This window comes from Syngnathus typhle, linkage group LG1, assembly GCF_033458585.1.
Source record: "Syngnathus typhle isolate RoL2023-S1 ecotype Sweden linkage group LG1, RoL_Styp_1.0, whole genome shotgun sequence".
Classification (NCBI taxonomy): Eukaryota; Metazoa; Chordata; class Actinopteri; order Syngnathiformes; family Syngnathidae; genus Syngnathus; species Syngnathus typhle.
The window spans coordinates 5,536,867-5,646,515 of record NC_083738.1 but is presented as its reverse complement, the minus strand read 5'-3'; the positions used below and the strand labels follow the sequence as shown (position 1 = coordinate 5,646,515).

Here is a 109,649-nt window from a genome sequence, read left to right as displayed (position 1 = left end):
ATGCGGTGCACATTAGTGTGTAATAGACTGATTCTATTACACAAATCATGCTTATTCAATAAAACTATGAACATTAACCCAGACCTTGGTCCATTTAAACATTCTGGGGTGTTATGCACCCCCACCACCAAACACAGTGGTTGACAATCGCATCCTGGATTAGATCATAATCCACAATTTTACAAACTATGCAGGATGGATTTAGGAGACTGCATAAATGCAAAATACAGAAATTGCAATTGGGGTTACGGCTGCTATATAGAAAGATGGTGTGACCACCATTACCTCAACCCGTTTGAGTACCTCAAGTGTAAAGGAAGCTTTTAGTGTACAGTAATATGTCGCTACATCGCGGTTAATTTATTTCCAAATTAAAAACCAATCAAAAATTCAAAATAAAACTTCTAAATTGACGAATTATGGCACGAAAGTTGCCCACATGCTAGGAGAAGGCAGGAGTGCCTACACAATTGCAGTACGTACACTTGTACCTTTTTATAAAAAAGATGTTATACCGTAATGCCCCGAATATAAGACAATGTTTTTTGCATTGAAATAAAACTTAAAAAGTAGGGGTCGTCTTACATTCGCGGTCTAGACATTATACCCATTCACTTGTGCGCAGTGGTAAATTAAAGGTTGCTGGCATCGACTGAGTATGTTGCTGTGATCATGTGCGTCTTTGGCACAAAGTGAGTATAAACATTTCATTGTTACTACTGTCCACTGTGGTGCCGTTTGTCTGATCGCGGTTTGCTTCGTGTGCACGCCGTTTGATTGACAGCTCCGGCGCGCTCCCTCAAGTTTGCCTCGCATCGTACGATTGATTGATTGATTGATTGAATATTTATTGATCCCCAGGGGTGGGGAAATTCAGGCCCCAGCAGTATTCATACCACAGAGTGGGTATACAAAAGACGCACAAATGGCATGAGCGCAACTCAACAGGCTCTCATAAGGCTGCCACACAACGGCGCCACAAAGAAAGCCAGAAAGTGCTCAAGATAAAAGCCATCAAAGCAAAACAAAGATAAAAGACAAAGGAAAAAAAGTAACTGTGGCCAACCAGCACCCCTCAATAATAACCCCAAAACACACTAAATAGCCTCCACAGGGTCCATAGACAGGTGTAGGGGCAGTCCAGTTCAACGGCGCCCAATGGACCATGGTCGTGAATCGGTGAAAAACATCACAAAGCAGGCAAACGTGTGAGCAGCGTCCTGGGCACCCAGTCGGGTGCACGTGCAGATGGTCACCACGGGGCTAGCATGGCGAAAGTCGTTGGTTCCGACGAGCACGAGGGAGCGGACTCCCCACATGGGTCGCGGCTGCAAGGCCAAGGCGAGGGACCCGGTCATCACTGCCCGGATAAGCAGGAAGCCGCCGTAGAGTTACGCCGGTCTCGACCGATGATCCCGGTCCCAGGAAGAAAAAAAAATAATACAAAATATCCGATCCGAAGAGATACCGAGGTGCGGTAGAAGGCACCAGCATCGCCGAATGGACAAAAAGACAGAAAGAAAAAGGAGAAAAGAAAGAAATAAAGAGGAAAAGAGAGAACACTGCTGGGAGGCAGCCACTTACGGCGCCATACCGAAAGAAAAAAAAAAAAAGAAAAAAGTAGCCATTACGCAGCGGCACGGCGACTAACGGTCGCCACCAAATGTATTTTGTTGTCTTGATGACTTATGTCGCACCTTCAATGATCGGCCCATTTTAAAACTTTGTCCATATATAAGGCGCACCGGCCTATAAGGCGCATAAAATAGAAGCTTTACTGCAACAAACTGAGGTTGACTAGGGTTGCGGTATGCACCCACTAGCCAATAACCAACGAGCCCTCTGTAAACAATCGCGTTTCTCAAACGATCTCCTATAAAATGATTGGAACTGACTAAAGTTCAATCTAACGCATTGGTACTACTTACCTACTATGTTTCCCTTCCATATCGATCCGTAGATTTACTCGAAACATGAACAGAGCAGCCTATTTTGACATGAAATAGCCTCGCGCGTATAGCAGCTATCGTTATAGCATTAGCCATCCGCAAAAACCCATGACCCTCAGCTCGCAATCTCCCATGAGCCTCAGCAAAGTGTAAACAATCGCGTCTCTCAAACGAGCTCCTATAAAATGATCAGAACTGACTAAAGTTCGATCTAACGCATTGGTACTACTTACCTATGTTTCCCTTCCATATCGATCCGTAGATTTACTCGAAACATGAAGACAGCAGCCTCTTTTGACATGAAATAGCCTCGCGGGTACAACAGCTATTCGGTGACGCCCCCTGACTACAGTTACCGTAATGCTGGGAAGCGATGCGACCTTGTAATTTACTAGTCGTACTAAAACGTACTAAAACATTTTGGCAGAGCACTGTGTACAACCAGTATGGATCAACAAATTCATCACTTGATCCATATATAAGGCGCACCGGACTATAAAATTTAGGTTTTTAGGTGCGCCTTTCAGGGCGGAAAATACGGTAACTATATTGTAGCGTTAACAAAGTTCAAGGAAAGACGTGGGTTTGGTAAACGGCTCTTTATTTAACAAAACAAACTTACAGGCGTGTGGCGGCGTGGACTTCCAGCCACGGAAGTGGAAGAGAGCTCCATAGAATAGGACCGGGCGTGCGTAAAAGCCATGACCGAGCCCCATACACCGGCCTTGGACATAAACACAAACTAAGAGCTGAGAACGGCCCTGACGGAAAATTCAGAGTTATTCAATAAACTATTACATAAATAACACGTTAATAAAACCATCTGCGTCACTCCAATTCATTAAATCCATCAATCGTCCTTTGTCAACAATGCGTGCGCGCCGCTGACGGCTCTTGCACTTCAAAATATTCCACAGGCCCATATAACGATATATAAATTATATATCAAATAACTATTATATAAGCAATAATGTTATCAAACATCTGTGCACTCTAAATCTTTAAATTCATCGATCAAATTCCTCGTCCTTTGTCAACATCGCCGCGCGTGCGCCCTGACGTCAGCCTCGTCGTTATTCCACAGATCTACTATATAACTATATTGTAGCATAGGTGCGCCTTTCAGGGCGGAAAATACGGTAACTATATTGTAGCGTTAACAAAGTTCAAGGAAAGACGTGGGTTTGGTAAACGGCTCTTTATTTATCAAAACAAACTTACAGGCGTGTGGCGGCGTGGACTTCCAGCCACGGAAGTGGAAGAGAGCTCCATAGAATAGGACTGGGCGTGCGTAAAAGCCATGACCGAGCCCCATCCACCGTCCTCGGACAGCCACCCGGCTGAGCGCCGGCCCTCGACTTCCATCCAAGGAGGTGAAAGACAGCTCGGTAGAATAGGATCAGGCGTGCGTAAGAGCATTGTCCGAGCCCCATCCACCGTCCTCGGACAGCCACCCGGCCGAGCGCCGGCCCCCGACTTCAATCCACGGAAGTGAAGGAGAGCTCCGTCGAGTCGCCGGCAGCGCGACGTCGCAGTCGCGCGTCAGCAGCGCGAAGTCGCGTCAGCAGCGCGGCGGTTGTTTACATAAAGGACAAAGATCGACTCGTCCAGGGACGGTGGATGGGGCTAGTGTTGTGTGATGTCATAAGTTGAGCGTTGACTTACGTGCTATATTTCTCTGTTGTCTGTTGCAGAACCACACGCGCGCACACACACACACACACACACACCCCACAAACTTCATAAAATAATCACACAAGAATCACATTCACACACCCAAAGATTCATGTTAGGGATGTTATGCTGGGTTGTGTGACGTCATGACGCGGGGGACGCAAGTTGAATACAGAGCGAGACTGGAACAACAGCTGTCGTCTTGGGTCTCATTCATATCAGGACATATATTCCGCACAAAGTGCGTAGTGAAAGGAAGAGTACACAGGCTACGGTTCGAAATAGTGAGAAGTGGGCAGAGACCTCTGTTGTCAGGCGAAACGAGTGAGCGGCTAGGCTTGGTGCACTTCACCATCCCAAAAGAACTTCTTATGGTGAGACACAGCAGCTCAGGGCCATTAACCAGACAGCATCTTGTACAGACGTACGCAGATGTTTTCAACGATCCAGTTGAGTCACTCCCAGGGGATGTTCATTTTGAGCTACCGTTTTTTTCCGTGTATAGTGCAGGCTTCCCCACGCAACGTCCCGGTGGCCTTCAGGGAGGCAGTCAAGGCCCAGTTAGATAGGTCATCATCATCATCGGCAGTCACTCGGAACGAGTATGACGGTCTTCTTTTCAGGGTCGTCTACTTGTGGGTCCGCAGGTGGGCGTAGAGGCCGATCCGGGATCCACATATTTTTGTGCAGTGTGGGCAGGGGAAAGTGGCGGTGGGTTGTGGTCGTGCTGGAGCCAGTTTTTGTCTTTCCTTTCGGAGTTGTCGTTTGGTTTCTGCGACACGGCGGAGTTCCTTTTCGTGATGTGCTGCACCTTCTTGCACCGCTGCCCTCCAGCAGTTCCTGTTCAAGGCGATGCGCTCCCAGTCCCGAGATGTTATTTGGAATTTCTTGAGATTGGTCTTGAGGTTGTCCTTAAAACGTTTCTTTTGCCCGCCCGGGGCTCGCGGACCTCTCTCCAGCTGGGAGTATAACATCTGTTTGGGGAGGCGGGTGTCAGCCATGCGGATGAGATGTCCTGTCCATCGGAGTTGGTGCTGCATTATTAAGGTGGTGATGCTCGGTATCCTGGCTTCCTCCAGGACGCTGATGTTTGTGCGTCTGTCCTCCCATTTGATCCGGAGTATTTTCCTCAAGGTTCTCTGGTGGTGTTGTTCAAGAGCTCTTAGGTGCCTGCTGTAGGTTGTCCATGACTCTGCCCCGTAAAGTAAGGTGGGGAGAACCACAGCTTTGTAAACCAGGAGCTTGGTGTCAACCCGGAGGTCTCGGTCTTCGAAGACTCTTTTCCGGAGTCTGGCATACGCTCCACTGGCACAGCTCAGGCGATGGTTGACCTCGGAGTCAATGTCCGCTTTGGAGGAGAGAAAACAGCCGAGGTAGGGGAAATGGTGAACATAATCAAGTGCAGTGTTGTCCACATTTATGATGGGCGGAGTAGATGGCTGGTTGGGTGGGGGTTGATGTAGCACCTGGGTCTTCTTGATGTTCACGGTCAGACCCAGGGCTCTGTATGCCTTAGCAAAGGAGTTCAGGATGCCCTGGAGGTCTTCTGCAGAGTGTGCTGCTATGACATTATCGTCTGCATACTGGAGCTCCACGACCGTGGTGGTTCTGATCTTGGTTTTGGCTTTGAACCTGTTAAGGTTGAAGAGCCTGCCATCAGTCCTGTACCATATTGGGATTCCGTGTGGTAGTTCTTTGTTGATGAGGTGGAGTATGGCGGCAATGAAGACAGAGAACAGGGTGGGTGCAATAATGCATCCCTGTTTGACCCCTGTCTCTACAGTGAAAGGCTCAGTCAAAGAGCTGTTATTGAGCACTGTGGCTGTCATTCCGTCATGTAATAAACGCAGTATTCTGACGTATTTGTCCGGGCAACCATACCTCAGAAGGATGCTCCATAGGGCCTGGCGATCCACCGTGTCAAAGGCTTTTGTAAGGTCTATGAAAGCCATGAACAAAGGCTGTTTATGCTCACGGCATTTCTCCTGGAGTTGGCGTGCTGTAAAAATCATGTCTGCAGTGCCTCTAGATGGGCGAAAACCGCACTGCGATTCTGGGAGAATTTCCTCAGACAGTGGCAGTAGGCGATTGGCAAGAACACGAGCAAGTACTTTGCCAACTGTTGAAAGGAGCGAGATGCCCCTATAGTTTCCGCAATCCGCTTTGTCCCCTTTCTTGAAAATGGTCACTATCAGAGCATCCCTGTGCTCCGAGGGGAGTACTTCTTTTTCCCAGACCTTCAGAAAGAGGGAATGGAGGTGGCGCTGGAGCTCTAGTCCACCTTCCTTTAGGACCTCAGCTGGGATCCCATCTGGCCCAGAGGCCTTGTTGTTCTTCAGGCTCCTGATGGCATCTTGGACCTCTACTAAAGTGGGAGGTTCACCCATGTCTTCCCTGATGGGACTCTGAGGGATGTGACTGAGGAAATCTGACTGAGTTGTGCTGTCACGGTTGAGGAGTTCCTGAAAGTGCTCTCTCCACCGGTTGTTTATGGACTCATTGTCCTTCAACAGCTCCTGCCCGTCTTTAGAGCGTAGGGGGTTTTGGCCGCGATGGCTTGGGCCGTAGACAGCCTTAGTAGCGCTGAAAAAGCCTCTGGTGTCACCAGAGTCTGCCAAACTCTGGATTTCCAGTGCCCTTTCTGTCCACCAGGAGTTTTTAATCTGTCTCACCCGGCTCTGGACGTCAGCCTTGGCTTTGGAGTGGGCCTGTCTCTTTGCTGTGCAGGTGATGTCATTTTGCCAGACACGAAAGGTTTCCCTTTTCTTGGAGATGAGCTGTTCTATCTCTGTGTCGTTCTCATCAAACCAGTCCTGATGCTTTCTGGCCTTGTACCCGAGAGTGGCACGGCAGGTGTCGAGGATGGAAGACTTGAGCAGGCTCCAGTATTTTTCGATGTCCTCAGGGTATTCCTGAATGAGGCTTTCTCCAAGAGAGGCCTGAAACAGCTGCAGGGTGGCAGTGTTGTTCAGGGCCTCGAGGTTTAGTCTCTGCCGGCTCAGCTTCTTTTGGAGTCTCCTCTTCCTCTTGAGTCTGATGGACATCGTGGATCGTATCAGGCGGTGATCTGTCCAGCAGGCCTCTGAATCCATCATGGCTTTTGTGATGGTCACGTCGCGCTGATCCCTGGCTCTGACAATGACATAGTCAATAAGATGCCATTGTTTAGAGCGAGGGTGTCTCCATGAACCCTTGAGTTTGTTCTTCTGGCGAAAGATGGTATTTGTGATGGTAAGGTCATATTGAGCACATTTGCTAAGAAGCAAAACCCCGTTGGAGTTGATGTTTCCAATGCCTTCCTTTCCAATGGTGCCCTTCCAGAGGTGGTGGTCCCGGCCCACTCTGGCATTGAAATCTCCCAGTATAATAATCTTGTCCTCTTTGGGGATTTTTGACAATACATCATCCAGACAGGCATAGAAGGCCTCTTTTTTGTCCTCATCGGAAGCAAGGGTAGGTGCATAAGCACTAAGAACTGTTGCCGTCTGGTTGTTGACCAGCACCAGACGGAGGGTCATCAGGCGCTCACTGATTCCCACAGGGAGTTCAGAGAGCTGACTGATCAGTTGGTTCTTGATGGCAAAACCAACCCCATGGATCCTAGGCTCATCTGTGGCCTTTCCTTTCCAAAAGAAAGTGTATCCACCCTTTTCCTCCTTCAGATGACCTTCCTCTGCCCGCCGGGTTTCTGAAAGAGCAGCTATGTCAATCCGGCATCTTCTCAGTTCCCTGGCAATGATGGCGGTTCTCCTCTCCGGCCTATCACTGGTTACACTGTCCATTAGTGTGCGCACATTCCATGCTCCAAAATTCATGTTTTTGTGGTTTCGACCGCATATTGGTGATCCCTCTGAACGCGGTAATCCAGTCGGGAGGTTTGAGGCAGGCTATGTTTAGGGCACCTTTTCTAGCCCCTTCCCCATCAGGGGTGAGCAGAGTGGATCCTAAAAAGGGCTGCTCAGTCGTGGATGCAGCTACCGAAGAGCTCTATCTGCCTCGGTCCAGGAGCCCAACGATCATCTAACATCCACCGCCTGATGTGCCAGCTTGTGACTAGGGGCTTCCAGACTTCACAATCCTGCCCCCGTTGCCACTTACTGGTCGCCACAGGACTTTAATCCGGGATGTAAGGTGGATTCCCTGAAAAAGACGCCTGTGCGTGACTTTGTTTAAAGTGGGGAGACTGGTGCACAGACAGTCACCACACTGTCCTTGACAGATCGGGGTCAGAGTCCAGTGGCAAGGAGACCAAGACGACTGGTGACCCTTTTCTGCTGCAGCCTTCATCCGCCTTCCCAGCCGTTGTGACGCCACCCCTCAGGTCAGCCATCATCCTCCGCCTGGTCCACCGTTGAGGTCTTCACTATTTACCCATAGCTGGAGCTGTTTACCCACAGCCGGGACAGTGGTTGATGGGCAGTAGGGCGTGTCCACACACCGGTGGGCCTACATGCCACATCTCTGGGGCCCACTGCTGCTCCGAGATCCTGCACAACTTAGCCTGGGACCGCAAGGTGCCAGTTACCGTGTGTGGCCACGAGGAGGCGTGTGCAAGTCTTGGCAATGGAGAGGCTGTGTACCGGCTGAGGAGACTTACACACTCGGCTCCTCTTTTCACCCCCGGAAACAGAGGGCTAGCCGGTGGCGGTAGCTGAAAGCAGAAAAGTGGCAAGCAGAGGCAGCATGCAGCATGCACAAACTACAGGCACTACTACTCCAACACTACTGCACTGACGCATCACACGCCCTGTGCGCTGATGGAACACACACACAGTTAGATAGGTATGAGGCAGATGACCACCTAACGTCAGTGTCTGAGCCTACTGAGTGGATTAGCAACATGGTGATTGTCAGGCAGGCAGAAAAGTTGAGAATTTGCATAGATCCCAAGTCATTAAATCAGGCTCTAAAGAGGTCCCACTACATTATGCCAACACTTGAAGATGTGTTGCACAAGCTGCCCAGGGCCCGCATCTTTACATTAGTAGTGCAAGAGATTGGACAGTACAGCCAAGTGCGTAGCGATAGAGACTTTATTGCGGGTGGGGGGTAAGGTGGGAGTAGCTGGAGCTGGCGCTGGATCGGCGATCAGGCTGGGAAGAACGAGCTGTTCTGCGGTATCTTCGATTCTTCATGGACGCCAGTTTGTCGTGGACCGGAGAGTGAAGCAATATCACGCGACAGACGGACACTCGGGTCTGCGCTGGCGGCGTTGATATAGCGCTGTCCCTGAGCCTGTGGCAGGTGGCGGCGATTCCGCTGATAGGGGGGCGTGGTCCTGTCACAGGTGGCGCCGGTACGTGACAAGTAGATGCAAGAGATGCCTTTCTACAGTGCAGATTAGACGAAGAGAGCAGTTACACCACCACGTTCTGGACGCCGTGGGGCAGGAAGCGGTGGTTAAAGCTGCTGTTTGGAGTGTCTGTGGCCCCAGAGATTTACCAGCGAAAGCAGCATGAGCTACTGGCAGGGTTAAATGGGGTGGAACCTATAGCAGATGACATATTGATTGTGGGGTGTGGGGGGACAGATGAGATAGCCACACGGGACCATGATACAAAGCTGTTAGCGCTCATGCAAAGATGCAGGGAGGTAAAGCTAAGATTGAGTTTAAGGAAACTAGTGTTCAGGGTCAGAGAGCTCAACTTTCACGGACACATCCTATCAGCGGAGGGCCTTAAAGCAGACCCGGAGAAAATCAGAACGGTCCAGGACATGCCACACCCCGAGGACGCCAAGGCCGTGCAGCGATTCATTGGGTTTGTGACCTACCTCGCAAGGTTCATGCCACGCCTCTCTGAGGTCTGTGAGCCACTACGGAGATTGTTGGACAAAGATGTCCCATGGCATTGGCTGCCAAAACACGACGCAGCGGTCGAGGAGATTAAGCGACTCGTCACGTCGGCCCCGATCCTGCGATACTACGATGTGACCAAGCCAGTCACCATACAGAGTGACGCGAGTCAGAAGGGACTTGGCTGTTGCCTGCTGCAGGAGAATCAGCCGGTAAGCTTTGCTTCGCGGGCACTTACTCAGACGGAGCGGAACTATGCACAAATCGAGAAGGAATGTCTGAGCATAGTGTTCGCGTGTCAGCGATTTCATTACTATTTGTATGGGCGGGGGGAGATCACAGCGGAAACCGACCACAAGCCACTCATCTCCATTTTCACCAAGCCACTCCTCTCGGCGCCCAAATGACTCCAGAGCATGCTGCTCACACTAGTACAGGGATACAATCTAAAGGTGGTGTACAAGCCAGGGCCCGACATGCACCTCAGTGACACCTTGAGTAGGGCCACGGCTTCACCGCAGGGGCCTGGCACGAGATATTCGAAACAGACTTTTTGCTACATGCAGAGAGCACAAGTGGACGCTGAACAGATAAATCAGGCTGAGCATCTGAACGTCACCAGCCAACGGCTGAGGCAGATTAAATTGCACACAGTGGGTGATGGGAGTCTTCAGCTGTTGCAGGAGGTAGTGCTCCGTGGTTGGCCAGATTGCCGGGAGAACACTTCAATCAGAGAATACTGGTCCATCAGGGACGAGATCAGCGCACAGGATGGAGTGCTTTTCAAGAGTCAGCGAGTCATAGTGCCCAAATCATTGCGTGCTGAAATGTTGAAACGCATCCATGCCAGCCATGTAGGAGGAGATGCCTGAGACAGGCCAGGGACACGCTATACTGGCCCAACATGCACGGTGAGATCAAGGACTATGTGAGCCAGTGCTCAGCCTGCAACGAATATGCATACGGACAGCGACGGGAGACGATGATGTCCCATGCACTCCCTACACGACCATGGCAGATCCTTAGCATGGATCTGTTCACGCAGGCTGGCAGGGACTTTCTGATCATGGTTGATCATTATTCGGATTTCTGGGAAGTAGAGTTGCTCCCGGATCTTTCAACTGAGACCACGGTGCTGAGGTGCAAGGCCCAGTTTACACGGCACGGTCAGCCTGATCGGGTAATTACAGACTGTGGTGCCCAGTTCGACTGCGAAACGTTCAGGAGGTTTGTGAGAGACTAGGACTTTGACCATGTCAAATCCTCTCCCAGGTACCCAAAATCAAATGGGAAGGCTGAGTCAGCCGTGAAGATTGTCAAGAGCCTGTGCAAGAGGGCAGCAAGGGCGGGGACCGACCCTTGGCTGGCCATCTTGCAGTGGAGGAATACGCCTACGGAAGGCGGACGTCAAGCGCAGCGCATTCGCTTCTCTCCCGGGGAGGGGGGGGGGGGGTACTAGTGTGACGTCAAATCAAACGCTGCGCGTTCGCTTCTCTTCCCCGGGTGCTAATCGGACGTCAAGCGCTTTGTGTGGCGGGCTCCATCCAGTGTGGAAACTGAGAAGTGCTCAAGCTGTTGTGCGGGCCACATTCAATTATGTTTTCAGAATTTGCTGCGGGCCAATAAAAACTGGACCGCGGGCCGCAGTTGGCCCGCGGGCCGTAGTTTGGACACCACTACTTTAGCTACATCTACATATGTCACACACATACACACACGGACCCACGCACGCACGCACGCACGCACGCACACACGTTTTATATTTATATTAGTATTTTCTGTATGTCATTTATACTATGTATTAATATAGTATCTACATGTTCGGAACTATTATTTAATGTTGTAATGATAACATGCACTTATATATACATATATATATACACTTATATACACTTATTGATACACAAAAAAAATTATGTATGTTAAAAATGAGAGGGTGACACAACTTCGCAGACTTTCACATATCGCGGGTGGTTTTGGAACCAATTATCCGCGATAAACGAGGGATTACTGTATTGAGTCATTACTTCTGAATTTTGGATCTCAAAGCAGGCAAAATAAACTGGGCAAAACAATTCAAGGTTGTATGAGAACATCACATGACTTCCTTCTTGTTAACCTTGGGTTTATTAGTCACACCTATGAAAGCCTATGAAAAATAATGCATTCAGTTCAGAACAAAAAAGTAAAATGGAATCAAGAGTGTAGTGTTTTAGCCTCAAAGTACTTCACCCTAAGGATGACACAAAACTCCTGAACAGTGAAATCAGGAACTTATTTTGTGCATATTTCCCCTTAAAATCAACTTAGTATTGTTGTGAATTTTTATTCTGGTATCCACTTTTTCACCATTTTGTTTGGAAGACCAGCTGACCATCGAAGAGAATTCACCACAGTATAAAGTACAAAGTATAATATACGTTTGCCCTGCCTATCATTCCAAATTTGCCAAAAATAATATAGGTCCACTCATGTTAGGGTACTATCAAACAGTGGAAGCACAACTAAGTCATGTCTGCCATCTGACTTGTGGGTGGTGATATTACAACTTAAAACAGGGATTGTCAACCGATGGTCCGCTGCCCCTAGTGGTCCGTGGCGGCATTGCAGGGTTGCAAAATTGGAAATGGAAAATAATTGTAACATTTTTTAAAAACAAAATAGATGTATTATTTAGACTTTATTTACTTTCCAGCTAATGTTGTGAATATTTACCCATCCCAATTGTGTCAAATGTAGATAAGGTTCCCAAAATAGACACACAGACTCAACTAAATAACCTGTATAGGTGTATCCTCCTTCGGTGAAAAACAAAATAATATTCCGCCAAAGCAGTTGTCCCCGAGTTGCCTCTTAGTTGCAATGGTGGTCCTTCGGACAAAAACTGTTAAACCCCAGACTTAAAACATAAACATTCTCTTTAGGTGCATAATACAGTGGAACCCTGCTATTTGTGAGAGATAGAGTATCCCCTGGCTTGGAAAGAGCAAAAATCTCTATGATTGACGGCCCGTGTAAATGCATTGGGGAACATTTTGTTTTATTGTGAACATGACACGTGAGCTTCTTCTTGCCCATCCCTGATATTAGGCAAGACGTCATCAACAAATACCGTAATTTTCCATGTATAATACGCCCCCCATGCATAATACGCACCCTAGAAATGACATGTCGATGCTGGAAAAAAGCCTGTACCCATGTATAATACGCACCCAAATTTTGACTCCTACTTAAGTCCGTAAACGTAAAATTATTTCAGAAAAAAGATCATCTTTGGGAACAACCGGATGTTATTCTGCCGGTCAGTATCACTGCGCATGCGCTAGCAAACTTGATAGCAAAGAAATGTTTCGGATTTGTGTAGGGTACATTGTGACAGCAAACGAGCAGGTGATCGAGCAAGCGTCTGATACGAGAGCATTGTGTTCGTATGGAGCGTGTTTGAAGTGAACAGCAGAGAAGAAAGGAACAAGGCAAAGTGTTGTGAAATAAAATATTACCTGTAATACACATTTAGGTAGAAAACTGAACTCTCGCTCTTTATTTGGCTGACTTGTCTTGCGCATCCGTTCTGAGCATCTGTAATGGCAGCCTCCGTATGATATCCGGTTTGCGATGGAGATTAAAAAACAAACAATATTTGACAATAACACACCATCAAGGATTGCACCATCGCATCAAACGATGTCGTCAATTATGAATTTTACTGACTAAGTGTGTTGGGCAGGATGGTTGAATGCCAGCTCAGTGGCCCAGTGGTTTGAGTGCCCGCCCTGAGACTGGAAGGTTGTGGGTTCATACCCCGGCCGGGTCATACCAAAGACTGTAAACATGGGATCCATTGCCTCCCTGCTTGGCACTCAGCATTAAGGGTTGGAATTGGGGGTTAGAAGGAGTGGAGCTCTTTACAAGCCCTAGGCTTCGTCTCCCTCCTTGCACAGTTATTGATATAATAATATGTGCTAAACAATAAACTAAACTAAACTAATGCGATGCGCGATTGACAACAAACAAGAAGAGAGGTGATTTCAAGTTTTATTTCGAGGGAGATTTTCTTCAAAAATTGTTGTATCCATGCATAATGCGCACCCCAGATTTTAGGACGATAAATTAGTTAAATTTGGGCATTATGCATGGAAAATCACGGTATTTTGATTACTGGTGTGGAGAGGCAAAAAAAGCTTTTTTGGGTTGTTGGTGGTCAGAACGAAAACTATTTCACATACTGCACTTTACAGTGATTACTTTACAGTCTTAATTTGAAAATGTATCCGGGATAAAGTGCTATCTCTGGTCAACATCCTCTTGACGCAACCTCCGTACCTGGATGAGGCGGATCCGTACCTCGGCAGTGTCCTCGCCCACCCACGGCTCGTACCAGGCACGTTACGGAGCTCAGACCTTCACTCGGAGGTTTGCCACCCTCATCGTAAATTGTGACTAAAAAGCATGCAGCCGGCGTCCCACCGCACTTGATGCTGCCAGAACGAGAAAAGAGGGTCAGTCGCCGCATCTGTTGCCTGGGCGAATTTATTAAATGCTAGCATTCAGCTAGGTGCATTCAACGGTAACGACGTGGGTTTTATTTGAAAAATCAGTTAAATCACGAATGACATCTCGTGGTTCTGGTGGATTGCGCTCCACGTGACTATTTGGTAAATAATGGACCCACTAAATGGTGTGCGAAAACCTGTCTAAAGGCAAGGGCGGACCTGAATGAGTTGGAATGGATTTGGCGTGAAGCTGCAAGGAGGTAACGGCAGCTAGGCTGCTAGCTTGATGGCCATTGACTTGTGCGAAGGATATTATGCGGCTACTGTACAGCATCGCTGTTGCTAGCTAACATGGACTTGATGTTGCCCATCGAGCTCGATGCAGTTGGAGAAAGATAAATAACGATGATAACGCTGAAATCGGCAACCAGCTAGGCGAGCATGGAGTCCTTTCTGCAGATCGCTCCCCACTCTCTGGCCATCGTGCTGTCCAGGGTCGGTGCAGGGGAGGCGGTGGGGGCGGCCGGAGTGTCAGAGAGCGACGAGCTGCCGAGACACCACACCGGCTATGAGATATTTGCCGATTTCAAAGCGGAAAACACTCAGCATCACGTATGGAACCAACGGATTACCGAGGCTGTGTCCGAGACTTTCTTCCTGGGATGGATAGACGAGCATGTGCTGCTTATTCAGGGGAAGGAGGACCACCTGGAAGTACTGAGGGAGGGATGGATGCGGAGGTCCCTCAACCCGCCGAGGGGATTCACCATCAAATATCTGGGTAAGCCTTCCACGTTTTATCTGCCGTGGGAATGAAACAGCTCATCCTAAAAATTTATATAGTTTTACAGGACTGTGTCAATGGGCAACTGGCATTTCAGGTCACAAGTGGCATTTGAGCATCTCTGTATTTTGTCAGCCAAAATAATGGTGCCTTTAATATTTATTTGTGTGTTTTTTAGCAATCACTGAAATCAAATTTGGGGCAGCAAGGTAGAACCGTAGTTAGCACGTCCGCCTCACAGTGCAGAGGTCCTGGGTTCCGCCTCTGGCCTTCCTGTGTGGAGCTTGCATGTTGCTTGCGTGGGTTTCCTCTTGGTACTCCGGTTTCCTCCCACATTCCCAAAACATGCATGATAGGTCAATTGAGCACTCCAATTTGCCCGTAGGTGTGAGTGCGAATGGTTGTCTATGTGAGCCCTGCGATTGGCTGGCAATGGGTTCAGGGTGTCCCCCGCCTACTGCCCGATGACTGCTGGGATAGGCTCCAGCACGCCCGCGACCTCCGTGGGGACAAGTGGTACAGAAAATGAATGGGTGGATGAAATCGAATTTACCCCGAGTGAGAACTATCAAAAGCTGTTTTTGTCCACTCAAGAACCGTTACGGCTGTATGTAATGTGTCAGCTGCATAGTATTTCGGCTGCTTACACATATTCTGGTATCTTCAAACAAATTTGGATGAGGGCTCATCAACGGTCACTTTGGAATAGCTACTGTGGTCCAATGTTTAGTTTTGCGCTATTCTTGAGTGTTTTAGCCGCATCGTTGCTTAAAACTGTGTTGTGTGGAATTTACTAATACCAAGATAAATTGTTATAGTCTGTCATTTTTTTCACCCTTAGAAAACTTGTCTTCTCCCCTACCTTCCGAATAGAATTGGAAGGCTTGCTTGAACAAAACTGCACACTGCTATTTTCAGTGGAACTGGAATGTGAGACGCCAACAAGATCAGATTACAACGCTACACAGTTACCATACACCTCACTCATGACAATAAAGCTCCATGAACATGTATTTGAGCAGATGTCTGGTCATTTGGTACCAAGCTGCACAGAAAAAAACAAAACAAAACATTTTTATCAACGATTAATTCAGGACAAGACGCTCGTCCCAGTCACGTAACATGTTTCCCCAGTCGAGCCCGCAAAGCCACGGCGCAGATACTTAATAGTGAGTTTTATTGTTATGGGGGTTTTATTATAAATGTATTATACATTTATATAAAGGCCGGTCCGTGAATATATTGTCTGACATGTAACCGGTCCGTGGCGCATAAAAATTTGGGAGCAGCTTTATTAGAGATTTGCACCACCCTGTGGCAGAGTGCATAAATTAAATCTCTAAGTGCCATACACAGGTTTCACACCCATACAATTTATGTGGGTTACAGGTCCGGGCTTCAATATAGGCTTATGAAACCAAAAATCGTTTAATCAATTTATTTTTATCCCAGTCCTATTATCAACTGTTAAATGACAATGAAAGACAGGTCTCCAGCGGTGGAGAGACTGTGATCAAACACGTCGCCGCTTACCCATCCGCCTTGGATTTTTATTTTTTATTTTTAAGAGAGTAAAAAGGGGAGGGGAATCTAATCAGCCTGCGGTGCCTTCCACCTAATGGCCAAACCACCACTGGCTGAGGCTACCTAGCTGATCCTAGCAGTAGCATTATACTTGTCTCAAAGACTAAGTCTTATAAGGACACATGTCCGTAACCTCAATTTGTAACCTGACAACCCTTTGTATGATCGCAAGCACTCACCTGTGCTGTGAGATGTGTCGACATCCGGGTACTGCCAATCTGGCAGGGTTTTTTCCCCTATCTGCCGTAGTTGAAAAAAGTACTCCAGGCACTTGATCAATCAGTAATGTCTAATATCATTTTCAGTTTGTGTATGTACCGTATTGGCGCGAATATAAGACAACCCTGATATAAGACGACCCCCCTCTTTTTCAAGACTGAAGTTTGAAAAAAGACTTTTTGAACACCAAATTTAATTTTTTATACAGAAAAGAATTACAGTAAATCTGAAACAAATTATGATAATATATTTGTGAGAAAAAGCATGTTATTTTGCCTCATTCAAATCATGCAAAAACTGTATCACATCTTAATATCTGAACATTTAAATATGTAAACTAAAGTGCAATCACATTTGTAAATGAATGGCTTCTGGTTTTTGAAATGTAAATAAACCAATCTACTGTGATAAAACAACAAAACTGCAATAACTTCATTAATCATCAAAGTGAAGTCTAACTAACTGTAGTCTTGAAACAAATCTGAATAAGGAAAAACATTGCAATAAATTAATGCAAATTGCTCCCGCTATTGTTGGGGAGCCTGAGGACTGTATAGGGGGTTGGCTCGGATGGTTATGCTCTTTTCGCCCCCGGGTGTCGGTCAGAACACGAGGGAAGACGTGGTTCAGTTTTGATTGCTTTACTGAATCATTAGCAAAAAGTAACAGGCACTGTAGCTCATAGGGGCATACAGGCAAACTGGCAAAAGGGTATAGGCACAAGTTTGGTGGTAAGGATGTGAGAGCAGGTGTGTGTACAGTAATCGCTCGTTTATCGCGGATAATGGGTTCCGAAAACCACCCGCTTTAAGTGAAATCCGCAAAGTACAGTCACCCTCCCATCTGTAAATATATATTTTTTTATCTGTACATTTTTTGTGTCAATAAATGTATATGAAACCATTTAAGTGCATATTCTTTTATGAGAATATTAAATAATTGTTTCAAACATGTAAATAATACATTAATAGTATAAGTAACATACAAAAATTTTTGTATAAATATTGAAAATATAAATATTATGCGTGTGTGCGTGTAACACACGCAGAAATACTGGGCAGGCTAATGGGCTAGCGGAAAGATGCTAATTCGCGATCGTGCTAACACGCGAAAACTAATGAACATTTGACACCTGATCGTTCATTTCTCTTGTTAGGAGACCCACTTACATCGTCAATGACACCCGTACCACTGTAACCGACATATGTACACGAACGTAAAACAGAAGTGGTATCGCCTGAAAACGGCCTTCAAAACAAATCACCGTACCTCAAATTAAAGCAGGCTGAATAACATAAATAACATGGAGAATTCTTAACACATACTGTAAATATGTTTTTTGAACAACTTTCATTATTGTACATTTTTTATAACAAGGTACAAGTGTACATACTGTAAATATGTTTTAGAACTCTTTTATTATCATAACAATTTTTCTATTAGAAGGTACAACACTAAATATGTTTTTAGAACTCTTATTATTATAACATTTTTTTTAGAAAAAGGTACAAATGTACGCACTGCAATTGTGTGGGCACTCCTTGCCTTCCGCTGGCGTGTGGGCAAGGTTTGTGCCATAATTCCTCAATTTATACATTTTATTTTGACTTTTAATTTTTTTTTAATTTTGGAAAAAAATCTGCGATGTAATGAAACCGTGATAAACAAACCGCGATGTAGTGAGGGATTACTGTAGTGTACATGGGTGAGTCTTTGGGTGTGTGAATGTGATTCTTGTGTGTTATTGTGTGAAGGGTGTGTGTGTGCGTGTGCGTGTGCGCGTGTGTGGTGTGTGGTTCTGCAACAGACAGAAATACAGCACGTAAGTCAACGCTCAACTTCTGACGTCACTCAATACTAGTAGACGGCACACATTACATAACTAACTGCATGTAACGATTCCATTATACTAAATAACCATAAATGAAATACTCTCGCCAACACACCAAACATAAGTCATCGCGACAACAAAATACATTTGCTGGCGACCGTTAGTCGCTGTGCTGCTGCGTAACGGCTACTGGTACGATGCGAGGCAAATTTAAAGGAGCGCGCTAAAGCTATCAATCAAACGGCACACACATGAAACAAACTGCGATCAGTCAAACGGCACAACAGTAGACAGTAGTAACAATGAAATGTATATACTCACTTTGTGTCAAAGACGCACACGATCACAGCAGCATACTCAGTCGATGCCAGCAACTTTTAGCTTACCACTGCGCACAAGCTCCAAAAATAGCGATACGCTGAGGTAACTCACGCGCGACTTAAGGAACGGTGACGTAACTTTCCAACATTTTAACATCAACATAGGAACCTTTCTAACAGCTATTTTTATTACTCTTCTTTGTGACAGGGGTTCGCTTTGACCTGGGGAATTAAGTTCAGCATTTGCTTTAAAGATATCTGGCACGTTTAGCGTTGTGAATGGGTATAATGTCTAGTCCCCGAATGTAAGATAACCCCCACTTTCTCAGTCTTATTTCAATGCAAAAAACATCGTCTTATATTCGGGCCAATACGGTATCTCCATTACAGTATGTCCTTTGCATCAAAGTGAGATGTGAATTCATTTAGGATGTTGACGGATAAATGCTAGTTTTATCACTACGCTCTGTTGTTAGTGATTGGTATGCTGGTGCTACTTTCCTGCCAAGGTGGCTGTGTAAACAAATATCACATGATGTCCGAAGCTCTGTTGTATGTCCTAATATTTTGATGAGTGAGCTTTTTTCACAGTTTTACTGCCTTCTGCGGGTTGCAAACGCACTAACACAACTATGCTTAAACATGCAGTTCAGTAATTGTTCACACAGGGCCATGCAATACCTTAGCGTTTTAATCGGCAAACACTTGAAGTATACTACTCCATGATGTTGTTTTTCCCAAGAGAAAAAAATGTTTGCGGCTGCATTGTACGCTGTGATGGGCACTTTAAAAATGTTGCCATTCCGTCCTCCATCCTTCGTCCCTAACCTGAGCACCCTTTCATCATTATACATAATATAGTTGTCCCCGTCCTCATCTGCGCTGTCCTTGTAAAGGGCTTCCGGCCCGCATCCGTCCATCATCATTCCAAAAAAACCCAAATAAAACTTACGGGCATGGCCACAATTTACGAGTTATTTAAAAACGGGAAAAAAAAAACCTGAAAAAGATAGATCAAAAGATACCAACTACAGATTAATAAAATGTTCCAATTACCATATTTTCCGCACCATGAGACGCTTTGGGTTGAAAAGCACAGACTCAATTGCGGGGTCTATTTTGTATTTAATCCACACATAGTGGGCACCACATTATGACTTACGGTAAACAAAAGAAACGTCATGGGAGCAAGACCGTGAGTTCGTTTGTACTTTATTCTACTTTTTAACCATGTACTCTACTGTACTCACGTTATTGTTAATGGATATTCATACGCAAATCCGTCCAAGTCCTCATCTTCTGTATCCAAATTAAACAGTTGGGCAAGTTCGCCATTAAACATGCCAAGTTTCTTCTCGTCATTGTCTCGTCGTTGTCACGTTGCTCTTCTGCAATGATCCTGGCTTTCCAGAAAGCTCTAATTGTGCCTCGTAAGCATGTCTTTTTGTCTATGCCATTTAAGAGGGTCCTAATGCTGTTTTCTTGGCACAAACGATAGTATTTATTTATCAATGGCGGCGGAGGTACGTTCTCAACGTGTTTGATGCAGTCCTCTGATTGGTTTACAGCCCCGATCTACGTATAATGTAATGTCCTCTGATTGGTTCATCGGGTCTTCATATTATGCCTCTATAATACGGAAGCCACACAAAACAACTTTACAGATTTTGGAATTTGGTCCACACAAAAGGCGCACCTTATTAAAAGGCGCACGTTCGGTTTTTGAGAAAATGAAGTGTGCCTTTTGGTGCGGAAAATACGGTAATAAAAAATATATGCAGAAAATTACCCAACCAATACATTTCAACGGGCATCGATTATATGTGGATTTTTGCTATTCGCGGGTTGACCTAGTCCCTATTCACCGTGAATGTAGATCTGGGGTCAGTCGGGGTCAACTGTAAATAATATAAATGGTTAAAAACCTAACTTTTTGTCTTACCAGTAGTTTTGTGTCACATTTAAAGTCTACTTCCTGGGTAAAGGGAGCAACATTGTAACGTTTGATGAATATGTAATATGTTGGGAATGGATGTGACGTCCAAAACCGCTGTCGGTTGACCCCGATCAAAAGGTTGGGCACTCCTGGTGTAAAGTCTTACTGCTGACCTACTGAATACAGAAATAGTATGATGCTTTTATATACTGCTATAATGTGTCGTGTTCTCGAGATGATCAACATAGTACTAGAATGCCTGACTCTCCTTCCTCAAATCAGATATCTGGCATAGTCCAAAGATTGGCTTTACAGAAACAAGATGTTACAAGGCTCCAGAGCAGGGGTGGGCAGACTACGGCCCGCGGGCCACATCCGGCCCACGTGACCGTTTAATCCGGCCCGCCAACCCTGAATAAATTGTATTATTAAACTTTTTTTGGGGTCATTTTGCCTGCAATGACTGCGTTTCCCCAGTAGATAGGGAACCGCTCACCTGTGCATTTACTACCGGAAGCCGTGTCAGAAAGCTCAGTGCACACTCACAAGTGCGTGTACGTACTCAGTAGTACGGACATGGCGCACTCGCGCTCTATTTGTATCAGTCCCGAATTTAGAGCGTGGGCTGTGACAACAGCATTCTTGTAATTCACGCGCTGAGCTTTCAGATACGGTTTTACGCTAAAGCCACCTACAAACCTTCCCCTGGAATCCTTCTATTAAAATGAGTCGCCCAAGGAAAAGCAAGGTGAAGACAGTGCCGAGTGTTTAAAAAAGAGTGGCCAATTTGGCTCGACGTACGCGACGTGACGTTCAGCCACATGAACATCAACATAAACCCGTCACAGATCGAGGTAAACGGACCAACACCTCGGATCTCTCCTGAGAATTGCCACAACAAATTTTACTCCAGACTATGACGCACTAGCAAAAAAGGGAGACCAACAACACTGTTCCCAATGAAAATGAAGGGGAGGCTCTCAAGTTTGTTGTAAAAAATGCATTTTGAATATGATTTGTACACATAGCAGGGATTGAAACTAGCGACCATTCTCATTTTCAAACAATGCAGGATGCTCAAGGACATTGATGCACCACCTGTTTGCGACTAATCTTAACCTGTAAAGTTCTTAAGGCTTACTTTAAGGAAGTGTTTCCCATTTCCTCACCTCTGTTACCAGGTATTTGTGAGTTAAAACTCTGCTCTGATTTTCAGATACCCCTCACCGTGTTGCCGTTTTGATTACTTTATTTGGATGTATGCTTTCACCGATTCTCCAAGATGATATATTTGGTCAGAATGTTTGCCGTTTGATGTGATCTCATAAGAGAAACATCTTTCATTAATCTGACCTGCAGGCACTGAAGTGATGGAGACTGTTATTCATAATAACAGTGTCGTATTTAATGAGAATCACTGATAGCAGTTTTTTAGTGAATTATTTATTTATTTATTTATTTATTTTTAATGCTGTTAATAAATGCATTTGTTTTCAAAGAAATTGTTTGGAATATCCATGCTTTACTACCTACTAAAGGCCAAAATCTTTTATGCAATGACCTTTACAGGTCGCTTATATTACTTCACACAAACACTACGTCCATCTGCTCCTGGTTCGGCCCTCCGGTCCAAATTTAGAACCCAGTTCGGGCCGCGAGTCAAAAGGTTTGCCCACCCCTGCTCCAGAGCAGTGGTCTCCAATTTCTTTCTGCCGTGGACTGGTTCATACAAGTGGATGTTTTTACAGACTGCCAAGTTAGCTAAGCTAAGTTAAAAAAAAAAAAAGAAAAAAGTACCAAATGACCTGCGGGCTGCTACCGAGTCACAAAACTCCTTGGTACGTACGTTGGTTCTAAGTTCACAAAGTTCAAGCCCTAACATCACATAGAAAGGCTATTTTGGGTCTCATCAGTTCACAACATGTGGTTCTATTCTTCATCTTTCTAATGAGTGGTGTGTAGCCTCTGTACTTTTGTTCAGGAAGTCTTTTGGAAGCACTTGATTGTGATACGCTCATTCCAGACCTGCGCCCTCAGTTGTTGTTAAAGTAATCACTATAGTTCTTCTGTTACAGCTCTAACAATGTTTATCATCAATTGCTGCTGATTTCCTTAACATTCAACACAAGTGTTTTTTTTCCTCATCATGTCACCAAGCATAGCGAAATTTTCCAATTGTTTCGTTGTCATGCAGCCAGTTGAGTGATTGGCAGTACAATGTTGGTATTGATGCAAAGTTCATGCGCCAGTGTGTCAACAGACCAAAAAAAAATGCCTATTGCCCGTGTTGCTGTGTGGGTTGCAGCATTTGGTCAACATTCAGCCAGCTAAAAAGTCTCATTTTGATTGGCTGGTTCATGGAATTTTTGATTCTACACAATAAGGCTTTACAAAGATGAATTCAGCTTTCTCATGTGTATATTTTCTATGAATGGACGGCAGCCTCCAGTTTTTGTAACAGGAGTGAAATAAGTGGGTGGGTTTACAAGAATCCAGCCCCCCCTCCCCTCTCTTTGCCCACTTTCTGTCCCTCCTCTCCGCCCTCCTCTCCCACAACACCGAACACAGGCAGAGAGAACAGACGAGACGAGAGAGCTGGAGAGCAAAGTGACGTGACCAAGGAGAAGACAAAGAAAAGTGGAGGCAGTTTTTGCTCTATTCAGGACATAGCACATCTTGTTGATTTATTTTAATGTTTCTTCTGGGTTTTTTTTTTTATCTACAAGACCTCCAACATCCCTTGGTTAAGCTTTTGTTGGGTCTCAAATGACAACAGCTTCTACCCAAAAGCATTTGTCAACGGACTGCTAGAGCAATGTGAATGGGTAGTCATTGAAGAGAGGAGCATAGCTGTTTTTCCCATGGATGTTTTGTTGTCCGCTCTCCTCCCTCCATTTGCTTTCTTTTGTATCAGCGCGCCCTCCCTCTTTCCCTTTTTCCTTCGCTTGGCTGCACAGGCTTTTTTTTTGTGATACATCAGCTCCTTCCCAAAGACCTCTTTGACCTGTACCAACATTGTTGTCCCCTAGACTTGGTCCTGCTGCTTGAGAATTGGTCACCCAATTTCTCTGCACTGCTACGTTTAGTTTTATGCATTTGTGCCAGGTATACAGTATTTGCGGTCCAATGACTTGCTGTGCTGTAACACATTTTTTCGTGATTTTGTGATTATTTTTGGTCATGTCACCAGCGACATGGCCATGAATGTATTCCCCCCACACACACAAAATGGTGGTTGTTTGATTTTCAGTAATTGACTTGAAATATTGGTTCTGCAGAATGGAATTCACGTGATAAGTTGCAAGCAAGAACCCTCGAGTCTTTTACCTGCAGGCTCCAACATCCATCTTGCTTGTTTTCAACTCAGCCTTGTAGATAAAATTATCGCTTGTTTTTTTTGTCCGCCACCCAATGTGGTGAGGATGAAGAAGACACACAGCAGCGCTTTGAGGCGGGCATGGCCCAGCTCTGAACTGTCAGAGCGGCTACTGTCACCACCAGCCTGTGCAGAGCCTCACAGGAGCCGACGCTCTCACAGTGAAAAGGACTACAGAATCCACAAACACAGGAAGAAGAGCCACTATCCTCCACAGTATGTGTGTCAGAGTCCACCTGCTTACTTTCATCCAGGTACTGTGCACACTTCTCCGGAGAGATTGTTTCTGACTTGATAGAGCTTCTTAAGATTCTTGGACTGTCTTTACTTGGAATTAATTCTTAAATTTGCTTTTGCAAAATGAGTGCTGTTTTTGTCAATCAAGTTTAATCTCTAAAAAAAGGGAACTTCGGGACTACTGACTACTGCTGCATTGTTAGCTGATGATCGTTGTTGCCATGGATACAATCCAGCATTTTTGACATGCTATCATGAGTCTGATTGGTTCCATTTAGTGTAATGTAGTACAGTAATCCCTCGTTTATCGCGGATAATTGGTTCCAAGACCACCCGCAATATGTGAAAATCTGCGAAGTAGTGTCACCCTCTCATTTTTAACATGCATACATTTTTGGGGTATCAATAAGTGTATATTAAGCCATATAAGTGCATATGTTATCATTAGAACATTAAATAATAGTTTCAAACATGTAAATACTATATTAATATGTAGTATAATTGACATAGAGAAAGTAATGTATAAATAATATAAATATGATGTGTGTGTGTAGGTAGTGTGGCTATTGATGTGGGTTAGAGGTTGAAATAAATGTGTCCCAATTACGTATTTTCTCTAGAAAAATACATTGTGATCTATTTAGAGGTGCAATGATTTATCAACAAAAAATCTTTTAAGTAATTGATAATGATTTCTGATAATATATTATTTTGTTAGCTTTTTTAATTTAAAATTGTAAGCGCCTTTTGAATTTTGGCTTGTCAACAGCTAATATTGTCAAAGCTCTGTCATCTTCCGTGAAAGCAGACTGATTCTATTTGTGTTAAATTACAAAAAAAAGCATTTGCCTTAACTTTGAAAAACAATTATAAATACATTAGGAACCAAAATGGTAACCGAATACTAATTATTTCACAGTGTTTGTGCAGAAAACATGAATTAATGCCCTGTTTTTGAATAAATGGATCGGAATTACAACATGATTTTATCTGATTCATCAATAGATCGACAGATTTATTGATGATTCAAAATAATCATTAGTTGGAGCCCTAGATCTATTTCAAGATTAGGGTATTTTGTTGTTTATTTTTACAGCGCCATGAAGCAACAGTGCTTAGGCTTTTTACTACACGTTTAAATTTACTGTAAGAAATGCATTTGATAGAATTGTGTTCTTCATCAGTGACTCCATCACCAAACTTCAGGCATGCACCCATGGTACTCAAACATGTATCCTTTAACCCACGATGAAAAAAGGGACCTTTTTTTCCTTAGAGCAAGTCAAGTCAAACGTTTTCTCTACAATATGTACTATGTGCCACCAGTAGTTTAAACACGTCATTCTGACTGATATTGCGTTTGTGGAATATGAATTAGGCAGCAAAATCCACCTGTTTTTAATCTATCAAGGGTCAGCCATTTTGTCACTCTTACAATGCCCAAGGGCTCGTGTAGGCTTTGTCCGAATGTCACTCATTCACTATATAGTACCGCGCTGATGTGACACGTGAAAGTAGTTCTCTCATTCTTTTTGGCGATTCGGACATCCAGCTCACTACTTTTCTCCTTGTTTCATATCAGGTGACCACCGTAAATGTAATTAGAAAGCGTTGAATAAAGATCGCCGACTATTTATTAGAAATAAAGAAATATATATTTCAACTGTATTCATTTCCTTTGTTGTACATCTTTTCAATTAAATAAAATGAATCGATTATAAGCGGCACAGTGGGGCATTGGTTCACCTTACAGCTCAAAGGTGCAGGGTTCGAATCCGGCTCTGGGCTTCCCGTGTGAAGTTTGCATATTCTGTGATAATGTAATTTTGTGTCGACAGCAAGTGGCAAAATACCAACACCCTGAGGTGGCTAAGAACTGGTGTTGTTTGCTGCTTAATTCATATTGCAGAGACACATTAATCAAACGCGGTCATTCGACTCGTTGGGACAGGAACTGCAAAGAAAATTTTTAACTTCCCTTTAATTCATATTCAAATAAAACTTAGCAATTCCATCCAAAAACCTTCATCTTTTTTGCCTTCTTTGTTTTCTTCTTTCCGGCAGCTACGAGGACCATTTATCTAATTTTCAACACTAATGTGTGCAATAATAACCGACCCAGATTCTATCGTTGGCCAAAATGGAATGTGAGATTCTACCTAAAGCGACACAAAAGCGATGATGGTCCATTTTTCGTGAACTATCCCAGTTTGTCTTCTTTTTATTAGGAAAATGAAAAAAGTTATCATTTTCTATTTTATCCATCCATTCATTATGGAGAAATAATGAAACAACTAATGCCTTAAAAAATACCCACTTCTAACGAGGAATAGGGCCACTCAACCCCTTCTCTTCAAGTCTTGGTTGATGACATCACGGAAGGAAGCGATCACAATTTCCCCATTGGAAATCATTGTTCAGACATCGCTTCAAATGTAAAATCAATAGGGATCAACCAGCCATAAAATGCATGTGGACATCTCTACTCATTTCAACCTCTGAAAACCTCATAAAATGATTTGCCTTTCCATGGCTGATTTAAGAGCAAGAAATGAGCAGCCTCTCTGCAGCTCGTCTATTTCCTTTTACCAGTCGCCAACACACGCAAACACGACGTGTTCCGAAAGGCTTTATGTAAGCTGAGTTGTTCATAGGTTGTAATATATCGAATTGAAATCGGTAAGGGTTCATTTGACTTGCATTTACCCTGAAGTCCACGTATGGAGTATCACCTCCACCACCTCTCCAAAAAGGAGGTGCTTTAAACGGCCACACTCAGCTGAAGGATTGGCCTCCTGGCTGCCGGTGCTCCCAATCAGGAGGAGTCGGGACACGTGACAATTTTACGCGTTTGTTCTTTTATTTACTGTAAAAGTACAATACATGCACAGAACATTGTGGGAATGGTTATTAAGGGAATGGAAAAGGTTTATGTCACATAAAAATATTGGGGAGGGTTCACAAAGCCTTAATATTGTGTGTAGGACCACAATGCAACACGAGATTCATGCGCAACCATGACTCACTACGGTTTCGCTATGCATGATGTCCCCTGGGTTAGTGTAGTGTGTTAATCCTGAAGGTGCACACTTTGCAATGCTTCACAAGGTTAACTACACTTCTAGCTTCTAATACTTCTAACTACACTGACAGCCCTCTAGCAGCCAACAAGAAATAAAATATTTCAAGTTCCAATACAATAGTGTACATACATATACCGTTTCTATTTCGTGGATCTATCTTATTTGCGAGTGGTTCTGGGATGCGTCTCCCGCGATAAACGAGGGATCACTGTACATTGATCCTTTCCTTTTGCGAGGGATCACTGTACATTGATCCTTTCCTTTTGCGTGTTGCTACACCCAGCCACAACGCATCTATTAGGCATCTTTGCTGCTCTAAATGTTCAGAGAATCATGTATTTCAAAACAACAGGACATTTCCTAAGCTTAGTAGCCTGAAACAAGAGTAACATGCATTCGCTTCCCTCTGTGACGTAGTCAGGCTGATGTGTCAATCAAGCAGGCTCCACCCAAAAAATAGGCGTCAGTAAGTCCACCGCCACTCTATTCCAAATTACCATTAAATTACTTCTGAGTGTTTTTTAGGGGGGGAATTGTCATATTGACATCATTTTTTAATACAGTCCTATCACATAAGTGCTAATGTTGGGCTCGCTTTACTGGCCCTTTAAAAAAAAAAGAACATTTGGAACTAAAATAACAAAACAAAACACCAACCTGTTAAAACGTAGCAATGGCAATTTGTCTATTGATTATATCAATATGTTTTCAATATATTAATATGTTTTCAAATAATTGAATGTCTGGCTTTTGAAAACATTTCTGGCAATTTAGGGTGTAGATAAAGCACTATAAAAGTCTTCTGCAAATTAATATTTAGGAGTTTTATTTTCATTTATTCTACCGTAAATAGTGGCGCTTGCAAACCTTTAAGGCAGAGATTTTGCTCAGATATTTTTATCTTTGCATTTGACTCAAGTAATTGTTGCAAATATAAGGTCCCCAACCACTGGCCCACGACAATTTGCAATTAGCAAATTTGTTAGATACACCATGACAATAGGGTTGGGCGATATGTCCCCAAATTCATATCACGGTATCAATTGCATCCCTTCACGGTAAAGTTATACATAGATCACTCTATAAAATTAAGGGTAGAATGTTTAATTAATGATTTAATAACTTTGTTGTTCACGAATAGGTAGATTATATACTCAATTAGAGAAGCTAAATTGATAAGATCATGATAGACTGAGCAAATCTGGAGCCAATTAATCACATTTCTTCGTGGAGGCTTAGCAAAACGAATCTCCTGTTGCATTGTGGTCCAGTACACAATATTAAAGCTTTTTAAATCCTCCCCAATAAGTTTACGCTACATAAACCTTTCTTATCCGCTTAATAGCCATTGCCACACTGTTCTGTGCATGTGATGTACCTTTACAGTAAATAAAAGATATTGTCACATGTCCCGACTCCTTCTGCACAGGTTGGTGCGCCTGGCCAGCTGCCGCCTCCTGCTCTTGAACTCAGTCATGTCCGCAGTGACGCACATTACTCAGATGCACGCCCCGCGCTATCAGGGCTCATTGCCGCTGTCCCAACTCCTGGACAGCAGTGCTTTCTTTCCTACATGCGCGGCAGCCAGCCACGCACCCCGCGCTTGTTCTCAGTGAAGCGCATTGCTCAGAGGCACGCACTGCACTATGAGCGGTCATCGTTGTTGTCCCGACCTTCCTTTGAGCGCGGCTGTGACACACTTTCGGGCGTCGCCAATACGGAACGGTGTCTGCTAAACTTGTCTTGTGTTACCCGCTAAATAGGGCGTATATATAGACAGGATTCGTCAGTCAGTTCTCGCCGTTTCGTCTGCTTTGACACACGCACGCACGCCTGCCACCTGATTCCCGTTTGCCTGATCCGCTGTGTAGCGGTACACCTGTCTGGTTGTCTGCCTTGACACACGCACACCTGCTGCCTGATTCTCGTTTGCCTGATCTGCTGTGTAACGAGATGCCACTACGACGTGAATTTGCTGACCGGCTTGTCAGTCGCCTTGTGCACCCGCTCTGCTGCCTCCATTTTCCTCTTTTTGCATTGTTGCACATGGTTGTCCTGCCTCACTCATGACAAGCTGGCTGCCACGGTTCACGCGCGTCTCCACAGTGACGTACATTGCTCAGAGGCACGCCCGGCGCGAGCAGCGTGTATTTAGACGGCGTTCTCCCATCACTTATACACACGCAAAGTAGCGCATTCGCGAGAGGTGAAGCGCGAAGTGGCGAGGGATCACTGATTTCGCGCTTCACCTATTACAGCCTCAGTGCATTGATTTTTGCTGATTGGTTTTTATGAAAACAAATAATGCAGATGTATTTGTTGCATCGTGGCTTTTTGGGGCGTCTCTTCGAGCGCGGGGCTTTGTCTGCCCATATGGCTTTACAGCACACTATTGGCCGGTAGAGGAGATGATACCAATGGGAACATGTTGATCTGTATTCTTGCCGCTGATTGGCTTAGAGCTGTAAGAGCAGTTGAAACCACGCTTTATCTCAGCCTCCCGCTACGGATCCATTCTTCCACTTCGTTGGCGTCAGCAGAAGCGTCTCTGATTTACGCTTCGTTTTGTCACAAACGAGGCAGGATAACCAAATGCAACATAAGCTCTTTATTTGGGGAAAGGATACAAGGAGGGCTGGAAGCGGGCAACGTTAGCCTCAGCACTCTCGAGCATTCGCCCGCCCGCCGCAACGTTATCTTACGGACATCGGCTTGCCTCGGTAAACCTAACTGGCAGCACTGATGCGACAACATCCGCCTTATTTTCGGCAGCTTTTTGGCGCTACTTTTGTCACATCATTTCTCCTTGTTAACTTAACCTACAAAGAGAACTAAGTGTTTTTACACTGCCACAATGTGAATTTGCAATCGGGTTTTCATCACTTGTAGATGAGTTATTTAGTTAAGATAGTCTTGTGCGGATATCATGAAAACATTGACTCTACATTGCGAGGGGTCTTGGAACCAATTTATCAGCAATAAACGAGGGATCACTGTAAAGCAAAATTGGAGATGTGTCTGTTCTTTAAGTGCAAGATTATGATGGAAACGATTCAGTAAGGTTGTTTGGATCTAAATGATTGGGCAGTTGTACTTGAGTTTTGAATGTACTGTTATCATTTTTGTATTTTGATGAAAGCATCAGCAAGTTCTCAGGGCTTCCGCTGGTCTCATAGTAACCGTTGAATGGCTGTTTTGTGATGACTGGGAATGAAGACCAGCAGCTCTCAGCAGGAGAAACTCTGTGCATTCTGAAGCTGTTGGCTCTTATTCTTCCATGCTTACACACTTCCATTGTAAATAATCCTATATTTGTTTGGTGACTAACTGAGCTGAATAAGTTGGTGTCCTGTGACTTGTCCTATTATGTCGACAATTGACAAATGCAGTTTCAGTCTATGGCCTTTTATTATAAACTTAAATCGCTCAGTCCTTGATCCTAACAAACTAAAAATGACTTTTGCTGTCAGTAACGTTACATGTACTATTTTTCCCAAATGGTTAATAAATGTCCACTCTTAATTCTGACCAACTTAATTGAATGTCAGCATATTGTAGCTTGGTCATAAGGTATTATATCTGGATTGTGAGTATGAAACAGCTGACTTGTGCAGTCGTAAGGATGTAACAATAGCGAGTATTGTACTGAGACAAACAAGGCTCTGACTTTTTCCTGGCTTCTGCACACAAATGTCCAAAATCCAAATACAATTCCGCTCTGTTCACAAATATTCAACATTGGAGCTTTGTTGCAACTAAGATTCTATCATCGTTATGCTTAAAATATATATATAAGCACATATCTTATGTCCAACCGTAGTGGATGCATGTTCTGTACCGATCAATGTTACATTTCTTTAGTGATGAAAAAAAATGGTGTCCCATTTATGCAAGTATAATTTACTCCCCCAGGAATCTGCAGAGAAAAAGTGTAGATTCTGCAAAGAACAATCCCGATTCTGTGGCTTGAAAGTTGAATTCCCGCAGGCATTCAATAATGTGAAAATGATTAGTAACAAAGCAAATTAATGTAATCATGAGATAATAATACTGTCAGGAAAATATTTGCAAAACCAAATCACTTTGAAACATGGTTTTGAAATAATTATCAGTATTCTCTTTGTCCCTCTTGTGCAGATTTATTTAATGCTATCAATAATAATAATAATAATAATACATTTAGTTTGCATTACTTATGAAGTGCAAAACATATGACCAAATTGTGGATTTGAACAAATAATATTAAAGCAAAGATTTAAAAAGTGTAATTTATCCACTTAACCTGCACACGGTATAATCAACAATGTTGACAATAACGTTGTTTAAGCATAACTGTGTTTCTAACAGCATTGATTTTGGGCAACAATGTTAATTAATTACTGTCTTGTTAAAACACCAATAATATAATCAATAAATGATCATATAATTGTGTAATCAATAAATTCCTTATAGTTATGATGCTCTTGTAATTGAAGATGTATTCTGGCACACTTGGACAAAGCACTATATATCAAAATGTTTATTACACCTACGTGGTTGTGAACAATATCATTGCCACTACACCATAAAATGTAAGTGGCATCGCTGGGAGGTCATTGTTTTGTGTCCTCAGTCATGGTTTCATAAAGTGGAATGCATATGTGTCCAGTCTTGCTCTACACATTCATGGAAAAACCACCCAAAGTAAAAAGCAGTGTTTAAGTTTAGAATAGCGGCAAATCAATAGATTGTTGTTTTATGTGGCTTTTTCGATGAGATTGGAAGCCACCAATCTCAGTATGTCGGTGACCATTTCATCTTCTATGACTGATAAATGTTGACTGAGAAGTGGCCCGGTGAGGATTTAGTACAAGAGCCAATGCCCAAGAAGAACAAAAAAAAGTTGCATTTCACAGACACTTTTTTTTTTACTATATGGATTTAAGATGACAGATGATTCCCATGCACGAAGCCCAATATGTGGCAAGCGACCCCCTCCCCCCCATGAGTCAATGATGCCTTTAAAACTGATTCATTGAAAAATGTAAGTGCCTTGAGAGCGTCATACTTTGTGGCAAATCGCATAGCTAAGGCTTATGTGTCATTCAATATTAGTGAGAAATAGTGGATTTGCGTTTATTGCACATTTTGAAACAGACGAAATGCTTCTTTTATTGTATCAGCGTTTTTTTATTGCCCACGATGACTTTTCCCAAAAGTCAATGCTGTTGCTGAAAAAAGGTTGCAAGGAAACATTGGAAACCCAGCGCAAGAGTACTGTAATTATTTGTGAATATTTTTGTGTTTTTAATACCACAAAATGGCAGCATGAGAATCATATACATACAGGCACATGCAAAATCAAAAGGCCATGAACATAGTTAATAATCATTAATCACATCAAAGCTTGCAAAATGTTAAAATGATGGCTCTGGGAATTGTGCTAAAAAAATAAACGGGAAAAATGCAGAGAACATTGTGAAGATAAGATAAGATAAGATAAGAGGAACTTTATTAATCTCACGTGTGAGAAACTGCATGTAACAACAGCCCGATTTACAGGAAGGTACAAGTAGGGGGATAAAGGTGCAAAAAGAGACTTCTGGACCGTAGTCCTCCGGCATAAAAAATAGAATACAATATAAAAAGAAAAATATGGAAAAATAACAACAATTGTAGTAAAACTAAAAATATAAGATATGAATATTTACAAAAAGAAGAAGATAAAAAAGTAGTGGTAAAGTGTCATAAAGTGTATGAAGTGTATGAGTTTAGTAATGCTAATAAAAGAAATGAAAGAAATAGTGCACGGGTTATGGAAGTGAAATAGATCTAGGCATTATGTGGCAGAGGATATTGCACATTGGGCTTAAATTGCACATTGGGATTAAGAATTGCACGTTATGGGGAAAGTATTGCACGGAAGGATGTGTTTACAGGTTGTCATTGTACAGCCTGATTGCGGTGGGGATGAAGGAGCAGCGGTAGCGTTCCTTCTTACACGGGGGGAGTCCGAGTCTCTGACTGAAGGAGCTGCTCAAGTTCTCCAAGGTCAGATGCAGTGGGTGAGAGGGGTTGTTCCTGATGGATGCAAGCCTGGCTAGCACCCTCCTCTCGCCCACCTCCTCAACAGTGTCTAGAGGGCAGCCCACCACAGAGCTGGCCCTCTTAACCAGTTTGTTGAGCCTCTTCCTATCCCTCTCTGTGCTGCTCGGAGCCCAACAGACCACAGCGTAGAGGATAGCAGAGGCTACCACTGAGTCATAAAAGGTTTTTAGCAGAGGCCTGCTCACTCCAAAGGAGCTGAGTCTCCTCAGGAGATGGAGGCGGCTCTGTCCCTTCTTGTAGACGGCGTTCATGTGATCCGTCCAGTTCAGTTTATTGTTGAGGTGAACACCCAGGTACCTGAAACTGTCCACGACCTCAATGTCCTGACCCTGGATGTTCACCGGTGAGTGGGGAGGTGCTCCTCTCCTAAAGTCAATCACCAGCTCCTTCGTCTTACTGGTGTTCAAGCACAGGTGATTGTGCTCACACCAGTCCACAAAGGCGCTGATGGCCGACAGGTACTCCAGTTCGCCCCCCTTAGACATACAGCCAACTATAGTTGAGTCATCGGAGAACTTCTGGAGATGACAGATGTCAGTGTTATACGTGAAGTCCGAGTTGTACAGTGTGAAAAGAAATGGGGACAGGACTGTGCCCTGAGGTGCTCCAGTGCTGCAGACTACCACCTCTGATCGGCAGCCACGCAGTTGCACGTACTGGGGCCGGTTAGTGAGGTAGTCAATGGTCCAGTCAGTGAGGTGATGGTCCACTCCAGTGCCTAGCAGCTTCACTCGTAGCAGGGCCGGCGAGATGGTGTTGAAGGCACTGGAGAAGTCAAAGAACATGACCCTCACAGCGCTGGCGGCGGACTCCAGGTGGGTGAGCGTCCGCTGCAGCAGGTAGATGACGGCGTCTTCCACCCCAATGCCGATCTTGTAGGCAAACTGCAGCGGATCCAGAGTGGGGCTCACCACGGAGCGGAGGTGGCTGAGGACCAGGCGTTCCATCACCTTCATGATGTGGGAAGTGAGGGCGACGGGTCTGAAGTGGGCCGGTTCCTTGGCGTGCGGTGTTTTGGGAACTGGGACGATGGAGGACGTCTTCCATGCGCTAGGCACCTTCGCCAGGCTGAGGCTCAGGTTGAGGAGGTAGCACAGAACATGGCAGAGATCATCAGCACATGTCCGTAGCACAAGAACCTGTGTATCGGGCAGGCACACAGCAGTGGTACCTCGATATACAATAATCCCTCTTTTATCGTGGATAATTGGTTCCAAAAACCACGCGCGATAAGTGAAATCCGCGAAGTACGGTCACCAACAAGAAGTTCTGGGCCGGCTAACGAGTTAGCGGAAAGATGCTAATTCACGATCGGGTGAAAACGAACTTCTAAAGGAACGTAAACAAACATTTGGAGGTTAGGTTATACACGTTTCCTCAATTTAGAAGTTTTATTTTGACTTTTAAATGTTTTTTTAATTTGGGAAAAAAATCCGCGATGTAGTGAAGCCGCGATAAACAAAATGCGAAGTAGTGAGGGATTACTGTACTCTTTCCTTGTCTTTACGACCACGCACATACAAACAATCACAAAATATACCCTAAAACATTGAACATTACGCCAAATGTTGACGTCTTTACTGTGAGCCAAGTCAGCGTTTACTTTCATCAGCAATGGCCCTGCGGTCTTATTCAAAGAAATGACATGGATGTCAGTATTTTACACACAATTTAGAGTTGGGGGAAAAAAAACAGTGGTCTTGCTCATTGGTATTGGCACCCTTTCATTTTTGCATTCATTGCCAAAAAGGTATTTTTTTTTGTCGGTCTAGAAAGGATTGTGGTTTGTCCAGGTACTCTTTGGCAAAGTTGTTAGTCGTTTCTTTTTATATGCTTGTCTCAGAAGTGGTGTCTTCTTTTGCCTTAGCACGTAATGCTTATTGATCCATTTATGAGTTTTCCGACAGTCATAGAACGCACCTTGGGTCAAGGCAGAACTTGAGTGAGCTTCTCAAGATGGAAATTGAAAAATCTTTTCTTCATGTTTTCATTTAAAACAAGCTGGTACTGTCTGCCGCACGGCCACGGCTTCCACCTTCCACTCAATGCATGCATGCTCCCGTGGCAGGGGATACAGATTTTCATGGGGGTAATTACTTTGACACGATCATGCCCAATCATAACAGCAACATAGACATGACTTTGCGGAGGAAAAGCTTTTTACCACTTCAGACAGGCACATACACGGTGGCCTGTAAATGCATCCGTGTAAAATGAAGTACTGGAATCTCGCGGTCCATTACAGTCTCGTGTATATACTATGTACCGTAATTTCCAGACTATATGCCCCTACTTTTTGCACTAGCTTTGAACCCCGCGTTTTTTTTGTCCAATGCGGCTTGGTAGTACAGGTAATAGAAATGAGGCCATATCATATTAAAACACTTGGGTCTTATAGTCCGGTGCGATTTATATATGAACAAAACAGGATTTCCCCCTTATTTGTGTGCGTGCGTGTATATATATATACAGGACTGTCTCAGGACTGTCTCAGAAAATGTGATAAAGTTCTTTATTTTCTGTAATACAATTAAAACAACAAAAATGTCATACATTCTGGATTCATTACAAATCAACTGAAATATTGCAAGCCTTTTATTATTTTAATATTGCTGATTATGGCATACAGCTTAAGAAAACTCAAATATCCAATCTCAAAATATTAGAATATCATGAAAAAGTATACTAGTAGGGTATTCAATTAATCACTTGAATGGTCTGATTAACTCGAAACTTCTGCAAAGGTTTCCTGAGCCTTGAAAAACACTCAGCTTGGTTCAGTAAACTAAATGACAAGAATGGGGAAGACTGCTGATCTGACTGCTGTCCAGATGACCATCATTGATCTCCTCCATCAGGAGGGTAAGACACAAAAAGACATTTCTCAAAGAGCAAGCTGTTCACCAAGTGCAGTTTCAAAGCACATCCACAAAAAGGCTATTGGAAGGGGGAAATGTGGTAGGAAACGCTGCACAATCAAGAGAGATGTCCGCAGCCTTGTGAAGAAGAGTCGCTTCCAGAATTTGGGGGAGCTTCAAAGACAGTGGACTGAAACTGGAGTTCAGGTATCAAAAGCCACTGTTCACAGACGTGTCCGGGAAATGGGCTACAATAGCTGTATTCCCATGGTCAAGCCACTTCTGAACTCAAGACAACGGAAGAAGCGTCTGACTTAGGCTATGGAAAAGAATCACTGGACAGTTGCAGAGTGGTCCAAAGTCCTCTTTTCAGACGAAAGCAAGTTTTGTATTTCATTTAGAAGTCAAAGCGCCAGAGTCTGGAGAAAGGTTGGAGAGGAGCAAAATCCAAGTTGCTTGAAATCCAGTGTGAAGTTCCCACAGTCAGCGATAGTTAGGGTTAGGGTTCAGCTGCTGGTGTTGGTCCACTGTGTTTCATCAAGTCCAGAGTAAAGGCAGATTTTAGAGCACTACATGCTTCCGTCTGCTGAAAAGCTCTATGGAGATGAGGATTTCGTTTTCCAGCATGATCTGACACGTGCCCACAGTGGCAAAACCACCGGTAAATGGTGTACTGGCCATGGCATTACTGTCTTTGATTGGCCTACCAATTCCCCTGACCTGAACCCCATTTGAGAATTTGTGGGTATTGTAAAGAAGAAGCTGAAAGACACCAGACCCAACAATGCAAATGAGCTAAAGGCCGCTATTGAAGCATCCTGGGCATCCATAGCACCTCAGCAATGCCACAGGCCCATTGCCTCCATGCCACGCCGCATTGATTGCAGTAATCCGTGCAAAAGGATTCCCAACCAAGTACTGAGTGCATTGATGGACATTTTCAAATGTTTGATTTTGTTTTGCTGTTTTAAATTTTTTTTTTTACTTGGTCTGAGGAAATATTCAAATTATTTGAGATAGGATTTTTGAGTTTTCTTAAGCTGCAAGTCATAATCAGCAATATTAAAATAATAAAAGGCTTGCAATATTTCAGTTGATTTGTAATGAATCCAGAATGTTTTTTTTTTTAAATTGCATTACAGAAAATAAAGAACTTTATTACAATATTCAAATTTTCTGAGACAGTCCTGTATGTATGTATGTATGTATGTATATATATATATATATATATAGTCAGCTAAATGGCAAGAACAAGATCCGGGCAATAAACAGCTACGCCCTGCCAGTCATCAGATACCCTGCAGGAATAATAAGCTGGCCAAAGGAAGAGACGCAAACCACAGATGTCAAGACACGGAAGCTCCTAACCATGCACGGAGGGTTCCACCCTAAGTCCAGCACCCTGAGACTGTACACTAGCCGTAAAGAAGGAGGCCGAGGACTACTGAGTGTGAGAGCCACTGTTCGGGATGAAACAGCCAAGATCCATGAGTACATCAAGGAAAAGGCCCGAACGGATGACGTGCTCAGTGAATGTCTCAGACAATGGCAAACAGAGGAAGAGTGGCTAGAGACACCGTCATGGGAGGACAAACCCCTACATGGGATGTACCATCGGCAGATAAGTGAAGTGGCTGACATCAAGAAATCCTACCAATGGCTGGAAAAAGCTGGACTGAAGGACAGCACAGAGGCACTCATCATGGCTGCACAGGAACAGGCTCTGAACCCCAGAGCAATAGAGGCCAAGATCTACCACACCACACCAGACAAGACCCAAGGTGTAGGCTGTGCAAAGAGGCCCCTGAGACAGTCCAGCACATAACAGCAGGGTGTAAGATGCTAGCAGGGAAAGCATACATGGAACGTCATAACCAAGTGGCTGGCATAGTGTACAGGAACATCTGTGCAGAGTATGGACTGGAAGCCCCAAGTTCACAGTGGGAAGCACCCCCTAAGGTGGCAGAGAACGGGCGAGCCAAGATCCTGTGGGACATTCAAATCCAGACTGACAAGATGGTGATGGCGAACCAACCGGACATTGTGGTGGTGGACAAACAGCAGAAGAAGGCCGTTGTAGTGAATGTAGCAATACCAAGCGATGGCAACATCAGGAAAAAAGAACTTGAGAAGCTAGAGAAATACCAGGGCCTCAAAGAAGAGCTTGAGAAGGCCTGGAAAGTGAAGGCCTCGGTGGTGCCCGTGGTCATTGGGGCACTTGGGGCAGTGACCCCCAAACTGGAGGAGTGGCTACAGCAGATTCCAGGAACAACATCAGACATCTCAGTCCAGAAGAGTGCAGTGCTAGGAACAGCCAAAATACTGCGCAGAACCCTCAAACTCCCAGGACCCGAGCTTGGAGTGGGAGACCACCCGCGGAGGGTGAGAGGGGAATTATTTTTTTTAATATATATATATATATATATATATATATATATATATATATATATATATATATATATATATATATATATATATATATATATATATATATATATATATCCATCCATTTTCTGTACCGCTTAGTCCCTACGGGGGTCGCGGGCGTGCCGGAGCCTATCCCAGCTGTTATCGGACAGTATATCAGCACATGGAGACCAAGCATCCTACATTAAAAGACAAACCTTAACCACTTCGGGTGTCATTGTCTCCGATTACGCCTAGATGGGATCGTTTCTGAGAAACAAGCTCAGTGCTCCCACTAATTCAACGTAATGGTGAGTTTTATTTTGATGTCGTTTATACTTGTTTTTATGCCAGTTGTATCATTTTATTTCCACATATTTATTATAAATGTATTATTTATTTATATAAATGTATTATTTATTTATATAAAGGCCGGTCTGCAAAAATATTTCTGACACGTAACCGGTCCGTGGCGCAAAAAAGGTTGGGGACCACTGGTCTAAAACATTTTGTGAGAATTATGCAAGCGAAAACATGAAAATAAAATGCATGTAACAGACTTTTTATTTTTGAACAAGTATTTCAGTCAAATAACCTCCATATCCTTAATTGTACAAAGTCAAACTTTACTTACCAAAAGGAAGAAAGAACATCAAGCGCTGCCTTGAGTAAAACTAATCTTTACGATGTACCGTATTTTCCGCACCATTAGGCTTATCGGGTTAAAAGGCGCAGACTCAATTCCAGGGCCTTTTCTGTACTTAATTCACACAGGACTCACCGCATTATAGGGTGCATGCATGGCATGACTTACGGCAAAAAAATTACAGAAGCAAGACAGTGAGTTCAGTTGTACTTTATTCTACTATTTAATCATGTACTGTACTGTACTGTACTGTGCTCACATTATTGTTAATCAACATTCAAATCCACCGAAGTCCTCATCTTCTGTATCTGAATTAAACAGTTGGGCAAGTTTGCCAACATGACAAGTGCCCTCTTGTCATTGTCACGTTATTTTTCGGCAGTGATCCTAGCTTTCTCTTTGTCAATACCATTTTAGAGGGACCTAATGTGTTTGCTCTGCACAAATGATAGTACCGTATTTTCCGGACTATAAATTGCAGTTATTTTCATAGTTTGGTCTGGGGTGCGACTCATAATCATGAGCGGCTTATATGTGAAATTATTAACACATTATTACTTGATCATTAACATATTATGTACTTACTACAGTATAGGCCTGTGGAATAATTGGAGCCACAACTGACGAGGAGTCTGACGTCAGCGCCGCATGTACTTCCGGAGTCAGCAGTGGCGTTTTTTTTAAGTGACACAGAGGATGAACATTTCGATGGATTTAATGATTTGGAGTGAGACGGATGGTGTATGATTTTTTTTACGTTATAGTTATTTGATATATAGTTTATATATAGTTAACCCTCCCTCCCCCATCGTCTGTTGTCTTCCGGGTTCGAGCACGCTGGCGTCAGATTTGTTGACTGCCGCTTCTGTCCCGGACCGTGTCCGTTACTTGTTTTTCGTTTTCCCGTTTTCAGTGCACCCGTCTCTTCTTTTATTTTTCTTGTGTTGTCTTCCGTCCACTTTGTATTCCCGCAGCGCCACTCTCACCTATCTGTTTCCTCTCCCTCGGACTACCAGCTACGTTAGCCAGCTAGCCAACAGCCAACTGGCCAAAACCACCACCAGACCCTCCTGCCTCCCGAATCTTGAGCCTGTGGCCGCCTGCTGTGGCAGCTCTGGCCTGGCTCTCTGGCCTTCCGTCCGGCGTTCTCGGGCGACGGGCTCCACTCCCTGCGGGCTTGCCAACCGTGGCTCTGCTGTGTGCCGCCGCGGTGCGTTGGGGCCTGCCGTTCGAGCGGGTGCAGTCGAGGTCGACCGCCATCACCACCTGGGCCACTGCTGCTTCCACACGAGGCTGGGATCCTTCGCCGTCGTCGCTACACCTGGACCGCTCACCCATGTCCTCTTTTTGGACTACCAACCACCCCGTCACCCCCACCTCCCGTACTGCCAACTTCAACAACCTCCGCTCCCGCCCCTCCTGCTCCTCCATCCATCTCCTTCGCACTGCTGACCGATGTCCTGTTATTAACTATATCCTATTGCAGTGGTCACCAAACTACGGCCGGCCCGCGGGACCGTTTAATCCGGCCCGCCAACCCTGAACAAATTGTATTATTAACCTTTTTTTTTTTTGCTCATTTTGCCTGCAATGACTGCGTTTCCCCAGTAGATGGGCAAGCGCTCGCCTGCGCATTTACTACCGGAAGCCGTGTCAGAAAGCTCGGTGCACACTCACAAGTGCGTGTACGTACTCAGTAGTACGGACATGGCGCACTCGCGCTCTATTTGTATCAGTCACGAATTTAGAGCGTGGGCTGTGACGACAGCATTCTTGTAATTCGCTCGCTGAGCTTTCAGATGCAGTTTTGCGCTAAAGCCACCCACAAACCTTCCCCTGGAATCCTTCCATTAGAATGAGTCGCCCAAGGAAAAGCAAGGTGGACACAGTGCCAAGCGTTTAAGAGAGAGTGGCCAATTTCAGCCACATGAACGTCAACATCAACCCGTCACAGATCGAGGTAAACGGACTAACACCTCAGATCTCGACTAAGAATTGCCACAACAAATTTTACTCCAGACTATGACGCACTAGCAAACTTTAACGAAAAAAGACAGCGGTGTCTACAAGCCTACTGGAACCTACAAAAGGATTATAAGGAAGGAACACAAGAACTTTAAGAGACTGCTCATATGTGTCAGAGAGATTCTGCTCTGACAACTGAGCTGAACTTTTATCTGTTAAGATTGTGCATGGCACAACAGAAAGTTAATGTTCCATGGCTTTCTTTTCTATGAAGAACCCAGAGAGAGTTATTTAGTTATTATTTATCTCCTGTTTTTATGTGAAGAACTCAGAGAGGGTTATTTAGTTATTAATTATTTCATTAATAGTGTTATTATTTGTTTCCTGACTTTTTTTCTGTAAAGAACCTGGAAAGGGTTATTAAATAACCGTTATTTGGTTATGTGTGGCTTTCTGGAAAACAATAAAAATTTTAAGCTCCCCTACGATCGTCACACTTTTTCTGTTACAAACTGACACCGGCCCCCCATCAGAGAAGGGAAAAGTTATGTGGCCCTCACAAGAAAAGGTTTGGGGACCCCTGTCCTATTGTCTCACCCCCCCCCCCTTTTTTTTTTTGTTTGTTCCCTGTAAAGCGTCTTTGGGTCATTGAAAAGCGCTATATAAATGGAATGAATTATTATTATTATTATTATTATTATTATTATTATTATTATTATTATTATTATTATTATATAGGCCTGTGGAATAACTGGTACCGCAACTGACGATGAGTACGGCGTCAGCGCCGCATGCACTTCCGGAATCAGCAGCTGATTGGTTCATCGGGTAAACATATTATGCCAGTATATTACGTCTCTGTGTGGTGGAAGCCACATAAAACAACTTTACGGATTTTGGAATTTGGTCCACACAAATTCCGCACCTTATTAAAAGGCGCACCTTCGTTTTTTGCTCAATCAAAAGCTTTTAAGTGTGCCTTATGGTGCAGAAAATACAATTCAATTCTGTATAATTTTAAATAACATTGATACATTTTGAAGACTTCTGAACCATTAATGTACCACCCAAATCGTGGCTTTTAGTGATGATTGGGCGGGTTGAATGAACGTTCCTCCTGCTCTGTGCTCACGGACTGCATTCTCTCACAGAGCAAGCTAATGGCATGCTAGCGCCAGTAGCTCTGGCTGCCTTGTCCACAGTGGCCGAGCAGGCGTGCTACGGTGGCTGAGCGGGCGCGTATGTGGGAGTGGGCCTAAATATAAGCCTTTTAGAATCAACTTCATGGAATTTTGAATCGATTCAAAATCAACAGGACTAGGAATTGCAATTTATTTGTAGATTTGATTTTTTCCTGCACCCCTAGCTGACTGTGAACAGACTGTTTAGTTATAAAGTCAAAAGTCAAAGTTATTGTCAATTTCTTCACATGTCAAGACATACAAAGAGATCGAAATTACGTTCCCACTATCCCACGAGAATATCAAATGTTCAAAATACTTTAAGACCTCATTGTCTATTTGTCATCTAATAATGCTTTATGTCTTAGCTCATTGTCTGTAATGCTGACCTTCTAAATCGTGCAGGGTGCTAATGTCAGAGAATATGTACACAAAATTATTAGTACAGGTAAAATATATTAATACATATAAACACATGGACTTTAAACCAATGGATATGTCTATACGTATGTGTTTTGCTAACAGGAAATTTAATTGATCTATCTGTCTGTCTATCTGTCTATCTGTCTGTCTGTCTGTCTGTCTGTCTCTCTATCTCTCTATCTCTCTCTCTCTCTCTCTCTCTCTCTCTCTATCTCTCTCTCTCTATCTCTCTATCTCTCTCTCTCTATCTCTCTCTCTCTCTATCTCTCTATCTCTATCTCTCTCTCTCTATCTCTCTATCTCTCTATCTCTCTCTCTATCTCTCTATCTCTCTCTCTATCTCTCTCTCTATCTCTCTCTCTCTACCTATTAGGGGTGTAACGCGTCATCGATACACATCGATTAATCGATATAATGCTCTACGATTTATTGGCATCGATGCTAAACGTAAACATCGATTTATATCGCCGTGTTTGACTTCAGACATTAGACGTGACTTTATTTTGAAATCCAGTTCATTGTTGCTTGCTTCCTCTTTCCGGGAGCAGTGCACGACGTGTTGTGTTGTGAGCAGAGCAGCCACGTGAAAGGGGAGTCGACAACTAGTACGCGGCTCCTGGGCTGGTGCTGTGGCTAGTGTCCAAAAAGCCAAGGAAATTTGCTCCCCTTTAGGCTTCAAGTCATTCGTTTGGAAGCACTTTGGATTCCAAAGAAAAGATGGCTCAACGGACAAGACATGTGCAGTTTGTAAATCCTGCCATGCGGTGATCAAATATTCAGGGAGCACAAATCTCGCCGCACATTTAAAGAAAAAACACGACATCAAAGTTCAGTGTTAAAATAAGCACTTTGTATACTACAATACTCTTGTAATTTCCTAAATAAAGAGTTTGCAGTACCTTGTTGATTTTGCGCATGAATTGTTATAAATCAGGATATTGTTCTATATTTTTTATTAAAAAAAATATGTATCGATCGTAGAGCACTATATCGCGATATATCGTGAATGAATCGCAGCAGGCTTTAAGATATCGGCAAATATCGTATCGTAGTTCTTTGTATCGATATGATATCGTATCGTGACAAAACCCGCGATTTACACCCCTACTATCTGTCTGTCTGTCTGTCTGTAACATTAACTACTGGTTTGATAATTGGCCATGTTCATGTTTTCCCACTCACAATGCATTCTGGTCTATATTCAACTTTTTAACATCGATAATCACCACAAATGCATTGTGGGTAAATTTGAGTGCCCTACATTTATGCTCCCTCAACATTCGGACACCCCTACAAACCCATCCATCCATTATCTGCCCCGCTTGTCCCCACGGGGTTGCCGGCATGCTGGAGCCTATCCCAGCAGGCAGTAGGCGGGGGGACACCCTGAACCGAACTGAACTGGCACACAGAGACGAACAACCATCTTCACACGCACTCACACCTATGGGCAATTTGGAGTGCTCAATCGCCCAACCAAGTACGTTTTTGGGATGTGGGAGGAAACCCACGCAGGCACGGGGAAAACATGCAAACTCCACACAAGGAGGGCCGGAGTTGGAATCAAACCCACACACTCCGAATTGTGAGGCGGACATGCTAACCAGTTACTCACCGTGCCCCATGGCGTAACCCCTTAATATATATATAGGAATAGTGTACACATTCGGACACAGTCCAAAAGAGTCCAGTGTTGTTTGCCAAGAAGTGGACCAGTATCAACTGAGAGGAGTAAAGTCGTTAATATTTATAAATGAACCATTTATTATGCAACTATTTCAAAGCCTTATAAAAATTCTGTGTATTTATACGCGTGTCCTACATCCAGTAGTCATAGTACTCAAACTGGGTCACAACAGAACCCAGCTGCAGTACTGCAACACTGGCTCCTCCAGTTTTTTTTCTCACACCGCATCAGAGCACATGCTTCAGAGGTCTAAAAAGGGAAAATACTGAATGTGCGTGTTGACTGCGTGTGTGAACATATGAGTGATGGCAAGAAAGAGCAACTTGGGATGCATTGTCATGGCAACCTTCTCAGCAGCCCGCCCACAAGCTTGTATGTCAGTGAGCATTACACAGTGAGAGAAGGGGGATGGTGGTAGTGGGGGGAGTGGGAGGAGAGACTCAGACGCAGAGTGAGGCAGTATGTGATTGGTCACACCCCCTTGTCTTTGTTTGGTGCAGAGGATTGTGGGTAGCCCTTGACTGAATGTTCATTTGTGTGTGTGGGAAAAGAGGGGAGGGGACCAGGAGAGCGAGTGTGTGTGCGCGCCTGTGAGAACAGTGGAGGACGTAACAAGCTTGTGTGTGTTTGCTAGGGGCGGGGGGAGGAGCACGGTGTGTACGTACGTGCGTGTGTGACAGAGAGAGGCATGTGTTTGTGAGATAAAGCTGTGCTATCATCAGAAGAAACTGCTTTTCAATTGGAGTCTATTTTTGACGTAGAGTGGACCACGATTAACGAAGGTATGAATCTGCCTGCTGCCCTTGTCTGTATGTGTATATCTTCGTGTAGCACTCTTTCTTTATTCGTTAGCATGTTAGCAGAAGCGGGTATTGTGAGCAGAGCGCAGCATCACAGCTGTGCAGAGGGAGAAAGATGGAGAAAGAAGAGTGACAGGATAGGGTAGACCATGCCTAGACAGATATGTATTACATGGTGTGTTGGGGGGAGTAGGACAAATTTCAAGATGGGTAATGATGTAAATGAATGGAGAGAGAGGGAGAGCGGCGGAGGGAGGGAGCGCATGACAAAAGGAGGGGGTGTGGTTTAGTGGTGTGGACAAAGGAGGCCGGCTGATTGTTTACTACCACTGCAGTGAGAGACATGGACGATCATTGCTCCCCCATCCCGTTTTTATCGTTCTTTATTCTCGCTGCTTTGTCTCACTGAAATTTTCTCGTGTTTACTATACAGTTTTCCCCTTTTCATCTGGCTCCTCATGTTATTTTCTATCAAATGCTTATTTTCTTGGCAAGCCCTGTTTCCTCCTTGCTCTCGGACTGTTTTTTTTGGGGGGGGGGGGCGTAGTAGAAATGGAGAACGCGCAAATTAACAGCTGCTACAAAATGGCTCTTCTGTATCTGTGCTTTTTATGACATGACTGGATGAGACAGCGAAATGTTGATTAAAGAAACACCCAGGGAAAACATATACAACACAACTTGTTAAACAACTGTTGGTTGACCAGACGTCTGATGTTTGGTAGCATAGGTGGTCAAGCGAACACTGTGCCTGCAATAAAATGGTCTGTCAATTTTTTGGGGAGGGGGGCGTTTGCAGAAAGGTGCAATAATTGTGATGGTAAAATGCAGCGATCGAAAACCGGGTAACAGTAGAAGCATTTTGATGGGAAGTTGATTGCATTGCTACGTCATCTTTACTACCTACTGCAGGATTGGGAAGATTTGATGATACAAGTGCAAAATGTTTTATCCATACCCCTCAAGGGCTAGACTTTTAACATGCTAAGAATGACAAATATTTTTTATGTAAACCATACGTTTGTCTTAAAACAATCCCTGGGTTTCTTAATTGACATACAGTACGAATATACCAAAGAATGAAAAAATGACAGCACATTCTAATCTTGATCAGCAACGGGTGGCCCGCGGCTGAATCCGGCCCGCCGAACCGTCCAATCTGGCCCATGACTGGATTGAGTGTGCTCCTTAGATTACATCAAGTCTATGCCCACAGGAGAAACTTGTTTAACCATCTACAAATGCAACAATTTTGTTTTGTGTTTTGTATTCGCCTTGAGAGAGTTTGCTATTAAATGACATTTATTTTGTCTCTCTTTTCGTTTTACTCTGCAAATGTTGATATTTATCTTGTCGCTATTTTTAAGTTTCACTCTGTTAATGTCCTGCGTCATCAATTAAAAGTTTAGCTTGATGTCTAGCTTGGACTAAACTCACACAGGAAACAGTGGGGAAAGTACAATGCTTGGGGTCACGTGATGCATTATGGGTAAGGTAATTTTTGAGATAGTAAATGGTATTCAAAACTGGTAGAAAGCAACATAGAAATCTGTGCAATGAAAGTTGTTTTTTTATTTAATCTATTTTATCCACGCATAGCCTGTGTCGTTTGACACTAGCTTCCCTCTCCTGGTCCATGACAATTAATATTATCTTAGATTTTGATGATGGGCTGAATATGGACATCACACCGGGACTGTGTAACGATGCCGGGACATAACGGGCAAGATTTAAAGGAGTTAGTAAGTAACATTCCTTAATGAATAGCTGCAAATATAAGGATAATGTTCTCATCAGGTGAAAACTGAATACTTATTTAACAATTTGACCTTCTTCCCCCTTGTTATTGTATCACTACCCAAGACACTTTATGGGTTCAGGTTTAAATGAGGTCTTGTTTCTCTTATTACACTGGAGGGAAAATATTAGTATCAAATTACAGTAACAAACAAGACCACCTAAAAATTGTTGCCTATGAAGGAACAGCGCTGGTGTGTTTTAAGAAAAGGGAATCCGTAAGAACTATTTAAGTTATGATTTATCCTGCTTATGGGAAATTGAATGATAGCCCATGGCAGCTGTCACTTTATTGTCGCTGAGGGTTGGTGGTGGTGGTCAGTGGCAGCCTCTATGCAGCTGTGCTTTAAAATCTGATGTAGTACATAGCCACAGTCCTGCTACTTAATGTATAGTACTCTCTGAATGTACCACTGCTCGTCTCTGTTAGCAGCTAAGCGTGGTCGGTACACTTTTGATAAATCTATACATTTCCATGCCAGTAGACTTTCGATAGCGAGTGAATCAACACAAAGAATGTTGGAAAATGTGTTGTAGTAGTAGTAGTCGTAATTGAATGTTGTCCACCACATTGTGTTAAATATTGCCCATTCGACAACCGTTGCCGCTTGATCATTTTGAAAGGTTGATTCCCCCATTTTTGGCCCCTTCTCCTGGACAAGAAAACAAACTTAACTGTTATACGCCAAAGTGTATTTAAGAAATGAAAACGGTTCTTTCTACATGTAAAGAAAACAATTGCTCATTCATTGATTCAGTTTCATCAAGTTACAAAGATGCTCCTCGAATAAAGTTTTTCATTTTAATTTACAGTACGTACCGTAATTTTCGGACTGTAAGTCGCACCGGAGTATAAGTCGCACCAGCCATAAAATGAGCTGAATTTTGAAATGTGCTGAAAAAATTTCAGAAATGTGAAAAAAAAACATAAGTCGCTCCGGAGTATAAGTCGCATTTTGGGGGGCAATTTATTCGACAAAATCCAACACCAAGAACAGACATGAACAAGCAACAACAGGCGAAACGATACGGTATGCTAACGTGACAAACACAAACGAGGAGCTGAGAACGGGCCTGACGTAACATTCAGTTACCGTATTTTCCGCACTATTAGGCGCACGATCAATTGATGAATTTGTTGATCCATACTGGTTGTACACAGTGCTCTACCAAAATATTTCAGTACGTTTTAGTACGACTAGTAAATTACAAGGTCGCATCGCTTCCCAACATTACGGCAACTGTAGTCAGAGGGCGTCACCGAATAGCTGTTGTACCCGCGAGGCTATTTCATTTCGAAACAGGCTGCTCCGTTAATGTTTCGAGTAAATTTACGGATTGATATGGAAGGGAAGCATAGGTAAGGAGTACCAATGTGTTAGATCAAACTTTAGTCAGTTCCGGTCATTTTATAGGAGATCGTTTGAGAAACGCGATTGTTTACACTTTGCTGAGGCTCATGGGAGATTCCGAGCTGAGGCTCATGGGAATTTGCGGATGGCTAATGCTATAGCGATAGCTGCTATACGCACCAGGCTATTTCATGTCAAAATAGGCTGCTCTGTTAATGTTTCGAGTAAATCTACGGATCGATATGGAAGGGAAACATAGGTAAGTAGTACCAATGCGTTAGATCAAACTTTCGTCAGTTCCAATCATTTTATAGGAGATCGTTTGAGAAACGCGATTGTTTACGCTTTGCTGAGGCTCATGGGAGATTGTGAGCTGAGGCTCATGAGAATTTTCGGATGGCTAATGCTATAACGATAGCTGCTATATGCACCAGGCTATTTCATGTCAAAATAGGCTGCTCCGTTAATGTTTCGAGTAAATCTACGGATCGATATGGAAGGGAAACATAGGTAAGTAGTACCAATGCGTTAGATCCAACTTTAGTCAGTTCCGATCATTTTATAGGAAATCGTTTGAGAAACGGGATTGTTTACAGAGGGCTTGTTGGTTATTGGCTAGTGGATGCATACCGCAACCCTAGTCAACTTCAGTTTGTTGCAGTATAGCTTCTATTTTATGCGCCTCATAATCCGGTGTGCCTTATATATAGACAAAGTTTTAAAATGGGCCGTTCATTGAAGGTGCGCCTTATAATCCGGTGCGCCTAATAGTGCGGAAAATACGGTATTTAAAAAAAAAACTATCACATAATTAACACGTTTATAAAGCCATCTGTGTCACTCCAATTCATTAAATCCATTGATCGTCGTTTGTCAACAATGCCGTGTGCCGCGCCGCAGCTCAAATTATTCCACAGGCCCATACAACGATATATATACTATATTTTAAATAACTATCACATAAACAACAATATTATCAAACCATTTTTGTCACTCCAAATCATTAAATCCATCGATCAAATTTCTCGTCCTTTATGTCATCCTGGTGACAGAGGACATGTCCAGAGGATATGGCGCTTTAAAGTGTTAATTACTTTATTTGATTTTTTTCTCTCTATTTTTCATGTTTTGAATATGTTCAAGATAAAGATATCAAAGCATGTGAAGTGATCAACTATACTAAAAATAACATGTGGTCAACTATACTTGTAAGTAAGTGATGTGTTAATGATCAAGTAAAAATTCGTGAAAAAAACATATATGTCGCTCCTGAGTATAAGTCGCCCCCCCCCCACCTAAACTATGAAAAAAAAAACGCGACTTCTAGTCCGAAAATTACGGTATTAATGCACTGCATAAGTGACATCAATTGTTGACTTGGACTTAAACATTGAGTGTAGCAAGTCCTCCTTTGTGTCTATCCATTTTGAAATAAGGATCAAACAAATGCCAGAATACCTTTAGAACAAGTGTTTGGTCGTGCTGTTTGTGCAAATGCTTATGCTGTGGCTGATAATTTCCTGTTAACTATTGTGACTTGTTTCTTCACAGGTGATGTGTCACCCATCAGTATGTCCCCTATCAGCCAATCCCAGTTCATCCCTCTGGGAGAAGTACTGGTATTGGCTATCTCTGCTATGAACTCTGCGCATAAGCCAGTCACTCAGGAGGCCCTAACGGAACACCTGCAGACATGTTTTCCAGGTAACACTTTAGATAAGGCAGACGCTTTTTCCACTAATACCAAAAGCTTACTTTAGTGAAGTAATAAACTTGCAATTAGTTGTTATTGCCTTTACATATCGGTATAGTGTTCTAAAGACACAATTCCACAAAGTAGCACTGTGAGAATGGTTCGTCAAAAGGTTTGGAACGATTAAAACAGCCATGTCCAAAGCCCGGCCTGCGGGCCAAATCCGGCCCCCGGTCAGATTTTATACGGCCCGCAGCTTCTGTCTTATAATGTATTATTTATAGCCTGCCTGCACTGTCAAACAGAAAAGAAAAAAAAAAAAAATCACGAAACTTGAAACTGTAAATCGTCCTATTTCCAAAAGGTGGCAGCACCACCCTTCTCCGCTCATTTCTGCAATAGCCACTGCAAAGAAAATTAGGAAATTTGACATTGAGGGCCGTCGCTTTCAAGAGAAATGGGAATTACAATACTTCTTCAAAGAAAATCAAGGCAATTGTGTTTGTCTAATTTCTAAAGAGACGCGGTTGCCTTGTTTAAGGGTTTCAATGTAAAGAGACACGATCAGACTAAACATGCTAACACATATGACAAGCTAACAGGGAGTGACCGCGCTGATAAAGTGAAGCAGCTCCAAGCTGAACCGGCATCACAGCAGCGATTCTTCACGGGGCTGTGAGTCAAAAGTAAATAAAAAATAAATATTACTTAATATAAAATATTACGAAGTGGCCATATGTTAATACTGTTGATGTTATGAACCTGTAGACGTGACACAAACTATTACTTTCTGAAAGATATTGTAAATGACAAGCGCAAAATTCACTTGTTTTAAGTTTTAATAATAACAGACAACTTTGCATTACTTATAACTCCTGTTTAAAATGTTCATGAGGCAAAAATAATTTTAAACTTTGCATTACTTCTAGCTCCTGTTTAAAATGTTCATGAGGCAAAAATAATTTTAATCTCATGTAAATTTAAGGTATTTCATACAGTTTGTTCAATGTTATCGGACTCTTCAGATACGAATGAAAGGCAGAATTTGTGTTTTTAGAGTTGTTCACATCTGCCTGACTGGCTTATATTTGGTTATTTTGTCATTTAAAAAATAAAGACAATTGGGACAATGAAATTTGTTTTATAACAGTGTGTATTTGCATGAATTTTTTGTAGTTAAAAAAACGTCCGGAAAAACTATTGGCCCCCAGCCCCCTTCACTTAATCAAATCTGACCCTCCTTGCAAAACGTTTAGACACCCCTGGATTAAAAACATACATTTGAAAAAAATGTATGACCGGGGTGGGACTACGTAACTCATCTGTAAAGACTTGGGCTTATAAACCGAAAGGCCACTGAGAACAAAGAAACAAGAACAGGGAAAATGAAAATGAGATGCTTGTCTGTATCCCGATTCATGTCTGATGTTGTGATACCCTTTAGCAAGACACCTAAACAACTCACCCCTAACCCCGATTCATGGCTAATGTTGTGATACCCTTTAGCAAGGCACCTAAATCACCCTCCCAACCCTATTCAATCCTGTGCCATTTGAACACCTGACATGAAAAAAAGTCATCATACCACTGCAACAGTTTCACCTGTCAGTCAATCCAATGAGCAGGAATACTATCGCTCTTGTAATTTTTCACAGACCATATTCTGTGTTCTATTTCACTCCAAATATAATGATAATTTTCCCTTTGCAATCACTGGACTGCCGTGTGTTCAAGTCAACTTGACTTGGTCTGATGTCTGCACAATATTTTAGTAATGGATGTATTGTTAATGCTACGTGGGCAGGCTGTGCAAACCTCACTTGCATTTTGATGCTTTCCACATCATCATCTGGATGGTACTTTGTTCAAATGATTGCAATTGGCTCTGTTATTGACATAACTTGCACAATGGCTCTATTTACTCCACATCACTGGAGATACTGCCACACAAGAAAAAGTAGCTTCATCTTTGACTGAAAAGGTCAACTGTTTGGCTGCTGTCATGCACATTATCGCCATGTCTGATGGCGTAAATAGGCTCACAGCTGTTCCCCGTAATATCACTATTTCTGTCATGTAATCACCCGGCACTATGTACTATATTGTGGTCTTTGGGAGGCAATCACTGGGGTGGTGAAGTGGAGTGCGGCGCTGTTGTACAGTCTCCATTCATAAATAAATCAGATTGTATTATATTACCATAATTTTCTGACTAAAAGTCGCTCCGGAATATAGGTTGCATTAGCCATAAATTGCACAATAACGTGAAAAAAACATTTGTCGCTCCGGAGTATAATTTTGTCTAAATTTATTCGACAAAATCCAACACCAAGAACAGACATGAACGAGCAACAACAGGCTAAAACAGGTATGGGCAAACTACGGCCCGCGGGCCACATCCGGCCCACGGGACCGTTTAATCCGGCCCGCCAACCCTGAATAAATTGTATTATTAAACTTTTTTTTTTGGTCATTTTGCCTGCAATGACTGCGTTTCCCCAGTAGAAGGGGAACCGCTCGCCTGCGCATTTACAACCAGAAGCCGTGTCAGAAAGCTCGGTGCACACTCACAAGTGCGTGTACGTACTCAGTAGTACGGACATGGCGCACTCGCGCTCTATTTGTATCAGTGCCGAATTTAAAGCGTGGACTGTGACAACAGCATTCTTGTAATTCGCGCGCTGAGCTTTCAGATACAGTTTTACGCTAAAGCCACCCACAAACCTTCCCCTGGAATCCTTCCATTAAAATGAGTCGCCCAAGGAAAAGCAAGGTGGACACTGAGTGCCGAGTGTCTAAAAAAAGAGTGGCCAATTTGGCTCGACGTACGCGACGTGACGTTCAGCCACATGAACATCAACATCAACCCGTCACAGATCTAGGTATACGGACCAACACCTCGGATCTCTCCTAAGAATTGCCACAACAAATTTTACTCCAGACTATGACGCACTAGCAAAAAAGGGAGACCAACAACACTGTTCCCACTGAAAATGAAGGGGAGGCTCTCAAGTTTGTTGTAAAAAAATGCATTTTGAATATGATTTGTACAAATAGCAGGGACCAGTGACCATTCTCATTTTCAAACAATGCAGGATGCTCAAGGACATTGATGCACCACCTGTTTGCAACTAATCTTAACCTGTAAAGTTCTTAAGGCTTATTTTAAGGAAGTGTTTCCCGTTTCCTCACCTCTGTTACCAGGTGTTTGTGAGTTGAAACTCTGCTCTGATTTTCAGATACACCTTTGCCGTTTTGATTACCGTATTTTCCGCCCTATTAGGCGCACCGGGGTATAAGGCGCACCTTCAATGAACAGCCCATTTTAAAACTTTGTCCATATATAAGGCGCACCGGACTATAAGGCGCATAAAATAGAAGCTTTACTGCAACAAACTGAGGTTGACTAGGGTTGCAGTATGCACCCACTAGCCAATAACCAACGAGCTCTAAACAATCGCGTCTCTCAAACGAGCTCCTATAAAATGATCAGAACTGACTAAAGTTCGATCTAACGCATTGGTACTACTTACCTATGTTTCCCTTCCATATCGATCCGTAGATTTACTCGAAACATTAACAGAGCAGCCTATTTTGACATGAAATAGCCTCGCGCGTATAGCAGCTATCGTTATAGCATTAGCCATCCGCAAAAACCCATGACCCTCAGCTCGCAATCTCCCATGAGCCTCAGCAAAGTGTAAACAATCGCGTCTCTCAAACGAGCTCCTATAAAATGATCAGAACTGACTAAAGTTCGATCTAACGCATTGGTACTACTTACCTATGTTTCCCTTCCATATCGATCCGTAGATTTACTCGAAACATGAACAGAGCAGCCTATTTTGACATGAAATAGCCTCGCGCGTACAGAAGCTATCGTTATAGCATTAGCCATCCGCAAAAACCCATGACCCTCAGCTCGCAATCTCCCATGAGCCTCAGCAAAGTGTAAACAAACAATCGCGTCTCTCAAACGAGCTCCTATAAAATGATCATAAGTGACCAAAGTTCGATCTAACGCATTGGTACTACTTACCTATGTTTCCCTTCCATATCGATCCGTAGAATTACTCGAAACATTAACAGAGCAGCCTATTTTGACATGAAATAGCCTCGCGCGTATAGCAGCTATCGTTATAGCATTAGCCATCCGCAAAAACCCATGACCCTCAGCTCGCAATCTCCCATGAGCCTCAGCAAAGTGTAAACAAACAATCGCGTCTCTAAAACGAGCTCCTATAAACTGATCAGAACTGACTAAAGTTCGATCTAACACATTGGTACTACTTACCTATGTTTCCCTTCCATATCGATCCGTAGATTTACTCGAAACATTAACGGAGCAGCCTATTTTGAAATGAAATAGCCTCACGGGTACAACAGCTATTCGGTGACGCCCCCTGACTACAGTTACCGTAATGCTGGGAAGCGATGCGACCTTGTAATTTACTAGTCGTACTAAAACGTACTAAAACATTTTGGCAGAGCACTGTGTACAACCAGTATGGATCAACAAATTCATCACTTGATCCATATATAAGGCGCACTGTTGACTTTTGATAAAAATTTAGGTTTTTAGGTGCGCCTTTTAGGGCGGAAAATACGGTATTATGAAATGAGAATATGATGTTTTTCTCATATGCTGCCATGGCACTTATCCAAACTACCACTTGGGAACCATCCATCCTCCTAACTGTGAGGCGTACGTGCTACCCACTTGGGAACCAATTTTTTTTATTTTGTCACACTGTCACCTGAATCATGAAGTTTGAATCTAGTCTAAGCAACCATTTTTCATTTGTTCATTATACTAATTCATGTTTTATGTAATTATAGAGGTTGTAACTTGTAATTGAAATCCAAGCATAATAATAGTCAGACAAAAATATACACAGGCAGTCTCAAGCAATCGTGCACACAAACACAGTCTGAGTTTGTTTATGTGTGTCAGTCAGCGCTGGGTTTCCCCTCTTAAGTGAACTTGCATCATGTTACCAAAGCAACTGCATTTGCATGATGCAATGAAAGGCAACGTAAAAAAGCCACACACATGTGCACGCGCACGCACTCACTCTCTCACACACACACACACGCACACACACACACACTCGCACACACACACTCACTCGTACACACACACACTCGCACACAGCTGTCTGGCATTTCTTCAACCTGAGTGACGATTTCACATTTCTGACATGCACTCGCGATAATTACCATTAATGTAATGATTGATTGTACTGCTGAAACTTGTAAAATATAAGTACTGTATTAGATTAGTTTATAATAATTTGTGACATTTGCTGATGCCTTAATCTGGTATTCAGTTCAAGTACAGGTAGTAACCGGTAACTTTGACCTATAACATATTCAGACAAGAAACCAGTCTAGAAATCTAAAATTCAACTTTATTATGTTTACTGTGCAAATGAGTATTATTACGGTAGACATAATTTCATCTCAGCCGCTAAACTAAGAGTGGGATGTGTACAATAGTCTTATTTTTGCGGAGAATGCAAAATGATGAAAAGTCGTTGCGTGTGTGTGGGCGTGTACCTCGTAGTTGCATGCATGCATACGCACTGCAGCAGCAGCTTGTCTGTGTGCATCAAGTTGCATCATACTGCCTGGGCCAAGTGGCTGCTGTGATGTAAGTGTCAGTAATACCACCAGAGTGATAAAGGAAAAGAGAGCGTAGAATCAGGGGTGTCAAACTCCTTTCCTCGGGGGCCGGATCCCTACATGTTTTCCAAGTTTCCCTTGTTAAACACACCTGATTCAAATGTCCAGTTCGTCCTCACTTTCAGCAGGAGCCTGATTAATTGAATCAGGTGTGTTTAACGAGGGAAACTTGGAAAACATGTAGGGATTCGGCCCCCGAGGACTGGATCCTGACACCCCTGACTGAGACAGGGATTTGGAGGAGCATTAAGGCCTATAAATAATTGCTGGATTTTCTGAGCACATGATTGATTCAAAAGTCAAAGTCTGCTTTGCAAAGTTTGATTGTACGTCATTTTAACATCCCCCCAAACCCATACATGTCAAAGACAACAGTTGTAGATTAACATCAGTTAACTCATTTTATAAGTTTATTAATTGTGTACATAATGTTCAAAAACAGTCAAAGGACAACCACCCGGTCCTCCAGCTGAGTCATGTTTTGACTGGAATTATGTCCGTACATACTAGTGCCAGCATTGAAATCCCAAAATCAATGCCCACATCATCAGTTAAGCTAGTTGCTCAGTCTACAGTTTATCAGGATTTTTTTGCAGTTTGTTTGTTGTTTTTTGAATATATAATCTAAAATATACAATGGCTATAATGTGGTGAATGGTGGCTTACAGACACGGGCATTCTCTCAGCTGTGTACCGTAATTTTCGGACCATAAGTCGCTCCGGAGTACAAGTCGCATCAGCCATAAAATGCCCAAAAAAGTGAAAAAAAAACCCCCATATATAAGTCGCTCCGGAGTATAAGTCGCATTTTGGGGGACAATTTATTCGACAAAATCCAACACCAAGAACAGTCATGAACGAGCAACAACAGGCTAAACCAGGGGTGTCAAACTCAAATTCACAGTGGGCCAAAATTTTAAATTGAACAAAGCCGCGGGCCAAGGTTGAACAAATTAACCTTTTAATATGGAATCAAACAAGTTTTGATTTTACTATGAATATTGAACAAGCAAGGCTTATATAAGTGCAGGTGTGCAAAATCAAGTTGATAATAACACTAACAATAACAATAATAGTGATAATAGTAATAATAATAATAAAACATATCAATGGCATATTAAATAAAATTTAAATAAAAATTGAATGCCTCCTTTCTGTTTGGAGCCTTCTGAGGTAAATGTCAAAATTAGCTTCTTACACTGGCTAATAAATTTGAAAATAAAATAACATAACAACTATGAATAAATCAACCATTCAGGCCTTGGAGTAGCAAGAAAAAGTGCATAGAAAATGTATTTACCGTAATCTTCGGACTATAAGTCGCTCCGGAGTATAAGTCACACCAGCCATAAAATGCCCAAAAATGTGAAAAAAAAAACATATATAAGTCGCTCCGGAGTACAAGACGCATTTTGGGGGGCAATTTATTCGACAAAATCAAACACCAAGAACAGACATGAACGAGCAACAAGAGGCTAAACCAGTGGTGTCCAAACTACAGTTTTTATTGGCCCGCAGCAAATTCTAATAACATAATTGAATTTGGCCCGCACAAGAAGCTTGAGCTCAACTCTGTTGCACTTCTCAGTTTCAACACTAGATGGAGCCCGCCACACAAATGAAATCAAGCGAAGAAAAACTTTTACCACGAGTCCCCAGAAATGGCTGCAACTCAAGCCAACCTAGGGTAGCGAAGCGAACACGCAGCGTTGGACGTCCCATCAGAGTTTGACACCTATGGGCTAAACGATACGTATGCTAACGTGACATAAACACAAACAAAGAGCTGAGAACGGCCCTGACGTAAAATTCAGAGTTATTCAAAAAACGGTTACATAAATAACACGATGATAAAACCATCTGTGTCACTCCAATTCATTAAATCCATCGATCGTCCTTTGTCAACAATGAGTGCGCGCTGCTGACAGCGCTTGCACTTCAAAATATTCCACAGGTCCATATAACGATATATAAATTAGATATCAAATAACTATTATATAAGCAATAATGTTATCAAACCATCTGTGTCACTCCAAATCATTAAATCCATCGATCGTCCTTTGTCAACAATGAGTGCGCGCAGCTGACGGCGCTTGCACTTCAAAATATTCCACAGGCCCCTATAACGATATATAATACCGTTTTTTTTCGTGTATAATGCGTTCCATGTATAATACGCACCCTAAAAATGGCATGTTGATGCTGGAAAAAAGCCTGTACCCATGTATAATACGCACCCAATTTATTTTAATTTAAAAAAAAATATTTTTTTTTGAATTTTTTATTTATTTTTTTTTAAGTCCCAATGATCGTCACACACGCAGAGAGGCAATGGGTCCCATTTTTATAGTCTTTGGTATGGTCTTAACTAGGCTGGATGTAATTTTTTTTGTTGCCGTTGATTTCTCCGACTGCCCATAAAGGCACCACCGCGCTCAGTGCGCACATTTGAAAAAGGCGTGCGGACGTGAAAAAGGCGGCTCTGTATGGGAGAGACGTTGAAGAGGAATAAAAACACCCTTGGAAACCAAAACTTGCCCCTCGTCGTGACTCGGAGCCGCAACAAATGTTTCGGATTTGTGTAGGGTACATTGTGACAGCAAACGAGCAGGTGATCGAGCAAGCGTCTGAGACGAGAGCATTGCGGTCGTATGGAGCGTGTTTGAAGTGAACAGCAGAGACGAAAGGAACAAAGCAAAGTGTTGTGAAATAAAATATTACCTATAATACGCATTTTGTTATTTGCTGATTGAAACTGCTAATTAAACTGTGAATTGAAACTAATAGGAAGAAAACAACTCTCGCTCTTTATATAGCTGACGTGTCTTGCGCATCCGTTCTGCGCATCGGATCCATACTGCCTCCGTATGACGTCCGGTCCGCGATGGAGATTAAAAAACAAACAATATTTGACAATAACACACTATCAAGGATTGCACCATCGCATCAAACGATGTGTCGTCAATTATGAATTTTACTGACTAAGTGTGTTGGGCAGGATGGCTGAATGCGATGCGCGATTGACAACAAACAAGAAGAAAGGTGATTTCAAGGTTTATTTCGAGGGAGATTTGTCATGTCTCGTCCCCAGTTTTGCTATGTGTCTAGGTTGACATAGTTTCTGTTCGCGTCGCCCCTCCCTTCCTGTGTCACCTCAATCAATGTAATGTTTTGTATTTAAGTCCTGTCTGCCCCTCGCTCACCGTTGGATCATTGCATGTGTTACTGTCATTCTGTTCCTGTCTTTGGTAATGTCACCCTGTCTTTTTGATCCACGTCTTTGTCGGTCAGTCCTGTTGTTGGTTTTGTTGTACCATGACTTTCTTAAAAAAAAAAAAAAAATTAAGAAAACAAATTAAAAAAAATAATAATAAATAAAAAAATTAAAAGTTTTTGTACCCATGTATAATGCAAACCCCAGATTTTAGGACAATTAGTTAAATTTTGCGCATTATCCAAGGAAAAAAACGGTATATAATATATGCACTCTAAATCATTAAATCCATCGATCAAATTCCTCGCCCTGACGTCAACCTCGTCGTTATTCCACAGATCTACTATATATAACTATATTGTAGTGTTAACAAAGTTCAAGGAAAGACGTGGGAATGGTAAACGGCTCTTTATTTAACTAAACAAACTTCCAGGCATGTGGCGGCGTGGACTTCCAGCCACGGAAGTGGAAGAGAGCTCCATAGAATAAGACCAGGCGTGCGTAAAAGCCATGACCGAGACCCATCCACCGTCCCCGGACAGCCACCCGGCCGAGCGCCGGCCCTCGACTTCCATCCACGGAGGTAAAAGACAGCTCGGTAGAGTAGGACCGGGCGTGCGTAAAAGCATTGTCCGAGCCCCATCCACCGTCCCTGGACAGCCACCCGGCCGAGCGCTGGCCCCCGACTTCAATCCACGGAAGTGAAAGAGAGCTCCGGAGAGTACGACCAGGCGTGGGTAAAAGCCATAATAGTTTTTCAAACCTTCTGTGTCACTCCAAATCCTTAAATCCTTCAAACTCTTCGTCCGCCGTGTCACTTAGACGCAAAGCCGTTAATGATGCCGGTAGTACGTGGGGCCCTCCGTCATCTTCGTCATCCCGTGATCAATCTTTGTCGTTTATATAAACAACCGCCACGTCGCGCTGCTCACATCACTTGAAATTCAAATTACAGTAATCCTTTGCTACATAGCGGTTTCACTTTTTTTTTTTGGAAGATTTTTGACAATTTTTGTAAAAAAAACACATATAACCCCCCACACCCAAACTATGAAAAAAAACGCGACTTATAGTCCGAAGATTAGGGTACTTGTTGCCGCTGTTGAAGTGGCGAACAAATTCTTTCAAGCCAGCTAGCTACAAGCGTTGTCTGACTTGCTCACAATATTCAGGGTTTTGTAAGTGTCTTGACTTTTTTTTATTTATCATGTCCAACAGTTGTTCTTTCCCAGCTTCACATGATGTGTCCTAATACTTCATTAGCTGTGAACCAATCAGAGCGGTGCCTTCTAGATGTTTTTTTTTATTTTTTAAATATTCAATCTGAAATCTGACTGGTTCAGATTGGTTTGAGAAAAAAACAAAAAAACACAGACATTTCAACTGTGGGTATTGGGCATCGGCTAACAATCCTAAATCAGGAGGCTCTGTGAAGTTTACATTGATTGGCAACACAAACATTTTTAATCTGATAAGACAAAGAAAATGGAAACTGGTAAGCCTATACACATGCTATGAAATGAAGACAAGACTGTTGGAAAAAAATGTATACAATTTCAGTTTTAAATGCAGGGCATTGTTTTTGCTCATGTTTAGACCAAAAGGCCTTACACACCACTGTAAAAATTCCCACACACCCTTGTTCAAACGCCAGGTTTTTGTAATGTATAAAAATGAGACAAAAGATTAATCAGCAAAAAAAAAATCCACAATTGATATGACCTACAACCTGAGTGACTTGACTGAGGAAAACAAAGAAATATTTTCAACAGTAATTAAAATACTCAACTGAGGTAGTAGTTCAAGTGTCTACATCGAGGATGTCTTTTTTTCCAGGATTAAACACACATTCAAACTCATATTAAATGGGAATCAGAACAAACCTGCCACCATTTAATTCGACTGATTAACCCCAAACAAGTCAGCTATTCTATCAGGCTTTTTATTTTTTTATTTATCTAGTGATTTGTTTCTTTATTTGCTTTCTAACAGCAACCTGGGGGTTATGTGCTAACCATGACTTGTAATTGGAACTATTCATAAGTCCCTTCCCCTTGACAAAAGCCCACACTCCAGGTAAAGAAATACCCAAAAGTATGACGCTGCCACCACAATGGTTCTCTGTAAGATTTGTATTCTTTGATACTTCTGTATATTTGTGTTGTACAAACCAAGGAGAGCATGCAAGTATAGTACAACAAAAACAGCTTTTTAATTGAATCTGTGTGAATTGCCCCTTGTCCAACCAATTCTTGTTTGTAACTTTTCTCAGGTGTTCCTACACCAACAGAAGAGGTCCTGCACCACACACTCAACATGTTGGTCCGTGAACGCAAGATCTACCCAACACCCGACGGATATTTTATTGTAACTCCTCAAACTTACTTCATCACTCCAAGCCTAATCCGAACCAGCTCCAAGTGGTACCACTTAGATGAGCGATCTGCTGAGCGGCACCAACAGCAACAACAGCAGAATCAGCAGACACAGTGCACCTCCCCTCTCTCTGGCACCATCACCGCATCCACATCAGGCGGTGTGCGAGATAGAAGTCATCCAAAATCCAACCAGAACCACAGCGGGGGTGGGGGTGGCGCAGTCGTGGATACCTTTTATAATAACACCTATCGTGGAGACGACCCCCCCAGTCACCATACTACTCTGCAGCTCAGATCCCCCAAAGACCACCGGGAGGCATATTCATCACCACACTCTCCCCAGTCACCTCCTCAGCCAGCGGCAGGCAACACAGAAAAAACCCGCAGTACCCTCGGGTTCCCCTTCAAGACGGACACGCTCACAAAGCATCGTGGAGGAGGCGCAGGAGGGACCGGTGAGCTCGAGAAGCAACCGGGAAGTGGTACAGCAAGTCGTAAGTTCGGTTTGAAGCTCTTCCGTCTCAGCTTTAAGAAGGACAAGACAAAGCAGCTAGCCACCTTCTCTGCACAGTTCCCCCCTGAGGAGTGGCCCCTCCGTGATGAAGAGGCACCCAGCCAGCTCCCGCGTCATATAGAAATAGAAATTATCCGCAGAATTAACCCCGATCTCACAGTAGAAAACCTTGCTCGGCACACAGCAGTCATGAAACGTCTTGAAGAGGAGCGTGCACAGAGGAGCAAAGCATCGTCAGCCAATCACAGTTCAAGAAGCAGAAGAAGTGGTGGAAGGCATAGGAAGCAGTCTCAGACCAAACTTAGCCGCTCACATAGTAAGACAAGGGTGTCTCGGGGTGAGCAGAGCGAGAGTTCCCATTTGGAACTAACCGACAGGGACTACAGAGCTTACTCATCGTCACTGGCTCGGTCACCGAGGGAACATGCTTTGGCTATGGAGCGGCAGCGGACGCGTCTTCATTTGGCACATAGCAACCCTAACATCCTTGACTCCTCCCACCTACCTGTCACACCAGAATGGGACGTGTCCGGAGAGCTTGCTAAACGACGGACAGAAATGCCTTTCCCTGAGCCGAGCCATGGACCATCGGCGCACCACTCCAAAGTCCACCGTTCGCACTCACACACGCAGGAAAGGAAGTCTAGAAATGAACGCAGCGATAAAGCCAAGGAACGCTCCAGATCCATGGAAAATTCAAAAGGACCTCTTGGAACTGGTTTAATTGGACCACCCGGTTACTACGACGATCGAAGTCGTTACTATACTGATGATGGAACTTTACGAGCCAATCAGAGCTCATGCCACTACCCTCACGCCACTGCTCCCTCGGCTAAGCTGCCTGGGGAGTCACTAGTGTTAGATGGTGGCAGGAGTTTAGAGAAATGTAAGAGTCGGGACAGTCTGCCAGCATACTCTCCTAAAACACAGCACAACTCTATCCCTCCAGACGGCTACTTCCAGTGCTCCGGATCTTCTGAGGCTATACTCACAGCACCAAACCCACTGGGAACTCTTGGCAAAAGTAGCCAAGATGGGTTGAAATTGGGCTGCACTGACAGGCAAACAGAAAGACAAACACCAGAAGTGAAGGAAGACTTCTCAAAAGTGGGACCTAAAGGTGGCAGCCTGCCTCCAATACCTCTCTCGGTGCCAGATCCTCCTGTTTTGAACGCGCGACCTCCCCACAGTGCCTCCTGTGGTCAAGAAAAACGTAAGGAGATTTTTAGTAAAGATACACTCTTCAAACCACCTCCGAGCCTTCCTTTACCAGGATACAGCTCCTTGAGGAAAACCCCTGTTCTTGCCTCCTCCACTCTGTCTTCATCCTGCGATGCACTTGATTCCCAGGAGGCCTTTGATGCTCCCAAACCTCTGGTTGCGACTCCCTCTGCTCCCATACAGGGGAGCGAGCCCACAACCAGTGCTGCAGAGGCCTCCTTTGACTATTACAATGTTTCAGATGATGACGAACTTGAGGAGGGAGGAACTAAAAGTAGAGGAGAGGATGGCAAAACTGGTGGAGGAGTTGTTGGAATGGGAGGTGGTGGAGCAGGCACCATGCAATGGTTGTTGGAGAGAGAAAAGGAGAGGGATCTACAAAGAAGGTTTGAAAGAACCCTTACTTTCCCTGGTGCTAAAGAGAACCTTCCAGAACCCAGCCAGAACCAGCAGTCGGTGCATTCTGTCAGACTGGACAGCATGGACTCCAGCTCAGTTACTGTTGACAGTGGATTCAACTCGCCAAGGTAAGTTTTGGTGTACCCCAGGTATAAATTTGTGTTTATGTGCATGTAGAAGCCAAGGAAAGGAAAGAAAATGTCCAAAAGGCATCCAATTACAGATTATTTAATTTTCTCAAAAGACGTGGTGCGCTTTTTAATAAGGTGCGCCTTTTGTGTGGACCAAATTCCAAAATCTGTAAAGTTGTTTTATGTGGCTTCGATTTTACACAAGCGTACTATGAAGACCTGATGAACCAATCAGAGGACATTATGTTGTACGTAGATGGAGGCAAAAAAACACATAGAGTACGTAGTACCTCCGCTGCCATTGATAAATAAATATTACTATTTTTGCAAACCTGTAAACTTGTTTTGTGTGGCTTCCGCAACAGAGACACAATATACAGGCGTAATATGTAGCCCCGATGAACCAATCAGAAGACATTACGTTTTACGTAGATGGGGTCGGTAAACCAATCAGAGGACTGCACGAAACATGTTGAGTACGTACCTCCGCCACCATTGATAAATAAATACTTCTATCGCTTGTGCGAAGAAAACAGCACTAAAGACCCTCTTAAATGACAGACAAAGAGACATGCTTACGAGGGATAATTAGAGCTTTCTGGAAAGCCAGGATCATTGCAGAAGAGCAACGACGTGACAATGACGAGAGGCAACTTGGCGTGTTTAATGGCGAACTTGCCCAACTGTTTAATTTGGATACAGAAAATGAGGACTTGGACGGATTTGCCCATGAATATCGATTAACAATAATGTGAGTACAGTAGAGTACATGGTTAAACAGTAGAATAAAGTACAACCAAACTCGCTGTCTTGCTCCCGTGACTTTTTTTTGGTTGTTTACCGTAAATCATGGCATGCATGGGCCCTATAATGCAGTGCGCCCTATGTGTGGATTAAATACAAAATAGATCCCTCAATTGAGTCTGCGCCTTTTAACCCGAAGCGCCTTATAGTGCGGAAAATACGGTACCTATAATATGTACAAAAAAATATTTCCATCATTTACACTTTCAAAAACACCAAGTAGGTTTGGGCACCCTGCGAAGTTCATACCGCACTTCCCCTGTTGGAAAACTGAGATATGATGGTGTCATGGATTGTTTTTAAGCATTGTCTGAAAAAACGAGATTATGTCAATCTGAATGGTTTCAAATGCCCAGGCTCATTTGAGCTTGCCCCAACAATCGGTACCAATGTTCTTGAATCACTATAACTGAAAATAATGCTCACAAAGTAGGAGGCTACCATATAACAAACTAACAAAGCGTTTTCAGATGTCAATATCCTCTATTTGTAATGTAATTACTGTAAGAAATGGCAGCCACCAAGGACAGTAATGTCAGATCAAGAATAAAAAAAAAACAAGAAAAATATCAGACAGAACAGCTCTCATTTATATTGTAATTATTGTTACTCCTGTATCCTAAATTTGTTTTGGGTTCTGTTATCCGCAGTGCAACAGTATGATGTTTTTGCTGTATGTGTCCAAGGTGATTTGACTTTGCCATTGTACTTGCTTACGTTCTTACATTGTTTCTGTTGCAGAACAAGGGAGAGCCTCGCATCGAACACCTCGTCCATAGTGGAGAGTAATCGACGGCAGAATTTGGCTCTGAGCCCCGGCCACCTTGGGATTACAAATAGCAATGGTCCACCTTTCTCATTCCGTGCCATCCCTGAACCAGCTGGCAGCCAACCGAAAAAACTCCAAAAGCCCAACGCCTGCCTTGCATCAATCACCAGCGTCTAAAGGCCATGACCAAGGACAAGAAGAAGTCCTGTTCCGAGGACTGTTAAACATGCAGACTGTCACATGGACTGAATCAGTGGAGCCGCCACGAGACCACTGTGGAACTATAGCTGTTAATACACACATTGACACATTTTACAAAGGAATTTAGACCACCATAAGACTTCTCTCTTCTCTCATCAACACACACCATGCCGTTGGGCAGACTAACCATGTCATTTCATAGCCTTCTGTTTACATAGCGCTTTGTGTTCTTTCACTTACGTGGGTTCTACTTTGTGTGCGTGTGCGTGTGTGAGTGCCTGCGTGCATGCGCGTTTTTGCGACTTAGTTTTGTGTGTGTGTGCCATGTGGGATATGATTGTGTACCAGTAATCTGGAATCTCAGGTCATTTAATTCCAGTCCCATTCCATCTGCTCCGTATCAGTGCAACTCCGGCCGATGGTGTGTTTACTCATCAAAGGGTCTGAGGCTCTACTAACTATTGTTAGCCTACACACATCCACTGATCAGTTTTTAGAGCATCTTGAACCATCAGTTTGCTTGAATACTAGGATATTCAATATATAGTTCAATATATAATTGATGACAAATATCAAAAATGTGAGCCATACAGATGGTGAGATATAGAATGTGTACCAAACAGGTAAATTTAATTGAGGTGACGGATTGAAGTGTTTAAATCTTGATCAACCACGACGCTGGAGTTCAAACACAGAACAGATCCTGTTGTAGTCACAGACATGCAAAGGTTTACAGTATGTTTTAATGGTGAAAAACTTCCACAGTCAGTTAGATTCCCTAATGACTTATGTGAGGGCACTTCTAAAACATTCAGAAGGTGAAATTGAATAACTGAGTTTACCACAGGTAAGGTTAGGAATTGTACAGCCGACTCACAACAAATGTACCAACAATTTCTCGCTTCTGCTGTGTTCTGTACATCAAAACCTGAAATCAGCCCGCAGAAAGATTGCAGCTTTTAGTCAGTTGCAAAAGTTTCCTTCCTTTATGAATCCAAACTATATAGTAAGTCCACTGGATGCTGCTGCCTCATGTCTAAATAGTTGGCTTGGGTCCTATAGGTGTCGCCATAACACATATTAGAAACCATTCAACATTCGTTTTTAGGTTATAGTCTGGTGGTGTATGTCAAATTGGTAATTTCTGCTGCCAAAATTGATTTTATTGTTTTGGGAGCTCAGCTGGTGTCACAAAATATATTGGAATTAAAATGTTCCCATCCCTCAGCCTCATATTAGGTTATCATTTCAGCAATCTTTTCATTGGCCTGCTCCAATGCAATATAGTGACCCTTGGAAGTTACTCACAATCACAAACGCTATGGCTAAACCCATGTTTTTAAATATGAGGAATGTCCTGGTGTGATCATATTTCAATTGTGGATGTTTTACTAAGTTTAACAACCCAGTAGTTTCACCGGGGTAGAAGTTAAATAAAGAAAACACGCACACCTTTGTTAGCACATAATAAAATCTTATATTTTCTGCCAGCCGTATTGGATTTTCAATATGGCAGCCACTCCATAATCATTTAAATATATACCATGACATTATTTATTAGGGGTGTAAATCGCGGGTTTTGTCACGATACGATATCATTTCGATACAAAGAACCGCGATCCGATATTTGCCGATATCTTAAAGCCTGCTGTGATTCATTCACGATACATCACGATATAGTGCTCTACGATCGATACAGAACAATATCCTGAGTTATAACAATTCATACGCAAAATCAACAAGGTACTGCAACCCTTTTATTTAGGAAATTACAAAGTGCTTCCAAACGAATGACTTGAAGCCCAAAGGCGAGCGAATTTCCTCGTCTTCTTGGACACTAGCCATAGCACCAGCCCAGGAGCCGCGTAGTTGTCGGCTCCCCTTTCACGTGCCTGCTCTGCTCACAACACAACACGCTGCGCACTGCTCCCGGAAAGAGGAAGCAAGCAACAATGAACTGGATTTCAAAATACAGTTGTGTCTAATGTCCGAGGTCAAAAACGGGCGATATAGATCGATGTTTACGTTTAGCATCGATGCCAACAAATCGTAGAGCATTATATCGATTAATCGATGTGTATCAATGAATCGTTACACCCCTATTATTTATACTAACAAAATAAGTTTAGACACCAAATTTATGATTGTGTGTATCATAGAGGGGTCATTATCTAGCATATTCAACATGGAGACGTCCATTTTGAAAATGATGTCATAAGAATGGTTGAGGGCCAGGAAAAATTGAACTCCAAAATTTCAGGCTGTTTTTAACGCCTAAACGTTCTAAAAAAAAATCAAATCAAATTAGGCAAGAACTTTTAATTTTAGACATATTTTTGACATGCTGCGCCAGACTATTATGGTATTGCTTGTATGCAATATGAGATTCACAACTGTATACTTATCGTAAATTTGAACCCACATAAAATGTGAACAAATCAAACATTTGTTGTACAGGCACGACTTAAAGTGGGGTATCCACGGGGTTGTAAAAGGTAGTAAATGAAATTAGTAAAATATAACAGGATTAAAAAGTAGTAAATGCCATCTGAAGAGGTATTACATTTTTGAACTTCTATGCAACTTTAAGACTTTTTCCCATTTGTATGAAGTGCTGGCCTATTCCCTAATGATCACGCAATTTCCTTTATTATATAAATTATATGTGCGAGTAGGACCTGTGAACTACAGTATGTTGTAGTGTGCGGCATTAATGCAATCCTGTGGATGCCAACAACCATTAAATGTTCAATAAAAGTATCAATACTTGTTCAAAGAAAAAAAACAGATAGACATACAAGTTCGGTATTTAGAGAATGACGGTGTGACGTTCGGATATTTTGGTTCCGAATTCCAGAGACATGCGAGGGCAGATAATCTGTCAGGACATCAAAATTAGTAAATGTATGTAAAATTAGTTTCAATTGTAAGAGAGCAAACTAAATATAATAGATACATTCAGGCGGAAGCGCGTTTGTGTTGCGCGTCGACGTATCCCAAGCAGCATAAGTAACGTGACACATTTCACTCTGTAACGGCGTTCAACAATTAACATAGTAATTGAGTAGATTATCCGTTAGTGGGAATCTGTTATCGCCATTATTTCTAACGCCATTAGTCCCAACACTGTCAGTAAACAATAAATATTTTCATGGATTGTTGATCATTTTAATGATTTAGCCTACTGTTGATCATCTGTAATTGTAGTTATAATTTTGGTAAATGACAGTAATCTGTAACTTTATTTATAACCCATAGCACTAAAATTTGAAAGGTTGTCATAGTTGCAGCTAGAAGTCGTGTTGGGATTAAAAAGTATTAAATTCCACTTGAGAATTTTTGTATATAGCCTGTAAAGGTTTTTGAGCATATTTTATACATTTCTGATGTGTATTAAAAACAAAGAACATAAATGTCTCAATTTGGAACCCATTCTAAATACTCATTACAGCATTAAACAGTATGAATCACAAACATAAAAACTGTAGTCAAAAAAAACTTTGGTCATCAGTGTCTTTAGACGCGTGTAGGGTTTTAATGAATAATTCCACTATCAGTCAAGCTTGATTAAACACTTCTAGTGCCGATTGTGTTGAGTATATTGTATCATGGCATGAATAAATCAGATGGTCAGGAACAAACTTTAAGTGATTGCAGAAGCATTCAGTGGACATGAATAATTTTGACATGTAACCTACAAAGTTGATTGCATGCCATCGGAGTATGAACACATCCAGAGCGTGATATCTGAATGCAAAATGAGCAGCTGTACTGGTATTCGAGTGTCCATTAGGATTATGGGATTGTATGGTTTTGAAAATTAACATGAATCCATTTAAGTGTTGTTCACAGAGTGCAGGGTTGTGTTTTTTTCCCCCAGTATTTATTAATACAGAATGAAACATTCATAAATATCCAATTCTTGACTAACTGCGTTTTAAATTGTGAAATTCCTGAGCCATGCTCACTCATGGTGCTAAAAATGCATTATGGTCACTGATGATGATATAGTTGGAATATAGTATTAAATGGCTGCTTACTAGTGATCATTTCACCTCCATACTAATGGCAATGATTATACTGTATTTCCTATTTAAAAATCGTATTCGTTTCACACAAGACTGAGCAGGAGGACACGGTGAATCATTTGTGTCATAGTGTGCTAGATTTTTAAGCCTGCGCTGAAACGAGTCGGGCTGGTCGATCATGGGGAATCCTGTAGTGATTTCGGTCCAATCGCGGTCCTGATCTGAGATCCATCCTTCTGCAGGCTCAGGAAGTTTGTCAGCCATCCTGATGTTGTCGTCCTACAAGCTCCTCTTCAACTACCTCCACAACAGCAAAAACACAGCCCGTCCTTTCCATGATCACACTGTCATCAGCCTCTGGCCTGTGAATGTCTGCACATACATACAGTACACACTACACATTCAAGTGCTGGACTCCCTGCCCATTCTTTTTTTTTTTTTTGTGTTCAGAAACTGTCACAGCGTAGCTGCTAATAAAAAGCGAGTGAGCCAAGTGCGAAGATGCACGGAAAAATCATCTCAGATTGGGGATATGCACATTGTAAAGTTCCACTTACAGCTCTCTAGAACACCAAACAACAACATATATATATCTATATTTTAAATAACCTTATGGTGTACTACAGCTTTATCTTCTCTGTACCAGAGTATTGAAGTTTGTGTTCTACTAAGACGCTTTGCTTTCAACTCCCCAGAAAGAGGTTTCAATTCCGTTTATCCCAGCATACAAGCTAGTAATAAAGCCTCTACCAAGCGGTACGGTTCGGTTTGGTACAATACCCCAAGCATCAAACCTACAGACACACAAGCTTGCGCTTGATAAGGGTTATTGATCCATACCACTGATATGTACTACTAGGTAAAATGTTATTGGAGTACTGCCATGCAACTAAATTTTAAACCATTCTAAACCAGTGTCTGCAATATTGCAAAAATATAATGTACAGTAGTTATTTGATCCGAAATCTCATGAAGCATTCTCTGCTACAACCATGATCACTCGGCCTCTAGTCCGTCATACATAGTTGCAGTTGGGCTCAAGTCCCAAGTCTATGGGAATGTTTATCATCTGTACCTACTCTTGCTTAGTTTCCCGTTCTTTCAATTAGACACAGTCATGGTCTAGTTTCAATTCTAATTCATTTTTGTGGTCTCACCTGTTCTGTAAAATTATGTACCACTAATCTTGGATTAACGACTGAGGTCAGGACTCCAATGAGACATTTGATCCATAGAAATACAAGGGTCTAACGCCTAGTTCCATCTGTAAAATAGGGCTGTAGTCTCTTGTACGGTGAAGGTCAAGAGGCTCTGTACCTCATGTCTGATATTTGCACTGCCCCGATTGTCCCAATCACTAACTGGCCCAAAGGCCATCCATCAACTTTATTGTCCATCAACCAGCCATAGGTCATATGTAACTGTTCATCCCTTTTCTACACTGACAGTCCATGAAATGTCTTCCCTTAACATCGGCGGTGCGTTCTAAAACTTGAGGTTCAACAATAGCATTGCTTCAAATGGTGACATACCTGTAAATGATGTTTATCTGTCATGCCTAGTCAACTAATTTAAACAATAAAAAGAGGGATTTTTAAAAAAAATGTCTATAATATCTGGAAGTCCCTTTGGTGTTAGTACTGGTGTTACCATTGTTGTAGTGTACGTGATGCCCTATGGGGATTGTGTTACTTTTTAAGATAATAAAATAATGATGTTTGGTTATACTGGCGTGGTGTTTTGATCCAGAGTATTTAAGTACCAGTCACGTGTGTATGACAGTGTTTAGGAAACATACCGTTGCCCAAGATGTTAATTTGATTCAACAACGATACAAACAACAATACTATTATACAAGAGGTTTGGCAAGCAATCCAGGCCAAACTCAACTCCATTATTATGTAATATCATTACTGAAGGTTTAGCCCTTTTCAGATTTGTGTGACTTCTTAACCACCTAACAATTACACACTAAACTTACTGTTTCATTGATCTGGAGGCCTTTAATTTATTAAAAATATTGAGATGTAACTGGATCCAAAATCATGCATGGTTGGCTGATTGACTACACTAAATTTGTACAGAGGTGTGATTGTGAGCGCAAATAGTTTGTCTATTTGGATAGTGACCAATTCAGTGTGTCCCCCACTTACTGCTTGAAGTCATCTGGAATAGGCTCCAGCATGCCCGTGACCCTCGTGAGGATGAGTGGTGGTACGATGAATAGATAAATGAATGGATGAATTAGAATTACTCCAAAGGAAAACCATAAGGGCAAAAAAAATAACTTGGCAAGAATCTGACCAGGAAAAAAATGTTAGTTTTAAAAAAGTCAAATTAGTTTTTATAATCTCATGTGAAAAGTTACTAAATTCAGCAACAAGAGTGTTAAGTTGGTTCAGCGCTCATAAATAGTTATGAGCGCTGAACCAACTTAGCACTCACACACACACACACACACACACACACACACACACACACACACACACACACACACACACACACACACACACAGGTTTTTTGTAGGAAGGTCATTTTCTACTTTGAGGAAATATATGAGGAATATTTATGATTTATTTGTCTATACAAATAAACATTTACACAAGAATAATGTCGGAATAATATCATAGTGTCAGATAATGGGTGTCAAATATGCACAAACAATGAAATAAAACTTTGATACAATACCTTGGCGGTCCTATCCCTGGCGACAGAAGCTGGCTCTAGGGAAATGGAACGTCACCTCGCTGGCTGGGAAAGAGCCCAAGCTGGTGTGTGAGGCAGAAAAAGTCAGACTAGACATTGTCGGACTTGCCTCCACACATAGCTTGGGTTCTGGTACAAGCCCTCTCAAGAGGGGCTGGACTCTCTTCCACTTGGCCACGGGAAGAGGCGCAGAGTAGTTGTGGGCATACTTATTCGGATTTCCAGGCGCTTGTTTTGGACATTCGGGTGTTTGATAGTGTTCAAATGGAATAACAGTATATTGGTTTACATTGATTAATCATTGTTTTCCATGAACATGTAGACGTAGTATGCTACTATATTTTAATGTTGTTTAATATGGTGTTATTTGAAGAGCTTTGTTGTATTTTGTGTAAAAACTTTGAGGATTCCTGCCGAGAGAGTATTTTGATTGGCACACAAATTCATATTAGCTTGAACTTTTTTTGTCGAGAGCCATGAATCTGTGATTTGCAAATAATGAACCATGGGGGTCAACTGAATTGAGTTTTTGAATTATTTTATTTATTTATGAACGGGATTAGTTGTTTGGTTTCTTCCATTACAATGAAAAACAAATCTACATGATTGCAATGTAAATGAGGGCCTGAAGAAAAATGAGGTGATACCTTATAAAATCAAGATATTCTCAATTGTGTTTCATTGAAAGGGCAAGAATAAAACTTCCAAGTTACATCTCCATAAAGATATAACATCTACAGAACGGCAGATGTAATGATTTTTTTTCCCTCTAAATTGCGGCCACAATAAAAACACAATTTGCGCGCAAAACCTGATTTCTATTGCTGAGTTGACATTATGTTGCACCGGCGGCGTCCTATGATTTCTTTTTATGTCTTTTTCAATCAAAATCAGTTCAGACAACGGATGCATATTGACTCCACAAATCCTTCATGGAATAAATGTTCCAATTTATTCCTTTGCATAATTATGAGTTTACACGTTTGTGGCACTTTAGTAAAAGCAAAGACATATAAGTAGTTGACCCAACACACGCACGCACGCACGCACACACACACGCACACACGCACACACGCACACACGCACACACACACACACACACACACACACACACACACACACACACACACACACACACACACACACACACACACACACACACACACACGTTTTTTCGTAGGAAGGTCATTTTCTGTGTATTTTGTGTCGAAGTGAAATACCGTTTTTTTCCGTGTATAGTGCGCAAAATTTTACTAATTTATTGTCCTAAAATCCGGGGTGCGCATTATACATGGGTACAAAAAAAAAAAAAAAAAATTTTTTTTTTTTAATTTTTTTTTTTTTTTTTTTAAGTCCCAATGATCGTCACACACGCAGGGAGGCAATGGGTCCCATTTTTATAGTCTTTGGTATGGTCTTAACTAGGCTGGATGTAATTTTTTTGTTGGCGTTGATTTCTCCGACTGCCCGTAAACGCACCACCGCGCTTCGTGCGCGCACGGGACAGCAAACGAGCAGGTGATCGAGCAAGCGTCTGATACGAGAGCATTGCGGTCGCATGGAGCGTGTTTGAAGTGAACAGCAGAGAAGAAAGGCAAAGTGTTGTGAAATAAAATGCACAGAACGGATGCGCAAGACACGTCAGCTATATAAAGAGCGAGAGTTGTTTTCTTCCTATTAGTTTCAATTCACAGTTTAATTAGCAGTTTCAATCAGCAAATAACAAAATGCGTATTACAGGTAATATTTTATTTCACAACACTTTGCCTTGTTCCTTTGGTCTCTGCTGTTCATCCTAAAACACAAAGGCGCTCTTTAAGCAATGCGACAGTGAGCGCCCGGCGCGCTGCGGTTGCGCGACCGCACCAAATTAAGCTCCCTGCGCAGTGCGCACTGAGGTCCACTTAAATTTTAGAAAGTACATCAGGACTTTAAAAATATCTTCTAAATTTCAGCGACGGCTCTGTCACAATAATCGACCAGCCCGGTGCAGTTGGGCGGTCGGCGGCGCGCTACGGTTGAGCGTTCTCTCGCGCGCTCTCTCTCTCGCTCTCTCTCGCTCTCGCACACACGCAAACCGGATATCATACGGAGGCCGCCATTACAGATGCGCAGAACGGATGAGCAAGACACGTCAGCTATATAAAGAGCGAGAGTTCAGTTCTCTACCTAAATCCGTATTACAGGTAATATTTTATTTCACAACACTTTGCCTTGTTCCTTTCTTCTCTGCTGTTCACTTCAAACACGCTCCATGCGCACGGAGCGCGGTGGTGCGTTTACGGGCAGTCGGAGAAATCAACGCCAACAAAAAAAATGACATCCAGCCTAGTTAAGACCATACCAAAGACTATAAAAATGGGACCCATTGCCTCCCTGCGTGTGTGACGATCATTGGGACTTAAAAAAAAAAAAAAAAAATTAAATTTTTTTTTTAAAAAAATTCATAAAAATTGGGTGCGTATTATACATGGGTACAAGCTTTTTTCCAGCATCAGCATGCCATTTTTAGGGGTGCGTACTATACATGGGGGCGCACTATACACGGAAAAAAACGGTATTTGTTTTGCCAGCAGAGGGCGCGGAGAATCTTGCCTATACGAAGAGCAGGGGCTGACTGCCATAAAGAGTCATTGTACTCTGATGCTAGACAGAGCAGCGCACCGAGAACACTGTCCAACTTTGTCATTGTCCTTCGGCAGGTGTTGAAATGAACAATAAATGTTGCACAGCGGGTGAATTGGCCCATCATTTCTGTCTGAGTTACACGTTAAGTTGTTATGGAATAAAATGCTGACAATATCAACACAATTATGTTTCAAATCAAAGAAAATTTATTTATAGAACAATAAAGAAAGTAAAAGAAATTTGCATTGAATATCAAAATATTTATAGCACAGTATAGTTGCATTTTTCCTGGACAACATGTACCTCACTTCAAAATCTCAGGGTGAGAAAAGACATTAACTTGGAATTTAAAAAAACAATATGTATTCATTCTATCTATCTATTCATACTATCAATATTATCTGTATTCTATTCTACTTTCTTTCATATCTGGGCTTTTTGTCCTTCTAAATCACACTCAATTAAGAATGTTTGGAATTTCTTCAATTAAAACCTAATCCCAGTAGAAATTCCAAAACACCATTCAAGATTCGTAATGGATGTGCCAGCTCTTGGTGGTTTCAAGCAAAACTGTGTAGCTTGTTACATTTCTTTTGCCTGTACACTTTAAAAATAATACCACAGTGCCAGCAGGGTTTCTAATAAGGCTAACCAGCAGATCCACTGGGTTGTGGGCAAGTGCAGACCACCAGAACTGTTGAGGAAATTCTCAACCCGGGACCAGGACCCATTATTTGGCAAAGGTTCCACTCCCAATGTCCGACATAATACGTTATAGACGTCCACAGATTGGATAGGAAGAGCACGGAAATTCTGCTTGAAGTCTACATGAAAGGAAGAGGACAATATCTTATTTTGAGAGCAGTTAACTCATTTTTACACTTGTACGACAATAAAGACTGTTAAAATTTTACTTTTAAGACTCCCTGTAAGACTGTGCAGTACACTTATTTTTAAGATGTCTAACATTGTCATCTTCAGTCAAACATTTACCTTTTACTAAAGGAACCCATTAACTTAGTACCAAATAGATCACAAACAGCCCATTATTCATTGCTTATCACCTGACTTATAAAATAGAAAATTTATTTTGAAAGTTTGTGGCAATTGTTTTTTGCATCTATGTTTTTTTTTTTGTATCATTCCTGTGTTTGCAGCGATTGGCCTCTTGCTTGCAGCCTTTCTTCCTTGCCGTGTTTTTGTTTTGCAATTGTTTCCTGTGTTTTTTTAGTTTGCACGTGTGTGTTTGTCTTACTTTTGTTTGCATCTTTTCTTTTCCTGCGTTTGCCACGTTTGCCCGTTTGCAGGGCGTTTGCCCCTGTCGGCCACTGTAGCTTACAGAGGCAGTGCAAAAAAGAGCAGGGCATGGGCGCAAGGGACATAAGTAGATATCTACTATCTACTAGCTGTCTAGTTCACATGAATTTTGAAGAATGATTGCAGTTCCATGACAATGAGGAACGTAAAGCGTGCAGTCATGTGGTTGGTTACCTTGTAGTGCAAAACCTTGCCTGGAATTTACGCACGTTTTTCAGGAACAGATAATTAAATTTATATTATGTTCTGTTGTGGAGGCATAGAATGAATCACGTTCCATCCCATCCACCTTCGAGGTTCAACTTTAAACAGAAATGTAAGGCCACTACTTTTGTCAGGCTGTTTTTTGCCTTAAAAGTCAGAAGCAAAATGAGACTTAAACAGTTCAAATACAACTTATTGTCAATACCAGGTCCTGCTGCCAAGAAAAAGCCGCCCATGTCTTTAAAATCATTGTCGTAACCATGCCAGCCATTTTGCCATGCCGAGGTCTCCCCACTGGAGTCATTTTTCCAGTATGGGAGCTTATCCTTATTCTGGGAAGAACACATTCACAAATATATATTATATAATATCTGGACAAAACATAACCACTACGATGTCAATGACAAGTTCACATATACAGTTGATAATATTTGTGTGGATATAGGTTTGTCTAGTTTGACTATGATAAATAAAGTACACCAAGACTGTTGATGTACCTGGATGATGAACCAGCCAGGATCAGCCACCAGTGTCAGAGGGGCAACAAACTTTCCTGCTTTATAATGGAAGCTGTCAGGGATATCCTCTCTGGCATAAGCATGGATGTTTGGCAATTTGGACAAAGCTTCATGCACCTGCAACAAACACATGTGGCACAAACAATGGCACACATCTGCATGCATCTGATTCTGGTCTCACCTGTTGGAACTTGTCTCCTTGGATCCACAAACTGACAACTGGTCCTTTGTCCATCATCTTGACAACATCTGACATGTTGATATACTTGTCCAACTCAATCACCTTGTCCATCCATTCAATTTTTGTCATGCCATGGTCTGAAAACATCACAACGTTGACCTGATTCAACATGTCCTTCTCCTGCAAAAAATGCCAGTATAGAAGATGTGAATGACAAATAATCATAAGAAAATAAAGGTAAACCTGTATTTGTAACAATATTTACAGCATACTCACCTTAATTTTGGAGTTCAGCATCTGCATTGCAGTGTCCAGTTGTTGCAGTGCTGTTTTGATCTGAGGGGAGTCTGGACCAAAGTGGTGTCCCTCTACGTCGATTTTCTCATAATATATTGCTGCCATGTTTGCATCACCTGACCTACACATTCACACAGACTTTTAAACACGACTTGTAAAAACTAATGATGGGCAAATGAAGCTTCAGGATGATTCATGAACCCGTTGTTCTGTTTAATCACACCTCTAGATGGCACTCTCTGTTCACTGAAGAGCTGAACCCCACCGACTTGCTATTTCTTAAAACCCTCACTTTATGCCAACATTGCCATCTCGAGGAGCCAAAGAATACAACAACTGGTTCATGAAGCTTCATTTTCCCATCACTAGTAAAAACCATAAAACAATAACTATACGTATTTAGTTCGCACTAAACAACCACTGTGTGAAAGTAATGTACACATATTCGGTAGTTGCAGATCATTTGTCCCAGACAGTTGGGTTTTACAGACATGTCATTCTTACTTGAGTATGTTGAGAGAACGTTCAATTGAATCCGTTAGGTTTGCCATTGATGGATTGTAGATGTACTCTTCACAGAATGTTGGGCGAACTCCCAGAATCTCAACCTCACAGCCTACAGACACACAAGGACAAATGTGAGAGTTAATGATGTTTATCTATAGTTACAGCATTTATTGTTCGACATGGCAGATTCTGCTGCTTCCTGGTCAGCACTGTTAATTTGTATCTGAGTTATGAATCTGAGTTCATGAAAGAAATGATTGCAAAGACACAGCACTGTACTGGGTGATTTTAACAATGATAGCCTCACTTTGTTCATTTAATTCAACTGATGAACATTGTCCACCTTGTTATGACATAAGGAATTGATATTATCCATCCCTGCATTCATCCATTCACAAGTCGTCATGATCTCGACTGACTGTGGGAGAGAGGCTGGGTTGACCCTGGACTGGGCACATAGCCTAGAGGTACACAAACACCCATGCATACTTGCTTTCACATCAATAAACCCTTCTCCCTGATGGCACATTACCCACAAAGCTTAGTCTCTGGTTGCTATGTGAGGGCTGAAGGAAAACAAGAGACGCCTTACCCATTGTAACTTCCATCAGTGATTGTTTCCCTTATGTCGAGTTTTGTGAAAAACGGACACCCGTCCATTACATCGACACACTGGAACCTATCGTTCAAATTCAATTTAAAAAACAACTGAAGTTTGTTGGAAGAAAAGTATGTACTTAAAAAATCAGACTAGTCAAATGACGCCCTAAAGTGAGATATCACAACATTGTGAACGACTTTATTATTAAGAAGGACGTCTACACTTGGGAAGACCTCAATGCTGTCAAGAGCCTAGACTCTTATAATTACTTTTTGTCTGGCTGGGTAAAAAACGTTGGCTGCAAAGAATGATTTGATATCGCTCTGAGTGATTGCAGCAGACGTGAACAGCACAAGCATTCACCATCTTTGTGAGTTAACATAAAACGGACTTAGCGACTATTTCACCTCTGTTGTCTGCCTCTATAGTCTGAGTCACTCAATACATTGAGTATCCTCCACTGGGAGTCCACTAACATGGCCGCCTTTGCACACAGAGTACAAATGTGAAATCAGAGAGAGGGGTCTATAGACAATTCCGAGTCTTTAATTTATCTAGCATGCATGTTGTCCTGCATGCATCTTCACACTTGGCTGTGAACCGTTCCAGTGAGAGTTGAAGATCGTGGCTTGGAGAAGCTGCAAAAAGCAGAGATTTAATACTGGGTCCATTAAGCCAAAGACCCTCAACGCCTTGGCTGCGCCTAGAAATTCCGTCCATAAAGAAAATGAAGAGAATCAGTGACAGAGGGCAGCCTTCGCGGAGTCCAACCCACACTTTAAACAGATTCTACTGACTGCCACTGATCGCACAGCCGATAATCCACACTCCCAGAGCACCACCAACAAGTGGTACCTCTACTTATTAACGCCTATATTTACGGATTTTTCGAGATACAAATGAGATTTTGAGCCTTACGAACCAATTTTCGACTTCTGAACCGACGCATCAGCCACCCATCATAAACGGTCTTTTGAGCCTGCCTTTGTCTGGTCGCTCACCTAGGACCTGGGTGGCCCTGCCAGGGGCATAAAGCCCCAGACAACTTAGTTCCTAAGATCCCTGGGACACACAAACCCTTCCACCACAGAAAGGTGACAACTCACAGAGGGGACAATTATATTTCTCTTTTAATTTAAAATGCATAAGAGCATGTTCATCAGGGTGAAATTGTGTGTAACTACCTGGCCAGTAGTACATAAAAACTTTCTTTCCAAGCTTCTGCAAAGTGACCCATAGTGGCTCTGATCCATTCCACCATAAAGGCAACCTGCTGTCGGAATTGAGCCCGATCAGAAACTCCTTTCCAGAGGATTCGTCCCACATGTAGTTTCCAGTCATCTGATGGACATCACAGTGACGGCCTGTGAAAAAGAAATTATATTCATCATCCAACATCAGCGATTTTCTAGAGCATTTGTCCTCATAGGGTTGCAGGTGAGCTGGAGTCTATCCCTCCAAACTGTCTGAGAGGTGGGTACTAGGGGTGTAAATCGCGGGTTTTGTCACGATACGATATAATATCGATACAAGGAACTACGATACAATATTTGCCGATATCTTAAAGCCTGCTGCGATTCATTCACAATATATCGCGATATAGTGCTCTACGATCGATTTTTTTTTTTTTAATAAAAAATATAGAACAATATCCTGATTTATAACAATTCATACGCAAAATCAACAAGGTACTGCAAACTCTTTATTTAGGAAATTACAAGAGTATTGTAGTATACAAAGTGCTTATTTTAACACTGAACTTTGATGTCGTGTTTTTTCTTTAAATGTGCGGCGAGATTTGTGCTCCCTGAATATTGGATCACCGCATGGCAGGATTTACAAACTGCACGTGTCTTGTCGGTTGAGCCATCTTTTCTTTGGAATCCAAAGTGCTTCCAAACGAATGACTTGAAGCCTAAAGGGGAGCCAATTTCCTCGTCTTCTAGCCATAGCACCAGCCCAGGAGCCGCATACTAGTTGTCGACTCCCCTTTCACGTGCCTGCTCTGCTCACAACACAACAACGCCGGGCGCACTACTCCCGGAAAGAGGAAGCAAGCAACAATGAACTGGATTTTAAAATAAAGTCGCGTCTAATGTCCGAGGTCAAACACGGCAATATAAATCGATCTTTACGTTTAGCATCGATGCCAATAAATCGTAGAGCATTATATCGATTAATCAATAAGAGGAACTTTATTAATCTCACGTGTGAGAAACTGCATGTAACAACAGCCCAATTTACAGGAAGGTACAAGTAGGGGGATAAAGGTGCAAAAAGAGACTTCTGGACCGTAGTCCTCCGGCATAGAAAATAGAATACAATACAATATAAAAAGAAAAATATGGAAAAATAACAAAAATTGTAGTAAAACTAAAAATATAAGCTATGAATATTTACAAAAAGAAGAAGATAAAAAAGTAGTGGTAAAGTGTCGTAAAGTGTATGAAGTGTATGAGTTTAGTAATGCTAATAAAGGAAATAAAAGAAATAGTGCACGGGTTATGGAAGTGAAATAGATCTAGGCATTGTGTGGCAGAGGATATTGCACATTGGAAGAATTGCACGTTATGGGGAAAGTATTGCACAGAAGGATGTGTTTACAGGTTGTCATTGTACAGACTGATTGCGGTGGGGATGAAGGAGCTGCAGTAGCGTTCCTTCTTACACGGGGGGAGTCTGAGTCCCTGACTGAAGGAGCTGCTCAAGTTCTCCAAGGTCAGATGCAGTGGGTGAGAGGGGTTGTTCCTGATGGATGCTAGCCTGGCTAGCACCCTCCTCTCGCCCACCTCCTCAACAGTGTCTAGAGGGCAGCCCACCACAGAGCTGGCCCTCCTAACCAGTTTGTTGAGCCTCTTCCTATCCCTCTCTGTGCTGCTCGGAGCCCAACAGACCACAGCGTAGAGGATAGCAGAAGCTACCACTGAGTCATAGAAGGTTTTTAGCAGAGGCCTGCTCACTCCAAAGGAGCTGAGTCTCCTCAGGAGATGGAGGCGGCTCTGTCCCTTCTTGTAGACGGCGTTCATGTGATCCGTCCACTTCAGTTTATTGTTGAGGTGAACACCCAGGTACCTGAAACTGTCCACGACCTCAATGTCCTGACCCTGGATGTTCACCGGTGAGTGTGAAGGTGCTCCTCTCCTAAAGTCAATCACCAGCTCCTTCGTCTTACTGGTGTTCAAGCACAGGTGATTGTGCTCACACCAGTCCACAAAGGCGCTGATGGCCGACAGGTACTCCAGCTCGCCCCCCTTAGACATACAGCCAACTATAGTTGAGTCATCGGAGAACTTCTGGAGATGACAGATGTCAGTGTTATACGTGAAGTCCGAGGTGTACAGTGTGAAAAGAAATGGGGACAGGACTGTGCCCTGAGGTGCTCCAGTGCTGCAGACTACCACCTCTGACCGGCAGCCATGCAGTTGCACGTACTGGGGCCGGTTAGTGAGGTAGTCAATGGTCCAGTCAGTGAGGTGATGGTCCACTCCAGTGTCTAGCAGCTTCACTCGTAGCAGGGCCGGCGAGATGGTGTTGAAGGCACTGGAGAAGTCAAAGAACATGACCCTCACAGCGCTGCCGGCGGACTCCAGGTGGGTGAGCGTCCGCTGCAGCAGGTAGATGACGGCGTCTTCCACCCCAATGCCGATCTTGTAGGCAAACTGCAGCGGATCCAGAGTGGGGCTCACCACGGAGCGGAGGTGGCTGAGGACCAGGCGTTCCATCACCTTCATGATGTGGGAAGTGAGGGTGACGGGTCTGAAGTGGGCCGGTTCCTTGGCGTGCGGTGTTTTGGGAACTGGGACGATGGAGGATGTCTTCCATGCGCTAGGCACCTTCGCCAGGCTGAGGCTCAGGTTGAGGAGGTGGCACAGAACATGGCAGAGATCATCAGCACATGTCCGTAGCAGCCTGGGGGAGATGCCATCCGGACCCGGGGCCTTTCTCTGTTTCAGCCTCCCCAGCTCTCTCCTCACCTGAGCAGGAGTGAAGGAGAGGGGAGGGGGCTGAGATGAGGTTGAAGGCCGTGGTGAGTCATTGGGGGAGATGGGTGATTGTCCATGTGGTGGGCGGGAGGGTGTTAAGTGGCCATGAAGCAGGGGGGAGTGGGTTGATTGTCCATGAGGCAGGCGGGGGGGGTGGATCCAGGTATCCAGGCAATGGGAGGCTGGGGGGGGCAGCGGACAAGGGGGTGAGAGGGAGTGGGGACAGGCCAAAACGGTTGAAGTGCTGGTTAAGCTCATCCGCCCAGCGTTGATCCCCGTTAATGCTGCCACACGCTCTCCGTCCAGAACCAGACATAGTCCTCAGGCCACGCCACACATCCCGCACGTTCCTCTGTGCGAGTTCCTCCTCCACCTTCCTAGCGAACTCCCGCTTTGCTTCGCGGATCGTCCTCTGGAGCAGATGCTGCAGCCTCTTCTGCTCCTCTCTGTCCCCGCGTCTAAACGCCCACCACTTCTTGTTGATAAGGGCTTTCAGATGCGGGGTCATCCAGGGGTGGTTATTTGAGTAGCAACGCACCCTCTTAGTAGGTATTGTGCTCTCAACGCAGAAATTAATGTAGTCCGTGATGCAGTCAGTGAGGGCGTCGATGTCCTCGCCATGATCACTGTAGAAAACTTCCCAGTCGGTAGACTCAAGGCAGCTTCTCTTGTGTATCGATGTATCGTTACACCCCTAGTACAGTAAAACCTCTACTTACGAACTTAATTCGTTCTGTGATTGCGTTCGTAGGTAGGAATGTTTTTAAGTAGAGGCATGGAAGCTCGTCTGAGGACGACCGAGAGAGATAAGGATGAATGCAAAATGTAAAGTGCAGGTTTAAGTGCTTTACCTTGAAAGTACCTTGCCATAAAAGTAGGTGCTTGAGAGACGGGGTTGGTAGGGGAAAGTGGGAGAATCGTGTACGTACATTTGCTACACCCTCTTCTAACTTCCTCGCAGCTTTTTGCACTAGCTTTCTTCGGAGATATGAACTAGTCAATATGCTAACGCACGCTGAGACAAACACAGGAAGTGGCAGAGCGAAGGGGAGAGACACGTACATACACGATGTCACCTGACACGCTATGACAGTGTCGCTCACGGGTTCCGATGTCGAATTTGTTTCGTAAGTGGAGGCATAAGAATCTTGAGGTTCAGATTCGTATCTCGATATGCCTAAGTGTAGGAATTCGAAAGTAGAGGTTTCACTGTTAAGAAGATGGCGGCGCGTGCATACGCAGCGACCTCTCTCTGTCCCGCCCGAACGGTGTTTTGTTCGTCTAATGAGTGTTTGTCCGGCAGTTTTATGTGTTTGTCTCGTCGTACTGAGTCGTGCTACAGTTACGGCAGGCAGGTTCTGCTCGACATCGGCGAAAGCGAGTTTTGTCGAGTTCTGGACTTTGATGCGGGGACATTAAAGGAGCTCGGACTGCTACGTCCTGAAGCGTCGCCGGACTCCTCTGCTATTCCTCCCCCGGTTGGGAAGCATCGAAAGTGGTGTGCAAGGAGGCTGAAGAGGGGCAAGCGCGGAGGCGTGCGGGCCAGGCTGGCGGCCAACCCAGCTCGCCTTCCATTCTTCTGGCGAATGTTCGATCGCTGGACAACAAAATGGATTACATTCGCTTGCTGCGATCTACAAACCGGACAGTGCGTGACTGCTGTGTGCTCGTGTTCACTGAGACTTGGTTGACCGTCAACATTCCGGACTCCGCTGTACATCTGGAGCGGCTAGCGTGCCATCGGGCGGACCGGGCCATTGTACAAGGGGGAAAATCTCGTGCCGGTGGAATATGCGTCTACATCCATGACGAATGGTGCCGGGACTCTGTAGTGGTATGCAAGCACTGCTCGCCTCTGGCGGAGTTCGTGATCATTAAGTGCCGTCCTTTTTACCTGCCAAGGTATACCGCGATTCTGCTAGTCGCGGTTTACATCCCGCCTTCCAACATCGAAGGCGACAGGATCGCGGCTCTTAGTGAACTGTACCAGGCTGTCAGTGAACAACAGACAGCGCACCCTGACGGTTTCACCATCTTCGCTGGGGATTTTAATCGTGCTAACCTGAAGTCTGTTTTTCCGAGGCTTCACCAGCATGTTAATTTTCCTACGCGTGGCGACAGCTTCCTGGACCTGGTCTACTCTTCGCATAAAGGAGCTTTCAAAGCCACCCCCCTCCCCCATCTTGGACTTTCTGACCATATCACTGTTATGCTTTTGCCCGCATACAGACAAATGGTGAGAGCGTCCAGGCCAGTTCGCAAACAGGTACGGGTGTGGCCTGAGGGTGCCTCTGATGCGCTTCGTGACTGCTTTGGCTCTACTGACTGGGACATGTTTAGGAGGGCTGCCACTTGCGACGATCGGACAGACATTGAGGAGTATACTGACTCTTTCCTCCTACATCAGGAAGTGCATTGATGATGTGACTCTCTCAGAATCCATCGTCACTCGGGCTAACCGGAAGCCATGGCTGACAGGTGCAGTCTTCAGGGTGCTGAGGGCCAGGGACAAAGCCTTTAGAGCGGGGGATGAGGCTGGCTTGAGGACTGCGAGGGCCGACCTGTCCCGGGGCATCAAAGAAGCAAAGAGGGCGTTCTCGTGCAAAATTACCGCCCACTTCAAGGACAGCAGGGACGCACGGAGACTTTGGCAGGGCATTCAGACCATCACGAATTACAAGCCCGCGCTGCAGAGCTTTGAAGGCGACGTCCGTCTGCTCAATGCTCAGGGCGCTTGCCGTAAGGCGGCGGGCCCTGACAACATTCCGGGTCGAGCGCTGAAGGACTGCGCTGGTGAGCTGACGGGTGTCTTCACGGACATCTTTAACACTTCCCTGCAGCAGGCCATTGTCCCTTCGTGTTTCAAAGCTGCCACCATCGTACCTGTGCCGAAGAAACCTGCTCCGTCCTGCTTCAATGACTACCGCCCCGTGGCACTTACGCCCATCATTATGAAGTGCTTTGAGCGGCTTGTCATGGAGCACATCCGATCCCTTCTCCCCCCCCACCATTGACCCCTTCCAGTTTGCGTACCGAGCCAAACGGTTCTCTGAGGATGCCATCTGCTCTGCCCTCCACTCGGCCCTCACCCACCTGGAGAGAAGGGACTCGTATGTGAGATTGCCGTTTGTGGACTCCAGTTCTGCCTTCAACACCATTGTGCCACAACGCCTCATCAGCAAACTTGACACGCTGGGCCTCAGTACCTACCTCTGCAACTGGCTACTGGACTTCCTCTGTCAGAGGCCACAGGTGGTACGTGTTGGCGACAAAATCTCCGCCAGCATCATGCTGAGCACGGGGGCCCCCCAAGGCTGCGTGCTCAGTCCGCTGCTCTTCACCCTCCTGATGCATGACTGCACTGCAACCTACAGCGACAACCGCATAGTAAAGTTGCTGACAACACGACTCTGGTGGGTCTCATCACCAAGGGAGACGAGACTCAATACAGGCTGGAGGTTGACCTTCTGACCACGTGGTGCAGGGACAACAACCTCCTGCTGAACGTTGACAAGACCAAGGAGATTGTTGTGAACTTCCGGAAGGGTCACACCCAACACCTGCCGCTGACCATCGACGGTGCTGTGGTGGAGAGAGTGAGCAGCGCCAAGTTCCTGGGGGTGCACATCAGTGAGGATCTCTCCTGGTCCACCAACACCGCATCACTGGCAAAGAAAGCCCAGCGTCGCCTGTACTTCCTGCGGAAACTCAGGCAAGCGAGCGCTCCTCCGGCCGTCATGACTACATTTTACCGCGGCACCATTGAGAGCGTCCTCTCCAGCTGTATTGCTGTTTGGGGTGACGGCTGCATTGACTACAACTTGAAGGCCCTGCAGCGCATAGTGAACACGGCTGGTAAGATAATTGGTGCTTTGCTCCCTTCCTTGAAGGACATTTACACGTCCCATCTCACCCGCAAGGCGACCACGATTGTGAGTGATGTGAGTCACCCCGCTCACTCTTTGTTTGAGCTTCTGCCCTCTGGGAAGAGGTACAGGAGCCTGCCCTCCCGCACCACCAGACTCTCCAACAGCTTCATACTCCAGGCTGTTAGGATCCTGAACTCGCCCACCCTTTCTGCGTAGCGTCCTGTACTTAGCGCTATGCTTACTGTCTGCTGTACGCACACTGGCTCAGTTTTGCTCCTCTTATTTATTGGGTTATTTATTTATTATTTATTCATCACTCATTTTATTTATTTATTATTTATTGTTTGTGCCTTCTTGTTTTTATTTTGTGTCATCTAATTGTATGTTTATCGTGTACTGTGTCTCGTCACCGTGGGATGGAGGAAACGGAATTTCGGTTTCTTTGTGTGTCTTGACATATGAAGGGATTGACAATAAAGCTGACTTTGAACTTTGAACTCTGAACTTTGTATGCTGGTTACAAATTCACTTGTAGAGTAGAAAAACACAATGAACCATTCATTCACACCTATTCAGAAACTTCACATTGATATTTTTGGATTGTGGGTGGCACATTGAGTAACCTCCTCTATGCAAACATTAGCCATCCAATCAAGTCATAAGACAGATGGGGGTGAAGCAAGACCAGGTGCGTCCCAAACCTTTCTTCCAAGGGCCGCATACGGAAATAAAATAAAAAAATACATGTATAATAATAATAATAATAATTTCTATTTTCATTACCTATGAAGTGCAAAACAGTCATTTCAGACTTATTTTACATCATTAATAATACAGCATATACTATGCATATGCTGCATTCAAATTTAAATTCTCAGCAATCCAAAAGATGGCAAGAGAAACTGCTTCTCTATTAGTGCCTGTGTGTGAGTCCAGTCAGTTGATTGTTTGAACAGAAAAAACACATACATCAGCAGCTCAACAATGGAATAGGCTTGACAGCTTGTATGCTATTGGCCTGGACAGATTGTTGCTTTAGAGCTCCCAAACATGGTGAACTGCTATACGCAGACATTTTAAACTCGGGAATGGGGGAGGGGGACTCCGGCATTTTGACCAGCTCCAGCATGCCACCTCTGAGTTTCCAAAAATCATCCATCCATCAATTTTCTATTCCATGAGGACCGCGAGGGAGCTGGAGCCGATCGTACCTGACTATAGGCAGGTTACATAGTTTACAGAAACCATGAGACTCTATGCAAAAGATGCATTCACTTACCTTCCTTCAGCTTAATCTTAGCACATACTAAGCCTACTATCTTAATAATCGTTTGACAAGTTGCCTGCAGGATTGTGCTGTTTTCAGCATTGTGGTTACAGTACGGGAACTGACTGCATGATCTGTAATGAACATGCAGTCAGTTCCCGGACTGTAATAACTGTGTCATCAGCGTTCTGCATGATTGCTCACAAGGAGGAGGAGAGGGGTCTCCAACAATTGGTGTCATTACTTGTCAGTCTAGCTGAACAAATGCAAGCGGCTTTTCATACAGCAGCATGTCTCCCTTATTGCTGTTGATAAAACAACTTTAAATGTACTCAATTTTTCTAATTGCCTCTGTCCCAAGGGAAATCTCATTATAAGTCATTTAAGAAGGCAACAATACATTCACTACTAGAGCAGTCCAACTTAATCGAAATTAATGTATCTTAATAATCAAGTAATCGTTAAGTGACATATTTACCTTAGAATTGTCCAAATCCTCCAATGTCAGCCTGTCAACAGTAATTATTCATTATTTTTTGTGGTCATTATGAAAACTTCTGCTTTCACTTCAGAAAACAATAATCGCACCAGTGACTGAATCAGTTTGTTGAGTAAATTTATCCCTCTTGTATGACATTGTTTAATGGTTATTTTGTTTTCTAAATTACTAAGCACAATACACAATAAACAACTGTCAATGGGGAAAATGGTTTTGTGATACATTTTCATCCAATATAAAATGTTAGATTACTAGGTTAATCAATATTCTAATTCTAAAACGATTTGATAGTGACAACCCTATTCATAACGAGTGATATCTTTGCCAGATAATCTTAACAGGCCTAATTCTCATTGAATTTGACATACATAAAAATTGTGGCATGACGATTGACTGGTTAGCATGCCGGAGTCACAGCGCTTGTGGATTCAACTCCGGGTTCCAGCCTTTTTGTGTGGAGTTTGCATGTTCTACCCCATGCTTGAAATTGCTCTGTGTTGTCCTTTGTGAGTGTGAACATTTTTTTTGTCCATGTGTATCCTGATTGCCTGGCAGCAAGCTGCGAGGAGAGGCTCCAGCATGCCCACGACCCTCGTAAGGAGAAGCGGTTCGGATAATGGATATATGTAGATGGATGAGACATCATCAGTGACTTCACCTATGTTGTGGCATTTAAAGCTAAATTAGCATTGTGGCCAACAAGTCAGACAATTTTGCAATAACTGACCTCAACAGAAAAAAATCCAACTCATTTAATATTTTCTTTTTTCCAGACTATTCTGTATAAATGTCTGTTTGGGTGTGGCTGTAAAATAAATTTAGGTCAGCTGGCAGTTCTTAAAATACTTTTGGTGACAAACTACCTGACTCAAAGTCGCTTAAAATATTGTTTGTCACTACTGTGATACAATGTCTACTTGCGTAAATACTGCTGTTGCTGCTACTGTGTGTTTGGTACTTGAATTGGTGTACCTAAGAAAGTGAGCAGTTATTTTGTTTTTTTATTGAAGGCTCCATTAAGAAGAGGTTTACACCCTCAAAAACAATTACCGTAAATTCGGGACTATAAGCCGCGACTTCTTTCCAAAATTTTGAACCCTGCGGCTTATAGTCAGGTGCGCCTTATATAAGGATTTTTTTCATGATTTTTGTGATGACTTGATCACTTTTATACACTGCAGTATCTTGAAAAAAACAACAACAAAAATACTATTTTGAAACACGACTATGGCTGCTGCTTATTCTGGCTGTGTTGCTTGTGACTATTATGAGCTTTAGTAGGAATGCACGCTAGGTGACCTGCGTCAAAGGGCTCTAAACCCTTTCTCTTACTCTGCCATGTGTCTCAGAGATTACACAAAGTAGTGGTGCTGTTTGGACCATCTGCATTGTATTAAAACCCAATCAATCAGCATTTAAATTCAATTCTTCTGACATTTTGATCACCAAAAACAAGTTGTAATGAACGTGACCTTTTAATGCATTTTATTCAGAAGGTTACTTTGAACCCCGAGGCTTAAATGGCGGCGCGGCGTATTTATGGATTTTTACGGCCTCCAGGGGGCGCTCTAGCAGTAAGCAAGAGCGAGACAGACGAAGAAGAGATAATGCGCCGAAGAAGACGTGCTAGTTTGTGTTTTGAACATTTCGCGGATCACGCACACACCCTCATCATGGAAAACACACGAAGAAATGCATTTGATGCAGCTTTTAAGTTAAAAGCAATCGATTTGGCTGTCAAAGAGGGAAATAGAGCTTAAATGGCGGCGCGGCGCGTCATATTTATGGATTTTTACGGCCTCCAGGGGGCGCTCTAGCAGAAAGCAAGAGCGAGACAGACGAAGAAGAGATAATGCACTGAAGAAGACGTCCTAGTTTGTGTTTTGTGGTTTCGGTGCACAGGAGGAAGATGAAGACGATGAAGCTCTTTTTTTACTTTTACTGGTATGTTTTTTAACGAGCCCTGTTGGTGCTGTACTACCGTGTTGCTGCTGTGTTACCGCCGCGTCTCAGTGACTTTTACCGGGTATGTTTTTTTTAATCCAGTCCCATTAGTCTTGTGTTACTTCCGTGTTGCTGCGGTATTACTGCCACGTCACAGGCAGTGTTTGGAAAGAAATGTTAAGGTATGTTCTTAAAACTTTAAAAAAGCTTTCTGTGTCCAGTCTTTCTTTGTTAATAACTCGCGTGCACACTTCCGTGTTGCTGCGGTACTACTGCTGCGTCACAGGCAATGTTTAGAAAGACATGTTAAAGTATGTTATGAAAACTTTAAAAAGGCTTTCTGTAAACGGTCTTTCTTTGTAAAATATGTGTGTGGGCGTGCGGCTTATAGTCCGGTGCGGCTTATATAAGAAAAAACTAAAATATCCCCCAATTTTAGCTGGTGCGGCTTATAGTCCGGTGCGGTTTATAGTCCGGAATTTACGGTAAGCCTATGGCGCTACAGTTTAAAAGAGTGATAATATATGCATGAGCAGTGCCTGTGGAGCAAGGAGTTGGTGAGCACCAGAAATGTTTGAAAAGTAAACAAGCTAAAACCTTCTCAGTATTTACACAATCTGTTCCAACAGATGTTCTAGCCAAGTTGTGATTGCTGAAGTAGAAAATATTGTTGAAAACTATTTGCACTTTGTCAGGTTCTGGCAGGCAGATTCAAATTATATTTTTATGTTGATGTAATACAATACACAATTTTGATTTGAATAACTACACTATGACATTTAAAGGGACTCATTTTTCCCACGAATCAAACCTGTTTCCTTAATACCGTTATGAGTGGTTTGTTCCATCAGAAGTGACATTGGCTCTGATATGGAACAATCTTTGACTACGATTGCAAGGTAGCAAAGGTCAAAATTCAAATGAATTTAGCTACTTGCCTCTTTAATGATCAACAGAAACAATTTCCAGATAGATGTCAATAAAACTCTGAGTGAGAGTTGTTTTATGTCAAATGTTTACAGCCTATGTTATCCATGAATGTCACATTGGTACTTTTTATATTATTACTCAATGCATGGTGCATTCATCCTCACATTCGTGCCGATATCATTCTGGGCACTCAAGATCAATCAAGATAAGTCCGGTTCAATGAGGATAAAGAGCAGTAACTTTAATGATACATTATGAAATGTCAATCATTACACCACACATAACAGAGGCGTAGCCAAGCCGGGGCGAGCCGGGGCGGCGCCCCGGTTCGGACTCCCTGCGCCCCGGTTGAAAAAAATTTAGCTTTTTCGATTCTTCATTTTCATGCCGTTTTTTTCTTTCGGTCTTGCGCGAATGTGCTTGCGCTATTCTATGTGCGCGATGTTATCCATTCACCGTTTGCCTCCCTGACCCGGATGTTGTTTTAGCAATCAGCGAACGGCGTGGGTTAGATTTTTTTTCCTGTGGGCGTGCGCCCCTACTGCAAAAATTCCTGGCTACGCCTCTGACACATAACAAACAAGACTGACATTCTCTATAGATTGTAAATTTTACACCAACGGCCATTAAACAATAACATGTCAGGTGCTGAAGCGAAGCATTTTATAATAAATGTAACTTCAATATCTTATTTTTGTCCAACTCCAAACGCACCAATACTGTGGTTTATTTGCAAGTTCAGCAGTCATGTCAAAGATACAACTGGGACTAATTGGGAGTCCATCTTAGGGTAGGAAAAAAAAAACACCATTCACACTAGCTTGCATTCCGAACCACTGAGAATTAAGAGTGTACAGTTAAGATAGCAACACACATGTTGGAATGTGGTAGGAAGATGAGCAAGGCCTATAAGAAGAAACCCACATATAGGAGGAACGTGTGGGAAATATTCATTTGATTGTTCTGGACAAAAAGGAACAAATAAAGTACCTTTGTTTATCTATCTATGCGAGTGCGCTATAACAAGCGCCCCCAACGCCCGGTCTGCGGACCGGTACCGGTCGGTCCGTGGGTCACTTGGTACCGGGCCGCCAAGCCGCACAGAAAAAAAATAATAATAATTATCGATGATCAATTAATTCAGGTCAAGACGCTCGTCCCGGTCACGTGACATGTTTTCCCAGTCGAGCTAGCAAAAATGAGTAAGAATTTATTTTGAAAAATGTAAAAAATGTGCGATTCTCTCCCAATTCCATCCGTCGGTGCAGCTGTGTCTCTTGACACAGGTTAATTCAGGTCAAGACGCTCATCTCGGTCACGTGACATGTCAACTCAGTCGAGCCCGCGAAGCAAGCAAAAATGAGCAAGAAACAGAGATGTTTGGAAAGCTTCTTCGGAAAGGGAAAAAAGCTCAATGAAGAGACGGAAGAAGAGGCTACGACTTCTATGAAAAGGAAAGCTTCATTTAAAAGAAAATTTCTGGAGTCCTACTTAAAATATGGATTTATTGCCACAGGTGACTTTGCATATTATGTGGTGACAGGCTAGTTAACGAGGCAATGAGGCAGGCAGATTCAAATTATATTTTTATGTTGATGTAATACAATACACAATTTTGATTTGAATAACTACACTATGCCATTTAAAAGGACTCATTTTTCCCACGAATCAAACCTGTTGCCTTAATACCGTTATGAGTGGTTTGTTCCATCAGAAGTGACATTGGCTCTGATATGGAACGATCTTTGACTACATTGCAAGGTAGCAAAGGTCAAAATTCAAATGAATTTAGCTACTTGCCTCTTTAATGATCAACAGAAACAATTTCCAGATAGATGTCAATAAAACTCTGAGTGAGAGTTGTTTTATGTCAAATGTTTACAGCCTATGTTATCCATGAATGTCACATTGGTACTTTTTATATTATTACTCAATGCATGGTGCATTCATCCTCACATTCGTGCCGATATCATTCTGGGCACTCAAGATCAATCAAGATAAGTCTGGTTCAATGAGGATAAAGAGCAGTAACTTTAATGATACATTATGAAATGTCAATCATTACACCACACATAACAGAGGCGTAGCCGAGCCGGGGCGAGCCGGGGCGGCGCCCCGGTTCGGACTCCCTGCGCCCCGGTTGAAAAAAATTTAGCTTTTTCGATTCTTCATTTTCATGCCGTTTTTTTCTTTCGGTCTTGCGCGAATGTGCTTGCGCTATTCTATGTGCGCGATGTTATCCATTCACCGTTTGCCTCCCTGACCCGGATGTTGTTTTAGCAATCAGCAAACGGCGTGGGTTAGATTTTTTTTCCTGTGGGCGTGCGCCCCTACTGCAAAAATTCCTGGCTACGCCTCTGACACATAACAAACAAGACTGACATTCTCTATAGATTGTAAATTTTACACCAACGGCCATTAAACAATAACATGTCAGGTGCTGAAGCGAAGCATTTTATAATAAATGTAACTTCAATATCTTATTTTTGTCCAACTCCAAACGCACCAATACTGTGGTTTATTTGCAAGTTCAGCAGTCATGTCAAAGATACAACTGGGACTAATTGGGAGTCCATCTTAGGGTAGGAAAAAAAACCACCATTCACACTAGCTTGCATTTCGAACCACTGAGAATTAAGAGTGTACAGTTAAGATAGCAACACACATTTTGGAATGTGGTAGGAAGATGAGCAAGGCCTATAAGAAGAAACCCACATATAGGAGGAACGTGTGGGAAATATTCATTTGATTGTTCTGGACAAAAAGGAACAAATAAAGTACCTTTGTTTATCTATCTATGCGAGTGCGCTATAACAAGCGCCCCCAACGCCCGGTCTGCGGACCGGTACCGGTCGGTCCGTGGGTCACTTGGTACCGGGCCGCCAAGCCGCACAGAAAAAAAAAAATAATAATTATCGATGATCAATTAATTCAGGTCAAGACGCTCGTCCCGGTCACGTGACATGTTTTCCCAGTCGAGCTAGCAAAAATGAGTAAGAATTTATTTTGAAAAATGTAAAAAATGTGCGATTCTCTCCCAATTCTGAGTTTGAGTTTGAGTTTATTCATGCGATATCCAAGGCATACAACATGGAACAACAAACAGTAATTCCGGATGCGTGAAAAGGTCACCCCAAGCAAGCTATTTAAAGCTTTTAATAGGGGGCCTGGTTTCCCATAAGTATCAGATATTGGCCAGATATCCTTACATTTTGGACAACATACAACAATAATAAACACACAACAAGGTACAGCACACAACAACCATACGACAAGCAATAGACAACCTCAGTATTCTGGTTACTCTGGATTTGATGTAAAGTACATTTGCAATTTATAAATTAACAACTAATATATTAACAACAGGACACGGGTGTTCATGCAATTTATAACCAGCACATTAAATATACATTGATAGGAGTTGCTTTTTTAGATTTGCCTTGAAGATGGATATGGATTGCAAAATTTTTAGTGTTTCATCAGGCTCATTCCAAATCTGTGGCCCTCTGCACAGAATACTAAAGCTTGTAGATTTTGGTTTCCGTTTTTTCCCAATGATTAGATTTCTATTCCTGGTGGTGTGGGTGTGGCTGGGAGTACAGATTGGGATGAGTTGACAGAGTTTGTTCAAGATTCAAGATTCAAGATCCAAGAGTTTTTTATTCGCCATGTTTGAGCGTGCCAAACAAGGAATTTGACTTCGGTAGAAACACACCCTCTGTTCAACATTTAGGTGACTAACAACATTCAGGACATGTGAATAATGGCAAAAACAGTGTAGACAAATTCAAAAAGGTGTGAGGAGCAGGATGTTATTGCACAACAATGTCTCTGAGACTCTATGAGTGGTGTGAGTTCATCAGAGCAACAGCCTGGGGGAAGAAGCTGTCTCTGTGTCTGCTGGTTTTGGCGTACCGAGCTCTATAACGCCGTCCGGAGGGGAGTAGTTCAAACAGACTGCAACCCGGGTGAGAAGGGTCTGTAGAGATGTTCCTTGCCCGATTCCTGGTCCTGGACAGGTACAAGTCTTGGATAGATGGGAGGTTGATTCCAATGATCTTTTCTGCAGTTCTGATTGTCCGTTGTAGTCTGTGCTTGTCTTGTTTGGAGGCCGATCCAAACCAGACAGTGATAGAGGTGCAGAGGACAGACTGGATGATGGCAGTGTAGAAGGTCTTCAGAAGCTCTCGCGGCAGGTTGAACTTCTTGAGCTGTCTCAGGAAGTACAGCCTCTGCTAGGCCTTCTTCCGGACAGGTTGTGGTTTCGTTTATGGACAGTCTGATACATGATGCAAGCATTCTGGATCCATCCGTCGGTGCAGCTGTGTCTCTTGACACAGGTTAATTCAGGTCAAGACGCTCATCTCGGTCACGTGACATGTCAACTCAGTCGAGCCCGCGAAGCAAGCAAAAATGAGCAAGAAACAGAGATGTTTGGAAAGCTTCTTCGGAAAGGGAAAAAAGCTCAATGAAGAGACGGAAGAAGAGGCTACGACTTCTATGAAAAGGAAAGCTTCATTTAAAAGAAAATTTCTGGAGTCCTACTTAAAATATGGATTTATTGCCACAGGTGACTTTGCATATTATGTGGTGACAGGCTAGTTAACGAGGCAATGAGGCAGGCAGATTCAAATTATATTTTTATGTTGATGTAATACAATACACAATTTTGATTTGAATAACTACACTATGCCATTTAAAATGACTCATTTTTCCCACGAATCAAACCTGTTGCCTTAATACCGTTATGAGTGGTTTGTTCCATCAGAAGTGACATTGGCTCTGATATGGAACGATCTTTGACTACATTGCAAGGTAGCAAAGGTCAAAATTCAAATGAATTTAGCTACTTGCCTCTTTAATGATCAACAGAAATAATTCCCAGATAGATGTCAATAAAACTCTGAGTGAGAGTTGTTTTATGTCAAATGTTTACAGCCTACGTTATCCATGAATGTCACATTGGTACTTTTTATATTATTACTCAATGCATGGTGCATTCATCCTCACATTCGTACCGATATCATTCTGGGCACTCAAGATCAATCAAGATAAGTCTGGTTCAATGAGGATAAAGAGCAGTAACTTTACTGTCAGCGAAAATATTTCTGACACGTAACCGTTCCGTGGCGCAACAAAGGTTGGGGATCACTGAGCTATAACACTTGGAAAATAAATTGCTGTTCCAGTAGATACCAGCAGAAATGACATAATTAACCTATGTATCGATTTTTTATTTGGACTTGTGTAGATCTGTCAGCCTGTCACTATTGAATATTTTCAGAATTGATTATTCTATTGATTATTCCGTTAACATATCAAATATCCATCGAATTTCTGAACCGGTTTTCTTCACAAAGGTCGCAGGTGTAGGCTGACTCCTGGGAGTAAGCTGGGTACATCCTGAACTTGTTGCCAGCCAATCGCACGGCACACACAGACGGACAACATTTCACACAGTAGTGGTCACTTGGCCTACCATGAATGTTTTTGGGATGTGGGAAATAACCGGAGTACCCAGAGGAAACCCATGCAGGCACGGGGAGAACATGCAAACGCCACACAGGGAGGTTGAAGCCGAAATTAAACCCTGCACCTATGAACTGTGAGGCGAACGTGCTAAGCGTATTTGAATGCTTTTTGCATTCTTTACATCACCAGCTTCTAAGTATGTGTAACTTAGATGTATAAAGTTAATAGGACCTAATGTTTTTCAAAGGGTTAAGGGGAAAGAAAATCAAAAAAAAAATCACCTACACTGTGACCTTGCTTAATGTTTTGGTTGTCAGATTTTACAAATGTTGGGGAGGTATTGGCCTCAACCCACTGCAAATGCTTGCCAATGCTAGCCTACTACATGTTTTGTACAAATGAAATTCTTTTACAGACTTGTCCAGCTGTTGTTTGGCATGTTTAATGAAGAGAGAGGGGAGTGAGAGACAAGCAGAGAGACACAACGAAATACTTCAAAGACTGTTTTATAAATTAGAACATTTTATCACTTCTGTTTTAGAAAAATGAAAAAAAAAAACCATGACCACAAACATCCCGCAGGAGAATGTCAAACGGTTCTCACAATTAAGTGATGAAAATGGAAACAAACTAAATATTCTAGGGCGGCACCCTGGCCACAACTCAGTTCTGTCTGTAGTCAAGGGGATATTTCCATGTTCTATTTAATTTTATTGACATAATAATTGGCCAAGTGTTAACGTTTCTACAGCTAGGAGTCTATATTTGTCAGTGAATAAGTTATTTTTGCTGTACAGCACTTTGAATGCAGCAGCGATGGTCTTTTTAAAGAGTTCTATAAATACAGTTTAGTTGACAGCTGGGTCGTGAAGGCATACCGGTAGAAATAAACTAAAATGAGAAAATCTGCCAGGAGATGGCACCAAGAAGCCAACTCCTGCTCCCTATTTTAAAGAATATTTAGCATGCTTACGACACTTTTTGTTTTCTCAATTTTTTTAATCAGAAGACATGCAATTAAAGTTTTCGTAATTTGTCGAATTTCTCAGCTTTTGGAGTAATATTGATGATAATAATATGTATTAGGAAATATTGCAATATATTTAACAATATTTACAAATTGAGGATTAAGTTCAGCAACAGGTGAGTTTAATTACCGAGACATTGTAGCAATAAATTACAACTCATGGTAAAATCTGTACTGTGAAATCTTTAATAGATCAAACTAAAAAACATGAAACATGAAAATATATGAGCTAGAAAAGAAAGGAACAATATTTAAATCGATCAGAATTACCTGTCATTAATGAGTAGTAGTTCGGGTAGGATAAACTCGGGAAGTCCGGCTTCATGGAGTCTACTTTCACCCCTCTGGACACAAGCTCCTTAAAGCCAGGTAGTGCGTTCAGGTCGTCCATGTAGTCGTAACGAAAACCATCGATCAGGAACACGAGTAGTGGATGGACCGCGAGACACAGCTGCCCCGCTGCCATCAGCAGCAGCACGGACACCAAGATAAATGTGGAGCAGGCCATGAGTGCTTGTCTCCTCTTCTTCAGCTATTGGGCAACTGGGAACTGTGCAACCCGTTGACAGCAGGACCATTCTGCCCAGTGCTCGCGAGGAGGGGGACCGGAAGTTACAACATGGACCAAAATAAAACTTTGACCGATGATCCTTGATCACCGCTACTGCACCAGAAAAACAGGTAAGTTTCCATTTAGTTTCGTATGACCACTCTGAAGCCACCTTGTTCATTTAAATTTGTCAATTCACGTTTCATTTGTGATACTGTCATAAGCTTGCTACATGAAGGAAATCAACTTTATTGGGCTGACAGTCCTGTTTCGCCAGGGGCGGCCCTAGCCAATGCGATGACTGTGGTAGATTGGATCGAGCACTCAGTGCTCGACTGTGTTTGTCTGTCCGTATTGGAGGTTCAGTGATCGTGTGGTGAGCTCTGTGTGTAGTCGTGACGGAGCACCCAGTAAAGATCGGCTCGTACTGCATCCTTGCCTCCGTGTGTTATCGTGTTAGAGCAATCAATAAGCAACCCACTATAAGTGACAACACTACACTAGTTTATCAGAGCATAAAGCCACAACAATGACCATCACATTAATTAAAATGTAAGAGGCAAACTTTTCATGATTGCATGACTGTTTTTGTTAAAAGACAAATCATGCCAGTGATTTGCTGTTACTCCTAATTTTATTGGATGAACCAAAATTTAATCCATGTTAAATGTCCATACTTTTTTTTTTTTTTAAACGTGAATCTAACAGACTCCTTTATTATCTTCGTAAAGGTCCGATAAACATGCACGAAAACTCACCAAATTTTGCGCACTCAACGTCGTCATAAACAACAAAATGGCTCTTTACGTAGAGCCAGCTAGATTAGAAAAATAAAACCTATTCTCGGACACTTTGACCTTGTCTTAAAAATTGGTATGCACGTGTAGCACATCGTAACATTCCATTTCAGCCGTAGTGTAAAATTAACGAGAAAAGAGTTATGAATTTTTGAATGTCCGATTTTGGCCAATTTTTGACATTTACAGAGGTCATACTTTTGCCTGAGAGTATTTATCCGATTGACTCCAAACTTGGGTTGTAAGACCTGGGACAACTGGGACTTTTGGGGTAGTTTTTGACGGGGGCGGGACATCAAATTCGATGTTTCTTATTTTCTTTGGAAATGCTTAATAACTCCCAAACATGCTCCAAGAAATCTGAAACTTCACATGTATTTAAATAGTCGCGACCTAAAAACATCCATCCATCCATCCATCCATTTTCTGTACTGCTTAGTCCCCACGGGGATCGCGGGCGTGCTGGAGCCTATCCCAGCCATCATCAGGCAGTAGGCGGGGGACACCCTGAACCGGTTGCCAGCCAATTGCAGGGCACACAGAGACAAATAACCATACGCACTCGCATCTAGGAACAATTTGGAGTGCTCAATCGGCCTACCAAGAATGTTTTGGGGATGTGGGAGGAAACCGGAGTGCCTGGAGAACATGCAAACTCCACACAGGGAGGACCCTAACCCTAACCCTAACCCTAACCCTAACCCTAACCCACACCCTCGTAACTGTGAGGCGGACGTGCTACCCAGTGTGCCACCGAGCCACCCCTAAAAACATCAATATTATAATATTCTCTTATACCTTTAGTGCCACCTAGTGGTGGCAAGTTTTCTTTCACTTTGATGTTATGCTGTAATTTTTTTTTTTTTTTAAATAGTCCTGAATCAGCGGTAGAATACGATAGATTCAATTATATAATTATACTGTCTTATCAATATCATTCATATAAATGTGAAGATCACTTTTGCTTTTAGGATTAGTTTTGTATCCCTTTGTTTACAAATATATAATAATATATAATAACTTATATAATTATGCTGGCATATCAATACCATTCATATGTAAATGGAATATCACTTTTGTTTTAGAATTAGATTTTTATTGAGTTTTTTACAAATATGTCATAAATTATCCAATTATGATGGCATATCAATATCATTTATACAAATGGGAATATCACTTTTGCTTTTAATTGGGTTTTATTTACAATATTGAGTTAATGGAGTCACCAATGGATGGATGGATGGATGGATGGATGGATGGATGGATGGATGGATGGATGGATGGATGGATGGATGGATGGATGGAGGTAGGGATGTAGGGATGGATAGATGGATAGATAGATGGATGGACGGACGAATGGGCTGAAGATGGATGGATAGGCAGGCGAACGGATGGATATGTTATCCTCACTCGGTTCTTGTATGTTTAACGCACATTATGGTAATAGTAACTACCAGAAGACTGCATTTTCTCAATTTACCTATTTAATGGATGCCAGAAAGATCGAGACACAGCTGTGGAGCCTTCTCTTCAAGATTGCGGAAGAAGGTCTAACCCAGGGGTGGGCAAACTTTCTGACTTGCGGGCCGAATTGGGTTCTAAATTTTGACCAGGGTGCCGAACCAGGAGCAGATGGATATAGTGTATGTGTGAAAAAATATAAATGACAGTAAAGGTCATTGCATAAAAGGTTTTGGCCTTTAGCAGTAAAGCATAGATATTAAAAAAAGCTTTTTGAAAACAAATGCATTTATTAACAGCATTAAAAAAATAAAACACCAAAAAACTACTATCAGTGATTCTCATTAAATACGACACCGTTATTATGAATAACAGTTTCCATCACTTTAGCGCCTGCAGGTCAGATTTATGAAAGATGTCTTTCTAATGAGGCAAAATCACATCAAACGGCAAGCATTCTGACCAAATACATCATCTTGAAGAATCAGTGAAAGAATACATCTAAATAAAGTAATAAAGAAATCAAAACGGCAACACGGTGACAGATATCTGAAAAACAGAGCTTTAACTCACAAACACATGGTGACAAAGGTGAGGAAACGGGAAACACTTCCTTAAAGTCGGCGTTAAGAACCTTAGTCGCAAAGAGGCGGTGTATCAATGCCCTTGAGCACCCTGCATTGTTTGAAAATGAGAATGGTCATTAGTTTCAATCCCTGTTATTTGTACAAATTATTTTCAAAATGCTTTTTTTTTTTTTTTTTACAACAAACTAGGGAAACTCCCCTTCATTTTCAGTGGGAATAGTACCGTAATTTTCGGAATATAAGTCGCTCCTGAGTACAAGTCGCATCAGCCATAAAATGCCCAAAAAAGTAAAAAAAAAAACATGTATAAGTCGCTCCGGAGTATAAGTCTCATTTTGGGGGGCAATTTATTGGACAAAATCAACACCAAAAACACTCATGAACGAGCAACAACAGGCTAAACGATAGGTATGCTAACGTGACATAAACACAAACGAAGAGCTGAGAACGGCCCTGACGTAACATTCAGACTTATTTAAAAAAAAAACTATCAGATAAATAACACGTTTATAAAACCATCTGTGTCACTCCAATTCATTAAATCCATCGATCGTCCTTTGTCAACAATGGGTGCGCGCCGCTGACGGCGCTTGCACTTCAAAATATTCCACAGGCCCATATAACGATATATAAATTAGAAATCAAATACCGTTTTTTTCCATGTATAATGCGCCCCCATGTATAATACGCACCCTAAAAATGGCATGTTGATGCTGGAAAAAAGCCTGTACCCATGTATAATACGCACCCAAATTTTGACTCCTACTTAAGTCGGTTAACGTAAAATTATTTCAGAAAAAAGATCTTTGGGATCAACCGGATGTTATTCTGCCGGTCAGTATCATTGCGCATGCGCTAGCAAACTCGATAGCAAAGAAATGTTTCGGATTTGTGTAGGGTACATTGTGACAGCAAACAAGCAGATGATCGAGCAAGCGTCTGATACGAGAGCATTGTGTTCGTATGGAGTGTGTTTGACGTGAACAGCAGAGAAGAAAGCGCATCTGTAATGGCGGCTTCCGTATCATATCCGGATTTTAAAAAATATATATATATTTTTTTTTGTTTGTTTTTTTGTACCCATGTATAATGCGCACCCCAGATTTTAGGACAATAAATTAGTTAAACTTTGCGCATTATACATGGAAAAAAACGGTAACTATTATATAAGCAATAATATTATAAAACCATCTGTGCATTCTAAATCATTAAATCCATCGATCAAATTCCTCGTCTTATGTCAACAACGCCGCGCGTGAGCCCTGACGTCAGCCTCGTCGTTATTCCACAGATTTAGTGTATAACTATATTGTAGCGTTAACAAAGTACAAGGAAAGACGTGGGTTTGGTAAACGGCTCTTTATTAAAAAAACAAACTTCCAGGCGAAATTCAAATTACAGTAATCCCTTGCTACATCACGGTTTGTTTATTGCGGTTCCACTTTTTTTTTTTCTGTTTGAAAAAAATATATAAATCAAATAAATTATAAATAATAAATTATAAATCGCCCCCCCACCCAAACAACTATGAAAAAAACGCGATTTATAGTCCGAAAATTACGGTATTGTTGGTCTCTCTTTTTTGCTAGTGTATCATAGTCTGGAGTAAAAGTGCACCAGTCAAAATGACCCCCACTGGTCTGTGGCAAAGTCGGCGCACGCGGCGGCACATGGAGAGTCCAAACTGCGCTCGGCGGCAACTGGGGAAACAGAACCGCCCTTTGCGGCAACTCGGGAACAGAACTGCAATCGGCCCGAAACTCGGGAACAGAACCGCAATCGGCGGAAACTCGGGAACAGAACCGCAATCGACGGAAACACGGGAACAGAACCGCAATCGGCGGAAACACGGGAACAGAACTCAGGCTGCAATGGATGCAGAGTGGGCAACATTTAACACTCAACAATCCAAAGAAAAAGTAAAGTAGATGTCCATAGTCAAAAGGAAGAGGTGCAGGAAGATGCCCTCGGTTGTTGAGATGAAAGTTAATTCATATTTTATCATGGATTTGGCCACATAAGGAAAATAAAAATAATTTGATGGCTCAACACTTTTTTTGCATTCAAAGTCGTAATACAAACACATCCACAATTTACAGACTGTACAGAAGGGAACACCACCATACTGTTCAGGTTATTTTCCATAACTCCAAATCGACAGACGTGCTCCGGCTCCAAAGTCCCCCTCCGAGTACAGAGGCGTCACAGACCGTGAGAAGCTCACAGAGTAACAAACTTGTTTGGGGAGTGATGCTTCCTTTTTACAAAGGATTCTCTCAAGGGCTCCCAGAAATGGCAGCCTAACGTACTTTACTTTCGCTTGCACGTGATAAATATATGCTTCTCTTTTCCTCAAATGATACACTACTGTTCAAAAGTTTGGGGTCACCCAGACAATTTAGTGTTTTCCATGAAAACTAATATAATTGTACAAGGCTTTCAAGTGTTTTCAAGGGTTTTTTAACTGTCCATTAGCCTTCTAACACAATTAGCAAACACAATGGATTGTTAGAACACTGGAGGATGGTTGCTGGAAATGGGCCTTTATACACTGAAGAGAGAACATATTTTTGTTAGTTTAGACAAACTTATATACTTTTTATACTTTTATACTGTTTTACTTATCATGTCAATCAATGTGTACATATTCCTATTAATTTATGTATTTTATTATGTCAATCAATGTGTAAATACTCCTAATAATTTCTACACAGTTATTTAATCAGAACACTGACACAGCACACAGAGCTTGGTAACTTTTCCATTACACAAAAGGCACAGCTTATTAACTTCATGACACATTGATACAAAACATTCAGTAGATAACACATTCAGGTGATAACAGAGTAAACGCCTGCCTTCTGAGGATATGTTTTTCCCTCATTTTCTCCTCCCTTTTTTCTCCTCTTCCTTATTCCTGCTAGTGGACACTATGACAGGAACTATGGGTGGTTGTTTTCATCTGCTGAAGTGCACTGTGTACTGACCTGCTGTGAGACAACCCAAGATCTTGCGAATAAAGAACCAACTATTACTCCACATCTTTGTTTTCCTTGCTCAACGACGGACAACTTGAACAAAACGCAACACCTATGCAGATATGGCATTAAAAACAGATGTTTGCAGCTAGAATAGTCATTTACCACAGTGGTCCCCAACCTTTTTTGCGCCACGGACCGGTTACATGTCAGAAATATTTTCCCGGACCGGCTATCATGATGTCGGGTTTTTGTAGATTGTTTTGTTTTTGTCCGTCCTTCGTGTTATCACTTCCTGTTTTTTTTCGTACACGACCTCTGCATTTCCTCTGCACTCCCGCCCACTTGACATCCCTGTTGAGATAACTACGTGCACCTGTTTCGTCCGCCCTGATTGTCTGCACCTGTGTCCTCCCCCCTGTATTCCTGATTAGTTTAATGTTATCCTCATTGAAAACCAATAGTGATTTTATTTTAAAAATAAGGACATTTCTAAGTGACCCCAAACATTTGAATGGTAGTGTATATGAGAGGCCACCATGTTTGAATCCGCATTCAGGCAGGCAGAGACACGTGAAGGGCAGGTGCCTTTCCAATTTACAAACTACAGACGTCTCCTTCGGAAGAACGTTCTTGTGTTAGTCCTCAGGAAGACCATACTTTTTTTGTTTCTTATGGTTCTTTCGACAGCCACTGTGACAGGGGGCGTTGCAAAAATCCTAAGGGCAACCACACATTGGAAATTCTGTCCGTTTCCCTTTCACATCAAGCAGAAACGTCAACAGATTCATACTGATGTTCTGTTTTCATGCTTTCATATGAATTGTGTGCTGATTGTCATGGTGGGCCACAAGGTGACGCTATTAATTAATAGTCAACATTGTAAACTAAAGGATTTAAAAATAATAATCCTAAAAGAAAAAATGATCATCATATTTATATAGGTGATATTGATATGCCAGTATAATTATATATATATATATATATATATATATATATATAGATAGATAGAGAGAGAGAGAGAGAGAGAGAGAGAGAGAGAGAGAGAGAGAGAGAGAGAGAGAGAGAGAGAGAGAGAGAGAGAGAGAGAGAGAGAGATACTATACATACATATACGTATATATATATATGTATATATATATATATCTGGCATCAGTCTGTCTCGAGAGAGACAATGGTAGCGCCATGGAGCATGGAATCACTGGAGCAAAGTACAGCGTCTTGAGTGGCTCAGCAGTCCGATTCTGGCATGACGAGTCTCTCCCACAAGCCGGACATACGAATTGAGTTGGTTGCTCTTGGGCCTGAGCTTCCTGTCTCTGTTTCCTGCGTTCACGCTTGCTTTCCAAATGCTGATTCTTTTTTCCTCGCCTTTCCTGACTCCTTCATGAATGGCTTGGCACCAGGACTTACGATCCATCGCTTGAGGTTCCCAATTTTTCGTGTCGATACCTGTAAGGACCATGTCTCTTTTACACGCATCCTTAATGCGCAGCATTGGATGACCCATCGGGCGATGTCCTGAAGCGAGCTCAGCGTACAGTAAATCTTTTGGGATCCTTCCATCATTCATGCGGCCATCTCATTCGACGTTGACAAAGCAGGAGATGCATACTGAGGGAACTAGCCTTTTCCAGCACCGAAATGTTCGTGACGCGCTCTTGCCAAGTGATGTCCAGAATCCGACGTAAACACCGAATGTGAAACTTTTCCAGTCGGTCCTCTTGGCGAGCATAGGTGGTCCATGACTCACTACCGTACAGCAATGTTCCGAGGACGCAAGCCTGGTACACTTTGAGCTTGGTGCTCACTGTGAGTTTTTGGTTACCCCATACTCGCTTGTGAAGCTTAGCCATAACAGCTGAGGCTTTGCCTATACGCTTTGAGATTTCAGCATCCAGTGACAAATTGCTGGCGACTGTTGAGCCCAGGTAGACATATTTATCCACAACTTCAAGCTGATTGTTTTCGACACTGACGCCTTCTTCAGAATGACTAAATGCCAACTTGAGCATTTGTGAAAAGAATATTCCAAATAATGTTGGAGCCAGAGTACAACCCTGTTTCACACCATTCTTTGTGGTGAATGGTTCCGATGATGTGCCGTCGAAATTAACGGTGCACTGCGTATTTTCATGGAAGGAGGTTGTGATGCTGAGCAACTGCAGAGGACAGCTAATCTTCTTCAGCATTTGGAATAAACCACTTCGGCTCACCGAATCAAAAGGTTTGGTAAGATCAATGAATGCAATATGAAGTGGAGTTCGTTGTTCTCGACATTTCTCCTGTAGCTGGTGCAATGAGAAGATCACGTCGACTGTAGATCTTGCTTTTCTGAATCCACACTGCGACTCCGGATACACACGGTCAGCTAGGAGCTGTAGGCGGGCAAGGATAACACGGGCAAAGACCTTGCCAACTACATTTAGTAGAGAGATACCACGGTAACTATCACAACTACTACGATCTCCCTTGTTCTTGTACAGTGTAACAATCTTGGCGTCCTTCATATCCTGTGGTACTTTGCCGTCTCTCCAACACCAACACAGGAGTTCGTGGAGTGGTTTCAGAAGCGCTGGTTTTCCGCACTTGATTAGGTCAGGAGGTATTCCATCCGCACCAGGAGACTTCCGACATGCTAGAGCAGGGGTGGGCAAACCTTTTTAACTCGCGGGCCGAACTGGGTTCTAAATTTGGACCGGAGGGCTGAACCAGGAGCAGATGGACGTAGTGTTTGTGTAAAGTAATATAAGCGACCTGTAAAGGTCATTGCATAAAAGATTTTGGCCTTTAGTAGGTAGTAAAGCATGGATATTCCAAACAAGTTTTTTGAAAACAAATGCATTTATTAACAGCATTAAAAAAAAAAGAAAAATAATTCACTAAAAAACTGCTATCAGTGATTCTCATAAAATACGACACTGTTATTATGAATAACAGTCTCCATCACTTCAGTGCCTGCAGGTCAGATTAATGAAAGATGTTTACCTTATGAGATCACATCAAACGGCAAACATTCTGACCAAATATATCATCTTGAAGAATCGGTGAAAGCATACATCCAAATAAAGTAATCAAAACGGCAACACGGTGAGGGGTATCTGAAAATCAGAGCAGAGTTTTAACTCACAAACACCTGGTAACAGAGGTGAGGAAACGGGAAACATTTCCTTAAAGTAAGCATTAAGAACTTTACAGGTTAAGATTAGTCGCAAACAGGTGGTGCATCAATGTCCTTGAGCATCCTGCATTGTTTGAAAATGAGAATGGTCACTGGTCCCTGCTATGTGTACAAATCATATTCAAAATGCATTTTTTTTACAACAAACTTGAGAGCCTCCCCTTCATTTTCAGTGGGAACAGTGTTGTTGGTCTCCCTTTTTTGCTAGTGCGTCATAGTCTGGAGTAAAATTTGTTGTGGCAATTCTTAGGAGCGATCCGACGTGTTGGTCCGTTTACCTCAATCTGTGACGGGTTGATGTTGATGTTCATGTGGCTGTACGTCGAGCCAAATTGGCCACTCTTTCTTTAACACTCGGCACTGTGTCCACCTTGCTTTTCCTTGGGCGACTCATTTTAATAGAAGGATTCCAGGGGAAGGTTTGTGGGTGGCTTTAGCGTAAAACTGTATCTGAAAGCTCAGCGCGCGAATTACAAGAATGCTGTCGTCACAGCCCACGCTCTAAATTCGGGACTGATACAAATAGAGCGCGAGTGCGCCATGTCCGTACTACTGAGTACATACACGCACTTGTGAGTGTGCACCGAGCTTTCTGACACGGCTTCCGGTAGTAAATGCGCAGGCGAGCGGTTCCCCATCTACTGGGAAAAAGCAGTCATTGCAGGCAATATGACAAAAAAAAAAAAAAGTTTAATAATACAATTTATTCAGGGTTGGCGGGCCGGATTAAACGGTCCCGTGGGCCGGATGTGGCCCGCGGGACGTAGTTTGCCCACCCCTGTGCTAGAGCATCAATGGCCTTGCTGAGCTCATCTAAGGTTAGTTCATAGTCTAACTCGTCCATCACAGGAAGGTCTTCTAACGTACTGATTGCGTCTTGCGAAACTGGCGATGGATTGGCAAACAAGTCGAGGTAGTATTCTACCCATCTCGCTAGCTGTTTGCTTTTGTCAATGATGACTTCACCACTCTTGGGCGCATATTTCTTCACTAATTTTCCAGTACCTTGTTTGATGCCTTCGTACATTGCCCTGACGTTGCCATTAGTTGAGGCATGTTGAATGGTTTCTGACAGCTGGAGCCAGTAGTCGTTCACGCAGCGGCGGGCTGTTCTCTGGACGTTACCCCCAGAGGCGTAGCCAGGAATTTTTCCAGTAGGGGCGCACGCCCACAGGAAAAAAAATCTAACATCACCCACGCCGTTCGCTGATCGCTAAAACAACATCCGGGTCGGAGAGGCAAACGGTGAATGGATAACATCGCGCACATAGAATAGCGCAAGCACATTCGCGCAAGACCGAAAGAAAAAAACGGCATGAAAACGAAGAATCGAAAAAGCTCGATATTTTTCAACCGGGGCGCACGGAGACCGAACCGGTGCGCCGCCCCGGCTCGCCCCGGCTTGGCTACGCCTCTGGTTACCCCGTGCAGACTTCAGCTCCTGCAAGTTTTTTGTAGATGGGTGCTGCTTGTACTTGCAGAATGCTTTGCGTTTGACATCAAGGACTGACTCCATTTCGGCAATGTTCGCCTCAAACCAGTCTGTGTTATTGCGTTCCTTCTTACCATAGGTCAGAGTTGCTTCCGTCTGAATGGTAGTGCGGATAAACTTCCACCTGTCTTCAGCACACTCTCGATGATCATTTGACAGCGTGCTTTCCAGTCTTGCGATAAACTCGGCGTTTTTGTTTACACAGCTTGCATTGCCGATATTGATGTGTGGCTGACACTTCCGACTTCGAATGATAAAACCTCTTGAGCTTAAGATTCAATTTGCTCACAATCAATGAGTGGTCAGTGTCACAGTCGGTGGTGTGGTAAGCTCTCGTGTTGCAGACGCTATTCAAAGAGTTACGTCGAGTGACTACAAGGTCAAGTTGATGCCAGTGTTTTGATCTCGGGTGTCTCCAAGACACTTTGCGACATGCCTTGCTTTGAAAGTAGGTGTTGGTCACACACAAGTTGCGAACAGAGCATAGTTCTAGAAGCCTTTGACCATTTTCAATCATCTTTCCAACGCCGTGAGATCCTAATACTTCCGGCCATGACACATGGTCCACACCCACCCTCGCATTGAAGTCACCTAGGACATAAAGATGCTCAGATACAGGGATTGCACTCAGGATGGAATCTAAAGATTCATAGAAACTGTCTTTTGTTTCTGCTGTAGCCTGTAGCGTTGGGGCGTAAACACAGATGATGTTAGCTGGACCTTTGGTTGTTGAAAGACGCATTTTGAGAGTTTTTTCCGTGCCATTGGTAGGAGGTTCGATCACTTCGATTAAGTGATTCTTCACGGCGAAGCCCACTCCATGTTCCTTTGGTTGATCATCATTTTTTCCTTACCAGAAAAGGTATAGTGCTTTTCTTTCAATGATCCACTTCCAGACAGTCGTGTTTCCTGTAAAGCAGCAATGTCTATATTCAGCCTGTACAGTTCGCGATCAATCATCGTTGTCTTTCGAGTGTCTTTTACTGCTTGAAGATCTTCAGTCAGACCAGGTCTCATAGTCCGTACATTCCAGGTACCCAGCTTGAGAGCTGGTAAGATCCTGTTTTTTATCTTGTTTGCAGGTACAAAGTTAACGATCTACTTGTCGAGCCTTAACTGTTAGCTCCAGGTACC

At 42.9% G+C, this 109,649-nt stretch overlaps 2 protein-coding genes and 1 long non-coding RNA gene across 5 annotated transcripts; 1 reads left to right on the top strand and 2 right to left on the bottom strand.

Moving 5' to 3' along the window:
- Positions 1 to 13,438: 13,438 nt before the first annotated feature.
- LOC133153877 (uncharacterized) lies at positions 13,439 to 16,063 on the bottom strand. Its single transcript, XR_009714407.1, has 2 exons — positions 14,543 to 16,063; positions 13,439 to 14,456 (listed from the first exon to the last, which is right to left on the bottom strand). It is a non-coding gene; the product is annotated as an uncharacterized LOC133153877 (long non-coding RNA).
- On the top strand, positions 14,352 to 71,244 carry LOC133153860 (storkhead-box protein 2-like). Of its 3 annotated transcripts, none has more exons than XM_061278076.1 (4): positions 14,352 to 14,691; positions 50,034 to 50,186; positions 61,347 to 63,714; positions 65,263 to 71,244. In XM_061278076.1, the coding sequence occupies exons 1-4, from the start codon at positions 14,352 to 14,354 to the stop codon at positions 65,465 to 65,467; spliced, it is 3,066 nt and encodes a 1,021-aa protein (XP_061134060.1). In that variant the 3' UTR covers positions 65,468 to 71,244. The 3 variants fall into 3 exon arrangements, with proteins under 3 accessions (XP_061134060.1, XP_061134068.1, XP_061134076.1); XM_061278084.1 differs by lacking the exon at positions 14,352 to 14,691 and adding an exon at positions 22,499 to 24,214; XM_061278092.1 differs by lacking the exon at positions 14,352 to 14,691 and adding an exon at positions 44,990 to 45,315.
- Positions 71,245 to 75,036: 3,792 nt separating this feature from the next.
- Positions 75,037 to 98,061, bottom strand: enpp6 (ectonucleotide pyrophosphatase/phosphodiesterase 6). The gene is made up of 8 exons (XM_061291293.1): positions 97,740 to 98,061; positions 79,663 to 79,842; positions 77,875 to 77,986; positions 77,350 to 77,491; positions 77,074 to 77,253; positions 76,872 to 77,009; positions 76,580 to 76,706; positions 75,037 to 75,677 (listed from the first exon to the last, which is right to left on the bottom strand). The coding sequence occupies exons 1-8, from the start codon at positions 97,975 to 97,977 to the stop codon at positions 75,460 to 75,462; spliced, it is 1,335 nt and encodes a 444-aa protein (XP_061147277.1). The 5' UTR covers positions 97,978 to 98,061; the 3' UTR covers positions 75,037 to 75,459.
- Between the last annotated feature and the right edge of the window lie 11,588 nt (positions 98,062 to 109,649).

What these genes read in the sequence shown, in the direction of transcription:
- LOC133153860 (XM_061278076.1), top strand. Translation starts at nt 14,352, where the DNA reads ATGGAGTCCTTTCTGCAGATCGCTCCCCACTCTCTGGCCATCGTGCTG. An exon ending in ATTCACCATCAAATATCTGG is followed by an intron (nt 14,692 to 50,033) that starts GTAAGCCTTCCA and finishes GTTTCTTCACAG; the next exon opens with GTGATGTGTCACCCATCAGT. An exon ending in CCTGCAGACATGTTTTCCAG is followed by an intron (nt 50,187 to 61,346) that starts GTAACACTTTAG and finishes AACTTTTCTCAG; the next exon opens with GTGTTCCTACACCAACAGAA.
- enpp6 (XM_061291293.1), bottom strand. Translation starts at nt 97,977, where the DNA reads ATGGCCTGCTCCACATTTATCTTGGTGTCCGTGCTGCTGCTGATGGCA. An exon ending in CTACTACTCATTAATGACAG is followed by an intron (nt 79,843 to 97,739) that starts GTAATTCTGATC and finishes TCTTTTTCACAG; the next exon opens with GCCGTCACTGTGATGTCCAT. An exon ending in AAGGAGACAAGTTCCAACAG is followed by an intron (nt 77,010 to 77,073) that starts GTGAGACCAGAA and finishes TGTTTGTTGCAG; the next exon opens with GTGCATGAAGCTTTGTCCAA.